A 144,179-nucleotide genomic window follows, 5' to 3' on the forward strand; every position below is an offset into this window, starting at 1 on the left:
GATTGCGAGTGAGAGTGCAAGTGAGAGAGAATAAAAGGGAAAGGAGTTGTGCCATAGTCTTCAGAGGTCCTTGGTATGACAATGCGTGCACTGGAACCATTGCCTCTTCAGCATTTTACACGGACTTGCAGAGAGCAGTGTGGTTTAACTTTGGCTTTAGGGGCTGAAATGTGTGTCTCACATTTATTTATTTTGAAACACTTTCCTGCCCATCGCATGTGAAAGTGTTTTCTGATATTGATAAGCAAAGCAATGAGTGAGCTTGACTGAGTTGAAGGACTTTCTGGAAGCAGTGCTTGTTTTTGCCTTTAAAAAAGAGAAACACTTGCAGTACCTGCCTAAAATAGGTGTGTACTACTATTCCCATATATTCCTAGCACACCTGACAAGACATAAAAGAAGCAAATTGAGCACACTGAAACAACAGCAAATCACTTTTTTGCTGAGGAATAGTCTTCTTGTCTGAATAACAACCGCTATCAGACTGAACCTGCAGAAGATTTTCCACACAAGCTAAAGAGAAAGTAAACATTTATTTTTATTTATTTTTATATTTATGGAGTATTGATTAATGATGTCTTACCCTGCTCGCTCACAGAGGCAAAGGTGCCTGCCTAACTGGCCAATGGGGTGAGGGAGTTCAAAGAGCAGAGAGGGAGTAGAAGAACAACAGAGATGAACTCTGAGTGGGGGGAGATGGTGGAATTGGAGCTTGCGTAGTGTACACTCAGTGCGTGTTGGTGCACTGGCATTGGTATATAAGGGTTCATGCTGTGGAAAGCGGTGTCGTAAAAATAACCGAGTGGAACGCAGGGCTTTCCATCACACCCGGTCCTCTTTATTCGGCTCTGTTTGCCGAGGGGAGTCGTGTTCGCCCACTTCTGCACACTTGTGTAAATAAAACCCCAAATCTTTCTGAGCGGTGCTAATGGCCAGGGCTGGGAGCTGCAGCCAGGCTTCCACTGTGTGGTTAAATTGCTCCTGTCTTCCTCCTTATTCACTTTGTACAAACTCCTAACCTCAGGAGTGACACAGCTCGCCCGGAGAGCTGTGTACTGAGCAGCGATGGTATTTGCTGCTGATAGATATACGAGTCCATTAGTCCCGCCGAGGAAGATATGTCTTTACAGCAGTGCTTTTTCTGGCTGAAAGTTAAACAAACAAAACCACGTAATTAATTTCAGCACTAAAGACATCAGCTTTCAGTCTCTCTCTCTCAGGCAAACAGACTGATCTTTGATACAGTATTAGAGCTTTCCCAAGATGTTTGTTTTGTGTTTTTTTATGGCCTTGATAACTGAGTGTGGGGTTGGGGAAGTGCGGTCGATGAAGACTCTTCTTAACGAGTGCTGTGGATGATCTCCCTGCCCCTGGACTCTGGGGTATCACCAGCAGTAACTTCAGTCACACGCATTCCCCTGGCACCAGAGGGGAAAATTTTGAGAAACCGTCCCCGAAGGCCCATCTGTCTTTTGAAAACTTTTTATCATTCAGGAAATAAGCCCACAGTGAAGCCAGAAGCATACATAAAACATAACCAGAAACCAAGTGGTGATGCGCACACAAAACTAAACTGCATCCTGTCTTCCTTTTCCAGTGTGATGCCATGATGGGTGGATTTTTTTTTTCTGTACACTAATTTTCTGATTTGTACTTGTCAATGTTACCATTGATTTTATTGGATTGTCAGCATTTAGTATGGCATTTCTTTAAAAGGCAATTTTCCTTATTCGCCTCTTATTGATGTGATGGATGTTTGAGCTTTAATCCCACAAATCTTACTTTGCTGCACATGAGAGCAGAGGAGTAAGATGGTCTGCAGTCTTCTAGTTCCAGTGGAACAGCTATCCAGACCCACAGTACCAGGCTCTAAGTAGCCGCTACGCTGAGAAAGATCTTTTGGGGTCACCCTGAGCATACCGCACTGGGGGGGAGGACAGTGATTTAAATTGGGGTCAGGTGACCCGGAGGAATGAGGTCCAGTCACTGCTGAATGTAACAGGTCACCCAATATACACTAAATTTCACCCTGCCTTCGATCCCAATCATGTACACAGCTGCCATATCTTCCTATTAGTCACATCCATTGGGCATAGATTCGCCTTACAGTGCTTGAATAGGCCTATGATTGATAAAGCCAGGGGGTCTGTAGGTTCTTCTGACACAAGGCTGGTTTTAATTGAGACCCTGGGACATGTCTAACAGATAATTCTTTCTCCCCCTGCCACTGTGGGATGAACTTCACAAAAAACACAATTCCCTTTGGGCATTGAAAATATTGGCGCAGTACAAAGGACAATGAAATCCAATTGATGGTCCTTCCCCGGGAGAAAATAGACTGTGGAGTGTCTGTTCAAAGCTGTCCACCGTTGAGGGACCTATAGGAAAAGGGTTCTTCCTGTGAGCTCTCCTGTCAGAGTTAATCTTAGTGACAGAGTCAATGTCCAGGAGGGTTCTGGTTTTCACATTATTCCCTCAGTAGATTCCTGAGGTGTCACTGTTCACTATTAAGCGAATGTGCAGTATCCTGCTAAACCAGCTGCTAAACCCATGTCAACGGACTGGCCACAATTCATACAGGTTTTTCGATGTAGGAAAACATTTATCCTGAAATATGGAATGATAACCCCATAAACGTGGCCTCTGGGTGACTAAAATATACTGTACATCATAATGTTAGTATCTAGTTGACATAATGCATTCCGTTGAACTGAATCTATGCCATTGCAGGGCATCTGGTTTGGATGTCAATTAACAGTACATGAATGATCAAATAATATTTGTCTAGGTAAATATGAATTTGAAGAGTGTGACTGATTTGAAAAATTTGCCTGAAATGAAAGAGCATGCATGAGAGGGAGATGGACAGGAGATCCATTCTTCTCTTATCTGCAACTGAAGCAATAAAAATGTAACTTCAGTCACAGGAACACCCCCCCCCCCCCCCCCCCACCCCCCTTCATCTCTTCATGTCAATTAATTGTGATAAAAAAAGTTTTATATATAATGTATCAAAGAGGTAGACCACTGTACCACTCCAGAGTGGGGCAGTCTTCAATTATTGGGTTGGGGAATGATCCAACCGTATCAAATACAGCAGCAACGCTGGGGAATCTTCTGATGTGCTGTTTGACTTTTTGAAACTTTTTTAGGTTTTAAGGTAATGCGCTTGACTGCTCTCATCCGCGAGCAGATGATCCCGAGAGCTTTTGCTGGCCGAGAACCATAAGAAGGTGTGATTGGAGTGTTCGCTCCCATGACGTTGCTGAGAAACATTCCTGGGTTCCGAGATAACGCCGCAGCTTCCTTAAATATACATACCTGGACCACTTCAAGGACACTGCTCATCACACTAAATATTGCATAATGTTTGAAATGCTATGTGATGTTGAAATTGAATCTGGTTCCAGAAGGACAGGAAGGATGTAGACTCTGTAATCTAATTTCCTTGGAGCCATATGAAAATATTCATGGCATCACAGAATATTTAAACTGTGCCAAAATATTCCAGTAGTTATAATTTTAAAATTGGTCTATTTCCAAAGGTGCATATAAAGTCTGAAAAGATTCGACCTGAGGTGAACTTAAAGCAGAGGATTCTGTGATCCTAGTGAGGCGATGTTTTCCACTGTAGAAAACCGATGACTATGTCAGAGATAAACACATCAGTCCATTCAAATAAGTTTGTTAGTGAAATACATTCCATACCTTCCTCAACCTGTCTTCAATAAATAAATATTAGGCAAATATTATTAGCACTGCAAAAAGTCAGAAACTGGAACATGGCTAAACCCTTTTCCCTGCAGTCAGAGCAAATATAAATAGTACAGTTTTATTGAAGCGAAGTTGGTGACCCTCTTCATTTGTCTGCAAAGCCATATGGGAATAAAAATGGCCTCTTCCAACTCAAAAATAAATCTGAATGCCACAGAAACTGTTTGTGGCTTGGAGCCACCTAGTCAAATGTAAAAAAATAAATAAAATATATACATTTAAAAAATCTGAGATGATTCTGAAAACAGGAATCACTAATGGGTGGCATCTCATGCAGCTGTTTCCAGCTCTCCCATTTGTGTGAGTGCAGTACAGATCCACATGCTCTGGACATGATACGCAGATGGGAGGGTAATCTCTAGAATGTTCTGGGTGGGAGTGTGCAATTAAGGAATGAAGCCGGGGGTGTTAAAAAAATAAGCAGAATAAAATGTGCCCGTGGGGCGGTTTGGGTTTCGACGGGGCCTTGAGAGGAAAGATGAAAAAAGAAAGGGAATGTGAGGCATGAGGTTCATACTGGCTATAAATGGAATAAAACACAGTTGTGGTCAAAACTGTGGGAAGCTCAGACAAAAGACGAAGCAAGAAAATGTTTGATGTAAATTGGAATTAAGGTCCTTGCTCTTGAAAATGTAATTTAATCCCGGGATTGGTCTGCTCACCTGGCTTTAATGTTCCTTTGTGAATTTCAAGAAGCTTGTGTCAGCAAGAAACCAAACTGCATTCCTAGGACTTGGAGTGGTGATGTCACAAAAGTAGGAGCCAATCATCTGTTTGTTAGGCCTATTTATAATGGCCCTTGGAGACTAATGGTCAGAGGACATATCAAAGAAGTGTTTTTTCCAAACTGTGCATGTTTTTATTTTTACAGTATATGTAATTACATGTGTAGTCAATAAATTGGGTTTATTCACCAATCAAAACTATCAAACTTCCCCGATATTAACATGACTAAAGGCAACATGCTTCAAATTGATTCGCTGCACCTTTATATAAAATATAGTGTTTACATTTTCATTAAGTCAGGGATGGGCTTGTTCTACAGGGCTTATTGGTACTAACTTTCATATCATTTAAACCTGGATGAACCGATGAGTCAACTTCCTGTTTAAATGCATGCCACCCAACCACCCAATGAAGAGTTGAGGTGGAATGAAATCCAATCAATTATTCTGCCCTCTAAGGTTGGAATTTCCCATCCCAAATATATGGAGGTAGTGATGGCAATTTAAAAAAAACAAAGAACCAAAAATAAATAAGTAAATCAATAAACACACAAAACGTATTTTCTGTGAGATGGGAACCGGATGTCTTCATCATCACTTCTATCGGTTTTCCAGAGATGTGCTGCACAGGGTCTCAAGGGGGTAGGGCAGTTCAGAGCTGGGGTCATTCGAGTCTTTCTGACTTCCTGCTTCCTGCTTCAGGTACTGGGGCATTGTATCTAAAATGGCACTAAACAAGCAAGTCAGGAAACCTACTTAGAGTTCTGCTGTTTTATTGGCGAGCAGTGATATTTTACCTGGGAAACAAATGTCCTTTTCTTTCAGCCTGCATTACAAGGCAAACAAAAGTGCACAGAGTTTTTTGTTTCTTTTTTATTTTTTTATTCCTTCAGGGCTTTTCAGCTCAATAGTTAAGAGAGGGGGTGGTAATGAGGTCAGCTTGCACCGTGTTGCTCTAGAGACTGATCTAAGTGCAGCACCTGAAAGGGGTCCTTGCTCCGCCAGTATCCAATAAACCAAAAAGCCCAGTTTCAATTTACGGGAGTACCGAAGTGATGCTGAGTGCTGATCACTCCACAAGCACAGTTTGTTTAACTTGGCACTTGGCACACAGATGCGCTTGGATTACACTGGCAAAGTGTGGCTGGGTTATACTCTCTCATGTCAATGCCACAGCTCTTCCAGTTCTGCGCTCCTCCTCTCTGCAATGTTGTGAAGACTTTTGTGGACAGTGACTTATAAAACATCACACCCCTGTTTTATGCCCAGCATGATGGCGATGGAGATGTGGCAGGTTGATTTGAAAATGTTGTTTCTGAGACTTCCGGCTTTTAATTGTTGCGTCCTGATATAATTTTGCGCTTGCGATGGTTACGAATTCCAGATTACAGTTACAGTTCAATGTAGGCACTACTGTACTGCCAAAACGCATGTACAGTACCTAGAAAATAGAGTGCACTTGCATTTCCAGCTATCCCAGCATGCCTTGCACAAAAAAACACAAAAAATGGGCTCCCATTGAAATGGAGTCGATTACAAAGTCACTTCTCATCAGAGGAAAACTGCATTTCACATGATGAACAAACACCATTAGAACTAGAGGCGGTACAGTTACAAGTGCCAACACCAAGGTGCTTGCCTCAAGACCTGCAACGTAAGGGAGAAAATGTTTTTGTTTTTTTTTAAATATTTTTTTTTTATATATAGCCTAAACATTGAGGTGTGGTGAGTGTGGGTCTTTAGATGTTTGTGCAAAGTTTATTGGGAAGGTTATTCCACCATCAGGGGACGATGGCAGAGAAGAGCTGGGGCTGTGTAGAGTGGCTGGCAGGCACTGAAAATGGGGCAGCCTGCTGGCTAGAGGATGCTGCACAGAGGGGTCTGCTTGGAGTGTGCAGTGTGATCATTGTCTGAAGACAGGCAGGGACGGTACTATTAACTGGTGCACTAGCGTGAAAGATTTGAATCGAATGCAGACAGCCAATCTGGAATCCAGTGAAGGATGTAAAAATGTTTCTATCATAATGCGTACCCCAAATTTTATAAAGCAGATTTAAAAACCTCTGTGAAAAGTGAACGAGACATAGGCCTACATTATGTGAGTGTAATGACCAATAATCTAGGCTATTGCAAGCTGTAATACCGTATGCTGTCATGACTGGTTATGGCAGGTGTTATGCCACACTTAAGACAATGTAATGTTGGCTTTTATGGCGAGTAGTGAAAGTGAAGTGTTGATGGCATTACTAATCTGCTGGTTGTTCCTCAAGTAGGACCCTGAATGATTGGCCATTTTTAGCTGATCTTAATCCTCCCTTACACTGCTTTCAGCTTGCCAAGTGCTTTGGTTTAATGCACTTAGAGCTTGACTTCCTGACTGTTTTACCTGCTTGTATATTTTTTTATGCATGGAATGTAATTGTTATTTATGATGTCCCAGTTTTTTTTTTATTAACTCGATGGCTTTATGGGAAGTGTTTTAGAATTGGTTCTTTAAATCTGTCAAGTTCCTCACTGGAGAAATAATTTTTACATGGCTCCTGTAGTTTGGCACTGATTTAAGTTGTAAGATTTTAACAAAAAGGTTTTTTAATAGGGTCAGGAAGAGCATAAATCCTAACATTGGTGTTAGTTTGGATCAGTATGTGGGGATTAAGAGGGATAGATACAGCAGTTGGCAGCTTTTCTCTTGATAAAAATTCCACACACAAGGTCAGGGGAGCAGGGGAGAACTTAACTGGAGTGTAAGTAGGTAGTATCTCTGCAGAATTGGTAGTGCCTTAGAGTGGCAGTGGGTAGTGTCTCAGAATGCCAGAGACGTACCCTCTCCCCCCACCGTGAATCTGTCTTATCCTCACTTAACACCACCATGACTCCACCTCTACCGAGCTCGCTATGGCAACGGCTCTTATCGAAACATCGAGGGTGATGGCTCAATTATGTCTGCTGTCATTACACAGTCTTTCAGTTTAGTTCTCACTTTATGAAACAGTCATTGAGACAACAGCATTAAGAGATGAGAGAGAGTCACGTGGTTATATAGCAGGGTGACATTTTGGGCTTGTACTCCAGAGGAGGTCCAGTAGTTGATGGTTGATGTCTGAGTCTGTATTTGAGTATAAACAATGCAATAGGTGTGACAGAATTCATTCTATTTTGCTGTATTTTAAATTATGTTTGTGAAAAAAGTGTGAAGGGTCAGCTGAATTCCCCAGCCCTGGTCCTGGAGAGCCGCTGGTCCTGCTGGGGTCCTCAAACCTAGTCCTGGAGATCTGCAGGGTGGGCAGGTTTTCATTGTTGCTCATTTGATCGATAGAAGTGCTTCATCGATTGATAAAAGCTGTTGTTTATGCTATTAACTCTTCTTACCTGGTCACTGTGAGTTATGATTTTAAATAAATTCAGCTATTTGATTATGTATGTCCCTCCTTCCTGTTCTCTCTCCTTAAATTAATTTTTTGATTAGAGGTTAAGGAAATAATTTTTGACAGACAACATAATTGTATCAGCAGACAATATACTTTCCTTTTGAGATTTGTTTAAAATGTGGAGAGTGCTCATGCAGAGAATTATCTGCTGTTAAACATGCTGTCTCATGAATATGCATGAGCTGGGATGCAGTTTATGCAAATTAGTGTTATCTCTGTGCCCAGTAGTGCACTTCCCGTGGTCTGATTTTTTTCCCGTGTCAAAAATGAACCGCTGACCTTTCAGTACCTCAGCAGTTGGTCGACAGATAACATGGCGACGGCCTGAAGATGCTCGTTTTTCATGTTTTGAATACAGAATTTCCACAGTGTTTTAATCAATGGGGGAAAAAATTATTATTGCAAAATAAATGATTATGCATAATGATATAAGTTCAGCCCCGACAAAGTGCTTTTTTTGGGTTTATTTGTTTGTGGAAAAAAGTTTTTAACATTCCAATTCTCAGCAGGGGCTGCCTTTTGTTTAGACGTTATCCTGAGAAACATTTCATCGTATAAATTCATTTATACCCTGTATTGGAGCTTGACTCTAAAGACAGACCCCTCACATGAAGAATGGCGAGACTGTTGTCTGGACCTGTTGGGACTGTTGGAGTGGGACTCGCCAATAAAAGATGTCTTGAAATTGTGCCTCAAACCAAAACATATTTCAGAGTATGCTTTCTCTTGGTGATGACAAAAATTACAGTTAAAGTTACAGCAAAAGCATTGGGCCAACTTTTTATGTGCCTTTGTCTCTGTGCTCCAGCATGTAGGATATGAAATGGAACAATGAATATTAAATTAAAGTGCGCACTCCACTTTAATTTGATGGTATTTGCATATCAGGTCACCCATGTAGGAATTACAGCCCTTTTTATACATAGTCCTCTGTTTTAGGGGAGTAAAAAGTACTTCAAAAGTACTTGGATGATTGGCTGCTCAGCTGTTTCTTGGCCAGCTGTGTGTCTTCATTAGTTCATTAAGAAGAAAGACAACGCAATGTATAGAGTTGATTTTAGGTGTGGAATTTGCATTTTGAGTCTAAATAAATCGATCAGAGACATTGCTAAATACAGTACATTGGGTGTGGCAGAATCAATTGTTTGATAAATTGCTGGGAAAGAAGTCAATTATGAACTCAGCCATAGCAAACGACCTGACAGGCCCCACAAATACTTTCAATTGTGATGAAAAATCTACTGTCAAACAGATCAAGAACACTCTCCAGGATGTAGGCATAAAAAACTGTATAGTTCTAAAGGTGTGGAGAAAGAAAGGAACTGCTCCTGATCCAAAGAATCGCCCCTCATCTGTAAAACATGGTGGAGGCAGTGTTATGGCTTGGGCATTTATGCCTGCCACTAAAACCGGCTCACTCGTCTTCATTGATGATGTGACTGCTGATGGGAGCAGCAGGATGAATTCTGAAGTATACAGACAACTCTTATCTGCTCAGATCCGGCCAATTGCCTCAAACTCATTGGACAGTGCTTCACCTTGCAGCAGGACAATGACCCCGGACATACTGCTAAAGCAACCATGGTGTTTTTCTTGGCCAAGAAGTGGAATGTTCTTGACTGGCCAAGTCAATTTTCCATCCTAAATGTAATTGAACATGTGTTTCACTTACTGTTGAGAAGAATGATGGCAAAATGCCCCAGGAACAGAAACTGAAGACAGTTGTAGTACAGGCCTGGCAGAGCATAACCCAGGAAGACACCCAGTGTTTGGTGATGTCTATGGTTCCAGGACATCACCAGGTAGTCATTGAATGCAAAGAATTTGCAACCAAGTTCTAAATACGATGTCTTTATTTCAGATTATGTTCGTTTGTCAAACTACTTTTGGTCCCCGAAAGTAGGGGGAATATGTGTAGAACAAAGGCTCTAATTCTGTGATTGTTTTATTTAAAATACAATGTGTGGAGTATACAGCCAAAACAACAAAAATGTGTCTCTGTCCCAATACTTTTGCATTTAACTTGAGCTTTCTGAAAACTGAAGGACATTTTACAGCAAAAAATAATAAATCTTCCCATCATGAAACATAAAGCACTGCCTACACTGTAGATGATCCTCGACGGAGAAATTCAGAACACCTTACATCACGGCGACACATCACTGTCTCTTTAAAAACTACAAGGTAAAGTGTTTCACACATGAATTCCCAGAGCTGAGTCTGTTTATCATCCATTATTTATGAATGTAGATATACATGCATTTATATTTATACATTACGTCCTAAGCCCTGCTGTTGCTGTGTTCAGCACATACCTTGGTCAAATATGTAGGCCTATAACAAATATGTTAACTCTTTAAATGCCATTAAAATAATGTGGGGAACAACACTCCTGTGGAATCCCTGAGAATTATCAATGAAACATCTAAGAAACGGAAATGTAATGTAATATGAAGGAATTTTGTTCTGAATATTGATGAAGAAAGTTGTATGTTTTTAAATTATTAGGACGTCACTGGCGTTTCACATAATTATTTTATGACCCGGTTCTGGTTTGGTTCTGTTCGAGCACAGGGAAATCAGTGCTTGTCAGTGCTTGCTCTGAGCTGCATGACAAAATTGTAAGCCGGAGAAAGAAATGGTTCTTCTCTTCTGTGCATATTCCTCCTTAAATGGCTCATTAAATGCTTCATGCACTCCTCTTGGTGACCAGTGAGGCTCTATACAGTGCATTTCTGGGCAGTATAATCAGAAACACTGAAAAGGTGACCATGACTTTAGTGTGGGAGTGGACCATTTTAACCCAACCATGTCCATTCCACACACAGGTGCACTGGTCTGAATTCAAACATTTAACTGGCAAATTAAGTTAGTTCTTATTTATTCACAAACCACATTTTGTGTTGATATGGCAATTTAGCTTGTCTAACCCTCTCCCATCTTTATTCAATGCTAAATATCTATGGAAAAAGGTTACATTCTGTGCCAGATATCTGTGGACTAAGTTTAGATTCCATGCAGGATGTCTATTGTTAAAGGTTGCACATGAAGCTGATTGCATTACATGTATGTAGCCTGCAGCCAGGATCAGTGGAGGGACCCTTGGACAGGGTTAGCACGGATGATGGGGAAGCGTATGTTTGCGCGCTGATGGGGTTTTACAGCAGCGCGAGTGGGGAAGTGCTCTAAATATAAACAGTGGCTCCCGTTCTCCTAGGGGCCCAGATGGGTACTGACAGCGTGCATGCAGCAGGACAGGACGGGCCCCGTTTGCTTTTCTGACGTCTCAATCACAGTTGGCGCCGCTCCAGTCCTGTCACGTCCGGTAATGCGACAGGTGAGATCAGGCGGCGCGGCGCTCCAGAGCTGATAAATAACGGGCTTGTACCGCCCCGCGGCGCCCGTCCTCCCGCCGCCCGGCTCTCTCATCCCGCCCCTGCCTCTTCACGCCACTCAATCACTCGTCCTCTCTCTCTCCCGGTCCACCGCGGCGTTTCGTCTCCTCTGGTTTTATTATTAAGCCGCGCCCTCTTCGCCCTGGGGCTGTGTTATTGTCATGCCCATCATGGCGGCCGGATTCGCACCTCGAAAAGATCAGTCGAAATGAGGTCTTTGCTCTGGGAATGGTCTGGGAGTCATTGTGCAAGTAAAGGTGGTGATAGCAGAGAGGCAATTTGGATTTCACCCTATCAGGAGCTGCTGTACTTGTTGGGCATAAACAGTTTTTGACTCTGAGGAAGATGTCGTATATGTCAAAATATCGGTCCTATCCTGTTCATGAAAACAGTGTCCTTTGCCCTGAGCAATGTGTGCTCCATGTTCCTTATTTTGGGCCAGTCTCCATGAAGTGTCCGCATAAGGAGATTTTTTTACTCTAGTTTGATTGCCCTGACTGTTGAGCACGTATCCAGTCCTCCTTTATTTATTTAAAGCACATTGGGCGTCTTCTTTAACATACAGATTACTTGTTTCTCTATGGAAGCCCTGTCATATTCAGTAAGCCTTAACACTGTGTTGATCGTAGCCTTATGAAAGCTATATTTCTGAGACTGGATCCCTTGAAGCACCCATCCCATAATTCCACAGACATTATCTCACAGAGGGCCATTATTTGGAGGAGAACAGTGGCATTGCATTGTGGGAAAAGCAGAGCACAATGACAGTTACTTCATGGCATACGGTGTCATGGCAACGCGGTGGCGACCCTCTGCCCTATTTTCTTGAGCGGTTCTCTCATGGCCGCGTTTCTGTGAGCATGGAGAGGATCTGAAGATTGCTTCCGGAAGAGCTCCATTCACGCCTGCGGGGTTTATCCGCTGTGGAGCACCAGATTGCCTCTGACTGACTGAACCAGACTTGGGACTACAGATCCACGTGATGAGTCTGAGGTGCCATCCCTCGATTCCCTGGTGTCTAGATCAACGCTCTCTCCTGAGTCATTGCAGGTGGAGTATGGGGCTCCTGCACAGAGGGTTCAACTCTTGGCTGATCCACTGCTTTTGTACCTTTGAAAACAACCTCAACTAGAAGTACTGTGGGAGATTAATAAAATATGAAGCTGTGAAAATAAATAGCATTAATGAAAAATACAGCAGAACTACATTATGTTTTTATTTTAAATCCAATCTCTTACTCTTAGGGCTGAATTAGTACACAGTGTGTTTTCTGTGTTATTACTGTAATCTAATATAAAAAAAATGCGTTCATTGAGAAAACAAAGTACCCCATAAAAAATATTCAACAATTTTAACACATTAGTCTCACATTAAACCCAAAAAGGGGTTACATGTTATTTACTATATTTCTAGAGTACCATGACATTTGGGTTTGAATTTCTTCAAGGCATTTCAGGTTGGTGATATTGGTACTGTAACCAGCTAATGATCCTTTAAAAAGCCTGGGAATGCATTTCTCTTTAGCAATGAAAATGAAAAATGCAGATATGGCTAAAGGCCTTTACGGAATACAGGATGAACAGTCATAAATAGCTTTGCAGAAAAGCACTGCTGATTTAAAATAGGTTTAGGAATAACAGAAGACTTCTGCATAAAGTTAAGTGCCTTTAGATACTATAGCTCTCAGATCTGTAGACATTGTGCAAGTATGCTCTTTTACTCATGTCCGGTCTACTATTCCACAGGAAATTAAGAACTTTTTGATCATACTTTGTAAATAAATCATTCTCATGGGAAGGCAATGACATAAGCATAGAAGTAAACCAGGTAATTACTAATGGATTTATTCCTACTATTGTTCCATAAAGTGTCAGGTGCATGCATCTCAAAGCATTTATCTTCCTACGGCACCTACTATTTTCAGTCTTCTGTTGAAGTTCTTTCTCGTGAGATCATCCATATTTGTAGGAAAATGCATTCCTAACACATCTGTTGGCCCATCTGACCATTTTATTGGAAAATAGCTCAAAACAATTGTGTCTTTTAAAGATCTAATTAGTAATACTGTGCACTTTTTGTGTTTTGGTTTTAGACCAGACATCTGAGAGAAATTGTCTAGATCTTCAACTAATGCAGCCATAGCGGCAGTATTTGGTTGAAATTGGCAGTTTGTATCATCATTGGTTAGTATCATCAGCTGGACCATGAACTGTTGCCAAACTTACATCTATACATAATTGGCAAACATAAATATTTTCTGAAGTGGTTGTATTCGTACAGGTACATTTTAAAAATGTACTGTTGAATTCTAAACTCATTAGAAAATTTTTGGAAGGGAAATTTTTTTTTGCATTTGATACAGACTTAACCCTCCTGTTGTTTAAAGTTTAAAAATACTATGGAAATATTTTAAATATTTTTTCATCACAAACCCTTTTCTACTGGCCTTAATGTACATAATGAACAACTATATGGAAAATGACCAATTTGAGAGCTGTGAGACTGGTGCCTCAAATGTGTTAAATGGGTAAACTTTAGACTAATACTTTTTTTTATTTTATTTTGCAAATTTTAGAGCAAAAGTTGATTGAGTTCAGTTTTGAGCATGAGAAAAATAAAAAATGTATGGATAATATTGATCCAATATTGATCAATTGATATGAATATTGATAATATTTCTGTAAGTTTGTCAAATGTAAACACATTGTTTTATTTGTTTTTACATTTGACAAACTTACAGAAAATGTGTGAAAATGTTGTTATTATTATTATTATGTAATGAAAAAGGAGTTTTTTTTTTGTTTTGTTTTGTTTTTAAACCTTGACCTGTGAGGGATGAAACACATTCTCTACTTTGGATGATTAAACATGCAAAGGGTCATTTTCACCTGTAATACAGTATGTTTGCTGTTCCTAACCAAACATTGTAGAAGGACAAAGGATGACTGAATCCAGGAATCCAGGTTCCTTCTCGCCTGAGATGATACCTTTTGGCAATGCCAGTTTATGTAAATTTCAAGGAATCTATTATGAATTATGCCATAAAATTATCTGATTTACCATGCCGTTGCAATTATTTTAGTGCAAAAGCTTTGCAATTTATTTTGATCATGTATGCTTTAAGTAAAATTAGAATTGATTTTCTTCCCGCATAATTCAGTACAGTGGCATGGTGTAACTTGGTGCAATGTTCACGGTTCCTGCCAGTTATTACTCCATATTAGCATCAAACTGGAAGACTAATGCAATACAGGGCCTGGACTCCTCACAAACCATAAGAAAAAGACAGCTTATACAGAGAGACAGCCTTGTGGAGGGGAAAAAAATAACATAACATGAATATTATAATGGCTATATATTACTGTATATTATCTCAGACTGAAAATAAGTGTAATCTATTTTCTGGCAGTCAGGATAATGTTTAAGTGTTAATATGGCTAGATATGTAATGTAATGTAATATGGCCATGTTTATATTGAAACATAGTTATTAAATGTTACATGCCTCTCGGTGGCTGTGCACCAGTGTGCATGGAATTCATCGAAGGAACATCGTACTGACACAAATACTAATGGCTTGAATATAATGGAGCAGAACTCCTGACGGCTGAGAGAGGGATTTCTGCCGATGCAGCAGTTTTCAGTCCATTAGCCGGAATCAGTGAGATATGTCCAGCTGTATCCAGCGTCAGATTGGTGGCACAGCCTACGGTGTGCACGGAGTCAACCAGGTATTTAATTTAACTGCAGCAAGCACCGCATGAAACCGCAGTAATGACATGTGTTTGAAATGTAATCTAACAATAAAAGGACTTGGTTCTCATATGAGGAGGCAGAAAGCTCTTACAAGTGCAAGCAAGCAAGCAAGCAAATCCTCTGTGTCATATAGGCCTATATGTTCGTTCAGAATTTTTCTGAAATATTAGATGTTCTGGATGTCACTGAAATGACATTGCAATCATTTCTCTCTCTGAATAAAACAAAGTGACCAAAGACAAATTTATTTTTTGATAATAAAAATGGATCTTGGCTCCCTTTAAAATAACAAAAAATATTTTATAAATATGTTCAATAAAAGGCCAGAGAATATTTAGTTTATATCACAGTGTGTTTTGTACTTGTCCCCTGGGCACTGAACATTTACAGAATATTGCACTCATTGAATTATGTTGTGTTTTTTGTTAGACACCTCGCTTGCCTTTGTGCTGAACGTGTAGCCTACTTGCATACATTTATCAGGACAGACAGCATTATTACTATTGATTTTCTCAGCAGACGGTCTTATCCTAGGAAACTTGAATAGCTTTACTATTTTTACACATCACCCATTCATGAACCTGAGTATTCACTGAAGTGATTCAGATGATGAAGCTTCGCTCAAGGGCAGAATTGCTATGCCGCACCTGGATATGAACCTGCAAGTCTGAGCTCCCTGTTTCCACAGAGACACAGCTGTCTTACAAAGGCCAAGGAGCCTGTTTGCTTTGTAAATCTGCTTTGTAAATGACACTGAGCTCACACTTTATTACAGGAGATGGTCTAGACAGCATATGGATGGCTCACAAAGAAAAAAATAAAGATTTTTTTTGGAGGAACGACCAAGGGCTATATGCATTTTCATTGGCAGATTTTTTTCATCTTTGTTCCCCTTTCTTTAATTTGATTTGGTTGTGCCATCATGTGAATGTTGTTTTGAATTGGGACTTTGAATGTGTAACAATATGATATTGAAAAAATTGCATTGTAGATGTTTATCGAGCTCGTGACTCTAAAATAATTTTGCCATAATGTTCATTCTGAATAACCAAAAATTGAGAAATAGTGGTAGTATCTATTCTTTTTCAAAGTAAGAGTGGAAAAGATCAAGAAATTAAAAATGAAATGTAAGTTTAACCTTTTTATTTTATAAAAATTTACTAATTTTATTCAGCTTAGCAGCTGTGAAGTTACAGTTGCAGGGTCTAGTGGCACTCTTAACTGAGTAGGGAAGTAAATTTGCCCACTAATTCTCAATGTTGATACAGTGCTGGTATTGTTTCAATTTATTACAGGAAGATGACCGTCCTTATTTTATTTGACACTATTGAAGTTTGAAGCCAACTGTATTCGTGTAGTGTTCTTCTGATGTCAATCAGATGACAATCTTCTGTTCACCACTGTATCCTCAGTCATCCATGAGAACAAAGTTTGTCTCAGTTTAATGTTCATTCTGGCAATTTCTGATCTCTGGGGTAAAATAAGAAAAAATAAATGCTTTCATTTAATAGTGAGCCAAAGTTTAGGAGAATTTTTGATTGAATACAGGCCTTTGTCTTGAGCCTAAATGTGAATTTATTCATAATTCAGTTAGCAAAAAATTAATAAATAAAATCTAGATTGTTTAATAATATTTAGTATAGTAATACAAAATTGAATCTAATAAACATGCTAAGAGGATATCCCTATCCCACAGTATCACGTCCACATATTCCATATACATTTGTGTGATGGAAAATGCCTGGGCACATGCAAGCCAAGCTAGAATAACTTGCTTACGTCACTGTATTAATTAAAGACCTTAGACCTGCACATCATTATTTCTGCTCATAAAAAATGATGACTCGAATGACTTAAGCGTGCACAGGTTTTTACAGCATGCTAGCACTGCCGACTCTCTACCATAGCCAGGCCACAACTGAGAGAATAATCCAAGAAATGTGTAGCAGTGAAGTCTGCATTGAGCTATGGGTTTATCACCAGGAATTCATTGACTCTCAGTCAGGGTATGAGTTATGAATTATGAAATGCAGGTTTCCTGCTGGACACAATAACAAGCACTTTTTGTTTTCAACCGCCAAAATCCCAATAGGAAAACAATTTTTCCAATTAAAAAAGGACATCATATTATTTATTATACAAAGGCAGTATTCTTTTTCTAATGCAGTTTTGGTTTAATGACATAAAAAGCCTTCATGCTTTGAGAAAGATGCCAAAATACATAAGAGCTCCATCACACAAGAGGAAAGCTAAAAGCAGGAGTGAACTGAATCTTTAGACCGTGTGAGTTTCAGTTCAGTATATTTAAATATATTAATTTCTGCCTATAGATATTTTGGAGTATTTATCTTGTGCCCATAGCACTTCCTTTTTCGTTGTTGAAGCCTTTGTTTTTGTGGTAGCTGGTATCTGTAATGATATCACCATGGACATGGCTGCAGATTGTTCAAGGCAGTCTGCAGGAGGAGGTCATGTCAAAACATGGTGTTGCTCTCTGTATCACGTGTTGTCTGAGGACAAGCCAAATGCATGCTGGGAGATTGTGGTTGAAAAATGGACTGTGCTACCACCTCCGTGTAATTACAAGCTGGTTACCACAGGAGGGATCCAAGTATGTACTCTCAGAATGCCCGTGTCATACCTTTGCAAAATATTAATAAAACTATTGTACTACATCAATGAAATTATTTCTATTAAGCTTTGGGATGTTGGAATTCTGGATTGGCAATAATAGCATGTCATTTATATTCCATAATGGTAGTCATGTATTAGATTATTAATACTTTTGACCATTTTCTCATTTGGTATACCTGATACCAGCATAACAAATGTGTGAGGTCCCAAGGTAGGGACCTGCTAAAGGCAGAATGGACTGTTACAGATCTGTTACAGTTACAGGCTCAAAAACAGAGATAGTGCTGACACTGAACATAAGGCTCCTCAACTGGCTTTTGTTCACTTCCAAAAGAAAGCTGCTTTAGCATGTACCTTAAACCCTTGAGCTCCAACAGATCCATTCAATTCAAAGTCCTCACGAAACATATGGAGGTACTATTTTTGTAGCAAAAGTCGCAAATCTGTAGAATGCATTAACACATTTATTAAATGGTTTCACAAATCTCTAAAGGATTTTACAAATCTGTAGAATGCATTCTCAGATCTGTACATGGTTTCACAAATTAATAGAATGGTTTCACAAATCTGTAAATGGTTTCACACATCTCTAGAATGGATTTACAAATCTGTAATGTGAGAATATACACAAGAACAGTAGCAAACTTGAAAAAATGTGTTTTCGTATTTTATCCAGTTTGTTTAACTAGCATCCTAGTGGTAGCGTTAATCATTAGCTTGTTCACTAGCAAGTGAATTCTGTTTTGGTTGAGCATTTGTTTCATAATATGGAGGCTATACTCATTATTTGGACTCAAAAGCATTAGCTATGATACTTGAGTTTTTGCGGAACTGTGGATATATTGAGGAAGTTTTACAGTGTTGATGTGGTCTTGTCAATAGCAGTGTGAATTTAATGACTGACAGAAGGTATTCTGCTTTATAGATTACATTTGTGTGCGATTCACTTTCTTTATTATTATTCTTGTTTTTTTTTTTGGTTTTTTTTTCTTGTGAATTGGGTATCTGGAGTGCATTTTTTAAGGCTATGGATGTTTTTGTTTGTTTGTTTGTTTGTTTGTTTTGTTATAAGCACAATTTTCTTTCACCTTCTCAACTGTGACTGGTACTAGCCCTTGCATGGAGCACCTTATCCAGTGACACCCTTCCATATTGTGAAGATAACACCACTTACCGTCAATATAATGTTCATTTTGACAAGTTCATTTCTTTTAAAATGACACCTCCTTGTATTAATTATAAAGACCATTCAGGGAAAAATAAATGCTGACATCCATGGATATCCTTCTAAATCGATCCAAGCCATCAAATGATGTATATAACTCAGCTTCTATCCATCTTTTCCTGTATCATGTACTGTTTCCATTAACCACCTCCTCTCCTCTCCTCTCCTCTCTGTCTCGTGCTTTTCTCCTGCTACATGCATGTCATCATCCGAGGCGATTCACAAACATAATTTTATGGATCAGCATCAAAACATGCATCCTGCAAGCAGTTATGAATAGGCCTATCACTAATTCCATCATTTCGTTCCTTATGCAGTTCCAAATTACTTCAGTATAGTCCCTCTATAATGATGCCTATCCTCCTCTGAATTAGTTTGGCCAATTTCCAGCTCCCAGCAGTTTTAATTTTCATTTACATTTCCAAAAACAGATTTCCCAGATAGCATTCTGTTTCAGATCCCAGCACACCTGTCCCTGGATCGAGCTGTTTACCGCCTCCTGAGCATTGGGCAAAATCCACGTTTCTGTCCTCTGCTCTATTTCATGCACCGTTGTATTCGCTGAAATGTTGTCACTTACTCCTTAGTTGCAGCAAGGTCCATTAATTGGAGGGAGTAGTTATAGGATAATTTCAGAAAGGTATCATAACTATGGAGATCTCCAGTCTGCTTTGTGAATTGGCACAATCATGGATATTAATCTAAGCCCAGTTATGATTAATGAAACCTTTCACTAGCCCTTTTCTCTAAATTTACTGACCTTGGCTGTTGTCTGTCAGGAACAATAAATGCTTTGAACAAAAGATTCACAGCCTGATTCATGGCAACACAGACACCATTGTTTTCTTTCAGATTAAAGCTAGAAAATAAAACCATAAGCATGGAACCAGAGAGCCATGTTCTCTTGCAATTTTTTTCCTTCACGTCCATTGTTAAGGGTCATGGATTTTCAAAATAATTATTTTGGGAGGAGATTTGGAGAAAAATTTGTCAAAAGACAAAATGGTACACAAAACTGAGGCCATTTTAAGTAACACGTTCTACAGGTAAACATTCCACAGGTAGCTGACGTACAGCATGAGAAATTACCATCCTTTCTAAGAAAAATAAAAACAAATACCCTTCCTTATTACTATTAAGATTTTAATTGCTCAAAATGTTGCTCCAAGACTTCCTCGGTATACCATTAAGTGTCAAAGCGTATTATGGTAGGGTTTACCTTTCTCCTTGCTTCATCTGCGCCTGAAACGCACTTTTGTTTGAATCATGCGGACAGCGCGCATGTGTCCCCAGAGGGGTAAGGTGCACGCAGATGCACCGACCATGCCTGAAACACTTTCTTCAGTGCTGTGGAAGGGAGGGGGAAGCAACCAAAGGAAACAAACGTTTTTAAAGAAGAACGTTTAAATTGACAGAAGCTGCAGTTCTATGGATTTGTCCCCAAGTGTTTTTTCAAAGCCCGATGAAATAATATTCGGGAAACGGTGAGCTGTATCCTGTGGCTAAAGAACGAAGTGCCGCCAGTGGGAGAAAGGCGGAGCGGGAAAGCAACATTAATTAAAAGCTCTTATTCACTCTACTACGTTGGATTGAGCCCAACAAATTAGTTTCGAATCAGTGGTATTGACACTGAAACGAAAGTATAAATTACACTGCCGTTTCACCTTGATGGAAATTTAAGCTATCTGATTTCATGCAGTCTAATTAAAAACACAGCAACGCTGACTCGTAATGAGTTTTAAGGAAACCGTGCGGCAATTAATCTATTTGAACTCAACACAACGTCGTGCGGTTGTGTGGCTCGCTGGGAAATTAAAAATAGCAAATTACCATGTTTCCTCGTCTACAGTGACTGTAATCAAACAGGTGAAATGTGACAAAACTAGAGGCCGGGCACAGGTGAGTAGAGAGAAGTGAGAGGTGACATGGGGTGCCGGTGACCTGGCGAAAGTGTGGAGGAAGGCACAGACTACGGCACGAACACTTGTACTGTACAATGGAGCTCGGGTAGATATTCACTTATCTTCAGCGATGCTTTCATAATTTCCCCGTCTTTCGTATTTAGGATTCCAAAGTAGGCTACAGCCGAGAACGAATGTAACCTACTCAGATCCAATGTCCAGTGTTAATTCAACTTTATTGAATTAACACTGCCCCCCCCCCCCCCCAGAAATGACAGCAAATGATCCATGTGAAAATTCAATTCCTTTCTTTATTTCTGGTCGCAGGAATAATGTGTTAATAAATATATCGCACAGAATAAAAAGAGAAAGAAGATTCAATACTACTCTTTTCAACGACTGCAAGAAGGGAAACGTTCCAGAACAGTAGACCGTCTATTTGTGAATAGTCATAAGCAACCGTTTCATTCGAGGCTCACGGGGAAGCGCGTGAGCACTTGCGAATGGTCTGCCTGGTTTGCGGCTGATGTCCTTCCCACCCGGCCCCCTCCTCCCTCTCCCACTACCACCACCACCCCTTCCCTTCTCCTTGTTGTAATATCGCCGAGAGCGAGCGCGTTTAGACACAGAACCACCGAACATTCACTCTGAGCAGCGGAGAGAAGCTTCAAGCTTTTCGAAGGCATTCTAGAAAACGAAATTCATACCGCAAACAAATGTGCTATTTGAACCTGGAGAAACCATTAAGACCAGGAACTTTTTTATTTTGTTTTTCTTTACCCCTTTTCATACCGATATGGAGAATAGAATTGAACATGCATTACTGAAGAAGCACGTGAACGTGGCTGCCTGACTGAAATATAGAGATATCCTAAGGAAACATTTACGGTATGTTATTTTCCCCGGTGTTTAACTGCAATAATTTATTGAAAATCATTTTCAAGTGTTTGAAATGTGTGGGGTCGGTTTGATCGCCTAAATTAATATCGTACCAATAATAGTAAAATGATTACTAGTGCGGTATGTTTTCATAGCGAAGTGCTTTATTGCATAAATAAATTATTAATATTCGGAGTTGGCTGTCCTGACATTTGCAATCGCGTTTCATTAGCCAGCAAGACTTAGGTTTGCAGTAGCTTTCATTGATAGGCAAGGGCAGCTGCCTTTTGCGCTGGATGGATGACTTGGGACGCATGCAGATGTCTTCATGAACTGAATAGGCTAAGTTTCTCCAGGATTCCCAGATGCAAGTGCAGCAGGTGGCGCCGCGCGAAGGTAAACGAGCGAGTTTATTCTGAGTCCCGTTTTATTTAACTCGACAAATTTAGACGGGCATCACCTTGTGACCAAGAGCATTCTCATTTTCTATTCATAGTCAGTCAGCTGCGGCTCGCATGTTCTGTCGTCAGTGCTGCGTACTCTAAGTTAGTCAAGTGGAAGATGATTTGTATGTGTGTGTGCTTGACAGTAGTGTTAGTGTCTTACAACATTATTAACAGACAGCTATTTATTTATTTAAGAATCTATCACACAATAAGTTATTTTCAACAGCACCTTTTTTCTGCTACATTTATGCCTATTCCAGTAATGTGTTGCTGCCTTGCTTGTTATCCCCTTAAACAGATCGCCTTCTTTTCTATGCAATAAATTAATAAATAACATGAAAAATTAAATCTGCAGCCTCCCAGGCAGTGCATTAGAATTCAACTCACTTCTTAATTATTTCTGTTAAGATTAGCTGCTCTTCTTTTTTTCATGGTTTCATTGCTGCAATAGTCATACAGTAGCTTTGTTTGCAGATTAAAATCATGCGATTACTTTAGTGGCAGTTGGGGAAAAAGGAAAGAAAAAAAACTGTTTTAAAGTTAAAAAAAAAAAAAAGAAGAAAAATACTATTTGCATCCATATTTATCGTATTATATTCCCCAGTGACAATTTAGGAAATAACTCCTGAAATCACCCTTGAATCAACACCTACTTACTTTTCTCATTACATATATAATCCTCCTGTTATATGTGTACTGCCATAAACCAGCGCATCAGAATGCAGAACAGAGTTGTGCCATGGGGCACAGAACATGCAGGCATCTCTTAAACCACTCTACTGCAGGCATTTGGCACATTTGCCTCAAGAGCCTGACTCATTGGAAATTCCTTCCATCACATCTTTGAACTATTCACTCTCGTCTTTCCAAAACCATGCTCTGTTTTTGGGTCGAGGGACTGTTTTATTGGATTTCCCTTCTGATGGGCCATTATCTCTGCAGTACCCTCTCGTTGACCTGGTTGGCATCCTCAGTGCATCACAGTGGAAGTAAAAAAAAAAATTCAAATGCTTTCTTTTTTGTGCCATTCGATAATTTTATGTTCTGCATTAGAGGCTGGATGCTTGGGGTTTGGTCTTTAAGAAGTGCATAAAATCTCCATCGTAAGAGCACTTAAAGCAGGCTGTGATAGTACAGTATCTCCCTCTGGCAGGTACTAATGTGGAATTGGAGCAGCAACTGTGGTTTTGCTCCCATTGATCCAGGTCAATTCGCATGCACTGCTTTCACTGTGGCTATTGAGAGTAGCTCTTTTGCCTGACACCTGACACAAATAATTACACCAAATAGTGGAAGTATCTGAGTGACAAAGGAATGCATGTAGTCTTACCCTGTGCTACTGGAACAGGATTCATTTAATGATATCTTTGTTATCTTACTCCAAGATAATGTTTTAATCTTTCCTCTAACAGTTTTACTCAGAAGGAGACTGCAAATGATCCACCAGTAGTGTTGCCCTATACAGATCGCTATCTATCTTGGTAGACGTGGATGTGCCTCTGGCATGTGTACCCTGCATGGATACAATTGTGTATCTTGGTATGGCACTTGTGTATAGGCGAGTGACTAGGAGGTGCAGATATCCTGAGTTCTATATGTATGTTAGGACCTAAAGCTCCTAGTTGGGCAGTGGTAAGAGTCAAAGAGGAATGCTAGGTTGAAGTGAATGCAGTTTATTGTACAGCATGTTCATTGTGATAGCCTGCCAAGGTGATGCATGTTTTCCCCAGGGTTGCGTGTGCATCCCCTTTTGTTTACAAACATGAATTAGATCTATTAGCCAGTCACCCAACTACTTCAAGCTAGTAGCGATAGCTACTGCTTAGATGGCATTTTCGCCTAGAATAACAGCGAATGATGTTCACAGGATAATCCATTCAATGACTAGTGCCCCCACTAGTGAAAAGGAGGAAGTTCCCCCTGACAGGCTCTGCAGACATGGCAATGCGTGCCACTCAGCCACTCTAGCCAGAGCAGCACTACATACATTATTTATGTTTATTTTGTTGAGTTAAGTCAGATGCATATTCTAAGAGCATCTTTTTAAAGATCAATTTCTTATTTGGGTAAACCAATAAAGAAGTAACTAAATGAAATGGGGTGATGGTGATTTGTGGGGGTGCAATGCCACCCCCTGGCACCTATGACCGCTCGTCCCTGGCAGGAGTGACTCATCCAGTTAAAGGATTCTCTATATTCTGTACCTGCCTCCTTCCCCTCCTTTCTCTGGCTTTCAGTCTTCTTTTTCTTGCTCATAGTTTACCATATGAAAGAATTACTTAACTGTGGATGAGATAATTATGCATCAGCAATTTCCTGCAGAAGTACAGGAGTAGCTTCATTAAGAGTGTTGTTTTATTGCAGGTGGGGCGAATGCAAAAATTGATTTTGCAATAACTATTTTAGCCTTGCATTACTCTTCGCTTGGGTCTGCTTTCAGTCAGAGAGGATGGACATGCTCTGTGTCTGTTGCCAGCCATGCTAAAGTTGAGACTCATGCTTGTAAATTCATTACAGTACATTACATTTATTTAGCAGACGCTTTCATCCAAAGTGACGTATAATAAGTGCATACCGAAGGTCATTGGAACAACTACAAAACCCCAGGTTCAATAAATTCCTGCTTGACCCTTTCAGCCCATGACAGCTGAGGGTTCTGGGGAATGCAGTTGATTCTCCAGGTTTGGGTCTAGCGGAATGAAACAGGGTAAGACCAGGATGGGGCCGTGATGCTGATGAACTCTGCTCTGAAAATGGCCAAGGCCGATCCTGAGAGAGGTGGTTCCTCTGATTTCCCTTCTGATTTCCAAGTGGTTAATTGGCTGACCAAGGACTGCTGATAACCTGATTTGTCTTCGCAAAATATGATTGGAACCAGAGAGCACCATGTGTTATTCAAATGCACAGAGACAATTTAGTTCCGGTCTAAGTAAAACTTACATTGAGACTTGTAGTGGGACAGGATCAGTCAAGCACAGCTCTGGAGTTTAATTTAAGACCCCTAAGGTTGGAGAGGTACTGTAGAGTTCTCAACATATGAGGAAGCCAGACCTTTAAGTAGTGTTAAAGAATGCAGGGAGTACATCCATCACTCTGAAGGAGAACAATTAGGGCCAATTCAGCTTTGTCACTTTCACTGTATTACGAAGTGCTTTTTTTTTTGGCTTTTAAAGCACTCAGACCCATTAGCACGTAGCACATTTGTTGGAAGTTAGAAGCACATTTTCTGTGTGGTGCCTTCCAAGTTGCCTTTAAATCAGCAGACGGTATCTGTCTCTGCCTGCTTGGTTGTTTGGGCTCCTGGGTAAGCTCTGGCTCCTGGAAGGCCTCTGAGGAGGCAGGCAGAGGGTGACATCGTTGGCTGCCGATGTCCGTCCCCGGGACAGGCATGTTTTCACTCCGAACAGCTGCAAAATGTCTTAGGTACATTCCTCAGTGATCTGCTAACATTCTGTCCACTGGGGGCCTGACACACAATCCCTCTTCACTCACCCGCTCCCAAACGCACACACGCACGCACATGCTTGCACACACGCGCACGCACTCATGCACACACATGCCTGCACATTCACACTAACACATGTGCACAGGCATACATTCAAAATAGCACACACACATGCGCAAATGCGCAAATGCGCACACACACACAAACTGATCAACTCACTCACACAGACACACACATGCATACAAACAGGCACGCACACGCATGTACACACACATTTTTGTACCAGTCTGCCGTCTCATGTGCTATTTAAGTGAAAGGCATTGGATCCTTACCAAGCAGGAAATGAATCCTGCTGTCTGTATCATGTAGAATCCTATTGACACTGAGGATGTGGTCAGCCCTTAAAATATACTCACTGGCTGGGCATGTTCTGCCACACCTAAAATGATTCCTCAGCATTCAGACCGTAATGCGTATTCAGGCACGGTGTCATTTACGGTAGAGTGAAACAACAGAAAAGAACAAACATAAAATTAAAAAAAAATAAAGATGAAAACAAGCACAATAAATATATATTTATATATACAGTATATATGGTCAGTTCCAAAGGCAACTGGCCACCATGGCTCAGAGAAGCCAAAATGCATCGTAATCCCCAGACGGCCGGCCCAGTACAGACACAGTACAGACGGCCGGCCCAGTACAGACACAGTACAGACGACCGGCCGCCCACAGCCTAAGCAGCATGCACTCCAGCTACACAGCCACCACCCTGCCCCAAATTCATGGAGCCAAAAGACAAGGCCAAAGAAAGATCCAAAGAAGGTGCCACTGCTGAAGTTGCCTGTAACTGTCCAGACCCACAGCAAGTATCATTGACAACGTAGTGTGTGCTATAGAATAGAATATAGTGCATCTTTTTTTCGCCACAAAAGTATAGTTATGTATCTTTAGACAGTTTTCTTTCAGGTCCCCTAACATAACCGAACACAAGCTCACTTGAAGGAAAATGTTATTAACTGTGAACCATTGTTGTACTTGTGTACAGAAGCCAGCAGCATACTATGGGCAGTACCAAAATAAATGGATTAGAGATTCCTACTCCACAGTCTGAGTTTCTTATACCCCGTAGGCATAACATTTTCCTGGTTGCTAAAATGTTATGTCTGTTATTGAAACACTCTGTTGTCTGGGTTTTACGTTTTTATTTTCTCTTTAAAAAATCCTATATTTTTCTGTTGATTTTACACTTTTTAATCAAAATAATTTTCAATACCAGTTCCTGACAAATTCTGTTGTTTACCTTCTTCAATATGATCTGGGTTGGTGCTGGAAACTTAACCTAGCCTTTATAAACTCATTCAGAAAGACTGATGCACCGGGGATCACTTCCTCTATAAATAGAGGGATGGCTTTAATTTTATGAATGGATAAACCTGGATTTTACATATGAGATGAGATAAACGTCTTAGTAATCTATATGGGAACTATACAGATTTTGAGTCATTGATGCTTTAGTGATAGATCTAATGCTTTTAGATGTAGTCATTTCATAGTTATTGTATAAATATTTCCTTTTTATTTTTTTTCTGGTTTGTTATTCCTGCTGAATTTAAATATTTTGTCTTCATAATAGTTTGAAAAAATGGCAAGGGTAAGGAGATGAATAAGTATGCAAATGGAGACATAAAGAGATAACAAATGCAATTCTCACATGTAGTGTTATCCTTTGGTATCTGACTCCTAATGACATTCACCAGCCCATCGTTCTGTTGTAAAGGAAAGGGGCATGGTGCATTAAAAAGGTCTATTTTTAATGGGCTGATTCTTAGCAGGTTGCATTTTTTATTTTTATTTTTTAAATCTGGTCGATTTGAGGAATTGTCTACATTTTCAATAAGGCTGTGAAGTAATAATGGGCATCCTTGTTTAATCCCTCTAAACAGCTGTATGCCATCTGTAAAAAAAAATCCATCATTGATCATTTTACATATTGGTTCATGATATAATACTTGTATCTATTTTATTAATGATTGTCCAAAGTTGAAAAAAAAAAAACTTTATATATAAAATCTAGTCTTCTATCAGAGGCTTAAAAAAATAATTAAAAATTAAACCAGATTTTATGTTATCATAATATCATAGATTATTTAAAATATGTCAGGTCCAAGTTATCCTAATTGCACGCACAGCATCCGAATGAAAAAATAATTTAATAAATAGGATCACAGAGGAAGCCGATTTGAACCTGTCATGTGCAGTTCAGCAATTCCACTACAAATAAGGAAAACAGACATGCTTTTGCTTTTGGGATAGAAGAGAGTCAAAGTTAAGGACAAATGTTGATTGAATCCAGGCAATCCGACTTGTACACGGAAGCCCACAAGGTCCTGCTCATAACTACTGTATTCATCATACTGTCCTCTGGGATTCTGGGAAATGATGACACTTTAAGACCAGCATTAAGCACACATTTCTTGCTTGGAAACATTTTGAAGGAGATGCTGATGGGTTTGGTGATTTAAGTCATTATACATTTCTAATTTCTTCGATGATGCCACACAAATGGGAAAAATGTTTTAGTAAATCATATATAACTAATAGCAAGTAGTGTGTCAAATGTAATGCATTATAGCTTTAAGTATTATCAAATAAAATATAAAATTCAAATTATTACCAAGATAATATCTTAAAATATGAATTGCTTGCAGTGCAGTATGTATTAACTGATCAAATTTAACTTAATTGTTGGCTTCAGCTACACTTTTATCTTCTCAAACCGTAGCGCTATGACTTCCTTCGATTCAGCTGGCGTTTCATTTCATGATGAACTGCCGACTGTGATTCATGTTTCGTCATCTCTGTTATTAATCTCCTGTTTTCTACTGTGGTCTTATTTCAGTTTGAGGCAAATGTTTACCGTTCTCTTTTTGTCGTGATCTGATTTGGCATCTTGGGTAAAATTGGGTTTTTCTTTTTATCTGGCGCAGATTTGTCGTTGTTGCTCACAGCCCTGCCGCGGTGATGGCGCTTGGTGAAGGAACGCCGTCTGACTGAAAGCGCATGTGTGTGCAAACAAGGCCTTTGCCTGTTTTCAGGAGGAGACTGTAAAGCACAGCGGTCGCATGTGCAAGCACACGGTCACTGGGCCCTCAGTGCTAATCAATCTGCTGTTATCGTAGGCTGTACAATAGCTTGTCTGTTAGCCACTCATTTGCATCATTTCCCTTTGAATCTTTCATTCCGGTCTGTAAAAAACTTACCAGTTTGTATACGTAGAAATTTCCAATAAGTAATAAATAATAAACTAAAATTGATAATTGGACATATGTTGTCTTACAAATTAATGATGTCATTGTTGCAATAAAAAAAAGCCTGGGTCTCCAAGCAATTGAGGATTCCCAAGAATAGTAAACAAAAAAAAGGTTCTTTTTCCCAGTCACAAACCCAGCATTATGGTGCAGTTGCACTGGGGTTTTCAGCTTTATAGATTTTTGAGTGATGATATATTTATAGAGCTGAAAAAACAAAAGGACAAAAAACATCCATAAACATTGTGTCGGTTTGTGTCTGAACCTTGTTAATGATCTAAAGCAGACATGCACATGTTCACAGGCATATGCTGTAAAATCATGCCTGCTTAGCCAAGGGAACAGTTAAGACGAGTTCTATGAGAAACATCCTGCTGCTATATGAATGGCACAGCAATTCCCGGCTGGCTTCTCGGCCATCTTTAAATGCAATGATACGCATTGGTGCACTTTGGTTCTCCAGAGTGACAGCTGTCCAGCCGGGGTTTCCTGTTGACATTTCCTTGATTACCGGTGCAGGTGCTCACACAGAACAGTGACAGGTAGACGGACGACCTTTGGAGCAGTAGGCTCCAATCGCTCCTGTTGTGTGTGTTGTAACGCTCGGGTGCTTCTGGTGCGGAGAGACCTTTTCATCATGTTTTGAGCCCCCCTCCCACCCCGCTCCAGGCCGTGAAGTTAGGCACACCCCTGTAGCTTCACAACCTCACAACCTTGTTTCCTGTTGCTGACGGTTTGACTGTGGTCCTATCCGTGGACTTTCTTAGCACAAATATGAAAATTGTGTAATGATTGCGTGAATCACGCAGTGAAACTTGCCAGTTTCTGGAACTGCAAAGACTCTTCCCAAACGCGGTGTTACACAAAGTTTGTGGTCTTGACCTTTTCTCAGAGCTGTTGCTCATTATGGTGTGTGTGTGTGTGTGTGTGTGTGTGTGTGTGTGTGTGTGTGTTGGGGGAGTGATAGGGGAGGGTTCATTGTCCAGAGACTGTCCTTGTGTTGTGGAGTTTATCTTCCCAGCATACTAAGCTTCCTCGAGTGGGAGTTCTCTAATGAGTGTGCAGTGGACTCCCCTCCCTGTTCGCCATGTCCTCCTGTTTGTCTCTGCTCCCAGAACACCCCCAGAGCAAACAGCTTTATCTAAACTGTCTTGCTCCCAATGCATTTTCCTGTCATTAAGGCTCCAATTAAAATGCAAGAATCATGAATTTAGCAGTAAAACAAATAAAGAGACTCTTTCCAGAGTGTCAGAGATAACCCTTCCAATGTGGTGCTGCTGGGTACAAGAAAGCTATTATTCTTAAAATAAGATTACCAGCAGAAATTCACTGTTCAGACATAATTAATTAAAGGGCTTTGAGTGTACTAATTATGGGGCTTTTTACTTTGAGTAATAAATGTAAGCTTGCGTTTTATTTGTCGTACATGATATATTTTATTTGTTGCCTTGAATTTGTTGAGTTAGAATTTCACATCTGGAAAATTCAGGACCAGTTCAAATGCATGGCTGTTATTTGTGGCAGTATTGCATTTCTAACTCTGTTGCTCTGGCAGCCTGCTTTGCTGCTAATAGCCCATCACCATTAGACAGGCGCAGGTGTTTGAAGAAGGTGCATGGAAGGCAGTGGAAAGCTTTGTGTGCCATGTGTGACATCACACTTCAGATCCTTCCGGAAGAGGAGTTCAGAGGGCTGAGAGTGCATCTGACAGAGCCTTGCAGGTGGTGGCTTCTATGATGAAGCCCTGTCATTACTAATGAGCTTCAGGTGTCTGACGTAACACAGAGTAAAACCTTTACCAATATATGGATCTCCTGATCAAGGTAGTTTTTCTATGGTGAAAATGAATGGGAGTTTGACATAACCGTCCCAGTCACAGTGTGATTTAAACTGGCATTTGAAACTTGGATGTTTTTATCTGGACACATTTCTCTCTTAAACAGCACAAGATCCACTGAATTCCAATGCAGCTTTCTAATCAATGTCATAATTTTGCGAACAACAAACACTGCTGCAAACATTATTTAGTCACAGCTAGCTTAGTGGCTTTTCAAGTTGGTCAAAGCTACCATTATCCAGCAAATAAATTTAAAGGAAGTGCTTAACTTAAGGAAATTACTAACGAGAGCAGCGACAATAACAACAATAAAGATACTTACAGCGATATATATATATCTGACTGTGCAAAATAAAAAACATATAATTTATTACACTAACGGGTATTGGCAAATGGCTAGGCATGTGAATGGTAGCTAGAAATATAGCCCTGTGTGTGATGTTGTAATTTTGCGATGGGTTGCTAAGCGCAGTTGTTCGGCCCTCGCCCCTGTGGCTCCTCCCTCGAAAGCTGACTCCACCCACTGCCAACACCTCCTGTCAACTAGTCCCCCTCCCCAGCTGTCGGTCTGGCTGATTAATGAGCCAAAAGTGATCAAGCTCTGAGACTCTGAGTGTGTTAATGCAGTTTGTTATGTCTTTATCCATCACCAGGATGGAAGGTACTTATAAAAACAGCAATACAAACAATACAATACCAAACGAGGCCCTCAGGGCCCTAATGAACAATAGTAATTGTTTTTATTTTTTGTTGCTTTTTTTTTCTTTTTAACAATTTTCCAATGTGCCACACAGGATAAAAGGCAGAATTGCACACTTGCTGGAAACACAGTGATGCGGTGATAATTTAAAACAAAGAATTACTTATGTTGACAGGATATATCTCCTTTTGGATAGCCACAAATCTAAATTTTCATGGATTCAGAAATAATATAAGTAAGCAGAGGTGCAGTCATAAACTGATAAAGGCTTGATGCAATCGTAATGTCTTTTAATATCTTCACTGAGGTAACCCGTGCCTTTATGACTCCCATATTGCATATCTTGATAAATGCACTGCTATGAAACTCAGTTAGGCAACAGTATTGCTAAACTGAGTTTCATTCATCCATTTAGACCCCTGTCAGAGAATTTGATTGAGTGCAGTCCCTCCTTATAAATATTCCGATATGGTGTAGGCAATCTAACAGTCCTTTCATTATGAAATCAAAAAGCATTCCGTTATCATAAATACACGGACAACACTTGATTACATAGCCTGGCAATCAATCAGATACAAATTTAATGACATCATAGCACTTGTTCAGCAGAGTGAATTGCAGTACTCACATGACAACAAGCATAGAGAATCTTTCCTGTGCTCTACCTGTGCTCATTAGCAGTAGAATCTTCTGTGGGCTCTACCTGTGCTCATTAGCAGTAGAATCTTCTGTGGGCTCTACCTGTGCTCATTAGCTGTAGAATCTTCCCTGCGCTCTCCCTGTGTTCATTAGCAGTAGAATCTTCCCTGCGCTCTCCCTGTGCTCATTAGCAGTAGAATCTTCTGTGGGCTGTACCTGTGTTCATTAGCAGTAGAATCTTCCCTGTGCTCTACCTTTGTTCATTAGCAGTAGAATCTTCCCTGCGCTCTCCCTGTGTTCATTTGCAGTAGAATCTTCCCTGTGCTCTACATGTGCTCATTAGCAGTGGAATATTTCCTGTGCTCAACCTACCCACTAAATTGTCCAGAATTATCCAGTAACTCAAGCTGCCTCAAGAAGGAGAAATACACAGAAAACAGATGTCACATTGTACCCCTGGGGAGAGAAGGAAAGGAGAGACTTTGCTCAGAGAGTATTAGCTTGTCTCTGATGATTTATCTCTGAGGATGTGCAAAGGAGCTCTGTGAATCGGTGGGGGTGGCAGGGGGGGGTCTGGCAGTCGCGCCAGAGGAACTTATGAAAGACCACCGTGATGACCACTCCTTCCTCATCAAGGGGTTCTGCCTCTTACTCTCACCCACCAGGCCGTGGCCCTTACACAATGCAAATGTATTGCCATATAAATATGTACTTTGAATAATACCCTTGTATATATTTTAGGCAGACAACGTATAGGTAAAATGTGTCACATTCGCTTATAAAAATAAATAAATAAATAATGTATGTATTAAAAGCATGGAAATCAGCCTAGCCTTAGCCTGGTGACCAGTATCTTATATGATGGATGACAGGGTTACCCAAACATCATATTTTTAAGAATATTTGTATATTTTCTTAAGGGAGCATTGCACCTTTTACCCGTCTACAGTCAGTATGTTGAAATATGTCCGATGCATATCTCGCTATTTGAGCTCTTCACAATGAAAACATGGAGGATATTTCAGCACAGGTTGTAAACAGGACAGGGAAACTTTGATTTAGGCCTGGGGGCATCCAAATGGGTCACAGAGGTGCACTGTAGTCCACAAGTGTCATTTCATGAGCTCAAGCTGATCAGAGACATGAAGAATCATTGCTAACAAGAGAAAAAAAGAACACTCTACCCTTGCTGTCTTTGCAAACCAAGAGCAATATTTCTTAAGAATTGAGAAAGACAAATGGCTTCTTTTCTTTCTTCATTTAAAAGAAATATCTGTAACTTTCTCATTTGTCTCACAAATTGCTTTGGGGCTGAACACTAAAGGGAATTCTGTCTAAACTTTCTGGACATTGACATGAGTCGTATATTTGCACATAACACTCATTTGGCAGATGCTCTTATTCTGAGCCTGTTGAATTATAGAGGATTGGCAGCAGAGTTTCACTGTGGATGACTCCATTACCGATGATGTAAAACTACTTTCTCAGCATGAAAAGCAAAAGTTTGCCAGCCGTGTCATAGGTGAGCTAGCCAGTAGACAGCTTAGCACCGGAGTATTAAGTCTTGTCAAAGGTGAGCCAGTATAGGAATGAGCTTTCAATGAATCCCCTCTTTTAACTCATTAACTCACCATGGCCTTCAGTCAAGACCTTGATGGGCTGAATCAGGCTTTTCAGTGATTGGCGATCGGGAAGATAGCCCACACTACCCTTCTTGGATAAGACTGCATTGTACACCACTGAAATAAGACACCCCCGGTCTTATAGTGGTAAGTACAGAAGATGAACTGATTAAAGGGGGTAGCCCTAAACTTTGAAAGGCTGCTTGTGCTACTTTTACACACATGCAGCTTTACGAACACTCAATGCTGCTCCCCGAGGGGTGATTTGACCTTTAGCTTGAAATATCAAGCGGACAGGCAGAAGGACCTTCTGTCCAAGATGTTGAGAAATGTCTCGGGAGCAAAAGCAAAAGAAGAAAAAAACAGAGGTGAGCCACCCAGCATGCTCACTGGTGATGGTATGTTACAGTGTCACCATCACTACAGAATGTCTCCTTAGGTCAGCAGAAACTGCAGGAACCGGCTGCCAGGAGCGTCGCCTTCGACAACGTCTGTCCTCCAGACGTCTCCCCTAATAGACCGCCCTGACCCGAACCTCTGGGGACTGCTGTGGCTAGCATCTGAAGCACTAATGCTCCAATTACATTGTCCCTCCCCCCCTCCTCAAAGGAACAACTGAAAACCTGTCAAGTTGGCCATGTTTTTCAAAAAATATTTATTTTTTGTCTACATTCATATTCTGAGGATTTGGATGTAGACTGTGGAACGACTACTCCATTACTTTTCTCCTCACAATGAAAATGTGTCCACACTTCCCTGTCATTTTATATTAATATTTCATCTATTTTGTTTCCACATTTATTCATTTATTGGAATGATTACTGAAGCAATGCATCACATGTGCTCTGCTGAACAGTGCTGCACCACGAGGAATTTATGATAAAAACAAAACAGGGCACATTTTGTTGTCAAAATAAGATTTAGATATAATGCACACTATTGACTTTCCATTCTCGTTAACTTGAGCTCCTCCCCTTGCACTCTCTCTCGGCTGTATCAGTCGTTCAGCCTCCCCAGCTGAAAACATGATTTCTTTCTCATTATGATTTCATATCCGACGAGACTTGATTATTAGGACAGAGATTAAGGGGCGTTTGACTTTTGCTAACTGAAGTTCTGTGCTTCGGAACATTGTGTTGCTGAGTGTCGTGCGGAATGTTCCAGCACTGCCCCACTCTTGTACCGCCTGCTGGGCTGTTTCTCTGCCTCCGATAGGAAACCGGGGGAGCCGCCTGTTGGGTTATAAATTTCACTAATTCACAATTTCCGACATTCAAGGGCTGCTGGATAACCGGCTGCATGCACTGTGCATCCCGTTCTCTTCAGAGCAGGATTGATTTGGTGCTAGCTACAGATGTAAAAAAACGTACCATTTTAAAATGGGCCCCTGTAGTTTCTCACAATGTGAAGTGTAATACTGTGTGTCTGTGGAGAGACATTTTGGCTCTAATGATCTCACACAATAACACATAATTTATGTGGAAAAGAAGTGCAGCCTGCCATTGCCTGTACTTCGGCTTATTTGACCTACTATTGTAAACCCTGCTCTTCAAGTAGTACTGTAGTTATCTCTTGCATTGTGATAAAATGAATATGAGGACAACTGCTGCATGATGAGTTTCAGCATGGAATTACAAAAAATAAAAATAAAATAGTTTAATGAAACAAAACTGGTTTATTGGACTGCAAATGTAGAAAATATTAGCATTTCTTACCAGACTGTAATAACCATGATCATTGAAATTAAAGGGGAAAAAAAGAAGATATGGTGTAGGTTTAATTAATTGTTGAAAGAATGTATTCAATAGACCTTCCTTCAAATGCTGTGACATGTATTGTCACCTGTTGTATTCCTACACTGTTCTAGCTTAGGGATCTATGTTACATGTCTTGTAGAAATCGTCTGTGGTCCAGCATAATATGAAGAACAACAAAAATCACTGTTTAGACCCATTCACTGAAAGCTTGCAAAGAAGCATTTCTATGCGTCCAATCAATGGGCTACCTTCTTCTGCCATTAAGACTGAATAATGAAGAATCTGTCTGTTGACTTTTGCATCTGTGCAAATCAATGAAGTCGCAATGTTCCAAGAGCTAGTGTCCTAAATCGCTGTTTTGTTTGCATCTGTGAAATGGTTTTGGTAGCTGGGACTGCTTACTCGGGTGGTGGTCTGTAAATTATCAATGAAATAAGCATGTTCCCTGTGTACGGGCCTCTCATGGAGTAAGACTGCATGTAAGGAACCTGCATTCATCCTATACAGTGAAATAAACCTGTGTTATTGGTTTCATCAAAGGCAACGTACAGTCTTTTATTTGCAGTCATCAGCCCAGCTGAAAATTTCCTATTATTGGTTTCATTGGTGGGATTTGTTTTTGCATTTGGTTCTGGCTTGAGCATGTGTCAGAAAGGACAGATGTGGCTTTGGACCGCTGTCATTAGCAGCTTTGTGACTCCCAGCAGTCAGTGGGGTACACTGAGAAGCTCCTCTGTGTGCATGTTTGCGCTCATACAACTCACAACAGGCCATGTTGTGTGTTCAGCCTAGCTGTCCTCTCAGTGACCCAAATGGCCATTTGTGATCACAGTCTTTTTTCATTTGATAAATAAGCCTTTACTGTGGAGATTATTCTTATCATTTAGCCAGTCTGGTTATAAAAGTGCGTTTTATTCAAACATTTTATGAAGAATTAATAATGAATTTGGTATGTGGTGGGTTATTGTTCATGTGTTTATTTGGCACGGGTAGTTCACAGCTGCATGTCTATGAAGCGTAAACAGTGATTATACAATGGTCATCTCATGGTCATCTCAAAACACAATTCAGGTTGAAATGCATGCGATCATATCTTCAGTATTAGCAAAGGGGGGGGGGGGGGGGGGGGGGGGGGGGGACAACATCCTCTGTGTGGCTATTTCAGAGTTGATTAGCTGATTGAATTCTACAAGGACTGTCCCAATGGCTGTTTACACAACAGATGGTCCTTTGCTGGCTGATTTGTTCTGCTGTTGTTATTTTTAGTGGGATGCGCAAGAAGTGTCCAAAAACTCAGCTGGTAAAATGAGCAGAAACACTCTGTGATTCCAAAATATACAACTGTCATACTGCCGAGAGAGAAGCTTCTTTTAAATAGCCTATACGCCTTCTGACAAAATATCTTCCTGTGAAGAAAAATAGCATTCCTGTGCACTACCCACCCCCCTCTCCCCCCCACCGTGTTTCTCCTCCCTCAGTCCTGAGGTTTTACACAGCCCATATTTCTCTCGAAGGTGACACACGTTGTGTTCCTGAGAAATTCAAATGGAAAACATGTCCACTCTAAGATTTGTTAGCAGTTGTTTTTCTAGCCTGAATGTGCATGAATCACAGGATGGTGGATCTGAACTTTGCAACAGACGCAGGCAGCGTCATTATGTGTCAGATAGCAGATGTATACAGGTGTATAGGATAGAGAAGACAGGCACACAGGTAAAAGTGTATCTCACCTGTCCTGCAGTACCATACACTCTCAGAATAAAGGGTTCCAAAAAGCTCCTCTGTAACTCTGTAGGGGAAACCCTATCTAGTTCAAGGGTTGAACATCGTAGAGCAAATGGCCCAGTCTGCAAACTGTTAAACTTTTCACACCTACCACAGAGTATTTCAGAAAGGACCTAAAAGCGTTCCCCTATGGCGATAAGCCAAAGAGCCAAAGAGAGTGTAATGGCCCTAATCATGACAACTGGTAACCGAATGGTCTTTCACTCATTCATGCATTAAATTGGACTAAAACTTAACCATGTATATTAAATAATTTATACAGTGGATATTACCGCTCTATTACACCGCTGTAACCAAAAATATTACAAAGTGATTCCCACTTTTGTTTTAGTAAAAAAAAAAAAAAAAAACCTGAATATGACTTGGTTATGTTCGTTTTGAGTAATGAAGGTAAACTTTTTAATCAAGTTGATTGAATTCTGGTTGTGGGCCACGTGTGCCCAGTAAAGTGTAGCTCAATTTACTGTAGCTTTACAACTGCCTTATTGGGGAGCCTTTGGGTGTTATTTATGTGTAAATGAGTGTAACCGCAAATAATTTCTCCCTCTTTACCTTAGTTTCTCCATTTTTCTGTTTACCACTTTGAAACAAACAGGCAGACAGACATACATACATACATACATGTATGCATACATACATACATACATACATACATACAGACAGACAGGCACAACCCTGGCAATAATGTATCTATAAAGATGCACCATGGAGGCAAAAACTCATTATAATCATAACTTACGAAATCATGGTGGATCATGGTGTGAAAGATTCTATTTAAATCCAGTCTGTTATTATCATTATTATTATTATGCAAGTCAAGTGCGGTCTCAATCAAACCATAAAAAAGAATCCATGATATGAATCCATAATATAGCATACCATACAGTGAAGCTGAAGCTAAAGAAGGCAAACACAATAGATCAAATGAATAAAGGAACGATGACAACAGTGAGTAGAATAATTTACCTTTACCTTTTCAGAGCTTCATTTAGAAATCCTAGAGCCTTGCTTTGTATGCAGAATACTGCTGAAGCTTGCCTTTTAAGAGGCTTTCTGGAATCTGCAGAAGGCAGAAACAGATTAACGCAGTAGCAAATGGAAAGAGGGCTTCAGAGGTGGATCTAAGTCATAGCTGGGACTCATGAGTTGGATTTTAAAGATTTGGGGGCAGCTGGGGGTGGCTGAATCTCACCTTTGGCCTTTTCATTAATGGAGTTCTCATACATTAGTCATAAGGAGGCAAATCTGACCCTTTCACCCCAATTTTATTATCTACCTGTGTTTTTCACCCTCCCTTGTGACTGGAGCTGTGGGCTAGCTGTCTGTCAGAGCAGCGTATGGGTGACTGACATGGCTGTCTGCTCCAGTCAGCCAGAATGCCAAACAAATATGTGATCATTTTCGTGATTCATATCGGTAAAGTACATTGTTTAGCCTATTCAATTTGTTTAGTGTATTTGTGTGATACGTTTCATGGTTGTGTAGGGTTGGTTGATTGTGACACTGGTGGAGAGGAGGACTAGATGGTTGAAGTTTTGTCTGTGAAGCTCTTCTGTGTGAAAATGGAGCGTGTTTTTGGTTTTGATCTTGCTGAGTTTAAGAAACGGTGAATGCATTTTGACTCAGTTCATTTCATTTTTGTCAGCACAGTTCATTGTGTTTTAAAAGCAGCGTGTCCTGGAATAATGAGGCAGAAACCTGCTCATCTTTGTTTTCCTCTCATCAGTATAATTTATTTCTTAGTGCTGTCCTTACATTACCATTTTATCCTTCCATTACCATGAAAAAAATCAACCATAGCTTTAGAGCATTTAATATTTTGCTCGTGTAACTACATTTTTTTTTTTGCTTGAATACTGTAGTTGGATAACCATTGTAATTTAGTAAGAATTGTTGAACTGGCTGAAGGGCAAAATATATTTTTTCCCTGTCAGTTCTGAATCACTGAATAAAACATTAATCCTGTGATTATAAATCTTCTCAAAGGACTGATGTAAATTAAAGTCCATCTCTAAATCATATAGATGAGAAGCACACTCCAGTCTTGTGCAAATGAAGTGCTAAAGCACACAATGAAGTATTCAGTGTTTAATGAACTCTGACAGAGTCCATCTGATAGAGTAAATCCAATAGGGTACAGTAGTATGTCCCCACACAAGCTTGAGCTGCTTAAACAGTCTTTTATTTGTAGGTGGAAAGTGCTTTAGTGTGTGGTAGTCTCAGCTACTGATCAGTGTGCGGCACAGTGTGCCTCTGCTATTGCAATTACTGATTTCATTTTAACCATTACTTCTCCACATTGACGTGCCGCCTTCGGAAGAACTAATCTGCCTGAGATGGGCCCAGCACAAGGCATCTGCCAGAGTAAGAAATGATAATATTAAATGAATAAAAGATAAGTGCTGGAGAAAAGTGCTGAACCAGCCTTTCTCCTGCCCGATCCGCGCACATCATTTCCATGGACGGGACGGGGCTCCTGGCCCCCTGACAGTGATGGAAGCGGTGCAGTGACAGGGGGAGTAGGTCGGACTCCCGGTCCCCCTCGGGGTCGGCTCGCGGTTCAAGGTTAGACTTGGCGGTTTTTCTGGCCAGGTCGCCGTCCGACTTCCTCCTCCTGTGCGCAGAGGGAAAGAGAGAAGAGCGCGGGCTTGATGAGAAGGCGGCCTTGCGTGCCTGCGCTCTGTGACAGAGCTGATGGATTAGACGCGCAAATGACACAGGAGTGTATCCAGTCCAGGCTAAATATTGAATCTGGCTGACAGGGCTGGCGTGATGTATGCAGCATGATGCATGCTGCTGATAGCCTCATGGCTGCAAGTTCAGAACTGCTAAAGTAGCCATATACAGCACTGCAGTATGCATGCCATCGAGAAAGTCTGTGAGGTTCACAGTATTGCATGTTATGGCTAAACACATCATAGCACAAGAGTTATGGCCTGCTTTGTCAGATACAATGTGTAATGAAATTTGGATTGATATGACACACTGGCCTGGAGATGTTTCTTTTCCTCGCCTCTTTTCATGTGAGCTTTATGGCTAAACATATATTCACAGATTTTTACCTCCGCCAAGGATGTCTATCCATGTGTTTGGCTGTCAACTTGTGACTGACATATCTGGAAAAGTAATGGTCAGATTGCCATGAAACTTGCTGTGAACATTCATGAACATTCAAGAATAAGAAACCTATTGTTTTTGGTGACCCCATGGGCTTTCCACTAGCACCATCATCAGGCCAAACTTTCGATTTTTGATCAATATATCTCAAAAAGTGATGACTGGATTGCCAGGACATCAGCTGTGCGCAGTCATGCGAGGGAGCACCGTGCACAGAATGTGCTGGGACATAATCACATGAATAGTGAGCATGCCAGGCCAGGTTTCAATGGCTGCAGATATTTAGACAAAATGTAATATTAGACAAGGGAACCTGAGTAAACACAAAATACATTTTTAAATGATTATTAAAACAGTTATCAAACACACTCCAAAACTGCAACGGGGCTTGCTGCAATCAAGCCTAGCTTTGTCCAGTCAGCTGAATCTAATTATCAATTAAATGTAATTAATTGGTTGATTTAGTAACTAAGGGTGTTTGATAACTTTAACAAAATAAATGAAATTATTTTTGAAATGTGTTTTGCATTTACTCAGGTTCCCTTTATCTAGTATTACATTTTGTCTCAAGATCTGAAACAATTCAGTGTGACAAATATGCAATGATAGAGGAAATCAGGAAAGGAACAAACTCTTTTTCACGGCTCTGTATATAAATTAATATTGTCATTGTTACTGGGGATAAACGCACTTAATACTTGGGATAAATGACGTAATACTCGAGATAACGACAATAATACTAGTGATAAATGCAGCTACTCTTTTAATGTTCATTGGAATTCCCCTCTCCACTGTGGCCTGTGACTAATCATTCACAGCCACCTGTGAGAGGATGTTGAACCCGGATTTATACCATTAAATTGGGGGATTCCCACTCCAGCATAGTCACAGTAATCTCTGCCTGCTTCAGATATCTCTCTACCTGCATCCCATGCTGTGCTGAACCACAATGCTGGGCCAACGTCCCTGTGTGGGAACTGTGTTTCTGGCCTGCCAGATGTTGGCTCAGATTGTTTACTTCCCACCGTAGTGGTAAACAATTCAAATGTTAAGACACAGAGAGCATTTTATTTGTAATGTTTTTTCCGCTCTCTACTTCCAGCCCCGCATGCTGGAGGTCTCTGTGCCTTGACCCCAGAAACAGTTTGTTCTGGTGTGTGTGAGTCAAAGAGCTGGAATGGGTTTTTAATGTTCTGGAGCGCTTCCGTTGGTTTGATGGGCTTCACCAGGGACAATCTCACAGAGCGTTCCATTTTCACTCATCAAAGAAGCTTTTAATCTCACTGCCACACTGCTCTGTAATGCTGTATCAGAGCCAAAGGAATAGGTTGCACCAAAACCGAGGCGATCTGTGTGATTTTCATTTGGGGAAGGAAGGTACTGAATATATATATATTGTGCTGTGAATCATCACATGAAAGGACTGCTTTCATTATAAAGGAGGAGTCCGCAGGTCATTCGCAGGGTAGATAATAAAGTTAGACAGTACCATGATATAAGTTGCAGCCATATTACAATAAATGCTCTCTTAATATTCAGCCCCATTATACCTCATTGCTCGGAAATATTGTAATTATAAGCAATAGTCCTTGAACAGACATAATGTCAGCCATAATGTTATTTTCATTTGTCATATTTTCTCCAGGGCTTAAAACGCTTAATGGTAGTTGATTCTTGGCCAGGTTTTTCTCAAAATAGAATGTGGTTTGAGATTTTTCTTAGGTAGGCTAGGTGTTTTGAAGATTTTGTGGTAGTGATGTAAGAATCAGTGGGTGGAGCTACCATATGATACCAAATGGGTATTCACGTTTTCATAACCAATGGCACAACAATTCAGTGCTGGTGATCTATAAAAAATTATAAATAAAAAACTACCCAAAACAACCTTTTGTGAAAAATCACACATTAATACACATTAATCAGACTGTGAAAGCCATTAATCAAATGAAAGGAGGCAAATCAATTCTGGTAGAGCAAATGCTTGTTACAATTATTTCCACAGAGCTGAATAGAAGTTAGTTAATATCATATACATTTGATGGTATGGACTTTCCTGAGCACATGTACTGTGTAGAATCATAAAGTATGTCTTGAATACGGACACCTATAATCTGTGACGTAGCTATAATTTGTCATAACTGATTCTGTGTTTCACTGTTAATCAAACAGATTAAAATATTTTGCTTATTTATATGTAATGAACTGGATATGAGCCGGACAATACACTGTATTATCAAAAGGGCCGAGAAGACTCCTGTTCATTAAAATTGTTACATTGTTCATCTGTACTGTTAGCAAATACGTCTGATTTCATACTTCCTTGGTAGAGGTCTTCTAGTAGGTCTGTTGCACACAGTGCAGTTCAAACTAATTTTGTGTCTGAGTATGACCTGTTGCATGGACTTTTCTAGTTTGTCATAGCTAGTCTCATATCACTGTGGTGCACTGATCAGAAGGGTGTAGAAAGTTTTGGGTTAGGTAATATTTTAAAAATAAATAATAAATATAGCCTATATATATAGACAAAGACAGAGAGAATGTTTTTGTCTCTTGGTTATTACACAGAACAGCAGGTGTACATACGTACAATAGCTGTATGGATATATTGGATGTCTAAATCAGCTGTGTAGCTCTGTTTAAGGGTATTCAAAGAACGCCTGTTTACTGACACCCAATTCTTTGATGTCTTCACTGTAGGGACAAGTTGCCAAGTGTTGTTCTCTGTGGGTTGTGTGCCACATGTTCTGTTGGCACGGAGATGCAGGGAAAAATGAATCAGTGACAGTCAAATGAGAGTCAGACATGTCTGAAATGAACAGGGAGCGGTCTATATGGGCGAAGGGCAGCCAGGCATTTTGGTGCACCTGGGATGACAGCTTCACAGTTGCAGATGAATTACTGCAAAAGAAACTGAGCCCATCTGCGGTTCAAACCTAGAGTGTTCTAGATCATTCCATGGGGGGGGGGGGGGGTTCCCAGCTGGGCTGCTGCCCTTAATCAAGGTACTTAACCGGAATTCCCTCAGTAAACAATCCGCTGCGTAAATGGGCTGTATGTATAAATTCAAGTCTTTCTGGATACGATTGCCTGTTGAAAGGTATAATGCCATTTAACTTTTTGATGGAATGTCAGATACAGAATAAATAAATAAATAAATAAACAAGCTTCTGCCTTGACATATTAACATGAAACACTCATGGCGTACTACTTTGCATGAGATGAAAATCCCTATCCACACTCGTGAACTTTTGTGATGCTTGTTTCGCTGCATTTTTAATGACTTTATGAAAATTTAACAACCACTACCTCATTGAGTGTGTAGTGCATATTCTGTTCTCTTTGATGTTTTATGTAGAAAAAGAAAAAACTTTTTTGCTCTCAACCATTAATTATGGGATAGATTGTATAATCACTTTTTCCAGCACTACCTGATTTACTGTAACTGCACGGTTTGTAGATGCCATGCAGTGGTATTGATAGTAAGATCAATAAGCTTTGCTGAGGGGAAGTCTGCTGCAACATAATGTGTATTCATAATTTGTCTTTAACTTTGAATTACAAATAAATATAACTGTTGTTTTTTTCTTAATAAACATGGCTCGGCAACCTAATTGTGGAGTTTGCTGGACTCACCAGACTGCATTTTTTTTTTTAAGAGCTATGTTTCACATGCAGATGTGGGAAGAAGGTAACTTTACATTCCTTAATGTTACAGATCTATCTCCCGGACTATTGCCGTAGTAGGGTCTTTGGAGGATGGACCTGGCATATCTGCTGGGATAATCAAATGGGGTTGGAACAGGTGTGTTATCACACGGAAGCCGGAGAGGAGCTCCACCAATTGCAGAGCATGTTGTTCACTACGAGGAAAATGGGAACAGTAATTGGTGGATACCTTCTGGCTAGATGACCCTGGATATTGTAAGGGTTCTTGGAAGTATGGCTGGAGAGTATCCAGCAATCACTCTCAGTATTGTTCTGTTATTTATTGCCAATGTGCTCTGTGATTGGTGGAGCTCCTCTCTGGTTTCTCAGAAGAAATGGACCTGCAGGCCTGTTTACCCATGAGTCTGATGTTTGTCTTCTCCCCTCTCTACAGCATGGGCGGAGCCTATCACTGTGATCTCGGCGTGCGATGGAGGACTTGGACAGACTATAGCCTCTGATGGTATAAAGATGCCCAGTATAGACCTACCACCAGTGACCACAGGGGGCAGCGGGATGAGAATCCTTGCAGTAATACACATTACAACATATCTTCTCCAAGACAGCATTTCATTTGTGTTGCATTTAGTTCATTAGGGTTCATGCAATAGTAAACTGTCATTGTAAAATAAACGGAGCCCTCTTGGGTTAAAAAGTAAACCAAAAGTAAAGAACTTGGGGGTCATTTTTGACTCTGATCTGAGCTTGAATTCACATGTTAATTCAGTGACAAAAACAGCATTTTTTCATTTGAGAAACATTTCCAGAGTAAGACCTTCTCTCTCACAGTCAGATTCCGAGCGGTTGATTCATGTAATTATTACAGGCAGACTTGATTGCTGCAATGCTCTTATTGTGGGGCTTCCAAAAAATTCAAATGATAGACTACAGCTTGCTCAAAATGCAGCTGCAAGAATACTGACCAGGACAAATATGAGAGCTCACATTTCCACAGTTCTTGCTACCCTGCATTGGTTACCTGTGTCTTTTAGCATTGACTTTAAAGTTCTTTTACTTGTTTGTAAAGAACGAAATAGCTTCGCACCTAAATATATCAGTGATTGCTTCGATGTCCCCAATCGAGCCCATAGATCCTCCAGCACTGGTCTGCTAAAGATTCCAAAAGTAAAGCATAAGCAAAGTGGAGAGTTAGCCTTTTGTTTTTATGCCCCAAAGCTGTGGTACACTCTACCAGAATATATCAGATTTGACCGTTTTAAAACACAGCTAAAAGCACACTAATTTAGGCTGGCTTTTAATTAGTACATTTATTATTATGTATTTTATGTTGGATGTATTTATTTTGTTTTTTATCTTACCATTCTCCCATTTTATGTACTTTGCTTCTTATCATTTTCCCATTTCCATTATTCTATTATTTTTCAATTTCTTTATTTCTGAATTCTTTTATTTATTTCCATTTTGTAAAGCACTTGCAAACCACTGTTTGAAAAGTGCTATATAAATAAAACACACCTAGTGACAAAACACCCTTCATACTCAACATACCCAATGATACTTTCTCACTAAACACATGGTCTCTCAACACCATCTCCTGTAATAATTTCAGACTCAACATCTGACGCAGGAGATTCATGCAGCCCCTGTATCTGTGGAAAAAGGCTCAAAATACATTTTGCTATATCAACCTGAAATGATCCCTCCTTATCAATTCCCCATATTGAGACGTGTGACATGCTTTAGACAAGTCTGGCTCTGCTCATAATCATGAATGTAGATTGAAGGGAAAGGGAGAGCCAATCACAAATTAATTTAACCGTGCAAATTACTTGTCATTGAACTCTAATCCAATTTCAGGTCTGGAGCTTTGGAATACATCAACCAAACATTAGTAGTTCTAAACATATTGAATACAATTAATTTAACACAAAGACATATTTGCCTCAATGGCCATATTAAAAGCTATAATTCAGCATTATGTAAAGAGGTTTAACTGGGTGTTGTGATATCATAATCCACAACAAAATCAACAAGGAATTCATTCAAGAAGGAATTCTTGGGGAAGTGATAAATAATTTACTGACTTTAGAGTTTTGGCTGCGAGAAAAAAAATCTGGAATGATGTAAATGGATATTGGAAAAGTTTAGAATTATACGGATATGTGCTAGAAAGCTGGCGGTACTGTAACGCCAGATCGGAAGCCAGTCTGGGAAAGTGGATCATGGCTAGCAGCTGGTTTATCCCTGTTCAAAAATCGCTTGTGTCCCGGAGACGTGCAGTCTTAATTCCTCTTTCCTGTTTTAATTACTTTCAGAGTGTAAGGCCAAGATGAGTCTCAACAGCTGGATTTGCGAGTCCTTTTTCTCTTGATCCTTGATCCTTGCTCAGCCCTACTCAGTCTTGTTGTTTTGCAGTTTATTCTCCTGAATATGCAATATGCAATCCCACTAAAAGGTGGCAAGTGTAAGTCTATATACCAGAATTAAGTTATAAATACCTTGTTACTCTACCTTGTTTTGTAACAAGTTAGCTAGTCTGATATAATAATTTCACTTGAGCTGTTCCTAATGTCTATACCCAGGTATACTGGTGTTTACAATACTTAACCATAGTATGGGGTTTTCTTTATAGTACAAAAACTGAACATGTATCTACAGTATATTGTATGTGCAATTTTTCTTACATTTACAATATGAATTTTTTTTTTTCTTATTTTGATACCCTTTCCTCCTTAATACAAGAAATAGTCCTGATATAAACCTGTATTTAGTGTAGACGAACGAGTTTGCAAACAAGAAAAGTTATTAAATGTATAGGTGTCCAGGCTTTTGGAAGCTGTAGAAGCAATTATTTAGATGGTAGTATGCCGAAAATTGTACAATTAATCTGTAGTTTATGGAGAGCAGATATTTGTCTTTATTTATCACTGATCCTCAAGGGAAAAATTTAAAAAGCAGTACTTTGTAATTAGTGGATCTCATTAATTTGTGTATTTGGGTACCTATTACAGTAGATGTAGTAGTTGTCTTCCAAGAGTGTATTTTTTCACCTCTAATGAGTTCCATTTAAACACTGCATTTTCTTTAATGCATTTTCAAATTTAATATGTTTGAGCCATTGGTATAAATGATGAGGATTCCAAGAGGAGACTTTCACCCATCAGGTGTTTCATCTTATTTTGCTACTTAGTTCATTTTTTTCCCTTTAAACTATTTTTATTTCAGTGGATTTTCTCCACACTTTAAAAAGTAAACAGCAATTTCAAAATGTGTCTTAATTGCCAAGCAGTTTCAGCACACAGGTTTTAAGTAATCAGAGTCTCTTCCGTTTTTATTATAGAGTTAAGGCAATTTGTGATTTAATAATGTCAGTGATAGTGTCATTGTGGTTCATTGTTAAGTTTTTTAGCCTTTTGGCTGGAAAAGTACTTCTCAGCTCTTATTGCCCAAACTGTCTTTTGCTTTACAGATAAGCAAGCTGGGTTAAACTAGATGCTGTCTTCCACGTTCCACTGTCTACGGCCACCGTGTCCCTCGTCTTGGAGACATGACCCTAATGGACTACTGGTACAGCCTGCTGAGTTCAGTGGCTGAGGAGCACAGGAAGAGACCCGTCTCATTCAGGGATGGTCCCATGGACCCCCTGGCTGTGCTGGACGGGAACAGGGACCAGTTTCGTCACTGGGGTCTGCAGGTGTGCTTCGGAAGGGCCAGGCTGTACGGATTCCTCCTTCTGCTGACGGTGATGTTCTTCATCACGGTCTCCTACATCCTGACTGGGGAGAAGAATGGGCTCCTGCTCACCCCTTCTCCATACCGGATCAGAACTATTGTCGGGCCAGGACAGTGTCCCCTAAACTTAACCTCACCCAGGGATTATGCCAGCATGAAAATGGTGGTGAAGACCATAGTGTCCAAGGTGAAGTTCAGCTCCAGGCATGTACCAGAACTGAAGGACCTAATCCACAATGAGCCACATGTGAGTGTTTTTATTGGTCATGAAGCATGAAAAGGACCTAGTCCACAATTTGCCACACGGGAGTGTTTTGGAGTGTGAATTTTTTGCTTATTTGTTTTTGTCTATGAGTATAGATTTCAATTTTAGAGATTGCTGAACTTGCTAAAAAATATTGATGTTAATTTTGAGTTATTAAATTTAAATTCTGAATTGAATCCAGACAAATGTCAGAGAATCAGGGTAGAAGTGCTGTTCTGAAATTATTCAATTAATCAATTGGCCATATTTAAGAATCTGAATTTTTTTAAATTTTATTTTACCTGACACAGTGATTGGGTGAGATATTGCAAGGACATGGAGAAGGATCAATCCTTAATTATTTCATTACATTTTCAAAACAGTTTGGTGAGTTTATCAATAACTAAAATTAAACATTACTTGTTTGTGAAGTACAAAAACTGACACTTTGACTTGATTGAATACAGGCCACTGTCTTTGGATGGATTTTGTGTGCATGACCTATCCATTGTAAAACTGCGTACAAAATATCAATATAAACCAATTTGAATCAGCTCCATTACTTCCCATTATCTGACATTGCTGCATTGTGTCATTTTAGCCACAGTTACTATATCAAGTATCATTTTAGTCACAACCACTGAATAATTAAAATCACAATGCTCCCCCTTATCATTTCATAGTAGGGTCCATGTACTGAACTGAAAGTTGAAGAAATTCTTCCTGAATTGTCATTGATGTATAGCCCTCAGTGAGATGTCTCTGATTGTGGCAGATACATATTTATTCTCAACCTAGACAAGTAGTTACTCCAGACATTTGAAAGCTCCCCCTCAGTTCATATCAAGATTATGTGCCACGCTTTATTTTAACCACGGTGTCAACCAACCATGTAGCTAATCTCAGAATTTCATTGAGTTCATAATGTGCTCTAAAGTCTTCAAACCCACAATTGCAATAATCTCACTGAAACAAAATCTCATGAGTTCTTCTCAGTGAGTTTTGTAATACTATATTCAATGTCTTAGATTAAAAAAAGGTTTCAGACATGACACCAGCAACAGCAAAGGAATGTTAATAATACAGAAAACTGATATGTGTACTTGATGCTTTCATGTTGTGGTTGATTTAATAGCAGAGACCAGCCACGGTTTTCTGAATAATCTCTTCTAAGGATCTTTCAGCCTATCAGGTCTAATACCATTTCCAGAAAGAAACCGTTATCAGACAGATTCTTAAACACATGGCCATTTCCAGAGCAACCATTAAACTCATCTTGACTCACATGTTCTGTATGTTCGATATCTTAACGCTCTCGCTATGTATGTGTCTGTGTATGATTTATACATATTTAGCAAAAGTGGTAATTTTCCAGACTGTTCAATTCTTTGAGTCTTTTGTGTGCTCTGGGAAAACTCTTCTCTGGCATTTAGATATTAGTGGTTTAAGGACAATTGAACAGGCACACATACAGGTATATGTTCAGATTTCTCTCCTTCTTTTTCTTTTCATGAATCTATCTGCTATGCAGCTGAATGAGAGACATGGCACACAGTTATTATTATAATAACTAATGGGCTCAACTCAAAAAAGAAGGGGCATGTAATAAATCTGCTCAATTTGGTAAGCCACCTGCATTTAATGAAGGTCATGTGGCATTGTGAACCTGACAGATGGCATTGTGGGGTCTGTGGAGCTCTAAACATCCCTAAGCTATGAGCTGTTGGTCTCCATTACAGAGGGGAGAAGTTTATCACAAAAGCTATGGCTGTGCTTATGAGCACTGCCACTATAGTAATAATAATAATAATAAATGTTACAAAAATATAATACATATGTGTTGAATCTGTCTGCTTTAGGATTTTCACTAGAAGCAATTTTCCCAATACGTTTACTGGCCTTGCAATGCACACACATCCACACACACACACCCGCAAACACACCATCCTTGCCCATTTCAGCCGTTTTTTTTTTTTAACACACTCGTATGATCTCCACAGGTGTTTTCCGCCATACCCCGTAAATTCCTCCCGAACATCAAGAACCCCTGCTGGTACGAGGAGCAGGCGGGGAACGTGACGGCGGACCCCTACGGGAAGAACCTGTACGCCCGCTACTCCCGCCGGTTCCGCGCGGTGTGCGACGTCCTGAGGAAGACCTTCCGGGAGCACTTGTTCTACCAGGGGGGGCGGTGCTATCGACTGCGCTGCCTGCCCTACTTCTACATCATCGGCCAGCCCAAGTGCGGCACCACGGACCTGTTCGACCGGCTGAAGATGCACCCGGACGTGAGGTTCACCACCATGAAAGAGCCGCACTGGTGGACGCGGAAAAGGTTTGGTGAGTGAACTTTTTGAAGTCAAATTCCATTCGTCCTCACTCGCTCAATTGGATGTTTACCCAAGTGTACAGCACAAGGCGTCAACTATTTCTTTTGCAGAGAAGAGATTCACAGATCTGGCAGTGATGTCACATAAAGCCATGACAATGAGCAGAGAACAAGCCATAGAACTGAAAGTCTGAAATACAATTAGTTAAGGATTGAAGTAGTAGTCATATAGATTAAAATTCCATAATCTATTACATTTTAATATGTAGTCCCCCTGAGCTTCTTGAGTCTGATTTGAGTTTTGTGAACTTCTGAGTTCGGAAATCACCTTGTTCTCGTGATTATAGCCTTGCTGCAGAGTTTGTGACCGACAGGGATTTTTAGGGTGCCATATTCAGTTCAATACTAATCTCTGGCAAAGCAATTACTCCTGGATTAGCTGTAGATTCATCACTGTCAGTTTATTTGCAGTGAAGCAGATGTCAGTTGCTCAGTTGTACTCCACTGATTTGCACCAGCCCATTCTCCCGCTCCACCGCGTCCAATTCAAATATTCCATATTTCTCTGCCAGGCTGTTCAGAAGCAAGCTCTTGGGAAAATACATTTGTCGTACTGTTTTACTCTAAATTCCTTGCCAGTGACTCACTGTCAATGGACCCAGCTGCACAGAGAACGAATTTGGGTTTGTGCAGACTGTTTTTTTTCTGGTATAACTGGCTAATTAAGCTTAATAGTTCCTACTTCTTGTAGCTTTGCATTGTTCACTGTAAGAAATATGTGGACACCTGACATGAAAATGGAAGGAATGAGACAAGGGTGGGATAAGCATTGTAGCAAAAGGAAGTCCCATGTTGTTGGCAATGTCAAAAAAGAAGGGTGTAAATAATCAATAAATAATGTAAATAGTCTACTTATCAAGTATTATAAAATATAATATTATTATTATTATTATTAAAACTACATGGTAAAAGTTTTATATCACATTCAGCATCCCAAAAAGATTTAATGTTACTGAGGTAACAGGTTGAAGCATTTTCACACGGCAAAATGTTTCATGTTAAAAGAACTCTGATAGAGTGATGGAGTACCTTTGATCTTTGTTGGACTTATGTAAACTGTTGTAGTTTACATAAGTCCACAGTGAATTTTGCTGTGCAGTTTGGTTGCACCTCTGAGGAAATTAATCTTTCAGTTTGCAGAAATTGGATCATTCTCTCAGCTGTGGTTCTGAGTGGTGAAAATGGTCCTTTCTGTCGCTAATCTCTCTTCAGAGTATTTCACATTAGTACTCATTAAAAGCCCGTGTTTGCCTTTTTAAATGGTTTAATTTAAATTTCATAGTGGTTTTTCCCTGGCATTGAAAACTGTTGAATCATCTATTTTTTTGATAAATTGCTTTTATAACCTCCAGAAAACTTGTTTGATTTAAACAAGTATTGTCATGACTGTAGCAATTACCCTAATTTGGAACTTCTGGTGGAGCACTTTTGCTCATCGACTGAACTTAATTGAATTATGTTTCAGCACTTACTCAAAAAAATGTAGTGTAGGTGTCAAATCACACTCACTGGAGTCATAAACGCAGAGCGGTTACTTTATAGGACTAATTTAATGTCAGGCACAGTGAGAGCTGTAAGGAGACACAGAAACTGCGTAAATTACTGCTCTCTGTTCTGAGAAACAGTGCATTTTCAGAGAGGATAATGTCTCCATCGATGATGGATTTTTACAGAATCTCATTCTCATTCCCATTAAGTTCATTATTTTATATATTAGAGTATTACCTCAGGGTTAAGTCAGTCTGGTATGAATAGCCCCATCTTATCACTAGAAATTTGCAGTGGTAATACAATCCATATCGTTTGTGCGTTTTACAGAAATTCAGAACTGTATTGTGGAGAGATCTCTGCAGATATAAACTTTGCTGTGGTGAGAACAGCCATTCTAACCTGCAGACTGATGTTCAAAAGCCTGAAGAAAAGATGGGTCACTGTGGGGAAGCCTTAGCCACAGCCACCAAAATGATTATCCTTGCCCCCGTTAGTACATAATATTCATCTACCATACAGAATAGGCTGCATACCTATTGTTTCTGTTCTGTTTCTGTTACAGTACATTTACTGTATAATAAATCTCAAATTTATGTTCTTATGAGTACTTAAAATACCTGAGATGGAGGTGCATTTGAGTTGTGAAAATGTCATGTAAGTTTTGATCCAGTGTGTTCCAGTCTTTGTTCCAGCCATTGTACAGGTCTACAGCTATTGTCAGCCCAGGGTTGCACTGCATGACTCTTTGATCTCCCATAATGCTTTAAACCTTACATCAGGGCAACTTCAGGCAGGACTTGGCCAATCAGCTCTTGATTTTCCTCATATGTGCTTGCGGATATTTTGCCGAGGAACACCATTTTGGGTCATTTCTCCAGCAAGCATATCCAGTGTAAGCCTGAACAACCTGGATTGGAATGACGCTCACGTATCTTTCGTAAACATTAGCCTTGGCACCCTCCCCAAATCTAGGCCTACAGAAGCCATAAATCTTACTGCAGTGCAGACACTTTTTCAGCTCAGCCATAGTAATTCATAGTGTTTGTATGATCCATTACATTTTCATGTCTGCTGGTCAGGTCCATAGGTCTGTATTTTCCTTCACTGATAAATTCTCAAGATATCTTTTTTTTTTTTTTTTTTACTTTTGTTTTTACATTTATCTCAACAGGTGTCTTAATATGTTGTTTAAAAGCTTAAGGACTGTGCGTGGTTGTAGGTTACTGTGATGTGCATGGCTTTACTTGAGAGATATTACTCTTCAGATAGTCATAGTGTAAACATTAGTTCATAAGCTTTATGTTCATGTACTGAGATAAGCTTTTGTAAATGCCAAAATATATATTTAAGCCTGAAATGTCCTTTCAAACTGCTGTACAGTTTTATGCTCCAAGTACTATACATTCTTGGTGAGAGGTTTCATTAGGATTAGAAGCTTATTATGATTACCACTCCACGTCTTTAATTTAATGTATGTCATTGTCTTCATCATCAACAAAATCTACCAGAACAAATGTTGTCTTATGCTGAGCATCTAACTAAAAGCTGTGCACCCAGTTTAAACCCTATGGTATTCATCATAACTTGAAATAGTTTTTTATGTGATTACACAATGGAATGTGAGCCTGCTCTGTTCGTCTGAGTCATGCTCAAACCAGCATGTATGATTTTGTATACTTTGGCAGAGGAATTACTGTAATTGTCGCGACTGGTTTTGCATGTAGTGGTGTAGTACTTAGAGGTACAGTAAGTATATGCTTGAATTAAAAGAGAACAGGGCAAAGGATTTCTCTCACTGTTTGCCTAAGTTCCTCTAACAGCAGTTACCTGGCAAAGAGGTTTACATAGGAGATAGGAGGTGGAGCATTAAGGATTTCAACAAGCAAAGAGGTTGATCTGCGGAGTTCTGGGGACAAATCCTGGGCCTGTATTTACCTGTCTCCTCAGGTATTGTGCGCATGAGCGATGGCTTCCATGACCGCTACCCAGTGGAGGATTATCTGGATCTCTTCGACATGACGGCGTTCCAGGTCCAGGATCATTTGGCGGGAAATACCTCTAGCAACCAGAATTCACGCAATATTATAACAGGTATCTGATAACATTTTTAATTAATGCTTTTTGCCTGTTTACATGCCAAAAACACATCTGAGAATACTACTACTACTACTACTACTACTACTGCTAATAATAATAATAATAATAATAATAATAATAATAATAATAATGATAATACATTTTTATGGTATCTCTTCAGTGAATTCAGCTTTTAATGTCTTCCCTGTTAACTGTGGCAGAATAAAAACTGTGATCCACGTTTACATTTGCAAAATGCATACACACATTAAATGTGTGCCAGGTTAGTTACGATATGCTCAGTTTAGGAAAAACTTTTTGGCCCTCTACCTCCAAGGATGTGATCTTATTTCATTTGTACATGATACTCATGTCAAGTCATGTCATTTAAAATGCCAACCTGTGTTAATCATTGCCTTGTGATCAGTTGTGCCTTGACTGTGAATTCTTTTCACATTATGGAGGCCGTGGTGGAGTACTGACCCACAGACTCTGGAACTTCCTTGAATTTGTCTGCCTCTGTCACTGTGGCTACAGTGGGTGGCTGCAGATGCCTGTGTGGGAGGGTCGTTTTTACTTTAATAAAGATTTTACACTCTTGGCATGGCCTGAGTGAAGCTATGTCATAGGCTGGGCTGTCTCTCAGCAGGAAGGGCTTCTGAAATGTGCCCTGCATTGTGATGTAATAGCATCACACCTGCTGTAGCCAATGAGCGCTTTCTCCCTGAAGGTGACCTGTAATTCAAGTTCAATCCCTCATGAGAACAAAAGTCCCGTTTTTTCATTAAAAACAGGCAGGTAGTGTAGCTGTCTGATTAGGCTGCTGTTGGACTGCAGGGGGTATTGGAAATCATCAGCAAACTGGGTTACTCTGAAGGTGGGGGTGGTGGGAAAGGGGCTAGGGGAAAAAGTTTTGTAATCAGGACTTTGGTTTTCTTCTGTCAGCTGAAATGTTCCCAAAGGAGGAGTCGTTTCCCTCTGTAATTACAGTCCGATCGTTTAAAAAAAAAAAATAAAAATAAATAAAGATCCACATTTCATTTCAGGTTGTCCATTATGTTGATAATTTTTTCCCCATTTAATACGCTGTATGGATTTTAATAGAAGTAATAGAACACTGTTCACAATTTTTTACGGTTCAGTTCATCCAAGAATCACTGCCCTGTCTGAAATGAATATTTTGGTTTGAATTTAGATTCAGACAGAGATAAAGAGTCCTGTAAAAAAAGGGCGTAGCACTTTGAACTACCCAATCTTGAACATCCATACAGAAAATTAGACCGGCAAAATTCTAACAACACATTTTGACAAATACCGATGTCAACACTTCTGCATATTGCAAATTATTCAGTCCAGCAATGACACGACTTATTAACTATCCCCATCCACAGTCTCACTGCCGTCGCACTGATGCATTTATGTGTTATGTGATTAAAATGATAATATCTGTAGTTTCAGGAACATGATCATATCTGTCTTCTCATTCCAATGTGTGTAAAAAGGTTTCACCACATGCTGTGCATATGCTGTTGCTCTCTCTCTCTCTCTCTCTCTCTCTTTCTTTCTCTCTTTCTCTTTATCTCTTCCTCTTTATCTCACTCTCTTTCAAATCCTTTTTCATTCAATTTCACTTTTTTTTTACTAATTCTCGTCCTCTCTTGCCCTCTGTTGCTCTCTCCCTCTCTCCCTTTCTCTCATAACCTTCTGTCTTTCCCTTTTTCTCATTATTTCTCTGTCCCTATCTTTCTCTCTTTTCCTCTCCCTCTCTCATTCTCTCTTTATCTGCTCATCCATCTCCCTCCCCCTCTCCCTCCCTCTGTAAATAAGTAGCTGATCTAATGAGGAGGATGGCAGGTGGGGAGGGGGGGAGGGCGGCTGTAGTTGGCACAGTACCTGGGGGACGGGGAGGGGGGGTGGACCCAGGCCCCTGGCCCTGGCCCTGGCGGTGTGTGAGAATCACCAGGAGCAAGCCTGGCAAATTACATCACCTTCTGTTCATCCCACACAAACATTTCCTAATGGGCAAAAATGGACTGCATTAGCGGAGTGTCTCAAGGCTTCTGCTTCTAATTACCCTTTAATAAGATTAAGGCAGCGACAGGTTAAATCCACTGCTGCCAGAGCAAATGACTGCATAATAAGCTAAAAATGGGTGAAAACACAGGCGGAAGAAGAAAAAAAAACCTACAACGATGGAAAAAATTGGAATGTTTCTTCAGCGATTAAACGGAAACGCTTCAGCCGTTGTTGGCGGTATTTGCGCGGAGGTGTGCCCGCGGTGCTAATGGCGGTGCCGCGGCGATTAGTCAAACCCGGCGCGTAATGCAGCGTAATGGACTGAGCGGCACTTTGTTGGAGGCGGCGGGTAATTAAAAGCCGCGCTGGTGAATCGCATTACCGCGAGGGAGGCGGTCGCAAGCCGGGCCGGAGGCTGACGCGTCGGCGCTGGGCACGGTGCCTGCCGACAGACCGTGTGGTTTAATTACATTAGGCAGCAGTTCATCCACCATTCGTGCGAGCGTGCAAGTCTCACAGAAAGCTTTCTCAGAAGAGAAAACATTTTTCCCCCCTCATCTCCTCTCTCGGAACATCCTTCTCCTCTTCTGGTGTTCTCTGAACATGGAGAGAGTTAGCTGAGTTTGTTTTAATGATATCATTGAATATGGTCGGTTAGAGGCGGGGACTCTGAAGGCCAATTTTTTAAATATGGTTTATTGAAGAGTGTACGCAGTATCACAATGGGCTGCTAATGCCTTTACTGTATGAGAGCACCACAGTAACAAAATGAGGAAGGTACATTACTCACTATGCATTCAAATGTAAATGTGAGTGAATGGACCCCATGGTCTGGTATCTGTTCAGACACTGTTCTAGCATTTAGATGGGCCCCCTGGTCTGGTGCCTCTTAAGGCACTTTTCCAGTGTGTGGACGGGTCCACTCACTGGTGCCCTCTGCTGGAAGGAGCTGCTCATGAAGTGTCTTCCTAGAACTCATGTCTTCACCAGCAAAACTTGTGGTGAGAAAACAAGCAGCGACTTAACATCAATTTCTTGGACAAAGAAGAATACGTGCCTGCCTGCGCTCTCCCAAATCGATAGTGGAGGTTGCAGCATTAAGCACGACTGGTAAATATGATTGAGCATTCACCACCGGGAGCAACAGGGAAAGAATAACAAATGAATCAAATCTATATCCTACCCACAGGGGAGGCCAGCGCGTCCACACTATGGGACAACAAAGCCTGGGTCTATTTCTATGACAACGGCACTGATGGGGAGCCACCGTTCCTGATCCAGGACTTTGTCCACGCCGTTCAGCCGGAAGCAAAGTTCATTGTGATGCTGCGGGACCCTGTGGAGAGGTAGGGCCTCTGGCTGCAGTTTATTGTTGAGTTTATTTTTCAGTCGTTAAATGGATAAAAGGTGAGGTCCTAGGAGGTTGTTTGCAGTATTTTAAGATTTTACTTCTTGGTTTTGCCTCCAAACATTATACAAAAGTACCGTCAGATTGATCTACAAATCTTTTTTTCATTTTAACTTGAGACTAGAGAAAGAAAATGGCTTTGATCTGATTTGAATGGTGAGAATTCTTACATGCATTGAATCACACACCTGGATTAATGATTAGATACGTGCTGTGTTTTCATAGTGTGGAGATACATGATGCTCTAAACTACTGATGCTCAGTTCTGCTCCTGGGAAACCACAGATTCTGCTGGTTGTCGCATTTGCCTTAAGATCAGCAAGTGATTCAAACCAAAGGCATCAAGTGACCTCTGTCAGCAGTGTAATCAACTGTTTTAACTCATCAATTGCTGTGCCATAGCTCTCCAGGACCAGGATTGAGTACCACTGCTCTAAACATTAAAACCCTATGCCATTACTGTGTCAAGTATGTTAAATGCAGCATGACTGAACGATCACTGGCATGGTCTTGGTCTTTATTTCTTGTGCTGACATAGTAGTGCCAGTCTACAGAGCTGTTTGTCTGTGACACAGTAGTGCCAGTCTACAGACCTGTTTGTCTGTGACACACACAGTAGTGCCAGTCTGCAGAGCTGTTTGTCTGTGACACAGTAGTGCCAGTCTACAGACCTGTTTGTCTGTGACACAGTAGTGCCAGTCTACAGACCTGTTTGTCTGTGACAGTAGGGCCAGTCTGCAGACCTGTTTGTCTGTGACACAGTAGTGCCAGTCTGCAGACCTGTTTGTCTGTGACACAGTAGTGCCAGTCTACAGAGCTGTTTGTCTGTGATACACACAGTAGTGCCAGTCTGCAGGCCTGTTTGTCTGTGATACACACAGTAGTGCCAGTCTGCAGACCTGTTTGTCTGTGACACAGTAGTGCCAGTCTGCAGACCTGTTTGTCTGTGACACAGTAGTGCCAGTCTGCAGACCTGTTTGTCTGTGACAGTAGTGCCAGTCTGCAGGCCTGTTTGTCTGTGACAGTAGTGCCAGTCTGCAGACCTGTTTGTCTGTGACAGTAGTGCCAGTCTGCAGACCTGTTTGTCTGTGACAGTAGTGCCAGTCTGCAGACCTGTTTGTCTGTGACAGTAGTGCCAGTCTGCAGACCTGTTTGTCTGTGACAGTAGTGCCAGTCTGCAGACCTGTTTGTCTGTGACTTTGTTTTTTTCAGGCTCTACTCTGACTACCTCTACTTCAGCATCGCCAACAAATCGGCGGAGGACTTCCACGAGCGGGTTTCAGAGTCCCTGGTGCTATTTGAGGGGTGTCTGGCACAGGCCTCAGTGCGTTCCTGTGTGTACAACACCACTCTGAACCACGCAATGCTTGTGAGTGACCCCCCCCCACCTCACCCCCCCCACAAAGCCGTGCTGTCTGACCAGCTGCACCTAACCTGTGTGTACAACACCACCCTCAGTGCAATGCCCGTGCGTCAATCCGCCTGAAACAAAATGGGGCCGGCTCACCTGCTACACCCGCTGCCTAACCTGCATGTACATCACAACTCTGAATGACACCATGGCTGTGAGACCCCCCCACCCCCACCTGCACAAAACAGTGTCACCTGACCCGCTACACCTGCTACCAAACCAGTGCAGAGTGAGACTCAGCCAATCAGAAAGCCGATGGATGCTTCCCCTACTTTGAGAGCTTTTCTCTAGTCTCAGGGGAGAGGTAATTATTTTAAAAATGAAACTGTTTTACGAGGCTGACGCTGTATGAATTACCCCAATCCTGATAATGCTGTGATGGTCCCGGTCTCAACAGGGAAGGGAGGGAGTTTTGTGGTCGGTTTTCTTCTGTGAAGGGGGCATGGGGTGTATCAGCTGTTAGCCTTGGCATGGAACGGTCAAATCCGGTCAAACGGACAAATCTCCACCAAGTCCAAGGACAAAGGCGGGGGGGGTCAGTGGGTGACTGTTTTCTCTCCGTTTTGTATAGTGTAGAGTGGCAGCCTCCTGCCATTGTACTCTGGGGGGAGGCAGTATGTCTTGCATTCAATCAACATTTGTCCTTAACTTTGTAAACTTTTTCTTCACACGCACTACCAGGTTCATTTTGGTTATCACTGAATATGCCACGCTGTGTTTGTGAAGGAAAAAAAACATTTGAATTAATTTGTTCTCCAAAGGACAAATGGTAATTATAACACTGAGGTGCATCGACTTGCACCACTTGATTCTGCAGCTGTGTGAAATGAGGCTTGTCACGCATGAAAACTGGCTGACATCAAACACTGCCATTCCAAACTGAGCTGAGATAAACCTCTGAGCTTCATTTGGAAGGAAACTTTTATTAGAATAACACATTTAGGTAAATTAATGGCTGGAGCTGGGAAGAGGTGAGCTTCGTCTTGCACTGTGAGGAAGGTACCAAATGCCTACTGGATTATTATTCTAGGCCAGTGTCCTCTGGCTATTTCTCCTTTCTCACCAGTCAGACCTCATAAATCAAATATTGAATTATTATGCAACCAGCTATACACATCTTGAAACTGGTTTTTTAAAATGTGGAAGTAAAATGCTCTTTCACACCATTAGTCGCAGTATAAAATGAGCATGCGTTTCGCCATTTGAATACTGATGCAAAGACCGAAACTTTCTGAATGCAAAGCAAGGAGTCTTTGCTTCTAATTATTCCTTCAAAATGTGGTCCTGAAAATATGTTATCCTTGAAACCACACCCTAGCTTTGTTTCAAATCCGAGCCCTTTTTGAGTGACCATCCACGCAATAATTTTTCCAGATCAGATTTGTGTATTTAGACAATCAGCATGTTTTTTAGTTGTCATGAAATGTTGAAATGAAATGGAATGAAGTTAGCACTGTCAATTGGCCAAAAAACCACTTGAGAGGCAACAAATCTGATTTGACCAGTCATTATAAATATTTGCTGATTAGACTACTAAGGAAAAAAAAATGAGACTCGTTTCAGATATGTGAGAAAATCTGATTACGTCACTTCTGTCTGCCTGTCTAATCGAAACCCATTTTAATGAACAGGGCCTGGTAAGGACGGAGGCCTTTGGCTTTGTCCAATCACGTATTTTATCCGTGCTTGTCTCCTTGGTCCTTGCCTGACTTAGAAATTGATCGAGGTCCGCCATCTTCGAGGACATTCTAAGCCGTCAAGTGCTCCTTGAAGGAGCTAGGAGTGAGGAGCTAGGAGGATGATCTTAGAATGCTTGAGCAAGGAAACATGAGTTCATCCTTTGCGGAAGTTTTTTTTTTTTTTGGAACGTGTGATTCTGCATACTGTCCCCCACTGAGCAGAGCTCTGTCCAGCCGCTAGAGCCTGGGGGTACCAGCCCTTATGCTACCGCTGGAGATCATGGCATTACCACCGTATCCTGTGGGCTTCACCTGCTGGGCAGAACCATTAAGCGGAACAAATCGCATTCGCTTAGGTTTGGCCTGTGACCACCCACTGGAGCCAGACGAGCCCATTTCAACACTGGCTTTGCACTGCTATCCACAGGGTCTGCATTGTGCTTAGCATAGTTAACTTGCGTTTGTGCTTCAGTGATGCAGCACATACTCTGGATGGTCTGGCGCTGTTGTTCATGTTTATAAGGTGAATGAACTTAAGTTCTGTTGCATTCTGAGTCACTCTAGATAAGAGATTTATGTCTTGTCTCAATGTTTCGGTAGCGTTTAGCACATGTTAAGATGAGATTCTTTACAAATGAGCTTCCTCATATAGTACCCTGCCTGAGATTTTCACCTGAACCCTTCTGAGAATTTCCATTTAAAAATCAGTCTGCTCATACACTCATGTGAATAGTGTGACAGCGTGCCTTCTGCATATCTGCCTACTTTTCTGTGTAAAGAAATTGTCAGTGTACATCGTATTATGCAATGTTTCCGTTTATTTCTGTAGTTATTGCACCAGCAGAATTTACATATCTATCATTATAAAATATGGCTCTTCCTCGAGGCAAATTCAATGGCTTTGAGTGGTGAAAATGTACCAAACCTCTCTCAGACCTCAGCATGCTCAAACTGAGTCTGAGTGTCCTGATAGCAGTTTTAGAGTTTAGGCATGTCGCTGGCGCCCTCTTCAGGCCACTGAGTGAATAGACATGAAATACCAGAAATCAATATGACAGTGCCAGGGAGTTTAGCTGTGGAGACATGATCTCAGACATAATCTGTCTGCTTCTGTTGAGCTCTGTTGGCCACCTACTCCATCACCCATGATTCAGTGGGTAGAACAGGTTCTAGTGTGCCGCAGCTTGGACCCCCTCCCGTTAAACCATGCCAGTATCCCCTAATCCTGCAGCTGGCCGGTCCTCTCTCCTCATTTATCCTCCCTGCCTCCAAAACCCCACCATGCCACTCTGCTTCACTCTGCCATCCACACACACATATATATATATAACATTATAATACCCCAAACCCCACACTGTCTATGCAGGTACAGACCACTAAGTCTGTCGGCACCCATGTCTGGAGTCCTGCACTGTAGGCCTGTCTGTTTCACAGTCCTGCAGTTGGTAGTGTCTAGGACACAGAGGGGAAAAAATCCTTCTGCTTATACATCATGAAGACATGAATAATGATTTACATACAGATGAATGTTTTCAGAATGTTGCATATGAAGCATGCTGGAGTGCTTTATAGACCCAAAAACAGACTAATCTGAGCACTAAAATGTCATACTCGTACCTCTTCTCTGTTTCCAGGTGAGATTACACGTGGGATTGTACATTGTGTACATCCTGGACTGGCTGAGCGTTTTCAGAAGGGATCAGATTTTAGTCCTGCGGCTCGAAGACCACGCCTCCAATCGCGAATACACCATGCGCACAGTCTTCGACTTCCTCAGATTGGGTAGGCACTGCACACCTTTACGGTTCTCTTCAGATCCTGGATCGCATTGCTTTAAATGCTGTTGAATGATCTGATAAACACTGATTTCACATATTACTATTCAGTAATACAGCCGGCAGTGAACATGCAGTCAGTGTCTGTAGCTGTCTTCACTCAGTGTGGTTTGCAGCAACACGTCTTGACCCTTGACTGGTGTCCCTGCCTTAGAAAGATCACACCAATCAAAGCTTTGCTTTCTGACTCACATTGGGGCCATATGGAAGGCAGTTCTTCCTCTCTTTTGCAGTAAGCTGTGCTTAGCTTGTGTCTGTATACTGTATATAGCCAAAAGTGTCTGTATACTGTATATAGCCAAAAGTATGTGGACACCTGGCGTTCAACGTCCAAAATTATGGCCATTAATATTGAGTTTGTCCACCCTTTGCTGCTATAACAAGTTAACCTCCAGTCTTCTGGGAAGGCTTTGAACTAGATGTTTGAGCATTTGCTTCCATTTGGCCCGAAAAGCATTAATGAGGTCTGGCACTGATTGGGCAATTAGGCCTGGCTCGCAGTTTGATTTCTAATTGATCCCAATGGAGATATATAAAAGCCTGCAGTAATAGAGGAAGACCATGCAAGAGCCTGGTTGAAATATGAGATTTCAGGCCACACTAATATGAATTTATCAATATGCTCCCACATTCTGTACCCAGCAATGCAGATTAAATGTATATTTTGGGGGGATGGTAAAAGAGGGGGAGGGTAAAAGAGGGTGCCAATGCTTTTGGAGGAGCTGGAAGTAAAGCTGCAGGACCCAGTACCCCTGTACGAGCCTGCTGTAAATGGAGATGCATTCGAGACCCGTCAAAGAGAAGCTGTGATCTTCCAGAGCTCTGCTTCACCTCTTCAGAGGGAAGCCATTTCAAATGGAACTTTGAGAACTGCTTCATGTGGAAGGAGAAGGAAATTAAATGCTTGAGCAAAACACTTCCCTTGCACCTTTTAATCATAACACCATAATTAATAAAGCATTAATAAAGTATTTATTTCGGCCCTTGTTCTATGCGATCTCAGGGCCTTTGACGGAACAGGAGGCAGCAGAGATCACCCAAAGTCCGGTGTCAAACACCAGGAGGCCTGCTGACAAGAGCCTGGGGCCTATGCTTCCAGTCACCAAGGAGATCCTTCAAGATTTCTACTCCCCTTTCAATGAGAAACTGGCCAAAGTGCTCAACAATGACTCCTTCATGTGGCATAACCATGCGAAACTCATGTAAACACTCTTCCCCAGCTATGCATCGCATCCTCACACAAAACAATGTTCTTTCTGCAAATACCCAAATATGCCACAAAATGTTTCTTTTTATTTAAATTATTTTAAATTATTGCGAAGGGCAAATGAACTGTCAGAACACAACAGCACAATCAGATCATTTTGGCCTTGTTTTATACATCTCTAAATGGGGGAAAAAATATTTTGTTGTTTTTGTTATTAATTATTTCTAACAACACTGCTTTAACTAAAATAAATGTCATAAAGACTAAACATAAGGACTGATGAGTCTCATTTGATGTCATTTTAAGATGCAACATTATCTTTCAGGGGGAAAAAATGTACTGTACTCCTGCCATGAATTTGACTTTACATCATACCCAACCAGTAGGGGGCCTGAAGTCTGGAGCCTGTTCACTAGAATGGCAAGTTTTATGGGATAGGAGTCAGCAGCAAAGAGGGTAAGAAATGCCAGCAACTCCAGATGGAAGAAAGGAATTCCTTATTATTAAAACTGACACATTTCATCACATAGCCTTCATTTCCCAGCTTTTACAGAACGTACCAATTTGGAGGAATAATCCGTATAGTCATTTTTTTCTAATTGTAGGTTGTCAAACATCAGTGATATCCATTGTGTGAGTGAGGTTTAAAAGTTTTGTCTTTCCTGTGTAGTAATATGACTTTTTTGCTGTGGTCAGTGAGAGTAGTATCAATTTGCTGGAGTGTTTGGTGGTATTGAGCTTCTTAAGATGCCCAATGAGGTAAAATGCAGGGTTAGGTGGAAGGCATTATCCCACATTACTAGCATTGTTAAGTTTCTCCTTTGACCATTGCAGCCTTCATAAAAGTGCAAGGAAGAAGGTGAAAGGATACAGTCGCATAACGCAACTGATTTAAGGCAGACTGGCGATTTCTCATTGCGAGCTGCGAATCGGGAGCCAACTTCAGCGTCGTCTACTGTCTACATACTGCATACTGTCTGCTACGACTGCTGCTACTACTACCACAATTACTGTATAAGTAGGCAAAGCAATATCAGCGCTACAGGCAATGAAGTTACATTTAAATAATGCATTTTAAAAATTTAAAAGATTAATACAAATTCAAGACAAAGACAGATATACACTTAAAGTTAAGGCTTTGCATGTTCTTCCTGTGTCCGTGTGGGTTTCCTCCAGGTACTCTCTTTCCTCCCACGGTCCAAAGACATGCAGGTAGGCTAATTGGAGAGTCTAAATTGCCCATAGGTATAAGTATATGAGTGAATGGTGTGTGTGTGTGCGTGTCCTGCAACAGATTGGCCCAAAGCATGCTGGGATAGGCTCCCAACACCCCCCATGACCCTGCCCAGGGTAAGCGGGTATAGGTAATGGATGGATGAATGAACGATAGTGGTAGTTGAAATAGGACCTATGACATATTTTTTTGCACTAGAGGGCAGCAAAAGCACACGCAGAAGCTGTCTGGTCGCACAGCCTTTCGGTGTTAGTTGGTATTATGTCAGATTTGTTATAATTATGTATGTATTTGGAATGAAGGAATTATATGTTCACCTACTCATTAATTATTTTCCAAAAAAATTATTGGCAATGACAATTGCATCTTGTTGTATATGTCCATCTTGTTCCAGTACATCTGTTAAAAATGCAATCAAACAGGTTGGTGCTGCTGGGTAGTTCATCCTGTCAATGCACTATTCCAGTGTGTGATGGGGCCCCAAAGTCTAGTGTTTGTCAGGCAATGCACAATTCTGTACCAGCTCCCAGCGAGGGAGGGAGGGAGGGAGGGTTTCTCTTGGGATGACAGTTGGTGTGTGTTTGCATGAGTGCCTGTGTTAAGCCACACAGAGCATGTCTCACCTCTGTGCGCCCCTGAATTATTGTCTGCGCTCTTCCAAATCAGTAGTCAAGTTTGTGGCAATAAGTGCTGATGAATATGATTGGGTATTCTAGACTGAGGAGGAAAAAGTGGGGAAAGAGTGATTATTTTTTCTAATGTAATAAGTAATATTTACATGACTGTGGAGGCCCAGTTAAGGCTCTCAGAAAGTGTTCTAAAAAGTTATTTCAATTTATTTAGAAATGACTGAATTTTGCACTCTTTTCTACCCCTGAGACATGGAAACTGAGAGAGACTTGACTGAATAAAGACTAGCTCAACAGTCACTGGGGCTGTTATAAATCCCACTGCATTAATCACAAGAAATAGGGCTGTTCACTCTCTTTTTCTGCCCAATCTTGCCCCATTTTAATTGGTAACATAAGCCCTTGCCTCGAGTAAAAGGAAATGCCTCTGAGAAGTTCTGGCTGTATCTTCTGCTTGCCAGTGGCACTGTGTGTCTCTTACAGTGTAGCTTCTCCACACTAAATATACAGAGTGAAATATTACAGTCTTCTGCATTGTGTACTTATGTACCAAATGCTCTACTGAGAGATTTAATGTGGTTGTATCTTTCCTCAGCTAGAAAGGCTTTATGAGAATGAGTGCCACTGACCTAGTATCATGTTCATATAGTTTTGGTGCTAATATTTCATATGTCCATGTGTAATTAATCTTCTGAAGCCTCAGTCTGCACCCTGGAGTGAAATTATTACAAATTCCTATAGTTCTGGATCTCTCTGATGCAGATATATGTATATATTTTTTTGTAATTCAGTGGAAAAAAACAAACTTTGTGGTTTTTTGGTTTCCATTTGTATTTACATTCTTTATTTTCCTTAATTGTTAGTGTGTTTGTAATACATTAATCAGGCAACAGTTAGTAATCAGTCCTCTACTTTGACTTGGAGGATGCATAGTTATAGCGTTTATCAGAGATGTGTAATATTAATGAGCTAGTTTAAACAATAGCCTATTTCTGTAAACTTTAAAAACTGCCTTTGTCATAGTATTTGCTTGCTTGCTATAATTTTTAAAGCTGTAGTGTAACTCAAGGTACAGAAGGTGCCTAATTATATTTGAAGCACAGACCACTGAAAGTTCATATAATTTTCTGGTGTGCCACATTATACGCTAACCAATAACCACAAAAATAAATTCTTGGCTTTCTGGCATGCCACCAATGCTGGTTGTATGATCAACATAGTATATAGACTTAAAGCATGTGGGAGTGGGATATTTTATCAAAACTATTGAAATGGTATAAGTGATGGTGCTAATTATTTAAAATGTTTGAATATGTATTGCCATGAAGGAAACCTTAGATGATGGTTGCTGGGACGCTGAATTGCCTGATGCAAAATTAGAGCTTGCACCTCAACAGTTCTTAGATTCCAACTCATTGGCCACACTTCAGCTTATTTTTGAAACCAGGGCACCATAGAATACAGAACACTCATAGAATTGGGTTATATAGTGACTGGAAAACTTGACGATTGTCCACCAATCAAGCTATGCAAACTTGCAATACCTCAGTTAAATGCCCGTAACAGATCATCCAGCAGGAATTTAAAAGTTTGAAAGACCATGCAACAAAAACAAAAAATAAATAAAATATACCAGTCTGTGGTATTCTTTACACTTACGTGTGATTTTTGTTCTTCAGACAAAATCCCTATCATCAATCTTTGCTACAGTTACTACAACTCTTGGTTATGACCTCTTAAAGGTGACCGCTGATTTATTTTACATTCCACTGCGAGTGAAATTTATGACACCGTAATGGAGGTCTAAAATTTAATGAAGATGTCCTGCCAGAACTTTCACTCAAGAAAAGCAGACCTCTTGGCAAAGGAGGCCAATTTCAGTGCCCATGTTATTCAAGGCCCACTGTTTCTCTCATTTAGAACAGCTGGGCTTCTCACCCTCATATTCCACATGGTTATTATAGGAAAACTCATAATAAAACTATTAGTCTAATGCAAAGTCTTTTGTCTCCTCTTCCAAAAGAAAGTTATTTCAGCCTTCCCAATTAACTTGCCTGTCAATGTACTTTACTTAATGTGCTTTCCTATATCTTTAAAGTATCTGACTCTGTTAGATGACTGCAGAAGAGATTGCATTCACAGTTTTAAATATGCATGAACTTGTCAGTTAAAGTTTACTGGAGTTTTGGGGTGTGGTTTTTATGCCTTGAGTCAATAATAATAATAATAATAATAATAAACTATATAGAACCTTTCATAGAAGTTGTTTATCCATCTAAAGTGCTCATTGGCCACACACACGTGGGGCAGAAATCGCCAGAACTGCGATTTGTCTCCCGGGTAAAGGACATGAGTCCTTGCCTCAGTGATTTAGTGGAGTCTTCTGTTGAAAGAGGTACTATGTAATCCTCGGGTCTTTGGCTTCAGATCAGGCTCTGTTTCCGACACTGGGAGAGACATTTCCCACCTGTAGGGTGCAGCGGGAGGTGGATTTACAGAGGACTCTGCACAGAGAACGTGTTGTGGAACTGCACTAATACATCAGCTGCTTTAGTCGACTCCCTCGGTCATATTTCTAAAACATTATTTTCACCAGGACTTGTCACGATTTTAATGCTCTTTTGAAAGGGGATCTGGCCTGGAGAGCTTAAGAGCTTTGGAACAACAAAGTACAAACATACAGACAAAACAAGTCGATGGCAGACATAAACATGTGCATGCAGTGTGTGGACAGAGAATTCCACGTATCCTTCCCCAATCAAAATTCCTGCAGGTTATTCTACCAGCTTCAGGCTAACTAGAGTCTAAGGAGGGCCGAGGGTTCAGGGCCACATTATGGTTTTTGGAACATCGGTCAGTGTGAAGCACAGGATTTTGACTTCACTGTGCTGTGACCTCGTGCTCCCTAGATCGACTGCCGTTCCTGCTTTCCTGGGCATGTCCTGCAGGCAAAACGGCATGTCCGTTTTTGTAATAATGGCCTGCTTTAAAGCCGTGAGTAAAGCTTGTGATGGTAGAACTCCCATGTCCGTGAGTTAAAGGCATACTATTCAGCCTTTCTTTTGCCTTGCTGTGTTCCTGTGCTTACAATCAAAGAAGTATCCTCCTATGTCTTCAACCCCGCCCACTCACCCCAAGTATTGGACTTCAGCCATCTAGCTACCTAATATACCTAGAGGTAATGTTACTTACTTAGCTGCAACAAAAAACATGCTTCTTCGCCTCTAGTTACACTTAACTGCTGAAACCTGATCCCACTCCACAGTCTCTGTAGCCACACCCTCCTCTCCCCACACAGAAAAAAGAGTATCACACCCAGAAAGGTCCCAAACACATTTTAGAAGAAGAAATGCAGGAAATTCAGCACACAATCAGCAAATGTGTGCAGACAGAGACTGCCAGTGCATCGTAGATATGACTGAACATGGTTATTTCATAATATTTTCTGGGTAAACAACCTACATAGTATGCCTTTAAACTCCTACTTGCTTCACATCCTATTTCTGGGAAATGTTGGGGTATGGGTGCCTCTAGGGAACACCCTCTCTGTTTGTCTTCACCCTGTCAATACTAATCAGCCCCGGTGTAGTGTGACATCCTGAGCTTAGTGTGGAACTCTCTCTTTTTCTTTCTGCCTCACTGATTCTCTCTCTCTCTCTCTCTCTCTCTCTCTCTCACACACACAAAATCACTCACTCACTCAATCACTCACTTACTCAATCACATACACACACACACACACGCACGCACACACACTTCAAGTTTCTTTATTGAATAATGGAAATTACAATGTCTGTCTCACGGGCTCAGCCTTGCTGAGCTGTCTGATCAGACAGAAGCACAGTGAACTCTTCAACAATGGATATTTTACATTGAGTGTTGTCTGATGAGTAAGCTATCTGATGGCTGGAGCTTGGTTAAACTTCACACCGAGATCAGGTCTTTTTATTTTTCCCCCACACAGATTTTTTCTGAATGCAATGGATAGCTTGCAAGCTTGTAAGAGAGCTTAGTCCCTGAGTAATGGATTCTCACATCGTTCGGATATTTGCATATAACTGCCAAATCTCAATCCATTCCCAATTCATTTCATTTTATAGAGATCGCATATTTGCATATTTCTGACATTTTCCTGTATTTTCTTGGACTTATGTCCAATTATGCATAATGATTAATAAATAGGCTATTCGTTAAAAGATGGCAGATGCGGCATAAATAAACTGACAATTGCCCAATAAAGACATAACATTTATCAATCACATTGACAGCGGATGCCACAATGTCATGCGTGGTCATCTGCTCTCCTCAGTCTTATTATTTTGTGCAATTAAGTGCATTCTACTGTAGTTAGTTTAGGGCGTCTAAGGTTGCCTGAAAACTTGAAAGCAGTCAAAACTTAATTATTTAAATGCAGTATAATTCACAAACTAATTGTACTAATAAATGCACAGATCATTTATAATCATTTCATAGATGCTTATTTATGTATTTGTTGTGTGTGTGCGTGTGTGTGTGTGTGTGTGTGTGTGCGCGCGTGTGATTTCTCTTATAGGCAGTTTAAGGGGGTTGAAAAAACACTTAGGTGGCCCATCTAAGGAGTTTTGTTGCAGGAGAAAACCCTGGATTGGTTGATTGAGGGTTTGATGTGCAGTCCAGTGTGGCTGTTTGCTGTCCGTTGACAGAGCAGGTAATCTAGGGCAGACATTATGTCCATCTTCAACATTCTGTCCTTTCATTTAAGACGTTGGCTCATAAAATTGGAATTTATGCTTATGTATTTAGCTATGTATAGCTATGTATTTAACCTTTTAACCTTCACATCCTCTCAAATTGCTGGTCATTTATAGTTTCCGTCTCTGGATTCATATGCACTAACAATGGCTGTGGATTTAAAATGTCCGTATGGAATGCAGTGCGGGTAATTTATGTAGTTTTAATGTCATGCCACTGGAGCTAGAGATGGGCATCAGTGCCGCCATGGCGGCGGTGCCTCAGGGCTTGTGAAATAAAGGGAGAGAAGGCTCTTCAGTTAATAAAAACATGCATTTGTATTCAGGAAAGGTGGGTTTTTGGATGGTTTCTGAGAGCAGCCATTGAAGCTGCTCCTAGAAAGAAAAACATGAACTGCTTTTTAAATCATTTAAACCTTTCAGTGCATGTCTGCAACTATACAGTCATAAAATACCAGGTAAGTATAAAAAAGGGTACTAGATGTCCTTTTCCCCAAAAAATGTAACCTCCCACAAATTTGGCTTTATCCCTGTACATGCAATGATAAATAACACAAGATAAGGTTAAATATGAGTATTTTTGAACATCCCTGTCCAACTTTTTCTCTGCTGTCTCTATCTCATAAATGACGTACTGACACAACATGTAACATTTTTTAGCTAGTCCTTACGGAAATGTAATTTACTGCAATATATTGAAATAAAGTATACTGAAGGCTTCACAACATATGGGCAAATGTATTTCCACTTTCAGACATTGCAGTAAAATATATTTATCTGTAAGTGAAGTGCTATGTGCCACACAGAAAATCACGTTTGTGCTTTTTTCATTCATATTCTGCAATGTTAATTGTAATGTGATGCATTTGCATTTACAGTTGTGCATTTGCATTTACAATTTTCTGTCATGCTTCCATAAAACCTGGGTCTTTGTGTACAGACAGCCTGATGCAAAATGCAGACGGGAACATCGTCACCTGATTATGAATGTAGGGTTTTCTTTTCTCTGACCTAGATATGTCTGCTATTTATTGCTGAATTTTTTCTCGCTCCCACAAGTCTGATTTGATCACGTACAATATGTAACTTTTTATCGTTTGATTTATGTCTCCAGCTTATGTTTTGAAGAAAGGTAGAGCTTTAATTTTTCATGTGCATATCTCTGTCGTTTTGGATCCGTTACTCTTCTCTTTAAAACGTGGGTGCTTTTGAACGCAGGGTTTATCTATTGTTCACAGGTGTCGAACGCACATCTGTCATTTCTTCTTCTCTCTTTAATTCCCCCACAGGCCTGAAGTTTTGAATTTGCGGTCCACGAGTGAGTCCACGCGCAGACATTGAAGTGAACATCAATGGCAGTTCTCCTAAATCCTGCCCTTCCCCTGCTGCTCGTGTAAGTAGGACAGGCTGTTGGTGATCGCATTAACACGGGGCCGGTTATTACACCTCGGCCTTATTCCGGGCCAGCTACACGGCGCAGCAGCTCTTTCCCGGGGCTGAATCAGGGATTCGAACCCGCAACTCCCGGCTGCACGGCCAACGCCTCACATCTCCTTACTGGTTAGTATCACTTCAGCATTTCATTAAATAAATTAAAACTGACATTTTCTGTGGTCGTAAACATGGGTCTGACTGCATCCTCAGGGGAGCCCCTGCCTCACTCTGTCTTAGGGCTGTTGTGTTTGGGATGAGCCGTCGGGTAAACAGATACCGTGTTGTTCTGGCAGAGATGAGGGAGGCCACCCTGCCTGCGCGGAGAGGTTCTGAATCACGGGTTCCCTTCCGCGCGCTCGACGCCCCCGTCTTACCGCTGAGGGCCAGATTCTGATTTATACTTGCTTACCCTTTCACGCCGCCCGCCAAAAACAAGAAAGACGACACTCGCGAGCTCGTCTGAAATTTACGGACGCCGCGCTTTCGCGTTCATCACGCCGCTCCTGACTGGTGGAAAGCTTCATGTGCGGTTTGCTCACCGAGCTCAGCAGAGGCGGCTCAACCGTGTCCCAGCGGCGGTCGGGCTGGGTGAGGGAGCACTGGGGCCGTGCTAATGGGGACGTTTCCATGGCGACTCAAAAGGCACATCTGTAAATGTGTGTCTGAATGGACCCCTTTCTGTTTTTGCTGTTGCGTGCTCTGTCCCATATAAAAAGAGCTCTGCTCTGAGGCACAAGTGTTGAATGTTCGTTGTGCTACAGAATGTGATGGACAGGCTGTGCTGACAGGCCGGATGAAAATCCATCCGTCTTTATTTAAAGACCCTGTGCTTTCAAAATCATCATTTTAATTGTCATATAAGAAATAAAGAACCAAAAAAAGGCTGATATTAAGCTTGTTCAGTTGAGAATTTTAATTTGTTTTAAAGCAGTTTTTTTTTTCTTCCATACTGAAAGCTTAAGTTTTTACACTACATTTACTTATGGAATAAAAATTAGTTTACATTTTAGCTAATCAAAATGAGTGAATGTTCATCATTGAAAATCGAGATATTAGGCTTGCGTGTTTGGAAATGACATACTTTACATGAAAAAAGGAAATGTTCTTTATTATTGAAAAAAGTAAATCTGCATCTGTAGCTAGTTGCTTTATGAGCACTTCAAATGTAAGTCTCTAAGATTTTCCCTGATGAGGGAGATTTGTGGCCAGGGTGTTAATCCCATAAGTTATTTTTATTTCTAGTGCTGCTGACCTTCGGTTTTCCCCAAAAGACATGTTAATTACATCTATGTGCAGACAAGTTCTTTTTTTTATTTTTTATTTGTTTATTAAATTTGCACCCATCATGGGGCTGAGCATCTCCAATTCCCACCCCAATTTTGAATGACCAAACATCTACAACTGTAGCTGCATTCATGCTGTGAAACCCCACTGCCGATTTGTTAGTATAGACATCCATAGCTCTCCTCTTAAATATGTGGCTGCTTCTTTTCACACTGAGGATGACTGCTAAGCTCACAGAGCCGAGCTGGAGGAAGGCTTCTTACATGTGGCTTTTGTATGCAGTCCACGGCTGCCCATTTAACCAGCAGGCTGCGATATAGCGAGGATAGCGAGGAACGTAGATCCCCAACCGACTGAATCCTCCAATACCCTGGGTGACGCAGTGGCCACATGCCCAGTCACATGCCCAGCCACACTGGCACTGCCCGGAATCAACCCCAGGCCATGTGCACACCGTTGTTCTAACAGCTGGTAACATATATTTCCAATTAGGCTACATCCATATCTTAGGTTTTTGCACAGATGAGCATTCATAGAATCTGCCCCAATTAGAATGAAGGAATGCTTTTAAGATTGAGATGAGAATCTTTTATTGGTCTGTATAAATGATACCCATAAAAAGCATTTGATCATAATCGTGGGCACTGCCAGACTTATGTTATTGATTATATCGTTGTTCTATTATTATGTGTCACAGATGTCTTTGATATGTTTCCAAGAATTCTATGTGTGGTTGAATATTGGTGTTATATGGAGTTAAATAGTGTTATGATGTTGATTAGGCGTATTTGGATGAATTGGGTTTCCATGTTGCAGATTGGGTTATGTGCTGTTATTTGCTTAATGTTTGTGTATGCATACGATGCATCATTGGTTTTACCTGCAGCATCTGTGGTTAGTAGTGCACCTTGCTTACTTCTCTTCATTAACTGAATCTCTGAAAGTGTTTCTTTTTCCAAGAACAGACAGAAGAAGCTATGTTAGGACCTGTAAGGTGATGGCCAGAGAACGTGTGGTGGAAATTACCTTAATTACCTTAATCTACCCCTTTCATTGTCAAGTGTAAGTGTAAGCGCTGAATTTCTAATTTGACATGGATGTCTGAAGTGAGTCAGATCACACTGTGGGATATGATTGCTTCATAGCTGCTGCTACTCTTTTTGAAGAGAAAAGGGTATTTTGTCCACATCATGAACATGGGCAATATACCCTGTATTCGATCAATGAGTTTGGCCCATAATTCTGAGAGTACCGGGTTGGCAGATGCTTTGATTGGATCGTACCAGATCACATGGGTTGGCGTGGGTTACTTCATCAGTACTGTGACATTCCTCTGCACAATGAAAATGCAAGGAGAGACTGAAGGGACTTTTCAGTGTCCCTCTGCACGTGTGTCCCAACACACACAGAGAGGCGCACGCACTCACACGCACACACAGGTGACAGGGCAGTGAAGAGCAGTAAGTCATGAGATTTTTTCAGTGTCAGTCCTGAAGCCAGCTCAGGCCTGTTTGGATGCTCTCCGTGCCTGTACTCACGGCAGGTGTAATTCAGAAGAGATGCTAGACAGTTCAACCTTCGGGTCATCTTAAGATTGGCCCATGGTGATTACCAAAGCAGCTCAGATTGCAATGAATAACAATCAGGATTTTCAAACCGGGCGCGAATACGAGGCTGAAATTAGACTGGAGGACGATTCTCCCGCTGATGTGTGCGGACGAGGGCCCGTCACGCTAAACGATGTGCCGCTTCGCCATGGAAGCATTTTGGTATAATAATACGGCAAATTACATTTTAACCTTGATCTGAGCTTTCAGGGACAAATTTGAAACTGGGGTAAACCTTCCTTGGAAAGAAAAATGTTAACAAAAATGAGAGTGTTGAGAATGCTGAGTGATGCCATATACGCAGCTGCGCCTGGGCTGCAGATGCTTCTGTTAAACTGATACTGATGGATAGCAGAAAGCCACGCTGCACGCTACATGCTCGAGTGAGCCCCACCCATAGCCTTAGCCATAACGGAGCCACTGTTTATCCTACGCACACGCCTGTGGAGCTGTGGCAGGCACATACATGTTGCACTGTTCCCCTTACATGCTATTGGAATTCCACTTCACCACTCCCTCCAAGGTAAGGAAGTGTGCTTGTTTTGTACAGAGTGAATGACTGAGACATGACTGAAAAAAACACACACATACACACACACACACACACACACACACACACAGCTTCCCTTCACCTAAAACTGCTGAATGCTTTATACTTCTACTATGCACTGTTGAATTATCTGTTCCAGGGCCTAAAGGTTCTTTTAAAGTCAAATTTAATTTTTTTAATTTTTAGCCAACATAACTGTCTATATTTTAAACACTACCGCAGTGACTTTCTTGATTATATAAAGCAAAATATATTCTACATACAACTGATAATACGGAAAAAAGCTGAGTCAACAAAATAGATGTGCCTGTGTGCTACAGTAAACAAGAGAACGAGGGGTGCTCAACCTCTGTGGCAAAATACAGAGACAAAAAGGAATCTAAGAAACACTTCCCATGTGGACTGATTCCAGGAAAAGATGGAACTGGAGCAGCGAACAAACTAGTTTTATCCTCTATATCAACTCCTGTGATCCCAATTTCAAATTTACTGCAGAAAACAACAAAGGAGAAATAAACTTCCTAGGCCTCACGATTTACAAAAATCATGAAGATAAGAATCTACCATTATCTGCAGGCCACCAAGTAGAAATATGATTTTCAGTGCAGACCGCAGTCATCCAGCTCACCGAAAGAAAACGACACCAGTGGGCCAATTCTTCAGACTCTGGTGTAATTGTATTGGACCATGAGTTCAAACATAAATTCAATAAAATGTTCACAAGATTTCTCCAATGTGGCTATGGGAAGAATGTCTGTACAAAAACATTCAATCACGCCAGAGAATCTGAATGGTCTAAGATCATCAAATCTACTCCTCATCTTTGCTTCTCGAAAGAATACAGTCCATGTGCTGGATGTACCAAAGCTATCCTTTTACAACGCTGGCATATTCTAGAGAGTGATGTTAGTTTAAAGGAATTTACTAGAATCCCCCTAATACTTGTTTTCATAGAGCACAGAATATGGTCCCTGTTATGCACAGTATGCAACCTGCTAACATGGGTAACACTTGGCTCCCAGATGTTCCTAAGGCAATTACCAGTGCAGCTACTGTGTGCATTGTGCTAATACGTGTAACACAAAATGCTTCTACCACCCAGGAACAGGTGAAGAATACCAAATTAAAAGCTTCATCAATTGTACTACAAGCACACATGGCATACATGCTTGAATATATTTGTGTTGCCCCATATGTTGGGCAGGGTAGGGCTCTCTGTCTATGCATAAGGCTGCCATTTGAAAGTAGCTCACTGTATGTGTGCTCCACATGGCTGCCATAGTTCTGTAACAGTGCAACATTTCTAGGTTTTGGCAAGCCCTGTTTCCATGATTTAATAAAATCACAGACTGTGGCGTAAAATATTTGCATTTTAATGCCATTCTGGCAAATACTTTCATAAAAATCATTCAAGTTCATTCACTCTTCATGCTCAAGGGTGTATGAAATTATAGACATTTGAGTAACTATGGTTTCCTTCAATTTTCATCACCAGCTTTTGCATTTTTTATTCACTGTTATGGACTTCACAGAGAGGACACTAAGGAGTCTGAAATAATTAGCTTGCCTTGCACAGACTTTCAGACCATTCTTTGAGGACAGTTATAAAATATTCAATAAATGACAGCATTAATTAATCTCATTAGGAAAGTGCTTTGGTGTCTTGGAGGTGATGATTACCGTGATAATCGGAATTGGACCCAAGAAAGTGGCTCACGCTGGCAGATGGGGCCCTACAATCTTACCCTGTATGATAAAATCCGTAATTATTCATTGTCAAATACTGCGTTATCCAGCCTATTTTATTTCACATGTTTAATCCTGAAAATGATGATGTCCTTATACTGTCCACTATAGGAGGATTCTTATAAGTAATGCAGTGATCTACATTTTAACCAATGAGCAGTAAGTCTGTTGAGTGACCTGCCTATTAGAAGTGAGTGTGAAGTGAATCCATTGCAGAAGGGACACATGTCAAACCTCCTGGTCTTGTGTTTGTGTTTAGAGTCATCTCTTATTCTCCTGTTTGTAGCAGCAGCTCATGATTCATTGGACACAACATCTCTTTGGGTGCATTCCAATTGCTTATTTTTTGCCTCCTTGCTTCCTTTCCTAGCTCCTGGCTTCACCCATTGGAGGACACACGGAAAGGAAGCAGAGAAAGGGTGTGAGGACAGAGCAATCAAGAAAACATGATTCAGGCAAATGGAACATCTTTGCTCTTTCAAGCGTCATTCTGAAGCCACATCAGAAACAGAAAACACACCGACCGGTGGCCGATTGGTGGAGGCGAGAGCGATGCCAGGCAGTTTCGTCAGAAGATGTGTGACTTTACTCTTAGGGCCTGGTGATTGTTTTTTGGTTTGGTGATTTTTTTTTTCTTGTACAACAACAAAATATATTAATTTAAACAGAGTTCATATTTTCCAGCACATACGTTTTATGCCACAATGCACAATCAATGCCAAAACTAGGTAAACTGTGATTTCTAAGATATAGGGCCTCTAAATATATTGGTGCCTCAGTCGTTACTAATCTCCCCCTCTCTCTTTTGCTCTCTACAGCGTAGTCTTTTTTTAAAAAGTGTATGGCTCCTAGAATAATTGCAACCAGCCACTAGATGGCACCAGGGGGTAAATGAGGGCCATTGAGCAGTCACTCGGCCAGTGTGTGTCCCTGTTACACCCTCAGAGTGTAAATGGTTCTCAATTACCTGACCTGTCACTTTGCCGTGACACCCAATTATTGAGGGGGAGGATGACTTTCATCATGGTAAATGGATGCTGTCAGACAAGTGAGTCATCATTGCAGTGTCATGGCCGCTTCTCACCTATCACAGAAAGCACGGAGAAGCACGCAGTCATAGCAAACAAGCAAAAAGCACAACAAACCAGCTGTTTCAGTTCTACAAGTTCTTAAGGAGAGACATGCCCAGGATAGGCTGTGGCAGTAATTTGTTTTTAATGCTACTGTACAAAATGTGAATCCCTGTCATGTCAAGATCAGAGTACATCAGAGTCCGGAGGGGAAGTGTGAACAGACTTGCACTATGGTTTACAGTAATGAGGTGTTTTACATGTTAAATGCAGCTGCTGACCAACCACAGCTCTTTCTTCAATGACAATATCTGCACAAATTCCCCAGTATTTTGTTCTAACTTAGGGGCATTGCAGGGAATGCCAGGGATTGGGCGCCACCATGTCTCCTCTCCGTCATTGGCCCTCGGATCAAACTCCACCCAATTGTGACGAATGTGTCCTCAAATGGAATCTTGACCAGGCTGGTGGATGTGGAAGAGCACGGAGCATTGTGTAATCAGAGCTCTGTAAACCCCGCTCCTAATCCGCAGAGCGGAGGGCGTGTTTATCAGATGGTGCATTGTGCTTCCCGTTCAGCTCAATTGTGTGACTTTCAGTCTTCGCTGTAATCCGATGGCATGTCGGGGGCTGATGTCTGGTGCACAATGGTTCCGTGGGTGATTATTTTCTCTCTTTTATCCTCTCTTCTGTTTCCCCTCTTCTCTTTGCATCCTTACGACTGAGCTTATAACTGAAGGGATGCCGGATCAATTCCCTGGTGGGGAAAAGCCATTTTACTCCGGAGCAAGGTACTTAACCTGAATTGCTTCAGGAAACATCCAGCTGTATAAATGGATTGCTTGTAAAGCATTGAAGTTATGTAATTTGCTCTGGATACAAGTGTCTATTAGACATCTAATTATAAATTCACATTTACTGTATCTCATTCAGTCATTCATGTACCAATCCCTTAAACAGTCAATGATGAAAATACCCAGCTAACATTTCTTGGTTCTCAAAACATTCCCTGAATGTTATGCTAAATGTTCTCAGTGTCTAAATTTGTCCAGTTTTCTGGAAGTTCCTTAAATATTATCTTTGTCAAAAGGAACATTTCATATTTTTAAAGAAATGTTCACAATGTCAAACATTTCAGTCTTCATAATGTCAATCTACATAATGTATTTAATATGTCTAATGTTTTTTTTCCATGCCTAAATGATTTTTCCAATGAGTTGCATGCAGTATGCTTAGATTATTTTTTCTTTAAGATTGACAGCACTTGTTTGGAACAATAAAATTTAGGGAACATTAATCATACCACTCAGTCAAATGGGAATCTAAGTACAATCTTACAGGCTTGCATGTTGGACATGTTTTGCGTTAGCTGGGATGCCATTTTCATATGATTCTCTTTAGTTCAGGATTTTAACAAGAACACATGAAGAAAAAAATGTATCACAAACGCAACACATTTTCATCTGGTCTCAGGGCTGCATATTTATAAACACACACACTTCCTGTCAGGTCTCAGGACCGCGGTGCTGCTGAGGCGATGTTATAGCCACCTGTTTCCCAGCTGTTTCCTGTTCTTCTGAAGGACACTCCCAAATGATTATACTGGAAGACTCTTTTGAACATTTTCCACCTGCTCCACCTCCTTTATTAACCGGCAGATATTTTCCCTATTATCTAGTGGACATGGAAAATGATCACTTTCAAACAATTTGGCGTCACACAACCACAACAGCAACCACAACAACAACAAATGCTTTTGATTCAGAGCAAGTGAAATGTGTTGAGCCTATGTTAGGAAATGATATCTTGTAGGAAAAGACACACTCTTACTAAAACAGCAGATAATTAGCACCTTTGTCCTTCATTCAAGCAGAAAACTGTAAAATACGTTCATCCAGGATTTAATAAACTAAAATACACTCAGACATTAATAGTTAAAATGCAAATGGAATTATAATGAACTAAAAAGCAGAAATACATTATTTAATGTACTGAAAATAACAGTCATGAAACATTGTAAATTGATAATTTCACAATGGTAGAGATGGTCGTTTTTTATGATATTATGATGTATGATATTTTACCCACAGTTCCCTGGCAGAAGGAAGGTGGCCTGATGTCATGTGAGGTCTTGACTATAGTGCAGAACTTTTGGCCAGATTAAAGCTGTGGTAATGATTTATGTTGGCCAACACTGGCTTCAAACCTCACCCTCTGTGCAAAGCAATAAAAATATTGTTATAGTGTAGCATACCCCACAATGCCCAGCCCCATGAAAAACATGTTTGAAAACCTCATTTGTAATATTTTTTGCTAAATTCAACCACACTCTAAAAATGGCTACTTTAACTATTGGCATCAATACAAGAAAAACTGAAACAAAAGTATGGCACAGTATTTCACAATATTATATCCATTGTAAATGCTTGCACTTCAAGCCATATGCAAGTTTTTTGTTCATGGCTTTACTTGTGCAAGACACAACATCAGCAACAATAATACACTTATCTAATGTTACAAATATGATTTTTAAGGACCTTTATGATGATAGACACAAATGCAGAGCATCAACATGTGCAGGTACTCTTTTGTGTGTGCGTGTGTGTCCGTGTGGGTGTGTGTGTGTGTTGGTGTGTGTGTGTGCGCACAATGCTTCCAACAAGCCCCATAGTATTTATGGAGGAAACCATTTTATAAGTCAAAGAAGTATTACAGGGAATTCATAGTGCATGATGCCATGGATCAGAATTAAATTCTGTACATGTTTGTGCATGCTGGTTATGCTGTTCCTCTGGAACACTGATTTACATCATGATTGCATAGGCTGCATGGTATGAGGGGAACGGCTGGGCACCTGAAATGTTGTTTTCTTCATGCGTATGCATGTTCTCTGATATTTACGCTGCTTGGGGTCGGGTTGAGCTGGAGTCGGAGTTGAACTTGGGTGTCATGCTGTCGAGTGCTGGCGTATTTTTGTGGATGCGGTGAAAGGTCAGCGCACAAACCATAATGTGACAGAGTGGGGTGAGGCAATGTTCAATATTGCACAATCTGTGGGGTGTCTGGCAGCACTAGCTGACAGATTGTTACACGGTTGGCATTTGTGCCAGTATGTGCATATTGGGGTTATTGCATGCTATTAGTTTCCATGTTTGCTGTTTGTGCCTGTGAATGTGTATGTTCACTTTCAGCACATACACATGGGTGAAAATAAATATTGGGTGCGCATGATAGAGTGTGTACGTGTGTGTTCATATAGGTATGCACACCTTGAGTAAAAGCTAGTGCATGCAGGCAGGAGGTTCATTTGGAGGGGTCTGCATGTGTTTGTGTGTGTTCGAGTATGTGTGTTACAGTATGTGCTAATAATATCTCTCTCTCTCTCTCTCTCTGCGCTGTGTACTGTCAGTATCCAGCAGCGTGTGTATGTGTACACATGTGTGCTTGTGTATGTAATTACAGTCAGCTGCAGACGCGGTTGATATGATAGATTCTGACAGATCTCTCTGAAGGCAGTGCTCCTTGCTCTGTTCTAACATGTCCCAGAGTTATCTAGATAACACACAGAGAAAACCTCTGGAGTACTTCAGCTGTCTGTCTCCACAAATCAGCTCTGCTGGCAAAAAACGCCTCGCAAAAGAAGCCAGGAAAGGAGAGAGAAGAGGGAACTAGTCAAAAACAAATCAAAACAAGGCAAATACAATAAACACTACTGTGTGAGTATTGAACATGGAGCCTTTCTTATGTGCTGCTTGAAAAATAATTTAATACAGAAGCTTTAGCAGTAGGATATTTTTGTCACTTATTAATATAAATACTAAAGGTTGTAGCCTGTAACGCAGAGCGCTCTGCTAATGTTCCTAGAGTAGTACCCGTGGCACAGCTTCTCGTCAGTAACACAGCTGTCTCACTGTGAATGTGTGTAAAATGGTATTAGATAATGAGGTCCACGGTATCAGAGCCATCTCTGGACTCACAGAGATAATCCACAGGGCTCCATGCAGGGTGGTAATTGGGTTTATTCTATCCAGTCTCTGGCACTTTCTTCAGCTCTTTCCTTCAGATTATTTCAGCTGGCACATACAGAGTGAGGGGGAGGTGGTGTAGATGAAAGCATATTTGCTAAGCTCTTTTCTTCTTTTCTGGTGTCTTTGGAAAGCAAAGTAGCCATGCATTCTCAAGTGATTTCCTTGTTCAGCTTTCGTGTCCAGCATCTGCATTTCACCAAATAAAACTGTTTGTACAGTCTGTGCAATGCAAGAACCGCCTGCCAACATCTCCAAAACATAAACTCTTTCTCAGTCTCTTCCTCCCTCTCTCTCTTGCTCTCAACCCCTTTTTCTTTCCTTCTTTCTCATTTCCCCTCCTCCCTCCTGATTCTCCCCCTTCTCCCTCCCTCCCTCTCTCTCTTATTTTCTCAGCTCCCTCCCACCCTCCCTCCCTCCCTCCCTCCCTCTCTCTCTCTCTCTCTCTCTCTCTGTCTCTCATGGACCCTTTGGCTCTGCAGTGTTTGGAGAAGTTAGTAAAAGTCCCGTGTGTGTGAGCAGGAGAGCGTGAGGGATCCGATGGGGCTTCAGCGTGAGGCCAGCTAGTGCAGCGGCTCCATCTGCAGCAGCAAAACCCCCAGAGACCAGACCGGACCGCTGCCATCATGTTGCCCCCGGTGACCAGAGGGCGTGGCTGCACCTTCCTCGCCCTCTCCCTCCTGGGACTGCTGGGGTCGAACCTGGAGGTCACCCGCGGGCAGGTCCCGGAGGACGAGGATTACTACATGCAGGAGCTCATCACCCGGGAGCATTATCACGGCGTTCCGGGGTCTGAGGACCCCCAGCCCTCCCCCGAATCCACCGAGCCCACATCTGACAGGAGGGAATCCCCAAGGGTGAAAGAAAAAGAGAAGCATGCAGAAAAAGTAGATTCCAAACCAGGTAGTGTCTACCTCTGCGCTGGTGTTTCTTAAAATTCTTCCAGATGCTCTGTGCCTTTGGCGTTGTTTCCTTGAAGTCTGGCATAGTATTTTAACAACAGTGTATAACAAAAAAAAAATATTACATTGAAACGCTAATGCAGCACACACTTTTATATGGCACTTAAAAAGCAATAATTAAAAAAGACAAACCTGTATAGACACTGATTGATGTAAAATGAAATTATTATGAACTCTTTTGGAGGTGATAATAACAACTGCCTAAAATGTTTGCCCCATCCCTTTCTTGAACCTCATTTTATTTGTCTTTGCTGTAAAACTCTGACCACAAGAGGGAGCCTTAGGGTCTTGTCTGATTACTGCAAATGATCATTTTTTTGAGGCTGTAATTAAAAGGCAGAGATCATACAAGCAGTAAGAAACTGCTCTTTGTGACATAAGCTGGCTTTTCACAGCATGTCTGTTACTGTTTAATAAGCTTCTAAATCCCAGCTGCCCTCAAATGTTTTCTAAAGCTGGAGATTAAAAAAGAAGAAAAAAAGCCCTTCAGCGTAACTTTTAATGTTAGTGATAGTATAATGTCAAAATGTCAAAAAAACTGTTCTGCACTACCAAAGAGTCCCTAAGACAACCTGATTCTCTGATTCACTCATATGCTTGGTTTTGGAAGACTAGCAGAGGCTTGTAGCTGACATAAACCGACATTTTATTTGTTTATTATAAAAGTCCTGCATTTAACCTATGTAATTTGGTTTGTTAGAGTATTGGAATGGCAGGTACAGCTTGCAGCACCTACAGTTTGGCACTTTTCAGAGTTTCCTACAGAAATAACCCCAATGACCTCAGACTCTCAGCCCTTTAGAACATTAACTTTGGTACCTTCTGACCTCATGTAAACACACAGAACTCAGATATAACTTTACGTCCACACAATAAAGCCCAAAGCTTAGTTCACTTTGCTTTTTCCTGCTGATTTTGTCATCACAAATGTTCCAGTCTCACAATCAATAATTCTCCCCATTGGACATTTAGCTATCCAGGCCATTTATCTTCTCCCAATAACAACATCTGATCAAAGTGACCAATTACAGGATAATTGGATACACAGGCAAAATGCACAAACAGTGCCTGCCCAGAACCAGTTGTCTGCCTTTTTTCAAATGAAGAGCAAACACTGACATTAAATAATGTTTTTTAAAATGTATTATTATTGCAAAGGCAAGTCGCATTGTTTGAATCCTTTTGGGTAAAAGACAGCCACACTCAAGACAGTTTTACTTTTGCCATTTTGACAAAGTTTAACCTCTGATAGCTTGCAAACAGTACCCACTGTCACTGACTTAGTCGACAGAGCGAGTGTAACGTTAGTGAAGATGGAACCAAAACCTGCGTCACGATTCGGTTCAATAGATACCGTTCATATGGGAACTGGCGCCATAGTTCTACTGGGTTTCGGTACCCAATCCTATTCATGACTCGAACAGCTACATGACCACAATGTAGGCCCTAAAACCTCGGACTACTGTTGCAGGCTTCGCACAGCCAGGGGCTTGTTCTGTGGGGCTGCAGCTGGGTACTACTGGAGTCCTTTTTTGCAACATGTTACACACAGTGGTAAACATGATCAAGCATACTGGCAAGATAAATGACAGTCAATTTGATCGTCCATGGCCATTCATGCATGTACACACACACAAAATATATACGTAAAATTAAGTAGACTGCATGATGGCCACTGACCCCTCTATCAAAATTCAAGTTACGGCTGGTATGGCTGTTCATTGGATTTTCCCAGGAAGGAGTACAGAACCTCCTCTTCCAAATACAATTTTGCTGAACTTTATGGATTCTGCACATGGACATTGCATCTTGAGCAGGATTCAAAATTTCCAGAGTGAGGATATCAAACAAGGGTTGGCATCAATGAAAATAGAAAATTATGGGGTTTTTTTCAATCCATGAATTGAAGTCAAATTAATTTCTTGAATTGGCAGAATTGAAATTGGAATTAAATTCCAAACTGGAATTTTCCATTTTAATTTGTGCTATTTTATGTTCAGAACTTGCCAACAGAATGCAAAACACTATGACGTCTCTTAGCGCTTAGCACCAAGGTTTTCAACTCAGTGATAGCAGTGATAGGTCTTACCTTAGGCTAGAGTTTTGTTAAAAGGTCCACACTGGGCTCTCAAAGTATGAATCTAGATTGCCTTGGAAACCTAGGGTTGACCTCAAAGATGACAACTAGGAAAAGCTATGTGCCATAATGACTGGTTTCATCCTTAAGCACGTGTCTTGGGTGTAAATGTCTGGACCTAGTCCAACTCAGCTGCAGGTGTGCCTTTTTAACAAAAATATAAATCACAGCTTTGTTTTAACCCCTGTTTCAAATCTCTTTAATACACTCGAAAATGACTGAATTCTTTGTTGGAGACGTTGACCCCAACCCCGATTGGAATAGATGCCGTCTGACCTGAAACTCATACATGACTTCTCCTTATAGAGAGCAAAACTAATTACAAAAGTAATCAGCGGCAGCGACGCTGACGTCTCCGGAGAGAGAGAGAGAGAGAGAGGGAGAGAGAGAGAACATTCAGAACACAGGAACGTAGATGAAATCCACGGCACAGCCATTAACCTTTTCTCTCTCTATTTATAACCCGGCAAGGTAAATGCATTCAGGTGTCATAAGTGCCATAATCAAAATGCATGAACGCAGGATGCAAGTGTCCACTGTGGATTGCAAGATGAGGTGCCATAAAAAAAACCAGAGAGACTTGCGCAATATTATCAAAAATACTGCTTACCTTTGTTACAAAGTGGCTGCTTTCACACACACCCCCACCCGATTACCTCTCTGTGAGTTTTCTGGAATTCCGGGGAAGGTTTGAAGAGAACGTGGGCGCTTAGGAGAACGAGCTGGTAAATTGGACTGAGATGAAAGAGCGATTGGCCTTGTAACTTTCAAAGCACTGCGAGCAATGTATAGATATGAAAGCCTGCCCACTACCCCAGTTTCACAGAGAGAGTTGCTTTATTGTCTGCTTTTGTGTGATGTGGTTCCATTGTGTGTCTGAACAGATCTATCAGAGCAGAGCAATGGACACTTGAGTGCACTTTTCTTGACGTGGTCATTCTTAATTCACTGGAATTGGTTTTAACTTCTGAAAAAGATGACCAAATATAGAAGTGTTTGGGCTAATCTTTTGTTATCTCGACTTCGACCAGCGATCTCAGACAGATTCTGGTGTCAATAGACTGAGGTAATGCCTTTTATCTCACATCTGTAATGGTTCTGTCAGCTTGAAGTTCTTTGAAATTGATCATAGTATGCAATCGCTAACTGTAGTCTCTGGAAATTTGGTGACTGTTACAACACAAAATGACATTTATGTGGTTATTGTTAGTCCCTGTCAGAGAAGAGCGCACCTTAAAATAATGTTTTATAAAATACATTATATTTCATTTGAACATTTATGTTTCCACTACATGAGTTCCCTCAGAATGCAGTGAACGGTCCAACACTTTTTATTGGATTTTATTTTACCAATAGAACACCAATATTTGTTCATGGGATACATAAGGCTTCCAGTAGAGTTGATGTGGGACAGGGTTAACTGTGTTCTAGAAGTTAGATCAGGGAAAAGAAAGTGGTTTTGTGATAGAACGGTTAGTAATACAAGGATAAACATGCACATCACTGCTCTAATATAAGATGAATGTGTTTATATTGAGCTCCTATTCTGAAACAAAAATATAATCTGGGCACCTTATGTGAAATCTTGTATTGTATGTTGGTGGGAGGGAGGGAGGGAGGGAGAGAAGGAGAGAGAGAACAAGAGAGAGAGAGTTGGGCAGACATAGGCACATGTTCCATGTTCTTGTGCCTGTGATTTATTCACTGGCCTCACTTTTACCTTTTCCTGTAAACAAGTATATCAGCATTAAGGGAATACAACCTGGAGTCCCTGTCTAATGTTGATGTAAAAACCTGTAGGCCATTACTGGCTGGTGTTCCAACTTTATTAAAATGTCTTTTTTAGCCAAAAATGGAAACGGAAAGAAAGAGGAGAAGAGCAAAAAGGCTGGTTTGAAGACTCCAAACAGTAGCAGTGATGCTGAAGGCCACTACGTTCCTGAGAGAGAGGGTAAGCACGGGGCAAGCGGGGCTCTGAGTACATTTGAGAAGAGCAGGGCTCCCGGGTCCCCAGTGCCCTCTGTCAGAGACCCGGGAGCCTCTACACGGCTCACAGCACCCACTAACCCATCTGGGTCCTCACTGTAGCCTGTGGACACTCTGGAACTCAACACAGGAGTGAGCAGACTTTGAAATCACAGTGAAAAACACTTTATTGATTTTTGAAACCACTGCGAAGTGCTAAATTGCAATAATGGATGGCTCAATAAATATCTGAAGAAACGCAGAGTGCAGTGACTCAGCGTCGTTTTTTAATTTTTTTTTTTTGCCAGTGCAAGCAGTCTTTCTGCTTTTGTTTCATTTTTTTAGTACTTCGTGAGAAATAATTAGCTTTTGCACTGTTCGTGTTAAATCATCAGATGCTCTTTTTTTTTGGAAATCAAAGGATGTTTCTTTCTGTGCCTGATTCATTTTCTGAAAGAGCAGAATTTCATAGCTGAACAAAATTTTTCGTAGTTGAGAAAAGAGGGTCTGAGGGGTTCATGTTTAATAAAAGTAGTTTCTTCTTCGAAGCCAAATTTTTTGTCTGATGGTTGTGAATGAGGTCAGATTGTCCCAACTGATGGCATGCTGTACGAATTACAGTGCATGTAACCATGTTTTAAATATCTCAATATCTTCGGATGTAGACCGAAAAAAAAAAAAACTGAAGCGAAAAATTTATGACCACAATAACCAAGTGGCTTAAACAGAACGACCAGTCAATAATTTGACCCAGTGGACCCAGTGTTCTTGGCCACATGCCCTGTTGCCCTCCGACTTAATCTGCATAATCTTCACGGTTATCAGGGTGTGGTGGGAAATGAAGACACAAACCTTTTCTGGAACCGATTTAGATCCTGTTGTGGATAGTTACTGCACACTTTTATTTATTATTTTTCTTCAGTGGAAAAGGGACTATTATTGAAGCTCTCGAAGATCGAAACAGAAATCTGAACACATTCCTGGAACAATAGAGTTCTGGGTAGGGATGGCACCTGAAGTGTTTTCTGCGATGGAAAAGGGGTTTTAGAGTATGCCAGTATCTTAACCTTAGATGCAACACCAATGGCACTAAAAGAAGCTAGTGTCAGCCATCCTGTGCTTGCGTGAGATTCATGAGACATGCATTTTCATGTGTGAAAATGCTTAATTGGGAGTGTCTGGAATGTTCCAGAGAACTACTGCAGCACTTACATTAGGGCCTTCTGAATAGAGTATCTGACTGCATGTCAGATACTCAGCATGTCATGTTCAGCCAAAAGAGTGGAAAGGGTAATTGGTATGTGTGTCCCGTTGAGCTTGGCACATCACTCTCTGACCAGGGTCAGGGGAGGAACAAATGAAAAAGTTGTGTGGCGGTCTGGAGCAGGATTTGCAGTGTCTCTCGCAGTGGAAAATCAGAGCCGTGAAGTTGTTTCTGGCCGAGCTACCCTGTGGAGCCTGGAGAAAGAGAGGAGAAAGCCAGTACTGTGCTCAGATTCAAACAGGAGGTTTGCAGACCTCGTAACAAACAGAAAGAAACAAATCCAAAAAATTAAACGGTTTGCTGGTTCTTGGAAACTTCTTGTTTCTGAAGTCAACCAGCTGGTAGTGGATGTTAGGAATTGCATTTATAGAGTCAGGCCAATTAATTAGGTGGTATGAAAGGAAAAACCTGAAAACCTGCATTTAACTTATATTTTTTAAATATTATTTAGCACAGACTTTGCATTTTTTAAATCATTTTAATATTATTCCTGTTGTCATAAGATGATGGGATCTCCTTTGAAGGGTTCTAAATCTACCATGGCGCTTAATTCCCAGTTTATGTGCAAATCTGTTTCTCTCTGTTTGGTTTCCAACAATGCCTAGACATACTGTGGACATTTGGAGACATTATTTGAAGGGTCCTGCATAGAAACTTCATAAATCCTTCATAAACACTCCATAGCATATTTATAAGCACTGTACTAACCCTGATAAAAATCTAGGCTGGCTGAAAGAACATCAGAACAGGATTTTGGAGGCCACTACTGACAGTGAATACATTTAGGTGATTGAGGATTTTTGCACAAGCAAAATGGTCAGTTTTATCATTTTTAAGACAAGTCATTGATTGTATAATTCATCAGTTGTCAGGAAGACAAAATACTTGTTTCACCAGTCCCGTTTTATCATTCTCATTTATTCTGAGAGATCAACTTGCGGGTTTCTAATTAAACTCATTCTAATCTATCGTACCGGATAATTAATCAAAGAAAGGAGACTGTCACATTTTTGCTGGCTTAACTGAGATGTGCTTTTCTGAAAATCTATAGACTGAAATGAAATGCATCATTCTAGAGCATATGTACACATTATTCCTTTCTTGCAATTGGTGAAATTGCTTTGAACTCAGTCATAATGGATGTCAAGTTCCCATCTTGCCTACTCTGAAAATCTCAAATTCTTTTCATACTGCAATAACAGAGCGTGAAATCCATCCAGCGTGATTGGCTGACATATTTATCTCTGTTGAATCGGGTTTCCAAAAAACGTCAGATGAAGCCAGCTGTTTAGAAGCGTCAGAGCTGTGACACAGGGAGAAATGAGCCGTAGATCCAGAGCCTTGTTTATGACTGTCAGCAGCAGTATCTGACAACCCCTCTTCCCCACCCCTTCCCACCCACTCTCTTTCTCTGGGGTGAGAGCGTTCCAAACCATCCCGATTAGTGTCAGGGGCAAGGGACACAAATATTTCTGCAGAAAGAGGGAGGCAATTACTCCAGATATGTGGAAGTATTATGGAGATTGTTTCTTATCGCTCTGCTTTAGGGTGCAGTCACAGTCTTGTTGCCTTTTTGATTTGGAGTAACAGCAGCAGTGTAAGTTCAGTCCACATGCCTTGGGATCAGCCACAGAGATGTCCTCCAGGTCTTAGCTACATAATAACCTAGAGAATAATATTATATATGTTATGTGATATTACCTGAGTCTGACTTGGAGTCAATGAAAATGAAGGCAACTGAAGCTGCTTTTGATGTCCGAAAGGCTGATGTTGTGTTCTTCCCCCTAGTTAGGCTGATGAGTTAGGCTGATGTTCTGCTCCTTCTTCTCATCAGAATGCCCTCCTTTGGGACTGGAAAATCTGAAAATTGATGACTTTCAGCTGCATGCCTCCACAATTAAGCGCTACGGCCTGGGCGCTCACCGAGGACGGCTCAACATCCAGGTGCGTACTGGGCCGACTCCAAACCGCACGCCCGCACCTGCCGCACCTGCCGCACCTGCTGCACCTGCTGCACCCTGTACCGGTGCATTCATTAAAACTGCTCTTTTCCATAGGCAAACACAGCCCCCGTGGATAATTACTGATCGCAGTGACATTAAGAGGCACAGATGAGGGCGAGCGGCGAAAAGGTCTTCGGTTTGAGTTGGCGAGCGCGAACGGCTTTTTTGTGTGCAAAATGTTGGCGCAGGGCACTGACTGTTTGCTAATCTCTAATGATTCGAGTTGTCATGTTTTCTGATGAGAGGATTATGGGGCTGTATCCTGTGTCTTTTTAACGGTGGAAATGGGATTTGCGGCTTAATGAATCTTCATCAGCTTGGGATTGATACACAATTCCTAGACCAGCAGAGCTCTTTGTTTCCGTAGACTAAAGATCAGCCCCGCTAAAACAATCTTTTGAGCCTAATCACTTTTGAGCCTCTATTGCCATAGTGATAGAAAGAACGTCATGTTCGGGACATTGGCTTGGTATTACGTGTTCATGAGAGCTCTTAGGCACAGAAATGTGAAAATTAGTTTATTATAATAGTCAATAGAAAATTGTTTTAGCACATAGATGTATATTTTATATTTTCTTGACATTTTCAACTTGCATTTATGAACCTTGTGGTTCAGTTTGATGCACTTAGTATTTTCTTCTGAGATCAATGCCTGAACTGATAATGAAATAATTTTGCAAATGGGTTTGTTGTTCTGCTAAGATTCTAATATCCTGTTTTGAAAGACCAACATTTTGAAGTCTAAGCCATTTGAACTTTCTGCACGTGTGCAGATTTCCTTGGGATGCTACATGTTCAAGTCCAGTTTCTTACAGTAAAATGTTCAGAAGTGTGAGTTTATTTGTGAGATAATTCTGTGAAAATTTCTGAAACCAAAAGCATCTGATCTTCATTTCCTTTAGATTGGGTGTTGCGGAACGGGTGGTCTGATTTTTGGCTGGACCGCAACAGCGGGGCCAGCCCTACAAACGCAAATGTCTGTGACTGAGTGACTGAGTGATGAAATTACACCATTGGTCGGCTGAGTTATGTAGTTACACTATTGGTCGGCCAGATCACGTGTGTTAGGTCCAGCCATATACTAGGTTTTAACTTGGTCTTGTTTAAAAATATAGTGCTCAGCGTGTTTATTTAAATAGGTGGTAAAACAATAAATGTATGGAAAAAAACTATTGTTTAAATATACTGTGAATGAAACCTTCAGACATTTGTTATCAACCAGTTTGTTCATGCATTAACTAAAATAGTCATGGCCTCACCTTAGCTCTTCGGCAGCAAATCAGTTACATGATAAATGAGTCCAGAACAGTATTTCCATGGAAACCTTGACTCAATAGCCTCCTTCCACTATATCAGCACTGGCATCAGAAGCTACATATGTGTAGACCATGATGTGACTGTAGCTTTTTTGTACTATTGATGTTGCAAATCCTAGCTTATGAAAAGCCGCCATCATTCAGCACTTAACTTTAAATATATGTGTGATTTGATTTATACATTTATAAAGTGTTTTTTTTTTATATCTATCACTTACAGTAAGCACTCGAGTTCAGTGCTCAGCAATATTAACTCATCAAGCTGTAAATAAGAGTGAAAGGGAAAATAAGAACTATTTTTGTATTTGAAATCAAAGCAAACTTTCATTGTTGATTCAATTAGATAAAATGTTGCTATTTTAAATGTGGTCTATAAACACATTTCATCTGCTTGCAATTACAATAAATCACATAAATATAATGTGTGATAAATGCACAGATGTATATTTCCAACTGTTTATGTTCCTGCTCTCATTTTCCATCTATAGACACAAGGTCATTATGGGATAAATATCAGGGAATTGGTTTCTGGTCCCGAAAGTATGGAAAACTAATTTAATCAATTACTATTTCATATGGTCAGCAGATAAATACTTTGGAGTGAGCATGTTGCTTGTTATTCACTGGTATCACAGATACTGATATTATTACTGATAATTTGTGAATAATGTCAACTCTTAACATTCATATTCATGAGATTGATATACATGTGTTTAACTAGAGCCCAATTTAAGATTTTGATTTTAATTGATAATTGCAGAAAAACAGTAAATGAAAACACCCTACAATCCCATTGGGACAAATGGCGTCTCAGGTATTTGATTAGTCAGGTGTGTTAAATTGCTCCCCTGGTGCAGGTATAACAGAGCTTACAGTATATAGTTTTGATTCTTGCCCTTTTATTGCCTTTGGAGTCTGTTATTGCCGTTTATGAAATATGAGGACCAGAGTTGTGCCAATGAAAGTGAAGGAACTCATTGTGAGGCTGAGAAATAAGAAAAAACCAACTGTTTGGAACATCATTAACAAGAAAGAGAGCTCTGGTGAGCTCAGAAATCACAAATGTAAATTACAAACCTAAAATTGTGGAATACTAAGCAATATCAAGAAAAAAAAGAGTCTTTGACCTAAACACTATGGAGCTTACTGTATGTGTACGGCAGCAAGCATTGCCCATTTGCATATTCAGAGATTCTCAATGTGGGCAAAGGTTTTTATATGGTACTAAGTAATTTTCAAAAACCATATTAAACAAATTATTATTCAATATAGGATATTTTTAAGGCTTTAAAATAAGTAAAATCAGACCATGAGAATTTTCTTTTTTGTTTACCTTTCTTACAACTGATGAAAATGAATGTAATTGCTGATTTATTATCCACAATTTATCTCTCTTTTTTGTTTATATTTACATGAGAATGGGTTTATGCAATGAACAAAGGGCACATAATTTTTTAAGGAAGTCATTCTTGTGGTTTTTGACGTATAATCCTATTGCCTATAATATACAATTTTGTGGTGAATTTTGAATATAGCGAATACGCCGTATGGCTAACAGCTAATATCCTTTCTCTCTGTGGAGGCCGGAGTGAATGAGGATGATTTCTACGACGGAGGGTGGTGTGCTGGAAGGAACGACCCCCTGCAGTGGTTCGAGGTGGACGCCAGGAGGTTAACCAAGTTCACCGGCACCATAACACAAGGCCGGAACTCTCTCTGGTCGTGAGTACTGTTGTGTCTCCTGTTCTGCCTGCATTAACCCCACAGTCTACTACTGCAAAGCCACAAAGCACTAGCCACGAAGGACTGAAAAATATCACTGAGCTAATGAATCAATTATAAGTGTATAAGTAAATAAATTAGCCTAGTGTAATGGGCAATCTGGAGAAGGCAGAAAGCTGCAGATATATAATGAGCCGTATTTTCATTATTTGAATAGAAATTTTGATTAGGGATGAATGTATTTATTTCCAGAAGAAAATTAGTGTTAACAGTTAATCCGGTTAAAAGACAGACGGCTATGACATTTAATTCCTGATTCTTTCTGTCTTTATTTTATTGGTGTAATTTGCTTCATTGCTATAACAGGCTTTGCTCAAATTGTCGCAGTCATTTCATATTACTCAGTGTGAAGGGTAGTGGATGCTGGTTAGTCTTATCATTACAGTTTCATGGTGAGGGTTTGACCAGGTGTGTTACAGCAATTGAAAGCCAAAAGGAATGGTGAGATAATGTGTTCAATGAGTGTAGCACATTTCTATCTTACCTCTATGCCAGTCCATTTCCCCACCTGTTTTATAACCATGTTACTTATTGGATAAGGTGAGTATAAACTGCTTATACACCTGTGTTTGTAGATGACAGATGTCTGTGCTTGGACTTATATACCTGAACTGGTTTAGAAATGCAAATTTTGTTATTAAGTTTGGTTATGATTCAGTGTTGATCAGTCTTATCTCTTTCTTTGGTGGTGCTTAGTGCACCATCAAAATTGTTTGGAATGGACAAGTATCATTTTGCCTTCTGTGCAACATTTGGAATTATTTTTTCATCTCTGTTCCAGAACTACTCAAGTTTCAATGCAGCACTTTGTAGGTGTGCCAGTAATTTGCATAGAACTCATAAAATCCCAGAATCCAGAGGCAGACTTGTTTAATTTTACGGTCAAGTCTGAACCTTGCTCTATCGCACTCCTTCTTGGCTTCATTGTTTGCTTTCAATATTGTTGGGGAAGCGAGAATCTACTTAAAATGACAGTTTCTGAATCTAGCAGTTTTAACAGCTAACACCCTCCAAGAATCTGCCGTGGCCAAAAAACCAACCGACAGTAGTGACTTTATGTCGTTGGACTCTGTGCTAAGCACCATGATATTATTATCTAAAGATTCATTATTTTACTCTCTTTCTAACAAGACCAAACATGAATATGTAAGGAGGTAATTCAATTTGACGATTGAGTACCTCTGCATAATGGAAATGTACTTCTACTTTTAACAAAGGTGATGGATGTAGACAACAATTGTTAAGTCCAGCCAGTAATGCAATTCCTGTCTTCAGGCAAAATTTTACATCTATGTGGCTAGGCCAGTCGTACCACGTTGACCTCCACTTGAAACTGGAACTGCCTCAAAAAATCTGGCAACCCTGAACTACCTTTATCTACATAGACAAGATTTTCAATGGAAGATTTCAATTGAATGTCATAGATTGTTATTCAAATTTCAAATAAAAAAGGGAACCATGATCCTTATGGTATCCTGTGGCCACACTGGGCCCTGAGCCAGTACAGAGGTAGTTAGACTGTCCAGGAAAAGAGACACCATGACACCATAGATTTGTATACATAGGTTTGGATGTATTGTCTGGAAGGGCCTCGGCACAGCTTTTAATTGCTTTAGGACATTCCTTTTGATGCCTGTGAAGGGGGGAGAGAGAAACAGGCAGCATTCCTACGGTCAGGTCAAACAGAGCAGGCCACTTAATAACAATGCAATTTTGCATTTACTACTTTTGAATTTTGGCACATTAAATTGTTATCTCTCTCTCTCAAAGGCCAAAATCTAAAAGCTAGATATCCAAAAGCATGTAATTTGCAGTTGTGCTGTTGAAATTTCCTCAAAGTTTAATAGGCACTGCTGGCTGCTATTCGTGACAGCATCAAGGTGCACAGTGTTGGCAAGAATAACTTTTAAGTGGGATTTAATAGATTTTATTTGCAGAACAAATGCAATGCAAAACATAATTATTTGTGCCATCTGTTGACTCATCTGTTGCTATCTTTTATTTATACAAGTCAGCTGCCAGTTGCATATACCTCTGCCAAATTTTCTGTGTTTTACCTGTATAAAAATGCATGTAATTTAAGTTGAGTGTTTGCACTGAAAAATGCATCGATCAAATCTCAGATGACATTTGTTCACTGCTCAATTCTTTTTTTCACTGATAATCATTGCAAATGGATTTCACCTTGCTGTATATTTTAGAGCTTTGATTGATAGTTTTGTCTGTCAAAAATGTCTGTCAATATTGTCAGTCTGGTTTTGTGTTCGTGCCTGTGGTCATTCATTGTAGATTGTACACAATAAATTGACTCCATTGGCGTGCAGTGTGTACCAAGAGGGAACTGTTGAACCTTTTTGAAAAGCTTTTGTGTCTGCCATTCAATCCATGTAAAATTAGAGAATTGTGTTAAAGGGTCAGGTCCAAATTGGTTCTGAAGATTATTCCCACCAGTGTGGATTGCCTTCTTTACCTTAGACCCACGTACACTGATTTGTTGTGATTGGAGAGAAAATACTTTATGGAAATATTACGTAGTTCAAGTTGGATGGGTTTATCACCTTGAACTGTGATGCAGAGGGGCATAGCCTACAGCTTGCACATAAGACTATCCAGTATCTTGGAATAAAAATAATAATGCTGATGTCAACACTGACAGCATTTACCAAGAGTGAGGTAAATTATACATTCAACATAAATTCCATTAAGCTATACTGCACATTGTGTTATTATTTTTATCTGCATTTTATTCCAGTTCTCTTTTTAAACCAAACAGAGTAAATATTCATCATCTGTTTAATTTGTAATGGAAACAGGCAAGAGCAAAAACTAAGTAAAAACAAGCTGTACAGACTCTTTTTGTGCCACTACGATACATAGTCTGTGATGATCTATGAATTTTGGCATTGTAGGGTTCTTATGAGCCTTTATCGTATTTTTGATGTAAATGGGAATTTGTCAGAAATATGTCCCCCATCCACTGTCCTCATAAAGTGAGCCTGCTTCTTTGAAGTGCTCAAAGCTGACTCGCCAATGCCCTGACCTTTAAAAATTGATCCACTAGAATTTGGACTCAATCAACTGAAGAAGAAAAAGCAATTTGACAAACTACTAAGCATAGCTGCAGTTTGGTTCTGGGAGTTTGTATTTGTGTGCAAAAAACGAGCTTCATTTTCATGGATAGCAAGTTATTGTACTCTTGGCCATGTAGAGTGCATATATGTATACAACTCCATTTGCACATTTTCCCTCATTACCCCCATGTCATTCATTCTCTAATTGCCAGCCATGTAGAATGACTGTCGTACTTTTCCTGTATGATTGCTCTAAATTGAAGGCATAAATTGAATATGCTGCAGATCTCCTGCTCTACCCAGATGTCCTCATCTTTCTCCATCAGTTTCCTTAATCGGTTACATTAAGACACACTGACCTTAAAAATACATCGCATTCCACTCAATTTTCCTCAAACCCTTAGAGATTATAATATGGCACGTGGTGCATATATTGAAACATTTTACAATTGCATCATATTATTTCACATTGCTCTATAGGCCTGTAGTTAAATTGCGTGTGCTTGTAATTATATTTCAGATCGGCATGTTTTATATTAAGTTCACAATTACTGTAAATGAATTGTTCTCAGGATCAGAGCGTTCTGTATGTTGTGACTGTTGTATTTCCAGGAGCAACTGGGTGACGTCGTATAAAGTGCTGGTGAGCAATGACAGCCACACGTGGGTGACCATTAAGAATGGAACACAGGACATTGTAAGTGGTCAGCATCGAGGCTTCTGTATCCTCATGCACACAGTGTGAGTGCTCAGACTCAGTTTTGAGGGTGCAGTTTGGAAAAACCATAGGGAATCAGCTGGTGCAGATTTAAAAAAGAGGCGTGGCCAAATCAGTTCGTATTTTCACGATACATGCGCAGGTAATCAAAACAGTGTTTTCGGTTTGCCGTGGTTTGAAGAAGTGACACGGGTGTAACCATGCCTCAGCCAATCAGCACGCATTTAGCTACACAACACTGGAATCATATTTATTTAACATATGTAGTTATCTAGACATGCTTGTAGAAGAACAAGTGCATTCACATGATTTACCTCAGTAATAGCGCAAAACAGCATTCCTAGCCAAGTGACGTTATATGCCGCATCACCAAATCACTAAATCAAATTAACTGTGCAAAGCAAGAATAAAAGTGGACATCTGGACTTCAAATGCTTTGATTCATGGGAAAACAGGATTCCCTAACCTTCATTCATATTACTGTATCTATTTCACACTTGTTTGTTTAAGTTGGCTCCTCTCTGTCCCTGTAGGTCTTCGTGGCGAACAGTGAGAAAGAAATCCCGGTCAGGAACCTGCTCCCGGTGCCGGTGGTCGCCCGCTACATCCGCGTAAACCCGCGCACTTGGTTCATCGGAGGGAGCGTCTGCATGCGGGTGGAGGTCCTGGGGTGCCCCATGCCAGGTGAGCGGAGCAGCGGGTGCCAGGGAGCACCTCTCAGTAGGAGAGCTGAGTGATTCTCTCTTTAACATTATACTGTATGTCTCCTGCGTGACATCATTCTACACTGGAATGATGTCAGCTTGCTGGTTGGCCTCCAGCTAACTCATTGCCAGGGTGATAACTGATAAAACAATAGCTGTATTCCAAAATGCATATTGTACTTCAGCATGCAGCACTTCTGTAAAATAATTTGATTACATGCATTAACCTGTACATAATTTTCATTTCAAAGACCTTGCTATCTTGCTAAATCAGGTCTACAAATATTTTGCCTTCTTGACAGGCTCAATTCATATCTTAAAACCTTTTCCCTGTAGTTAATGCTATTTTTTCTCAAAATTCTTTCCAGAAATAACAATTTACACCATAATCATAATCATGCATAATTTACACCAAAGTCAAATAATTTGTCCCAAATCAAAACATTTTCCAAAGCTCATTGTATTCATATTAATTTTGTCACTCTTCACTTGTTCAGTTATTCTAATCTGCAGCCAAGCCTTCCCCAAGCTAGACAATGTATTTTCTCAGAACAGAAAATAATTAAAAGATCATATCTGCTTTCATCTCTGGATTTACAGTAGAACTTTCCCCTTTTTCTTGGCAGACCCCAATAATTATTACCACAGAAGGAATGAGATCACAACAACAGACAATTTGGACTTCAAACACCACAGTTACAAAGAGATGAGACAGGTATGTTGAGTGCGTGGTGGTGATGCATCAAACTCCTGAGCCAGAAGACCCTTAGATGAACTGGCCTAGGAGGCCAAAAAACGGATCTCAACTGGTCATGTTCATGAGCAAACAGACACAGAGTGCACCGTCAAGAAATCTACTGCCTGGGGCACAAGTTCAATAAATGTCTGTTCTCAGTACTGCATTTGATTAAAACTAAATGCAAGAGTAAACATAATTACGCATAAAATGCGGTGCCCTGAATATAATGAGTTTTGTTTTGCAAATGTTTTCTACAGCAATGTGAGACTGTTGTATAATCTTACTCTGGCACAACTGAAAAACAAATATTGAACACAAGATTATTTTTATTCTGAATAAGAAGTGTCGCAATTATTAGAACCCCTGCATTTTGTACTTTGCGCACATTGCCTTTGCCAAGACAAAGCACTGAGCCTTCTCCTATGGTGATTGGTGAGGTGGAGGTGGGAAAACACATAACCAGGGACCACAGACCATTCCTCCAGGCGGAACTTGGATTTACATGCTTCTCAGCCCAGGTGTTCAATGGTGTTCGGGTCAGCAAACTGGGATGGCCATTGCAAAAGCTTGATTCTGTGATCAGTTGACCATTGTTTGTGGATTTGGGAGAAATGCTTTGGATCACTGTCCTGATGGAAGATCCAACCATGACCCAGTTTGAGCCTCCTTGCAGAGGCAGCCGGATTTTGGTATTTTACGTAGTCCACAATGTCATATTCACAAACTGACAAGGTTCCCAGGGCCTTTGGAAGAGACCCACAACATCTCATATCCATCACCAGACTGTGAGCATTAGGTCCTCTTCTGCATGACCACCTCCCTTTTTACATCAAACCCAACTCTGCTATTTGTGGTCCTAACACACTATTTCTGTCTTATCTGACTAGAGAGAAACAATGTTCCAATGACATTTAACAAACCCTGAGTGCTTACATTTGTGGTTTGATGACGGCAGAGGCTTCATTCTGGAAGCCTTCCAAATTGCTTGCTGGCTTAGAGGTGGTGTGAAACCATAATACTGGAGATTTGTTTACCACCTAGGTGCCAGTTTTGCAGTTCTTCAACTGTACTCCTTGGAGAATTTGTTTGCCTCTCGAACCATCATCCCGACTGAAAGAAAATAGCGAGAAAGATGGTTTATGGGACTGGAAGGTGGATAGAGAGGCAAAGCACACTTCCTCTTCCAGGCAGGTTTAGACTACTTTAACAAGTTAAATATAATTGCAGCATAGTTCTATTATATGCTGTTCATAAGAATGTCAAGGGTTCCAATAATTGTGATACACGTTTCTGCGAAAAGTACTTATTTCTTGATGATTCATTTTTTTCTTGGAACAGTTTTATCTCAATTAAAGTTTAGATTTCTCTCATATGTGCATAAGTGATTTTGTCATCTTTACCAAGGGTGCCAATGGCCAACAAGTCTGGTGGGCACTGGTGGTTTAAAAATAAACACAGATGATATTTGATTGTTTTTGTGCTGTCTTCTCCTTCATGCATAAAAGCAGATGTCTGGATGATGTTTATTTCTGAGAGGAATTAGGGTTGCCAGCAGAATTAATTAAAATCCCATTACTCATCATTGTTGTTTTCGGCACCAGCTGGTGTTCCAAGTAAACAAAAAAATGTATTTTTACAATAAATGACATCCTTGTTGATTTTCTATTTTTGCATAGTATTAATATGCTAATATTGTTTCAGCTGCCTGTTATTTCTGCAGTTTGAGCCACAGACTCTTTGAAATTGAATTGCCTAGGCCCTTTGGTGGCCCTGTTTGGTGCGTAAAACCTTTATAACTTGGCAGAATTTATTTAGTCAGTCTGCCACTATTGATGACATTGCATAACTGTGGCTGGAAGATTCCATATTTGGTTTAAATTAACCAGTGCAGACTAAAAGACCGACTCTAACAGCTAATGATGGGGGAATGAGGTTTCGCAGGAAGACATTACGGTGTTGCTTACAGACGCCTCCGGTTTTATGGATGAGATGCAAATGATGATTGAAAAAAATATATATCTACAGACAACCAGTATTTTGTCAAACAAGTTGCTTGTAGGTTGTCTAACTGAAGCAGTTAGACTATACAATCTGTCTGCTTATGCAGTGTTCTTCCTTGTATTGTTTGTTGAGCTGCCTATGACTTCATTGTTTTTAAAGGAAATTATTGATTGCATTACTAATTATAAATATTGAGAAGAAGCAGACCAATAGACATATGCGTGTGGTCACATAGTTAACAGTGACAAATGAGGACAATTTTGGGCCTTTTCAGGCTAGCTTTATGGTTTATGGAGTTTTCGGTTGCAAGCTTACACATGTTTTGGTTTTTCAACATCGTTGGAGGAAATTGAAATCACATGCAGTAGAGCAGATTGCGTTTCACGTATTTAGGGTCGTGGTGAGTTTTAATCGCTAGCAAATAGGATCACAGGTTTGAAAAGGCTCTGGACCCTGAAATGTTGGCAGCCTGTACCTTTCACAGCAAACTGAGGTTTGGCTGTAGCTGTGTACAGACATGCGGCAAAAAGACTGAAGAAATATACTGTACCCTGAAAGCTTTTACTAGGTGGTGGGTCATAACTCTCTGCAGCGGGAGTCTGGTTAATGGAGTGCCTAAAAGAAGCAGATGGATATTTACGGGGGCCAGTTCCACTGATGCTTTTCTCCTGTCCCACACAGCTGATGAAGGTGGTCAATGAAATGTGCCCCAATGTAACACGGATTTACAACATCGGCAAGAGCCACAGTGGACTGAAGCTCTATGCCATCGAGATCTCCGACAACCCTGGGGAACACGAACTGGGTGAGCAGGGTGACAGAAATGGACATTAACATGACTGTATAATTATTGCAGTTGGGCCTATATAATAAATCATTGTATTAATAAATAAAAAACTAATGAGTCTCTCTGGGGAAAAATCTCCTTGGTGAGAAAACATGCTGAAATTCTATCTATCTGGAATTTTTTTTGTCCCAAATGAATACATCATATTAATGGACATGTGATATAATTGAATCAGTATAAAACGGGCTATAGGTATCTTTTGTAATCTATTTTTGACCTCCTTTTGACATTGTCAGCCCATCCGCAGGCCTTACTTAGGTACAGTGCTATGGAAACGGGAGCCTGTGTTTATGGACTGTTGACAGCAGTGATGAGGATGTTGGAGTATGTAATGTATGTATGGTGAAATGATGGTACCTACCAGATCTAACTGTCAGATTTTCTGAGGGTCTGCATTTTCTCCTGAAGTCTTGGACCATTTTTTTTTTTTTTTTTTTCAGGTGAGCCAGAGTTCCGCTACACTGCTGGTTCCCATGGCAACGAGGCACTGGGACGAGAGCTGCTTCTGCTGCTGATGCAGTTTATGTGTCAGGAGTACCTTTCCGGTAACCCACGGATACGGCACCTGGTGGAGGAGACCCGCATCCACCTTCTTCCTTCCATTAACCCCGATGGGTATGAGAAGGCCCATGAATTGGTAGGTCCCCCGTGGCCCTCAAAGCTGGATGGTCTTATCACCCTGTCTTGAGCTGGTGTTCGCACACTACTTTCTGTTGTGATTTGGACTACAACAGAAGCTACAGCTGTGGTGTATTCCTTTAACTCTATCGAATGATGCTGGAACTCTATGGAGGTGCTGGAATGAACTAACTTGTGTCCTCTCCATGATTATGCCCAGTCTGCATTACTTGCATTAAACAAAGGGGAAAACGGCATTAAAACACATGTGTGAGCTCTTTGACGATTGATGGTCTTCACCCCAGGGCTCAGAGCTGGGAGGCTGGTCCGTGGGCAGGTGGAGCCTGGATGGCCTGGACATCCATCACAACTTCCCCGACCTCAACTCCATCCTGTGGGAAGCAGAGGCCAGGAAGTGGGTCCCCCGGAAGGTGCTCAACCATCACGTGCCCATCCCAGACTGGTACCAGACAAAAAATGCCACGGTCAGTCAGCCATGTTTTGTGAATAAATTGTTCCAGCTAGCTCACAAAGGGTATTTACATATCTAATTCTGCTAATTACACGCTCGCTTCTGGGCAAGGCAACGCTCTGGTTTAATTCACTTCTCATAATGGTGTTGTGATTTTACTAATTGTGGATGATTGAATAATTTTCTCTATAATCTGCAGTAAGCAACTCTCCTATCTGGTTGTTGTTGTTATTATTATTGTTATTATTATTAATAATGTATTTTATTCTTTCAAATTGTCTACACGATTCTGATATTATGCTCTCAAAATTCAATCTTTATACACTATTGTTTAAAAAAAAGAAATTACTCCAAAATGTTCGGTATTTTAATTGCATGACACTGTGTTCAACTGTTCATCAGAATATCTCTTTCAATTCCATATTCAATACATTGCTAACAGCATGGTGCTAGCTGAAGGGTCGTGTTTGAGGGCTACTGGGTGGCTTATCCTTATTAAGGCACTGCTCTAGTGTGTGGATGGGCCGCACGTTTGGGAATGGAATTCAGACGGTGCCAGTGCTGGCTGTACCCAAAAGGTGAAGCAGATATTGGCTGTCGTGTCACCCATGGGTGGGAGGGTTTCTGTCAACTTGCGTGACGGCTTCTCATCACACACCACCAGTGGTCAGTCGAGTGCCTGCAAGTTTGTCTGTTGAGCTGTACGTAAAATGACTTGCTCACTGCTGACATCACATGCTTCGGAGGAGAGCACATGCTTGTCTGCGGTCTCCAGAATTGACAGGAGAGGTTGTAATGAGCGTTGCAGCAGGAGCATGGCTGGGCATTCCAAACTGGAGAGAGAGAGAGTGGGGAAAAAACTGGAAATATACAGGCCCTATTTGTACTTGTGTGTGAGCCAATAAAGCATGCTGAGGTTTAAAAAATAAATAGATAAATGCATAAAACCTGGACAGGTTTCCATGGAGACACGGGCTCTGATAGGGTGGATGGAGAAGATTCCCTTCGTCCTGGGGGGTAACCTGCAGGGGGGGGAGTTGGTGGTGACCTTCCCCTATGACATGGCGCGTGTGAAGTGGAAGATGCAGGAGCAGAGCCCCACCCCCGACGACCACGTCTTCCGCTGGCTGGCCTTCTCCTACGCCTCCACCCACCGTCTGATGACGGACGCCAGCCGCCGCGTCTGCCACACCGAGGACTTCGCCAAGGAGGACGGCACCGTCAACGGAGCTACCTGGCACACGGCCCCCGGAAGTCAGTACCTGACCCCTGACCCCTCGAGATCATTTTCATTTCCACTCTAAAGAGAACTACTGCACACTCAGGTTCAGAAAAGTGCTGGAGCCAAAACAATCAATTCAAAAAGAAGGACATCCACACATATATACGCGGATGTCCTACATTTTGAACTCACCCAGTTCAAGACATTAACTTACATTACAGGCATTTAGCAGACGCTTAAGGATCTTAAAAAATCCCTTAAGGATCTTAAATTCATGGATTAAATTGAATGAAATGGAATTGACCTCCCATTTTGCTATCAATCCCCTTCTTTACAGCATAATCTTTTTTAAAATTCTCTCTTTCCCCAACTTTCTCTAATACATTCTAGCTGGATTTAATCAATATTTGTCCTTAATTATTATGCACAATTAAATGCAAGGGTTCATTTTTTTTCTTTCACCACAGTTTGGTGAATTAAGTGATTATCCAAATTAACTTGCCAAACTGTGTGTAGGAAGAAAAAAATGCATTAATTTTTTTTAGGCAGCATTAAATCCAACCAAACTGTTTATTTCTCACATTATCTATTGCTGTCCTATGTATGTTGTCTTTAAAAATTGTGTTTTAGATTGTATTTTATTTAATGTGAAGGTCCATTGCTTCATGCATTAGACTGTAAGGGATGTAACCCAGGCTTTTGCAACCACAGTAGACTTGGTCCGTGCAGTGTCCTTGCCGTAGACTGAAGGTCGATCTGTATTGTCTCTCTACATGAGAGGGATTAAGGCCTCCAATGAATCACAAAGGAGAACAAATGGGACTGGGATTTATTTTTAATTTAAGACTGCTACAAGAGCAAATCCTGCTAGACTGACAGAAAGAAAGCACGCTGTTAGGAAATGCTCTGTACTTGATCTAAGGACCTTTAGAGACAGATATTTTCAAGACATTCTATTTTTGCATGTCCTTGTGTTAGAGAAAATGTATGAATTGAATTGAACTGAATTGAAAATCTTACTTAATTAGGTGGGAGAACACTGGATAAACTGTTCTGTTCTGGCAGGTATGAATGACTTCAGCTACCTGCACACCAACTGCTTCGAGCTCTCTATGTATGTGGGCTGTGACAAGTTCCCCCATGAGAACGAGCTTCCCGAGGAGTGGGAGAACAACCGCGAGTCCCTGCTGGTCTTCATGGAGCAGGTGTGTGTGAAACCAGCACAGGTAGACACAAGTGCACACACGTGTACACACAGGCACACACACACAGACACTATCTATTGAATTTTTATAAATTATTTACAGCTGTGATGTATAATGCCATGTGAATTATCATGACTTTTATTGATTTTCTTTTTTTTATTTGAAAGAAAGCACACAACAGAAACTTTAATGTTTGTTAACGATAAACTTGCAGTGGAACTGACCACATAGTGGATACAAAGCCCTAAATCTGGTCCGCAGTGTGACTGACTGTTGGGCTGAGAGAGCTCTCTGGTGGTTCTGGGTTAAAGAAAGTTACCCTCCTGTATTGCTCAGAACAGCAACCTATGGGGTGCTGTTTATAGCTGTCATATGGCCACATTAGTACACTCATTTCACCAGCCATGGGCCAGTGCGCTATCAGGAAACAACCCTTCACTCTCAGCTGTTTAGTGGCTGGCCTTCCAGCAGAAAGGGACATATTATTTCTGATTGCTTTTAATGGCCTGATTGCCATCGCCACCTGTAAACCTGCTGGGGAGAAGCCCGTCACTTAGCCTGTCACATTTACCCTTATGGGATGTGCTCTTTTTAAAATGCCCTTTCCCGCCTTTTCTCCTGATATGAAATGCCTTGTCATACGCCCTGGCTGCAAACTCTGCCGTTTTGGGATTTTGCTCATGGGAGACCGCAGACAGACACATCATCTACTCTCCTGAATTGTCCAGTTGAGCTTTACAGACAGGAGTTCTGGAAGATGCTTGTATTTGTGTAGCTTGTGCTGACAGACCATAGGTAAACGGTTGAGCAATGGAGGTGGCAGTTGAGCTGAAAGACTGGTGTCCTGGGCCAGCTGAATGCTTTCCTTCCTGGGCAGCAGCGCTGCAAATGAATGCCTTGCTCTGTGGGACTACTGGCCACAGTCAGCACTGGCACATTCCAGATTCAGCACCAGACTCTGGGGCCCATCCACACACTGGAACAGTGCCATAACACAAACCAGACTGTGGGGCCCATCCACACACTGGAACAGTGCCATAACACAAACCAGACTCTGGGGCCCATCCACACACTGGAACAGTGCCATAACACAAACCAGACTCTGGGGCCCATCCGCACACTGGAACAGTGCCATAACACAAACCAGACTGTGGGGCCCATCCACACACTGGAACAGTGCCTTAACAGATACCAGACCATGGGGCTCATCCAGACACTGGAACAGTGCCTTAACAGATACCGACTGTGGGGCCCATCCACACACTGGAACAGTGCCATAACACAAACCAGACTGTGGGGCCCATCCACACACTGGAACAGTGCCTTAACAGATACCAGACCATGGGGCTCATCCAGACGCTGGAACAGTGCCTTAACAGATACTGACTGTGGGGCCCATCCACACACTGGAACAGTGCCATAACACAAACCAGACTCTGGGGCCCATCCACACACTGGAACAGTGCCATAACACAAACCAGACTGTGGGGCCCATCCACACACTGGAGCAGTGCCATAACACAAACCAGACTGTGGGGCCCATCCACACACTGGAACAGTGCCTTAACAGATAACGACTGTGGGGCCCATCCACACACTGGAACAGTGCCTTAACAGATACCAGACTGTGGGGCCCATCCACACACTGGAACAGTGCCTTAACAGATACCAGACTGTGGGGCTCATCCAGACACTGGTACTGTTTGGTAAAGGAAGCTTGTTTTGCCATTCGGGCAACTGGTATCAGACAATCGGCTCTCACAGACCTGAGAGAGAGATCATTACCTTTTTGGGTTCATTTCAGGGGAAAGGAACCAACAGATCAATTTAGCAGCATTTGCTGCTCTGTGTCTCAGAGAGAGAGAGGATGAATGATACTCTGCTTCATGCCTCTCGCTTATTCCTGTGGCTAATTTGACAAAATTGAAGTACTGAACAGAATATAGATGGTGGTGTCTAGAATACCATTTGTTGCATCCTCATCAGATACAACTGCTAATAGGTCTCTTTCTTTCAGTGCTCAGTTGAGGTTTAGGAATGCACTGTAATGCTGGAAAATAAAGACAAATAAAGATGTGTGTTCTGAGTGGGGAGCTTTGTTTTTACCAAATGAGGAGAAACAATTCTTGCCATTGCCTGAATAAATCTGTTTATAATTGCCTGGTGCAGTGACTCAGAAGAAAATCTTCATTCATAAAACATGAATACATTCAAATGCATTCCTTTATTCAGCCTGAGGAAGGGAACGTCATCTCACTTCTTATTACTGTTATAAAACTTTGATAAACTGACAAGTAATTAGTCTGCTTAATAAAATCCTCCATAACTCTATCCAAAACAAAATTTATTTTGTAGGATGAGTATTATTTTACATTATGCAAACTAGAACAAAATGGCACAGTGTCATTACAACATAAACAGGCATTTTTCTTTTATCCTGTTTCGAATGATCATGGAGTAAAAATGTTGCAGTATCAGTGTTTGATTGTGATTGCAGAGGATCTGCTCTGTTTATGACTTCCGATTGCCTTCATTGTTAAAGAGATAATCAGCTAATGAAATGATGTCTAATTTGACTAATAATGCACCTCCAACCCCCGCCCCAGGTGGAAAACAACCTGCACAAGCTCACCAGGATGCATGAGCAGTATTTCCATTCTGTTTATTTCCTGTTGATGATTGATGAAGTGGCAGGAAATGCGCTTTGATCTTCCCTCTTCTGTCCAGGTGCATCGTGGGATCAAAGGGGTAGTGAGGGACCTGCAAGGCCGGGGCATCGCCAACGCCACCATCGCTGTCGAGGGCATCAACCACGACGTCCGCACAGGTACCGGAATACACAGCAAGCAGCTGTGACTGAAAACCCAGGGCTAACACATCACCTCATGTTATATTACACTTATATTACATACATTTAGCAGACACACTTACCCAGAACAATGATCTGCAGTGGGGAGTACAGAGATGCGGTATCACCAAGAAAGCATGAATGCAGAAATTAAAAATGTTAAATGTATTTCCATTGTGACCAATTTCTGCTTATGACACTGCCTTTGGTATAAGTTACAGCACAAAAATAAATAAGTAAACAAATAAATAGTGTAAACTCTCAGCCTCCAAACAGAAAACTTCCCTCAGGTGTTTAGTGCACATGCAAAAACCCCTGTGATTGCTGGCAGCCTTGATAAATCTCATGAGGTCTTTCTCCTGCAAGTATCTAAAGATTCTCCCTTCAGTATTTTTTAGCTTGAGCTCCCGAATGTGGCCGCACATTACAACTAATCTCCCAACAAACCCCTGCTTTTAGCGCATTTAATACACACCGTGCTGCTGTGTGAGTTTCATTATGTGCACTCTGGGGGCTCGCTGCACACGGTGGTTGTACTATGGATATTAAACACCCTAGGGAGGGAGATGCGGCAGTTCCGGGGGAGGGGATTGTGCTTGTGATCATGGGCTGGGGCGGTGGGGATTCGGGGGGTGAGGGTGAGCTCGAGCTGACCTCCCTGTGGCTCCCCCTTATTTCAAACAGTGAATAAATTAATTTTCAAAAAGATTTAGGGCTTAACAAAAACAAAAAAAATCCTGGGCTTCAGCCAGGGATGCCCCCCCTTCCCCTCCTCCATGTCACTGCTCATGCCTAGGACAGTACTGTACAGTCCTCTTCAAGGTGATCTATGTTTTATTAGGCTGTCATCTCTGCCTGGCAGTAAGCAATGCAACTCCAAAACAATCAGCATTCCCATCGATCCTGGGAACCGCGTCTGTGCTCAGATTAATATCAGTGTTATTATCCTCTCTGTAAAATGTTTCTTACAGTTATGCTAAGAATTTCCATTTACACAACAAGCAACAAGTCAGTACAGAAATGATGAACATGCAACAAATCAGTAATTGTATGCTGATTTATACAAATCACCCCCACCCTGGACTGTCTGTCATTCAGCACAGTGGCACAGGCTGAAGATCCCTGTCATTCATTTTTATAAATGTTGGCCTCCTGCAGTGCAGCTGTCTGCATTAAGACAGGCTTCCAGTGTGAAAGCTGTCCTCTAACAGGCACTGGTTACAGGAAGCCGTCCACAGGTCCGTCCCTAAAACCCATCCCTGTCTGCGGGTCAGGCAGTGCGTGGTCTGAGGTGGAGAGATGGCTCATTTTCCCAGATGACAACGCTCAGTAATATTTTTAGGGTACGTGGGTGACTCAGTCTAACAGCAGTTTTGGCTGAGCCTGCTGTGCTTAAAGTTTATTACAGATTGTTAAAGGTCAATATGCAGGCTCATTCAGCTGTTGCGAATCAGTACGTACATTGTATGTTCAATTTATCAGATGATAACTGCCTTTTATGTGGCTGAAAACTGCCTTCAAAAGATCATGAACGTGTGATTCTTTAAACATTTTTCTTTAAACCTTGCCACATATTGTAATGATTATTAAATTAGAACCTACGAAATATTGACTCATTCACTCAGATACAGTTCATCATGCATGCTGCTAATTTAAATGACAGAATATAGAAAAACTATGGTTATACCCACTTTATCAGTGAATGGCAGTCATACCACATGCATTCTCAACATTAAAATATTTTCCCAATAGGTTAATTAATGTGTGGTCCTCTCAGAGTCTGTTTTCTGACGATAACTCAGGCAGTTTGACACTGGTAAATACTGTACTCATACAAATTTCCTCTCGTCCTGTCGTTTATAGTTGGTAGGAATTAGATGCAAAAACTTACTTCATCCAAATTGAATTGCTCAATTCTATTCATGTTCCATTTCATAGCATTTATTTTGTATTGCTGTCACTAAGAATGTATACTGTCTCTCTAATAATGCATTTGTTTCATAGTAATGTCTAAAATCGCAAACTAGTCTTGTACCATTAATTAATTAATAATAGCTTAATTAATAATAGCTTCCCAGTCTGGTGAGTCTAATGAACGTGTGAATGACTTCCTGTAGTGTTTAAGCCAAGAAACATGTAACATGCATGCAGAAAAATACACACGGACACACACACACAGCACACACACACACACACACAAACACACACACACACACACACACATACCTAAGTGCACGTACTGTATGCAGCTTTCTCATTGCAGCGGCGGACGGAGACTATTGGAGGCTGCTGAACCCGGGGGAGTACAAGGTCACGGTGAAGGCCGAGGGCTACAACCCCGCCAGCAAGGTGTGTGAGGTGGGCTACGACATGGGGGCCAGCCGCTGCAACTTCCTCGTCAGCCGCACCAACCTGTCGCGCATCAAGGAGATCATGGCCAGGTTCGGCAAGCAGCCCATCAACGCGCAGAACCGCCAGCTACGGCATCGCTTCAGGCCCGCCGTGCGGCGGCGGGGAACCTAGTCACGCAGCCAATGGAGGGAGGGCAGGGGGGTGGGCTTCCTGTAAAAAGTCTCTTTTTTCTTCACAGTTTTAATATATTTTTAAAAGAAAAATCTTGGCTGCATTCTTCGTACGGCAAAGACAGGAGATTTACTGTATGATCACAGCTGCATTTCCTTCTGTTTTGATGGACCTTTGTTCTAACAACCTTAGCATAAGCTATCTGTGGCTACCAGGATGTGTAATGGGTTTTCGCGTTAGAGGTTATTGTTATAGTCTGTAACCAAAGCAATCATGCAATGATTTTGATAACTACCCGTGACATCAGCTACACATTCCATGTAAAGTGTTTGTGTGTGTGTGTGTCTGTGTGTATTATAGCAGGGAAAAGACAATTCATTGATTTTGGACACAATGTAAAAAAATTTACTGGATATAATTCTTTTTAACCCATGTTAATAACCTATATCTTCCTTTAATAAAGTCTCATTAAACATTCAATGATAGTGTAGGTCATTTAACACTTGCTGCATACTGCTGGTTCTAAATGAGATCTAAAATGTGTTTGTTTTAGCTTTTTTTTTTTTTGTTGGTACTTCCTAAGCAGAGTCCATTCCAGATTGATGCCTGTAGTGTCATTTATTTAAGTTTTCTTAACCCTCCTGTTATGTTGCGGGTCAAATTGACCCTTTTTAAAGTTTGAAAATCTAGGAAAAATACTTAAAATTATTTTTTCAGTATGAAACTTCTTCTACTGGCCTTAATTAGTGTAATCAACATTTTAAATGAAAATGGTTCATTTCATGTATTTGCAAACCCCCCCTGTATGGGGATTGACCCGGGAACATTTTTGCTGTACCTAAAAAATGAACAGAACAGGAGGGTTAAGTACTGCATAAAAAAAACCTGTCAAAGATCACATCTCTGATCCGGTTCTCATCTCTCATCCTGTTCTCTTGAACGCATGGATTAAAGATTATTTGCAGAGTGACTCTGCCAGTCTTCCACTGATGTGGTTACTTTATACTTTACAATTGTTTCCAATCATAAACCCAGCTGAAAATGGCTCATTTAAATCAATTTCAATCTAGTTTTGAGTACAGTTTCAAAAATTGAAATGTTTATGAAATGTTTTATCATTTGGACCATGACACTTAAACAGATTGCATCACAAGCCTAATATTTGGTATCCAGTTTTGGATCTCTGTTCATTGAGTACAGACATTTGAATCATAAACTTTAATTTTGCTCCTGCTGAGTATGGACTGATGATCTACTTTTACAGATGCAATGGTAAATGAGCTTAGACATTGGAGGGACTGTATTTCTCCTTCATTTCTTAATGTTTAAATTGACGACTACATTTAGGAAAGGCAAAACTGTTTCAGTAAGAATGGAGTAAAAAGATTGTAATGTTTTGACTTCATCAGTGAGAGTCTGCAGGTGGCAGTTTTATATACTGAACTCTGAAGCTTATCCACTGGTGTACAGGCCAATTAAAGAGGAACTACCTGTCAGAGCTGTTATTTGCAGAAAGGTCATTAACGAGTATATGCCTCCGCAGCAAATTTAATTTAATTTAATTGCCTCTTTTTATCCTTAGACCGATACGGCTCTGTTTTTAATACAAAGGGCTTAAATGAGAGTGCAAGCAGCTTTATACAAGTGGCTCTGGAATTTAGTGAAGACTTCTTTTCTTTAATTAAAGCAATGATTAACAGCACCATAGATTACTACCTGAAACGGTTTAGTATTTCCACTGTTTTATGTTTTCTATCCTGAATTGATGAGGTCCTGGGGTGTGGTGTAAATTGGACTTCCTGGTAAATAAATTCTGTTGCATGTGAATATTGTTTTTAACTTCACCTCAAAGCTTCATTCTAGTCCGATTCACTCATCCTCATTTTCAAGTTTGTCACAAAATTCCCAAATTTAACAATTCTCAAGCTTAGTTTTCCTTAGGAGCTGTGCTCTCTGGATCTGAGACATGAGCAGTACTCCTGGGCTCCGGACAATAAGAGGGTGCAAGAGAAGAGAGAGGAGACCTTCTCCACCACACCTGACTCAGGTGAGCAAGGGGAGAGTCATGTGACCTGGACCTGGTGTGTGAGTGAATGGTGGTGTGTGTGTCCTGCGATGGGGTCTGTTGTCTAGGGTGTATCCCTGCCTCTTGTCCATGCTGGGATAGGCTTCAACCCCCACCCACCATCCCGAACTGGAATAAACGGTTCAGATAATGGATGTAGGCATGTCCCAAGATATTAACCCAAAAAGCACCAGCTTACTGCTGAATTGCTACTTTAATAATTTGTTCATAGAACATCTCTGATTCATCAGTTGTGTGGTGAGGCGTGGGTAGATCAGTGATTTTTAAATGCCAATTGCCCATTACCAGCGACTAAAACCGTGTTCTGCAATGTTCTCAAGTCCCTGATCTGTTGAATGCATGCCAGTTTTTAATATAAAAGCCATTTTCAGCGTTGTGCATTTGCTCCCACTGTAAATTGTCTTTAGTGGGAACAGAACAGGAACACAGTGCACGTCAGACAATGCTAATTGCCATGACTTCTCAACCATGTTGACATTTAAAATTTGAACAAAGAGTGAACTTTCTCATTCAAACCTCTTTGACATTTTGACTTCACGTCATGTCTGTCCATATATTAATTTTTACACTTTCCAAGGCGGTCATAACATGATTATTAATTAGATTAAAGCTATTAGAGGGCATGTCTGTCACTGGTTATTTTCGTTGCTGTGCCTCTGATTCACACACTTTGTAATTTCTGAGCAACCTGCATGTGTCTCCATTGTTCAGTTTCAGGCCAGATTTTTTAATGATTGATTTGAATATAGTGGAGACATAACCAATTAATGTCAGCGATGTGTGCATAAAATATGCTTAAGTTTATTGAAAAGAATGTAAAGGCACATCCCCCTGTAGCACAGCCTTACGCAGAAAGCGGTTGGGAAAAAAATTGGCTATGCCATTGGATTACATCATGGAAGCATGATGAATTGGACACATGGGTTGTAGCTTGTACATTTCAACCAAAGTAGCAGTCATTCAACTGTGCCATCCCTCAGTTTCAGAGTGTTCTGACTGTTTGAGCAGTGGTTTGGTCATCTAAGTGCAAAGGTCAGTTTGTCAGGACAAACTGACAGTTTGCATTAAGTCTACTATATTGATGAATCTGTTTGACATATTTTTTAGGAAACTTAATAGCCACATCAACATGTTACCTTTTTATTTTGGTTTGCAAAATGCACATAAAATGTTCACAAATATTTCTGGAAATAGGGTACAGCATAACATATTGAAACACACGTTTTGATATGAGCAGAAATAGCTGCTATAAGATTTATCCCATTTTTTATTATTTTGTAAATTAAATAATTTTAAGAAGGTATTTCGTCTACATTACATGTAAACACACACTGAAGTGCAGTCTAATTCATTTTCCTTTGAACCGTCAAGTTCTCAACATTGCCAAAATATTTGAGTGTTTGATATTTACTGGTGGCTATTTCACAATTTAAAAAAGGTGCACTTCACCAACTTTACAACAAGTCAATATTTTCACCATTTTAAAATTTCACAAATGTAAAACATTTATTTCTAACAAACTGTTTCAGTACAAATTGTCTTCATGGAATCACCAGCATTGCACATATGATGTAATAATTTATGGGCCTAAATAAAAACGAACTAAATAAATATATGAATAAATGAATAAATAAACAAATAAAAGGTAGATATGTCCCACTTATTATGCAGTTACTTTTTAGTTTTCCTTTTTTAATAGTTCTTTTCCCATAGCATTTTATCCTCAGAGAAAACTATGAAAACTCTATTGCAGTCCTTTAATAGCAGCTAAAATATAAGCATATTACAACGGGAATGTTATTGCCATATGATAGTCCCATACAACTTTGAAAATGGTGCAGTGGCATGTTCATTTAGAGAACCCCGATGCTTTAAAAAATAATACATTTTATGGTGAATTCCTGGCAACTGGGGTGCCAGAACTTCACCGTATAAATATCAGTAGCAAAATTTTAAGCATATGAATGTTATCCAACAAATGTTAAATACAGTATACTACAGTTTTTCAATGTAAATAATACACTTATTTGCATTTCAGCTGTTTACAATTTCATATTTTTGCTATCTTACAGACTTTTACCATAAAAGACTTTTACAGTGTAGAGCTCCTCCTAAATGTTAAACATTCATTTACCAGATAAAGCATAGCATTCTACCCTATACCTGTGATGGAATAAATAAATAAATAAATAAATAAATAAATAAATAGGAAGTGAATTGGTTTGGCACAAAGCTTCACATTGCCCGTCATCTTCAAAAACAACCGGCTCCATTATTGGCCACTTAAGGGAAATCTGAAATAAAAGCATCTCATAAACCTGCTGCACAGCTCATTCTCTTTGGCCATTGAATTCTAGGGGGAGCTTAAAGCAAGGTTCTGTGATAACATTTATTTGTACTATATGCTACAACCCCTATATAACAATGCCATAACCACTCATGACAACCTGTTGCAGCTCATGATAAATGTTATAACACTTCCCTTGCAGATAATTTGACAAAATGGAATCAAAAGAACTGGTTCTGAAACTGGTTCCCCCCACTATAATGATTTTGGGTAACACCACTCCGGAGCATAATTACTTCTTTATTCAGCTGAACTGTACTATGTTACTTAATTATAATTGATCATGGTGATTACTGCATTTGCCAAAGATGATGATGATAATAATAATAATAATAATAATAATAATAATAATAATAATAATAATAAATTTGGTAATGTGCTTATGAAAATAAAATAAAAAGATTGTCAGAGTGAAGACAGTAAACCCTGCAGTCTCTGCAAGGTCCAACGCATCAGAAGAAGGCGTTGGACATATGGGCTGAGCTCAAGGCTGGGTGAAGCAGCCACGGCTCGCCTGGCTGTTTTTGTTTTTGTCCTCCATAAAACAAGCAGAGGGCCAGATTTCAGCTACAGCTGCCAGGGCCCCACAGAAAGCCCCTGCTCCCCTCATTCTTCCTTTCCTCTAGACATGCTGCGCTGGCGGGTCTGTTCTTTTATTAGCCTTAGCGCCCTCCCGCTGCCCTACCACTGCATCATATTTCCACTGGAGACCCGCTACGAAAAAAGGCCCAAGGCTTCTTGGGTCACATGCTGTATGGTGACAGACCCAGGCTACTGTGAGCATGATGTATACAGTGACATTGTAACTGCAATTGTTACATATGTGCTGTGACAAAAACATGATGCGTTTGTGTGTGTGTGTGTGTGTGTGTGTGTGTGTGTGTGCGTGTGTTTTAAACTATAACATTTCAACATCAATGCACCAACATTTTTCCACTGCAAAACATTTCAACTAATACCGCATTCCCAATGATATGGTAATCCTAGCAATTACATAGAATTTCAATACCAGTAAATATACCATAAAGTACAGACAGCTGTAAAGTATGAACTTTTTACAACAAAAATCCATCCTTTGAACCCTGAGAGCTCTAAGCTTCAAGGGCTCTGTGCTGTCTCTCAAAATAAGACCGATCATAACCTCAGATCATAACCACATAAAATCAACTAAGCTGCAGACTGCTAATGTCATGTCAATATTAAGAACAAAAGGTGACTCTCAGTAAGGGGAAGGGGCTTGAACAGGATGTGCAATGACTCTCCTAATCCTTCACAAAGCCTGAAGGAACATTTCCAGTGGCAAGAAGAGTGTGCGGCACTATCTCGGTCACATGGCCTGCCGAAGAAATAAATGAAAACTGAAGAGCCGGGGAGCTATATTTAACACTGCTGTAAATGTATGAGACGAATCAGCCGGTCCCTCGCTCGTCATCGCTCACAGGAATTCTGCTAACGCTTTGAGGAACCCGCAAGCGTACGCGGGCACATGCTGGCACACGCCGCGGGTCTGACAGCTGCGTGCCGTCTCTAAGTGCATGTGTTCATGACAGCTCCCCCCCCCCCCCCCCGACCCTCCCCTTCTCAAATCAAACGCTGTCAGTCTGCCGTTGCTGCGGCTACGGTGCGGCCGTGCCCGTTCTCCCCGCCCCTCCGCCCGGACGCGTTGAGAGCGCTCCTCTTCAGCAGCCGGTTGACGATGACCGTGAGGGTCTTCCTGTATTGGTGCCGCAGGAGCGAGTACACGAAAGGGTCGCAGGCCGCCTTGCTATAGGCCAGGCACTTGGAGACCACTCCCCAGTGGGGGTTGATTGGCACTGCTGGAAAGAGCTCCAGGATGCTGCAGGGAGCACGCAGGAAGAGAGACAGGGTGATTCAGTGGTCTGTATGGTGGCCACATGCAGTCAGGGTGAGCAGGAAGACACATTTCCACAGTAGATAAGAGGATAATAATGACTGTGTTACAATATAAGACCATTTTACTGTAATGTAACATAATATAATCTAGGCTAATCTGATCTAATATAGTCTAGTCTAATCAAATCAAACCTAGTCTGATCTAATCTAGTCTAATGTAATCATACAAATGTGATAATGTGGGGGAATGACTGATGCATAGATGTTTAAGGAAAACTACAATGAGCAAGTCAAGTCAGCTGCCATTGTGTTAATGCTAGCTAGCTTTCTTGTTAGCCACTTAACAAATTAGCAATCAGCCCTCCATTAGCTTGGGAACCTTAGCTAATTAAGTTAGATTTCAGCAAGCTATCTAGTTACAGTTCTGAGTAAAAGGTATTTTCACATTTGGGGTCCCTTCCCAATATTATTGCCTTTTAAAAGAAAAAGTGTCTGGTGAGAAATAATTACTTGTATGTTAGCTATGTATCCTTGAATAAGTGAGAAATTCAACCCCACGCATACTTTAACATGACATCTTGGAAATATTAGCTCAGACGTAGAGCAGTTGTCTTATAATTGCAAAGTTCCCTTGGGCAAAAGTGTCAAAGTGTCCTTGAGCGAGAAGCCCAATGCCTAACTGATCCTGGTGAGCTGGCTGGTGCCTTCTGTGGCTATGTTCCCTGCTGGAGTGTGAGTGTCTGTATGCATGGCTAAATGAGAAGCATTCATTGTAGAATGCTTGCGTAGCCGTAATTGCTGTGGAAAGGGAGGTGAATGTTTTGTGAAAAAACTGAGTCAGTTCAGTCACAACATTCTTGACGGTGTCAAACATTTTAAAAACGTGCCACTAAAAACCTTCTAAGAATGTTTTGGAAAAACCTAAGGGTGTTGTGTTCTTATAAATTTTTAAATTATTCTGGGAACATTGCTTAAAAAAAACACCACCAGATCATTGCAAGCTTAGCAAGGGGAAGATTCTTGGATCTTAAAATTATTAGTTGGCACAGCCCTCATTACCAATATGTCACTGCTGCAAAGTAACACAGCAAACAGAAAAAAATATCTATTCAAAATCTAAAATTTCTGTCCAGTGCGATTAATTTATTAGCAATAGAAATTAGTGATATTTCAGGCCATTGTGAATGATGCTGGCATCTGATGCTGATTAATCACATTCCTGCTACATAGTACCATGCCATCACATCACGATACAGAAAAAGTTGGAAAAACATGAAAAAAACATTAATTATTTTAAACTGTTTTTTATTGTGGCATGTCTTTGTTTAATGTGGATTAGCTGCATATTTGCCTATTTAGGGATTTCGAGATATGTGTTCACTTCAGGGCCTATGACTTTAGATACACGTGCGCAAAGTCATCTTAATTCCAAAATGACTGGCCAATGTATATTTCTTATTGTGAGTCATAATTTACATTCACTGTCATTGTTCAATTCAAAAAATATTTCCAATAGATATTAAGTATGAGTTTGGAATTAAACAACTTTCTTCTGTAAACTCAACTTTATTATTTCACTACACAAGTGTTCTTTCAATCAATGCTTAATTAAGTACCACAAAAAATAATACGTTCACTTAAATTTAGGATCAAAAAGGGTTAGAAAAGTGCACATTTTGTAAAGTAATGTACGTACGGATCAGCCACCCATTTCCCGCACGCGTGTGTAGCAGCTAGCCTGCTTGTTCTGCTTGTTCATTGTCCCAATAATCCCACCCCTTCCGCCATCTTGGCCGCCATCACACATTTGTGGGCACATGTGGACCATACAGAATGGAGTGGTGCTCGGCCACCTGCTGCAGAAGAACCTGTTTTTGATGTAGTTGGCAGCTGCTCCCTTATTAATTGGCTGCTGTTTCAAATGGGACTATTGAAATCCACCTTGTGATTTCAGGAGTGCTTTAAAACATTGCAGTAAATAAAAACTTAAATTTAAAAACACAATGGAGCCGCAGCCATTTGTGACATTTAATCGATGGAACTATAAGAAGCCTTATGGTAATGAGGCTCAACTGGAGATTAAATAACAGTTGCTGTACATCTAGAGATTTGATTACACTGATGATCAAATAATTATTTGTGACTGTGTACAAGCACATTCAATGACATGTTTGCTAAATCCATATTAGTTAACCATATTTCTATATAATCATTATATGAGTGGTGCATGCAGGGAAAGTGATAGTTTAATGGAACAGAAGATAATATTATATAGGTAAGAGTGTTAGTTAAATCCTTCCAATGAACTCAGCTACATTAGAAGGGGGAGAAAGCAGTATGGCTAAATTGCAACAAAAGATTTCCATCTGACTTCACTGGTTTTAACTGGACCTTGTTACGCTGAGCTACCTTTATTGCAAGCTAGATAAAATGTCTACAGGGAACAAATGGTAGACCAGTGTGATCCATTTAAGAGGATGATGGTACAGAAAAGGAAACACACTAGCATAGCTCAGATGCTCCTCTTAAATAACGTGCAAAGTTGAAATGACATATTAGAACAGAGCAAATCTGTCTGTCGCACCTGCTGATTGAACCAGCAGAGGTATCATGTATCTGCCCAATCAATACAAAGTGTTCTGCGCCTTTATGACAGCCAATACTGTCACATTGTGGGTACAACAGTGACCAGTCCATCCGTTGGTCCCTTGGCACAGGCAAGATGAACATTCACAAAAGACTAATTAGAAAGGAAATTAAACCAACCTAGAATGTTGAATAGCAGGGAGAAAGTGATGTGGAATCAACAGGGATGGCACAACAAACCAATGGCTATAAATGTTGTGTGATGTAATGTTTAATTTTTTTAAGTTTATGAAGAAGAAATGTTGCAGAGTTAAAAGATGTGAATATGTGAAGGTCGGCTACAGAGTGTCACCCCCAGAGAAGCAATAGGAATGTGATGAGCTCCATTGGCTGAGAACAATTGATCTTTAGATTTTGGCTAATCCTATCTCGTTGTGTGGCATGACCGTGGTCCAAACCCTGCAGCAGACTAATAAATCCCATTAGACAAATGCAGAATGAAATCTCCCCTTAGAGCACAAGAAATGGAAGATGACATACTGGCCTAAGACATGCAGTACAGTGTAGCCTACAGCAAGGACTTCATGCTCCATGGGACACTATTATGCAATACATCTGTGAGAACATCTTCCAAAATGACATTATGGCTGCAATGATCTATGGTACTAATTATTGTTATCAAGCTATTGTGCTGTGCTTTCTTTCAGCATTATGAATTAATTTAGTCTCATTGCAAGCTGTCACTTTAAGTGTGTTAGTCCAGTCATTGGCCTGGACTTGTGCTCACATCATGGATTGCAGGGCTAGAAATGTAGAAGTTCACATGTATTCTATAGTCCTCTAGCAGAAGGAAGGGCATTGATTTTTTACACATTCATTGGATTGGTTTGAATCAAAATACACATCCCGGTGATACACCTTTTTCAAAATAAGTCAATGATGGAAGTATAATTCTATAGATGCTGTGTGGTGCGCTAGCCAAGGCAGATTTATTTGAGTTCTTCCTTAAACTCACCTCGTTATGACGTAGGGCGCGAAGCAGATTACAAATGTGCCGATGAAGGTGCTGATCTTCCTGGTAGCTCTCTGTCTCCGCCTCTTCTGCTCCTCCAGGCATCGCTGCCGAACGCTGCCAAAGCACGAGGATTCGCAGTGAGCGCTGCGCAGCAAGTGCGCGTGGCGACTGCACTGCCACCGAGATCCTGGATCTCAGTGATGATGATGATGATGGTGATGATGATGAGGGTACGGAGAGGAGTGATAGTAATTTCATGACATTGATCATAATATTATTTTCTGGATCAAGGTCTCAAATAAATAGGCTACCGAATCCAGCCAGCGTTTTTCAGTCTTACTGTATGGCTTCATAGCATGTCTAATAGCATGGAATATCTATAAAACCGCAGACTATTTACAAAACACTGTATTTAAAAAATGTGAGGTGTTAATTGGTTCAAGTTAACCAACCAATCATTGTACTCTTGAGTATAATTACACTTTGGATGTGCCAGAAAATAACTGTTTATATTTCAATGATAATTTTTTTTTCTCCATAGATTGTGGTGGTACATAAAAATTGCACTTATCTTGGCTATTGCTGTTGCAAGAACGACCAACTACTTGTGCGTAAAATGGTGCTTAGGGATTCCCTTAACTTCCACACGTCACAGAGCTTTTATGTTATAACAGAATACGTTAACGCCTAGAATTCCAAGAAGACATACGCCAGTCTACTGTCATGGATAGGATATACAAGGCAACGTTAACGTGCAAATAATTAATTTAAAAGTTAAATAATGTAAAATTCACTGTAATTAAAACGATTGCTCAAGCCAGTAATGGGGGTCACAACCACTTAATCCGAGGACAAAGAGTACAGCTTTGCTTAATTAACAATTAAATGGAGCTAATTAATTGATAGTAGCGATTCTATAAGGAGGACAGAATCAGGTTTGTTCAACTTCGCCAGGTCTAAAATGGTTTAATTAAAAACGTTTAATCATCAATGGAATTAGCTGAACAGAAGTTGAAAGTGAATGTGTAATTTGTCATTTTTACGTAAGGCGCGAACACATGTAAACTGAATTAAACAGTCATGACGAGTCATCCAACAAAATATTTCGAGTGGCTGACTTACCTCGGGTGAATGTCCACGAGAAGCACTAAGGTCTGCATTGTAATAACATCAATCCGTTTACAGTGAAACCGCGCCACTTTAAGCACTTTAAGGTAAGTGATGCACAGAACTACTAAGGTCAAAAGGAAGGTGAGCGAGTGGAAAACCACAGTAAAGATAACGAACTGGATCCGGACGCTGTTTGCCCTCGCATCGCGGAGAGTACAGGACGCATAAAGCGGATGGTATCCCACCCACGAGAGACAAGCGGCTGCTGTTGAGAAGGATACGGAATGTGCCCAGGAGTAACCCAGCAGGATAGCAGCATCTCTGTGGCGCATTTTTGAGCTGTAACTCAGTGGGAAAACCACAGCAATCCACCTGTCGATACTCAGAGCTGCCATGCTCAGCATCGAATTCGTCGTCAAGAAGGTGTCCAAAAAGCCAACGATGTGACAGAACCCTTCACCGCCGGGGTTTCCCTTGTTGATAAGCCCAACTAAAGTCAGTGGCATGTTGGACACCGTTAGCAACAAGTTGCAGAAGGTCAGGTTGAGGATAAAAAGACCCGGCGTTTGCTTTCGAATTTCCGGGCTGTAGAGAAAGCAGATTAGAACCAGCACGTTGGACAGCAATGATACAATAACTATCAGTATTAAAAGGAGAGAGACAGATAACTCCACTATGTCCATGGTGTGCCCCACTCAAATATCCGGAATTTCGATAGATGTGTCCAGACACCAGCTGTTATTGCAGAATGTCATGATGGTAGTAACAATATTCATCCACGAGCGTGTCCTGACGATCCCCGTTATTTCCAGAGGATGGAAGCAGTAATGTATCGCTTCCACGTCACTGTCCTCATCCCTGTGAGAGAATGAGCGGGGAAGCCCACCCAACCACAAGAGACCCAAATCATCAGGACCAAACCACAATCTCTCCAGACGCGAGGTTGGACATCCACTCCCCCGCCTCAAGTAGAAGTGGACAGTCCTCTCCACGCCTCTTCTTGCACTGTACCGCAGGTACAAACTTTCACCCACATCTTTGGAAGGGTGACGACTTGCAAGCCCCATAATTTGCGCATGACTTTCATATGACCAATACATTGCCTTTTTATGTAAACCGTCTCAATAGACTTTTGGCCAAGATGCTTGTTTTATGTCTTTGCGCTTTCATGCCCCTTTCAGCCCAGCTCCTTCGAGACGTAGAGCCGATTACATTTGAACCAAATATTCCAGGATTACATATTTCATACGCAACATTATATTATGAATAATTATTTATAAATTCGTTGTATACGATTTATTGTAAAGGGACATTTATTTGCATGCGTATCTGTTACTTCGTTTTTTATGTTTGACAGGGAGTTAGCCGCAAACTTGATGTTGGCGGAGTAGTGAGACCATTTTGACCCCCCCCCCCCCCCCCTTCCCCCCAACCCCCACCCATTGATTTACATAGTCTACAGATATACTACTATCAACATTTTTTCTCTTCATTGTTTTTTCTGACATCAAAAATATTTAATCTTAACTAATGTGTAATGGTTAATTTCCAGTTAATGATGTATAATACTGACGCAAAATCATTAAGCTGCGTTTATATTGAATTCTGTACATACTATGTGATGTTTAATTTTATTTATTTATTTTATTTCTCTGTACTACACTGGCACCAAGCGTTTTTTTTCTCTTTGCAGGACAATCCATTTGGATTCCTTTTGGGCTATAGAATAACAGTTTAGCAGCTTGCCGTTTAAGATTTCTGAAGTGACCTTGGGCCCTTGTGTAGTCTGAGAGGATCTATAGCGATGGCGGTGAGCATTAGCAGGCGGCATGCTGGGATATCGATAGGCACTGGATGGATTTTCTTCTTGATGAGCTGTTCCTAGGGTGTCTCCACCTTTCCAAGGACACCGTGTCTGTGGGTGCATATCCAAAATTACTCAAAGCAGGGGACTGAAATCCCAAAGGGTCACAGTGTCTGCTAGTAACACACTTAATTCAAGTCCTTGGCAGGCTAAAGAGTCATCACCTTGTTAAGTTTTCATTAGCTGCAGACTGAAAGGACACCGCCAAGACCTGCGGACACTGCGGCCCTCCAGGTCTAGTTTGAAACCACAAATTTTATTTGTTTACAAATCGATGCAGGTTAAACATAGCAACAGTTCTACACATAATAAAGAGTACACTATCACGTTTGGCCCACGGCTTTGCTTGTTTAATTCCAGTACCTTCCGGTTTTAGTATAACAGTGTGTTAGCATTAGCTTTATCTTTTTTGTAGTAGTAATTTTAAGCTTGAAGGGATAAAGATGAATGTGAAAAATTAATACAAATATGCATATATTAAATATTTCTTGGAGCTTGTATGACAATTTTTTGAAATGTTCATCTTTACCACTTTAAAACCCAAGAGGTCTGTTTACTGAAATGGTATCCTTGAATCAATTGAGTACACTAAAAACCATAAATTACAAATAGCAATATTTAGACGTCTAATAAGGTAATGTATGTACAGACTTCATACTGAGAAGAGATCTAACAGACTATCAATATCTGCAGTGTGATCTAAATCAATATCAATATCTGTATCAAACATGAAGGTGCTGCAGAACATGATTAGGGAGGGTGGGAGCCCTGGGGCTTCTGTGGCTGCAGGAGAGGGCTGTTAGGGAATTTCAAGGTCAAATCCTGTGAGACATTGTTGACCTTGACTTTGGTAATGAACATGCATCACTGCATTAAATGTCCGGCCGTACAAATAAAAATAAACAGGCACTCTGTGCCCGCTAAGCAGAGGAAAACAATAATCTATAGTCTTTGACACCTGAGATAGTTTAAAGAGCTATCACCTAAAAACTGATACTCGTTAAAAATCTTTTTTTTTTATTTTAGATCATTGCAAAAATATTTTCAGTTATTACAGTCAAAAAACTATGCGCCTGTGATCTGTAAGCTTTCAGTTGAAGACAGTCTTTGCCCATATTAACCACATTACAGTACTTCTAACCTAAGATGTAGTTGCGTTTTGATCCCTCTGAATGGAAAAATGACATATTTAGAATTTAATTACTTACACCATATGACATAAAGTATCTGGACACCCCTTGGTCTGGGGCTGTTTTTCATGGATTGGGCTAGGCCTCTTAGTTCCAGTGAAGGCAAATCTTAATGCTACAGCATACAATCACATTCTGTGTGGAAGGTTCTTTCCTGTTTCAGCATGACAATGCCCCCGGGGACACAGCGAGCTCCATAGAAATTATTTTATTGAGAATGTTGTGGAAGAACTTGACTGGCCTGCACAGAGCCCTGACCTCAGCCCTTTGGGATCCTATACCTTTGGGATCAATTTGAAAGCCAACTGTGAGTCAGGCCTAATCGCCCAAGCTGTGCCTGACCTCAGTAATGCCCTTCTGACTGAATGGAAACTAATTCCTGCAGCAATACTCCACCAGCTAGTATAAAGCCTTCCCAGAAGAGTGGAGGTTGTTATAACAGGAAAGTGTGGATCAACTCCATATTAATGCCGATAATTTTGGATGTTGAACATCCAGTGTCTACATACCTTTTGCCTTGTAGTGTATATCTTTCACTTCATGTGTGTAAGACCGCAGTATATACAGATATCTTGATAGTTTTCCAGTAAAATATGCAAAATATCCTTAAAGTCTTCAACTTGAGCAACATTGTTGCTTGCTGTGTGGACGCAGAGTAAGCCTATCCTAAAAGTTATGTAATCTTGTCTCTACCATTTTCCCAAATAACCCTAACCCTAACAATTTTATATACAAAACACGTTAAAAAAATAAAATAAAATAGAGAAATATAGTTTTAAAAAGTAAGATTTGAAATATTACATTAGATTATGTGACATATGTACATCATGTTAAAATGAGCAATAAAAATGGTAAAACAAAGACAAAAAATGTTTTTTAAATGATGATCCAAAATATTAATAATTATTAAATTAATAATAATCAATAATAAAAAAGAATTACTAACAAATAATTAAAACTAAAATGATTAAATAAAAAAGATTAAAAACATAAATAAATAAATAAATAAACTGTAACTCATCATCTAACTCTACAAGTCCAGCAGTGACATTCCTTCTGTACTTTCAATCAAAAACTTATGCGATGAACAAGCATAGCGGTGCAGCTACCCCTGTGTGGAAAAATGTAGCAATAAATTCTAGCAACGTGGTCTATGTCATTACTTGTACTACCAGCAATAAAGTGAAACACAGCACAGAGTACTGGCATGCTTCATATAACCCATTCATAACATATGCAGATTTCATATTCAAACTTAACATACTTGTCATTTCAGCAGCATCTACTTTCTGGTCTGAGGACTTCCGGATTGGACAGTAATTTCACATGGTCCAGTGGTGAGAGGAAAGCCGCAGAAGAAGATGGATTGTGTGTTCGACGAGAGTGGTGAGTGCGGGCCTCAATGAGAAAAGGGGAATGAGAATGAGAAAATGAGTTGAATTGCGAGAGTACTGCTGCTCTCTGGTGGTGAAATAAAATTATTTATGGTGTCTCTGTTTGAAAACCAAATAAGAGTAATGTATTGGATTTAATAAATAATTAATTTATAAACTTATATATTTTTGTTATTTTTGTTTTTTCCAGTCACTTGCATGGATTAAATAAAAGGGGTCTTTTCTTTCTTGGAAATGTGTGTGTAAGAATGGTATATATAGAGATGCATGTCCCAAATTTAGCAATTCTTGGTTATAAGTACAACACTATATGCTTACTTGGCTTTTCAACTATGAATTTGGTACTGTGAGGTCATGATGTTATGATGGATATATGTTGTGGTTTATTTATGTTTGTTTCCTGGTGAATTGTGCTAATATATATTTCATGGGACATTATGGATCCAGGCCAGTCCTGGAAGACTTTTTGGACTCTTTCAATTAATAATATATTTCACCACAGAGGGGGAAGGAATTCAATATCCCCTAGGACCATTACAGTTTCTTTATATTTATAAAGTGATTACGGCTGACCTTTTACTGTTTATAGACACTTCTACATTACAAGAGTTTGCATGTTTGGTCTTATTATAAAGATGTCAATCTGAAACCTAAACTTCCAAAATCCATCGCTAGCCCATCTTCTTATCCTGTTTTTAACCTTACCCCCACTCCTGACCCAAACCCCAATGCCACACCCTGCCCCAATCCTAACCTTCCGATTGAACCCTAACTCTAACTGTGACCCTTTTTATGGGAGTCTCCTTCTGCACAATTGTGAATGTGAATTCACAATTCACAAATGTGAATTATTTGACTGCATAAACAGTCTTTGTAAATTGGCCATTACGATGTTGGTATCTGTTTCCACAACAGACCCGCAATACAGCTGCAGTGTTTGGTCCGTGACTGTTTCCTTAGTAAATCTGGCCCTAAATGATTAATCTAGGGCAAAAATGTGTATCTGTACTGAAAAAAATACTGGCCTCTTCGTTTAGAACAGGGGTTCACAGCCCTGGTCCCAGAGAGGCTGAGGTTTGGTGGTGTTTGTTTAAACTCAGCATTTAATGGTTAAATTAAATCAACTGATTCAGCTCACCTGCTTGCTTGGGTCTGAATTGGTGGCATTTGGTATTGTTTCCCATTACCAATGAAGACAAAGGCAACACCCCTTTTTTCAACTTTACGTTTGCATATTTTTATTGTAGGCTGTTTACGTGAAGTAGATCTGATGACATCTCTGGATTCTGTAGGATCATATCTTATATGGCTAAATGATGAGTACAATAAGTATAATGTATTTAAGTCAAATTGGGATATTTCATATATTATTGTTATATATTTAAAATGTTACTCACATAGCCCTGTCATTCAGAAAGCATAACTAAATATGCTAAATAAACTATGTTGAGATGCATTTATATTTATTATATATCTTCTAGGACCCAACAGTGAAGCAGCACACAGATGCAATCTTTCAGTCATACTGCATCAGAGCAGGTTAGAGCCCTGCGGAACATAAAGCTGATGTCTATAACAATGGGGTATCAATAAACTTACATTCCATGTCTGATCATGTCGCCTGGTCTCAGGACAAATTGACTGCAACAAAAATTAAATAACCCAGAGCCTGGAGCTGACATACAAAAATGTATTCTCATGTGCACAGAACATGTAACAGAACTCAGCTTCAGTTACAGGCCATTGGACATTCTCTTTAGGCCTCTGACACCTCTCCTGCATCATCCTAACAACGGTACAAGACCTGCTCTATTTTAGCCAATGTGCTGCCGTAGGTCTCCGGCCCTCTGTCTCACAGTTAGAGAGGCACATTAGCAATAGAATTTAAAGTTCAGCAAGAAATACAGACATTAATTGTTGAATCCCAAGTGCACTACAATTCTGCAATCGTAGTATTTCCGTTGGAGCAAGGGGTTAGAGTGCTCTGTCACAATCTTGCCTCATGATTATATTTTCTCTATGATTAAGATTTGAAGGAGTTTTTTAGTCATCTGATTCAAATAGAATGTTTTCTAGCAATGATGTATATAAATGTGTTGTTTAAAAGCTTTGATTGAATGTTTGGTCAGTTTTTCATTTCCAGATGTGTGGAGGAGGCATGAGAAAACGATGGCCAAAGATTCGGTAACCAAACAGCTATGCATGTTCTTAATTTAAGCAAATTATACATATTTCTGTGTCTGTTTACCTCTGGCAAAACAGTATTCATTTGTTAATGCATATACACAGTGAAAAAAAAAAGATTTGAAGAAAAAAACACTCCCTTGAAATTTTTATTTAAATTTAAAAATGAAGTTCTGTTTTGAAAGTCATCATCCAGGAATCCTCTGAGCATGAATACTTTGTTCTTCATAAATGGGTAAAAAGTAAAATTTAAATCCATTCATTAAAGTGAGCATATTCTCTATATAGCAGTCACATACACTGCTTGATTTGATGAGGTCCACCACTTTCACTGAGGAACAGCAGTGGCTTCACTTTACATTCTACCTGATTTGCATAGTGATTAACATCTTTGCTGGGTGGATACAGGAAACAAACAAAAACCAAGACCATCCTTACAATCGATTAAATCAACCTAGACCAGCCCTGAAAAAAAAATGAACAGTAAACAGTAAAGACCAACTAGATCAACATAGTATTTTTTATGTATGACCAGAAATCAAGAAATTAGAAAATCATAAAATCTTATTTACAGAGAGTCTTTTAACCATAATACTGTTTTTATTATGCATAACCATACTGTAATTTAAATATTATGTAGAACTAAGTCTTTGGCAAATGTAGTAAAAAAAAAAAAAAGTACGTTCAGTTTATATTTAAAGATGCAATGTGAGTGAAATGCTTAAATATTTAATATTTAAAAAAAATAATTCCTTCCTGTTCTTTGAAGTAAATAACTGCTGTATGAAATATTTTTGTTTGGAAAGCATTAGTTGAAGCTGCACTGTTTAAAATGAAGACAGCGTATTTGCTCATTTCAATTGGAGACACTTGTATTATCTTTTTTTTTGTAATAAACTTAATCTGTAATTACAATGATCTGCTTTATCAGATGAGACCTGTACTCTTCTATATTCATATATTTTTATGCGGGAGATCCAAATTACTGTGTGATGCAACTAATGCAGGAGTAAGATATTTCAGCCTTTAACAGCAGCGACATTAAGGTATTCAGATCAAAAGCCTCTAAAAAAAAAAAAGTGTTAGACTGTACTGTACACTGTAAGTTTGTACTCATGCAATGTCCAGCCGACAGAAAGAGTGTAAATACAAACACAGATAATAATAATAATAATAATAATAATAATAATAAAATACATAAATATAGCTGCAAGCAAAGTCATGGGCCAAGTATCAAGCTTGAGCCGTAGTGCATTGGGGGCTACTTTGGACCTTGTCTCCAAACCTCATCCAAATACCATCCATACCAACCTTGGGCACATCTGTAATAATTTTTTGAAAATTGCAGTGACAGCAGCCATGACAAGGCTAATTAATTTAATTATAAATGTAGCAGTGAAAACCATGTCAATGGGAGGACTTGGGCTTCCTTCTGAATTCAGTCCTACACCTGATCATGGTATATAAGGCAGCTTTCAGGAGAAATGGGCTCTCAGTGTGTACGTAATGTACCATAAAGCTGTGTAATGTAATGTAGCATACTATAATGTAATATAGCAGTTTACTGTACTGCAATGCAATTTACTGTAAAGTAGTGCAAAGTAATGCAATGTACATTTGACTGTAATGTACTGAACTGCATGTAATGTAACAGTTTACTGTATTGTAGTGCAATGTTAGCTGTACTGTAATGTCCTGTACTGCCTTGCAATGGAACATTTTAATATACTGTAATGTAATGTATTGTAATGTACAACACTGTACTGTAATGTAGCGGTAATGATTCATGAAGAAGATAAACATCAGGTCAAAAGGTGAGGCTGTGAGGATATGTTTTTTATACATATATTCATATAATCTCAATCTTGAAAGTTGAAGTTAAGACATGACACTAAGTCAGGAGGGCTGAATAGTTTTTGTTGTTTCTGGAGTTGGAGTAGTTGTGTCCGGCAGTCCAGTCCATACTCTGTGAAATAGAATATTTTTGAGCCATCTTCCATCCTTTTGATCTTAGTGCCATTTACACTGCAACAATATGGAGTCTGCTGAGATTGTCCTGTGGTTTGATTCGGTTTCCAAAGTAACTAGCGGCGGTCGTAGACGGCAGCAGCAGTGGTTGGTGGGGATCCCCTTGATGAGGAGCTATAATAATAAGGGGAACCTGGAAGTTAACAGAAGAATGTACCAGTTTGAAAAGTCTCAGCAGTATGAAAACTAAAGCAAGCCTCAGACTTGCATTGGCCTGTAGTCCAATTGACTCCATGTTTGAATAACCAATAAATGCACCTGATACTGTTTCAACCACAGTATTTGTGGAAAACAATTTGAATTTTATTGTGTGTGAATGATAACAACAAAAATATGAATTGAATCCAGGTCACAGAGTGAAGGTTTAGAAAGGGGATGTACAGAGGATGTAGACAGTGCTGATGTAAGTTGGTAATTATAGTACAGGTCACATTAATTATGAATCTAGAGATTAGGTTATGACTATGAATGCTTCTATGGAAACCTGAAATGCAATACCATCTGAAAGTTCTTATGATTTTTTATTTATTAGTACACCATTGTTATACCATTGTTGCTAAAAACTAATTTTAAAGCCATTACAATAATAATAAAACCTACAAGCATATTGGCAGGACTTTAACTTGAGATTGTAAATGTCTACAATAGAATTGAATATTTTCATGGAATAATCGATGTTTAGGGTCTAAACACAAATGGCACATGTGGCCAATAAAATATTACTCACTCAGTGGTTATGACATAATTAACCATTTCAGCTGTGAACATGTGCCAAAATATATGCCTTATGAATACATCAAAAATATATTTCATTGTTATGTTCAACTGCAACTTGTAATTTGTGGTCATTTAATAAGTGAACCAAGTTAGCTGTAGTAAAATTTGAATGTGTAAAAGCAGAGCAAGTTGTGTAGTAAATAAATGTTCGATTGCTGTAACCTGAAGTATTTTCCTTTGGTTTGTAGGTAAAGAACAACATGTTCCAGTCCAAGGGAAACACTCACTCAGTAGAGCTGGGTTGCTGAATCTCCAGGCTTCGTTGTAGGTCGCATACGGTGGGTGAGAGTACGGGCTCCCTGAAAACTCGCTCCCTAAAAACAACACAGAATCACCATGGAGGACTTAATCAAATGAGTGAGCCAGTAAAACAACCCAACCCAAATTAAAATGAGTCATCCAGTAAAACAACCCAACCCAAATGAAATTGAATGAAGCGGTAAAACTCAGTTTCACTTACCAGGAACCATTCCGGCTAGTGCTGGGGTGGAGTAGCCCTGCCCTGTGGGGGGGACGTGTGGGGGGTACCCTGGGAGCGTGGTGCCCACGTCGCGACCTGAGGGCAGAACGCAACAAATGCATTGTTTCAGCTCAGGGACTAAAGCCAACTAATGCTGCATCCTTTCCCCTATTTGCACAAATATGGGTGATACGTGCTGTGCTTTCATTGGCTGCGTGCCTATACATGGCCATCTCACTTGTTCCAGGGTGAATATTGTTGCCTTTTGTACAGCAATAGTCATTTTGAACAAATGTGTATTTGGGTTATAGCATGATTGAATATGTAAAACTTGTAGCTCAGAGGAAAGCCCAAAGATCACCACAGCTCCTTGGCATACCTCAGAGCTAATGCATTACTATACAGTAAAAATATGTAGAAGCATGCAAATTCAAAGCTGAAAGAGAAGAAAACAGGAAGAGAAGGTGCATTACACATAAAACTGAGCTCAGCACTACATCTGTAACACTGAAACTAATCCTGTGTGCTATTCCTTATGGTCTCAGAGATTGTAAGAGAGAAGAAACTCTGGCTCTTCATTACTGTTACAAAGAACATTAATGCACAACAGACTCAACAGACCCTCTCCTAAAGCCCAACAGACCCTCTCCTATAGTTCACGTTTCAAACAGAACCTTTGCATTTTTTCTCATCAGGCCTCTAAAAATACACAGGCTCCCCAAAAACAGCACAGGCTCCCTAAAACCAGCACAGGTCTCCAAAACCAACACAAGCTTCCCAAAACCAACACAGGCTCCCCAAGACCAGCACAGGCTCCTCAAAACCAGCCCAGGCTCCCTAAAGCCAGCACAGGTCCCCCAGACCAACACAGGCTCCCCCAAATCAACACAAGCTCCCCAAAACTAGAACAAGATGACTTGGGATAGCTGTAGATGGGATCCATACTAAATGTGTACCAGTGTGTACAAAGCTATGTTTCCTGAATCTGCACACAGTGGGGGCTGACCCCATACTCACTTCTTTTCATTTGCTCAGTAGAGAAAGGCACATGGATTTAACAATGGACACCATTAAATAACAATTTCTCCTTTTATGATGGACACCGTTAAATAATGTTCTCACTATTCTTATTCTTTATATTTTTTATTCATTTTTTAAGGAAAAACGTTTTACATCACTTTGTGCATGGTCCGTGGCGAGGCAGGTGAGCCCAGATGGCTTACCTGTCCCCCCAGGAAAGCTCTGTGTCACGCTGGGGACCAGGTCTGAGCTGTGGCTGGGGGACAAATTGGGCTTCACCTCATGCAAGCCTGGAGTCAGCGCTGGTAAGGAGAATTCATTACCCTGCCAACAGAGGGCATGCTTTAGTCACTTAATGTGGAGGAAAGTCTTCCTCTAAGACACATTCTACTCATCTCACCTATCTCACCTACAGTATGAGGTGCCATCAATATTTCCCACCCTTCACATTTTTTTTTTTTTTGGTCATTTTGGTTATCACAGAACATGCCCAGTTGTGTTTGTGGAGATAATAATGAGCACTCACATTTAACTGTGAGGTCAGGGTATAATGTGGAATCACCATCAAAAGCAAAACTGAGCTTTAGTTTTTCTAAACTTACACTGACATTTATAAACTGAATTGAATTTAATGTCAGCAGATTTATAACAGCATTCGTTTACCAGTACCTCGACGCAACAGAATCTCAGAAAAATAAAATGATGTACCATTTTTGTCATTCTCAGTTATAGACAATGTATTTAGTCCATTTTGCCCAAATATTTCCTATCAATAATGCATGACACTTTTTATGTTTTAGAAGATTATCTAACAGCTGGTGTATACTCCACAACCCATTAAAAGTATTTTAAATGTATGTACAAGTGAAGCTGATAAACTGCAGTGTAAAAGAATAGCTAAAATGGATAGTAAAACCTTCAGGCATGAGTAAAACTTAAAACAATCATCACTGATGTAATCTATACTTGTAATCTGCACTTCGAAGCCAGGATGATGGTAGGAATGAGCTCCTTGTGGTCATTTGTCATGTGACCATTAAGGCCCGTTTAGGCTAGTTTAGGCTCATTAAGGCTCGTTAAGGCTCGTTAAAGCATTACTGACCTGCTCTGGCTTGACGCGCTCGGCCATCGGGAAGACGTCTGTGAAAGACGGCCGTTGAAAGACCCGGTCCAGAGCATCCAGCTGCTGCTGTGTGAAGGCGTCAGCTCTCAGGTGCTTCCGTAAGCTCTCCACACTACCCCGAGAGCCACTGTGTGGGCCGGAACCACCTGAGCCATCTACAGGGAGACACAGCCACATCCCAGACTCTAAAATCTGCTGCTCTGTTCCCGTTTAGGCAGGCCAGCTGTGGGGGTAGCCTGGGCTGTGAATGAATGCTTGCTGTAAGACTGCACATATGGCCAGGCGGTGCAGCTTAACTCCTGCTTTGCAGTAACAACCCAACCACAGACCAGCGTAAGCTCAGGAGAGGAGGTATGAGTCTAAGGGTATTATCCTAACACTGCACTCACACGCTGGAGAGGATGTGTGCTGACACTGGGCAGGAGGTGTGTTAATAATGAAGGAGGTATGTTATCAGTGCAGAGGAAGTGTGTTAGCAGTGGAGTAGGTGTGCTAGTGCTGTATGTGTTAGCCTTTCTGTATGTTATTTACAGCAGGCAACCTCCACCTCCTCTCTGAAATACAACCCCCTCACCACCTCCTGAGATCCAGAGATGTTAGATATGTGTCTGGGCCCCTAAATATTTTAGACCACTGTATTGATGGAAATCTTGTAATTCCCACTTGAAAATGATGCAAATGTGAGTTTCTTGAGTCAAAACATTTGAGTCAAAACAGATTTGTAGTGACATACATGATCATGTTGTGATTTACTGCAATGCATAATTCAGACATTTTGGGTAGGTTTGGAGACAGTGGGTACACTGCTTACTTTTTGCTTCATAGATCTTTAGTAGTTCTGCATATCCACCCTAAGATTTTACGCACTTGTGGTCATGGAGTTTTTGATCCAGGACATGTATAGTTTAACTTGCTATATCTCTCTCAGTATTTCATTGCAAACTAAAAAGAGCAAATTCATTTTTTTGCTTTTTTGCCTAGACTACTGCATTTGTGGCACTTTATTTCTTCCTAAATTATGAATATAAACAAATCTAAGTAGGTTAGTGTTGTAAATGGTACAAATATCCTGCTTCATTTAAGCCATTTTTCAAGTCTCTCTGATGCTCACATCTGGAGTTATAAAGCTTTAAATAAGGTAGCCCCTAAATGGGCAAGGATTGGCCAGATTTGGCATGTGCACGAAGGGGTTAATATCATAAAGACCAGCATATGTATTATATTATTATATAATGAATTACAGCATTACAATTGTTTTGAACACACAGTCTCCTGTTTTTGAATATACCCCATCTCTCTGTACTCTGACTGGAGTGGAGTGGTATACGCTATGCACATCATTTACTATGCACACTGTTTAGAATGGTGATGGGGGAAAGCACCAATCTGTCATCAGATGAGTCTTTCTAAACCTGCTCAGTGGCCAGTCTGCACCTTGTGCTGCTGTCAGTCGGGACTGGTTCAATCTCAGCCAAAACACAGGTGCTGGGCTGAATGACAGGGCATGTGAGTGGGTACGGGGGAGCCTTCATCAGTTACCCAGCCTAAACATGACTTCATTTCATACATTGGGAAGTTTCTGTGCTTGACTTCTAAGAACGTTAATCCTGGTCCAGATCATATCTTTCATTAGTAATTTATGCACTTGCTTTTTCATCTCAAATCCCCCAAAAATCTACTGTGTGAACCTGCATTCCTTTAATGCAATTATCACTGATCGAGAAAGGTAACTTGTGCCCATCTCCAAACACAGGCCACCACACCGCTCTAGAGAACCGCACTGGTGTCCAACTCCAAACACAGGCCACCTCACCACTCTAGAGCCCCACACTGGTGCTCCCTGTGAAAAAACACCTCCTATATAAAACTGGTCAACTCTATACTGAGGTTAATATTCTGGTGGTCTGCTGAAGTACCATGTTAACCCCACAACTAGGAGTAAAGCTAAACCAATCACTATGTAGGCAGAAAAGCTCCATTGGACAGGAATGTAACATAGCAAGTCAGGAAACACAAATGAAACAATGTTATGCAGACACACAGAGGTGTGGCAGAGCATAGGAATGATAATCCCAGCATCCTTGTTCATACCATCATTCCCTTTCCTCTTTTCTCCAATGGACCGAGGAATACCCAGAATACCGTTGATGGAGTAAGACCCCACAGGATCAGGCGAAGCAGTGGATGCTGGGGGCGAGGCGGAGTTTAGCACTGAGAGAAAGGCAAAATGTTAGGCAAAAGGATGAGTAATATAAAAATGCTTGTCATTTCATAACTGCTTCTGCAGGTTGAAGAAGACAAATATTCTAATTTTTCTAAGAAAAATAATTATGTTGTAAGGGATGTGGGAATAAAGAACAAGATATTAAAATTAAAATTTAATGAAAATTGATTCCACTGTAAGTGTTGTCTGGCTGCCTGCTTGCCCATTTCTACAGTGTCTGCTAATGACACCTTGAGGCTGTGCAGCTGTGCCTTATGGTAATTTTACCATACAAAATCAATGTGGATTCCAATGTGTAGATTCTTGTGGGTGTGCGTGTAAGAATTCTCTGAGGACGGGGATTATCTTACCTGTAGTGTGGCCAGGTATGGACAGTGGACTTCCTGTTCCATCAGCAGAAGGGAGAAAAGGCTGCTGGACTTTGGTTCTAATAATCCTGGAAAGCAAAATATGCATTGAGCCATACCCCAGGTCCTGGCAAGAGGCTTTGCCACTGTAACACAATCTAATGCAACAGAATTTAAAGAAACCGAGACACCTTACTGAATCACATAGCCTCTTCGGGTTGCATCACCCAGAATGAGGCACAGTACCTTGGTTACTGCATTGACCGGGGCCTACTCAAGACCCAGGACAAGAAGGTTTCACCAGTACATGACTGGCCCTGGCCCACCACTAATATGCAGACGTCTTTCTGGGTTTGCCGGCACCGTCCTGTCAGCACTCACAATGGACCTCGTCCATGCTGGATGGAAAGGGGACTCTAAGCTGGAGGGGGCCGTTACGCAGGGATCCTGCCTACCCTTTGCACAGCAGAGGAATTCAGCACCATGGACAGCACCAGCTGGACCAGGAGAGACTTCCGCACCCCTGCTCCCCACTCAAGCCTGGACAGCTACACAAGAGCCAATTACCGAATCAGAGAGCCAATTATCTGAAAGCCAGTGGAACAGCTGAAGCCCATTCAGATAACTGCCTGCAAAAGGGCCCCAGTATCACAGAGGCCGTTCTTATTGTTCACATCTCTCTGACCTTTCCTGTTTTCCTCACTCATGGATAGCAAAAGCCTGATAGACCTGTGGCCAAAGCAGGACCCCAGGAAGGTTTCCACCCCTCACCTCACCACCCTGGCTATAGTTCTGCCCTAGCGTTTTCCCCTTTTACCTTTTGTTATTAAATTAAAACTTGTTTCAGATCTCAGCTGCCTGCTGGCTAGTCTGTGCCATGCCTCCTCATTACATCACTCAGTTCCGAGTTGCCAAGTTTGGCAAGCAGACTGGCGCAAGATTTATTCCGTCTGCGGGTACAGTATAGTACCCTGGATATAGTACCCTGCTCATATAGTTGCTACTTACACTTTCTGTTTAATTTATTGCTGTGACCAACACCTCATAACAAGAAACTCATTGTACACAAGGTTTTATACAGGAAGGTTCAGAGCAGTAATTCAAAGCAGAGGTGGTTTGTCTGCGTTCCACAGTTTAGGGTTTGCTGTAAGGACAATATACATCAGCACCTCCAATCAATGCAGGGACTGTAAGCCCTTTCCAGAAAACTCAGCTCGGTGTTTTATTAGGATTTCGAACTTCTTTGTATAACAATAATTTGACTCACAAGATCCATATAAATGCAACGACTTTATTAGGAATCCGTGTCCTTCATATTGAATAAGTTGTAGGGGTTGAGAATTAATGATCTCACTTTTGTTTTAGAATCCCGGGGACATATTAAAATTGCTTGGAGTGTGAATCAATACCATTGAGTGTCACGCTTTTTAATGTTCTACAAACGGGCACTTGTCAAGTTTAAACAGTTTTTATGTTTTTATCTTTATGGAGGTCATCGGCCAGGCAGATGTGATTTTGGTACTCGCTGCCGTATAGGCCTATTGCTCTAAAAAAAAAAAAATAGCCAGGTTATTGTCACTACACACCATATTAAAGGTTTTCAAAGTACATTTTGGTCGATCCATTTTAATCAGGTAGTTACTCATTTATGTAGAAAGGCGATAGATGTGGTAGCTGTGATGATATGATGACTCGTGAAATGTTGCCTGAAACAGTTGGCTACCACACATAGTCAATAATTATATGAGCGCTTCACTTTCTTAAAAAAAGAGTAAATCGATTTGAGCGCTCTGCTGAGCAACATGTAAGTTAATGCCTAAGGTATCAACGTTCCAACACAATGGCGAGCCTGGCCATAGTGTTAAGAAATGATTTAGCCTAACCCTAAACCACTCTGATGGAAGTGCGTATTTATCCAGTATCCAGTAGCCTAATAGTAAAATTAAGAATATTTACCTGTTAATGGATGAAACACTCGGGACAGTGTCATTGTCGCAGACGCCTTCCGTTAACAGCCTGTCTCTGATCTCCCACGCAAACATGGTGGGATTCTGTCGCTTGTATTCAGCGATTTTATCCACCACTTTTGGAGTCGCGACCTTTGGTTTGGATCCCCCAATAACTCCTGGCTTAATACTCCCGGTCTCGTAGTATCTGTAAAAACATAACCAATTCACATAATCCGGAATAGCTCCGAAGAGTCTTTGTGACTCGCATTCTAGTTTAAATGACACAAACCTAAGGGAACTTGCCGACTCAATTTAATTAAACACAAAGCGCACATTAACCCGATTGTTTTCTAACTTGAAAATAATGCCCACATTGTATTCGTCCTATTGTCAAAATAGAGAACTCCGTTAATAGCGTATGATCATTTATTTCTAATAAATAAATAAATAAATATGCGTGAAGGTGTGAAGCAGAGGTGGAAAATCCAGGTTTAGAAAGTAAAAGTCATCCCTATTATTTTGTCCCAATCACCTGGATTTGCTAATTAGCACAATTCCTGGATGACATTGCTCAGACGCCTTCACGACTTCGGCTTGCCAAAGATTTTGCAGGCATTTAAATGATTTTGGCTGTTGTAGCATGTTCAGTTTACGTAGCCTAATTAAACGAACCTAACGTTTAAGGTAGGCTACAAACGGCACCCATTTCACCGTCAGAAATTGAATGAAAATGGGTGCAAAAAATAATTAGCCTTACGTTATTTTGTATGATTCTTTAACTCTTACCTCCCAAGTATTTTGCTGACGCAGCCGTGACTGACCCTTAGTTGTCTCGAGATGTCACAGGGTCTAACTCCCTGGTGTGCGAGCTCTACAATCCTTTGCCTCACTACATCAGGTAGGGGCCTGCCATTCACAAACACCCCACCTAGCTGGTTTACACCCCCATGCCCTACGTGGGAGACAACATCATACAAAGTAAACCACAACAGTACATACATGTCACAACAACCAGCTCTTATATAAGAACAGGCAGACTTCTACAATACATACCACTATCCACTACACCAGATGAATTCCACAATAATCTATTGAAGGCAAACTTATCCATTTCCAATGTCAGGTCCATAGACACACACACAGACATGTCCATGTGATCATTTATGAAAGTAAACACATGTTGAAAAATCAAACCATCGCAATATAATTAAAGAAAGACGAAGAATCACAGTTAATTAGAAAGCAAATACAGGTAGCCTAAATGCATGCATTTGGCAGAAGCATGATTGAAATAAGATTGTGGAATTAAAATATTTGATGATACAAAATCATAGCAATTTAAAGTTGTGTCGAAATTAATTTAAACTGAAACCTAGTCTACACAAGCAAACTACAGCAAAACAAATTATTATTCACATGCACATATGTCACGCTTTATCTGTGTCTATTTCACGCGAATTCTGTCCGCTTATAGATAAGGCAGACATTTTAACTATTTTTACACAAGTCGTTCTCATGCTACAGTTCCAATGGTGCGAAAAAGCCCCCATTAACCTGAACAATAAACTATGATACTATTTAATCGAACTAACGTATTCCCTTTTCTATCGTATTGGTGGTGTCGCGATCCAAATTGTTCGCGCTTGAGTGCATCTTTCTCATTTAGGCCTATCTAATTAAATTTCTAATGTATTTTCATAGTAACAGCCAAGTTTTAATTTATTTTCCGATAAGCCGAGTGCTTCGTTCCAGTTTAACAAATGTCTGAGGTATTATGTTACTGTTTAACTTTTTAATTTTCCGTGCAGTTATTGTAAATAATTTAAAAGAGCTTTGATAACTCGTATTACAAGTTTATAAAAGGCCACTGCAAAAGATTAGTTATTAAATATTTAGATTCAATGGGCATATTCTTAAAAAGGTTAATGTCAAGTATATTATATAGCCCTCTGTTTAATAATTATTATTTTAATAACTATGCTAGTAATCCTACGGCATAGTTATTAGTATATGCTACACTAGTTATTAACATAATAATTATTACACAGAAGGCTGTATAATATACTTGTCAGTGTCTAGGGCTCATTCCAAGTGTAAAACCTGAATATGCATACATCTCAAAAGTATGCTAGTTCTTATCAAGCAGTGTTTAAATAATAGCTTTTATTAACGGACGCTCAACCATTAGCATTTCCTCTCCACTTCCCCGTGTCAGTATTCGTGAGTACATTTCGCCTTAGTAAATGAACACGATGTCACGCGTCCTGATTATGGAATAACTTGAAATAAGGCAGAACACGGAATTAAGCCTGTCTCCAGTGTCTATATACGACAAAGCCTATTTATATAAAATTATAAATATGCGCGCGCTTTAGAATTAGGCTACCACAGATACTACCGAGATAATCAATGTTTGCGTAGGCTTTCAATAATATTGATACACAGGCTTCCTTGCATTTGATCCATTTTTGAGCGTTCTGTCTTTCATTCGCAGCAAACTCATATTCATGTCTATTCTCCTGACATTTACTTGCCAATTAACGTTATTTCCGCAGATAAACATCTATTAAAATAAAATCCCAATATGGAAACAAACATACATGCAGTTTGTTGCGATGAACCTGATTGTATACTTACGGTGCACAGCCGAAAACGAGTCTGCTTTACAATGAATATCCATGGGAAAGGAAAGGAAAGAAAAAAAGAAAAAAAAGTAATCAAACTGTTTTGCCTTTGTAATGCAGCTTTAAATGTAAATACACCAAAATTGATGCACGGTCTCAAAATACTGCTGGTTTCTGTAGCCAGTTGATCGGAAAGCAACTTCTTAATAAAACTAAAAGTTGTTCTCCTGTTTTATGTGTTCTTATATTGAAGGCAGGCTCCTCAGGTAAAAGACATGACGGACACTTGTTTCTCAAATGTGCGCTGCAACGTCATTTGTAAAAAACCAACGTCTGTCTGGATGATTATAGCAGCAAGATTTGAAGAGAAGACGGCCGCGCGCGCCCACGGGTGTTCTTCTATCCATTACTGGAACCACAGTTAAGAATTCCCGATCTCGTTGGACTCTTCTGAGCTGGTGAGTCGGGTCAGATCACAGATACACAAAGATTATCGGGGAAACAGGACACACCGATCGTGTTTCGCAGACCCCTTTTCTTCAAGAACTTAACGCGTGCTTGAGGAATTGAACAAGAATGAATCCCTTCTTCAAGTGTTGCTGTTTCTAAAGCGTAGTTATCCCCCATATCTCCCATACACACAGATAGTTGACTTGTCAAAGACAATAGATTCCAACACTTGATTCGCTAACGCAAAAACCTGAGCCCAAATGAGGAGGTCCTCTCATTCGACACTTAAAGGGGAGGGAGAGGGAGGATTATAGAGTTTGGGAAAATACGAGGATAGGCTATATTTATTAGAGGAGAAAATAATAAGACGCTCGCTGGGGGTTTCCTTTCATCCTACATTGTAGGATATGCAACACAGACGTTTTGTTGAAGAAACTCTCCAGACTTTCAAAGTAAACTGAAATAAGTAGGCTAGGCATGCGCAGATTTCGCCATTATGACCGTTATGTTGTTTAACTCGTGTTTTGCAACGATGGCTTACTGAGTTTATTGTTGAATTACACATTTCGATGTTTCAGGTTCTGTAAATCATGGTTGCTTGTACATAAGTATTATGTGTATTTCCTATCTGCGACGTGTTGAGGGATAGAGAGCAGCGTTGCAAGGTGTGCAAATATTTCAACACACCATGCACTACTATACATTCCACGGCAGATGGCGCTCCTTTCCATTTCATTTCTCTCTTCCAGAAGCCATTATATTTATTCTTTTCTAGTGTTTTGTGGTGATAGCTGACAGCGTAGGCGTTGATCTGGGTCAATGATTATAACATTAGTAAACAGAAGCCAGTAGATAATTGAATATCAAAATTGAAAAGAACTACGCAGATAATCACAAACGAAACCTTTCCTTATTGTTCCACTTCGTTGATAAAATCATGATGAATGTAGCCTAACCTGATCTATGTATAAACGACAATAATGGAAAATTACGAGTCTTTAATAAATGCAATCAGGACATAAGCTCCAGTTACAACAAAAGCCTATGTCTTCTATCATTTATATGATAGGGGAGCGTCGCCATAAATGTAATGCTTGATAAATGTAACATGGTCAATAACTTCATGTACCATGCGACTACCGTAGCCATTTCGGCTTTGTACATGTGAAATTCAGTCCTCCACCACCTCCCAAGGGAATGTTGTAATGTGATAAACTTTGCGGGAAATATTTCCAAAAAAAAAAACTGTTTTCCAATGAGCTATGTAAAAATCTGTTCCGAAGGAATTTTCGGCTATAAGGCATTGGCGTCGACTATAAGGCGTTGATTTAGCTTCATCTTCGGGATGCTCCAAGTGATTCAAGGAAAAGAAACACCCACCTGGTCACAGGCATTTATAAAAAGCACACACCATATTGGTCTGTATGATAGACTGTTTGATTCGTGAAAGTTTACCTGGGTGTTAAGAAACCAACCTAATCGATTTGGACCCAGCTCACTTCACAGTTTGAAACTGCTTGTGCGTCAATGTTTGTGCGTTGTCTTTCCATAAATATCACAAGAAACGTGTTTCCTTGATTAACATTTGTATGTGCAGGGGGGGCGGGGGAATCTCAACACGCTCATTATATGGCGTTTTCATTTACTGTCATAATTATTCCACCCCTATGTTATATTATTGACTAGGCCTTATGAATGAAACATCGGACGGCTTGTATTATGGTTTATATTGTATTCGACTCGATAAAGTTATGAATGTAATTGAAAGGAGTAATGACAGGTCAAAGATATTTAAGTAAAATTTCGTAGTGCTAGGTTAATTCATTTCTGAGTAAATGAGCCATATCCATAAACTTACAGTGTATTTTTACGGACTCTCCCGTACAACTTAATACACGCCACTGGTTTAATCATAAAGACATAGCCTATATTAGCGCTTTGTTAACTTCTTAAATTTGATTTGTGCCGACTAATTTAGTTCCTGAATTTGGATTTCATAATATTGCATGCGTATTACATCCCTACAGTATGAACAATTTTAACGAATTGCTTCATGTGAATAAATTAATAAAATTCGATGTCGAAAAGTGTAAGGTATTGCAGTGTGTTGGTGATAAGAGTGGGGACATTAACCTTTTTGGTACTGGCTAATGTGATTTCCATAGTGCAACGCCTCATATTAGACAGCTTAGACAACGTAATTTTGGTGTGGGGTGGGGGGAGCTCAGAAGGAACAAGCGTCCTTGTGATCTTCCTTCTGGCCTGGTTTGGGGTGGTTTTTGTTACCGTTTTGGGGGCAGGGTCTGGTACAATATGTAGCACCATGGGCTTTAATTTCACACACCACTACACATTTTAGACCCCCTGAAATCCCCCCTCTTCCCTTCTGCGTCGTTAACGCAGGTTCCCCAAAGGAACATCATAATAAGAAGATTGGTAACTTAATGGGCATGAAGACAAAATGATGGCATTAAGCTTGCAACTGTATTTGTTCGGCTTTCTGTTTCATTGAAGGGCCTTCCTTTGGCTAGGCTCATCTAGACCTACTCAAGTCTCTAAAAGGTTTCTCTAAAAGCTCATTAATATCAGATACTAAAGATAGCAAATATCCTTAAAAACCTCCACTGGTAGTTAGGTCTAGATAATAATGATTAAGTTATAGATTTCTTTTTCCCAAGAACCCATTTTTATTTCTAATATATGCGCATAATTAACTCTTCCTTCTCATAGGCAGTTACTACTACTACTACTACTAATAATCATAATAATAATAATAATAATAATAATAATAATAATAAAAATAATAACACAATTAGTCTATTAATAATAGTAGTAATAATAATTCACTTGAAAATGAGAAACGTTATGGTATCCTCATGTGTTGTATTTCAAGCCTTAGGGGTTTTTTTTTGTCGGTAATCACAGATGACAAAGCTGTATTCAGCGTGCGGCGTGTCTGATAGTCAGAACACAATACGTACTGAAATAATATACAGAAAGTGTGATTATCATAATTGCTTTTTAAATAAAAACAAGTAACTGACACTATAGGTCAGGATATCTGTAAGCCTTACTCTTACTCTAGTTAATCGGTTACTTTTGGTGGATTAAGAATTTAAAGGGAGAAATGATAGACGGAGCTACCATCTCAAATTCTGGAATAGTTGCAAAACTTCTGTCACAATTCTCTTCATTACATTTACATTACATTACAGGCATTTGGCAGACGCTCTTATCCAGAGCGACGTACAACAAAGTGTATAACCATAACCATCTTCATTCAAGGGAAACCAGGCGAACAGTAACAAGTTT

At 40.4% G+C, this 144,179-nt stretch overlaps 4 protein-coding genes and 1 long non-coding RNA gene across 14 annotated transcripts in view; 3 read left to right on the top strand and 2 right to left on the bottom strand.

Moving 5' to 3' along the window:
• Positions 1 to 21,423: 21,423 nt before the first annotated feature.
• On the top strand, positions 21,424 to 63,797 carry LOC118217845 (carbohydrate sulfotransferase 15-like). Of its 5 annotated transcripts, none has more exons than XM_035399934.1 (10): positions 21,424 to 21,725; positions 44,091 to 44,177; positions 44,475 to 44,611; positions 47,511 to 48,020; positions 50,018 to 50,357; positions 53,845 to 53,988; positions 57,179 to 57,335; positions 58,610 to 58,766; positions 62,122 to 62,269; positions 63,326 to 63,797. In XM_035399934.1, the coding sequence occupies exons 4-10, from the start codon at positions 47,589 to 47,591 to the stop codon at positions 63,526 to 63,528; spliced, it is 1,581 nt and encodes a 526-aa protein (XP_035255825.1). In that variant the 5' UTR covers positions 21,424 to 21,725; positions 44,091 to 44,177; positions 44,475 to 44,611; positions 47,511 to 47,588; the 3' UTR covers positions 63,529 to 63,797. The 5 variants fall into 5 exon arrangements, with proteins under 5 accessions (XP_035255825.1, XP_035255822.1, XP_035255826.1 ...); XM_035399931.1 differs by having other exon boundaries at positions 44,475 to 44,543; XM_035399932.1 differs by lacking the exon at positions 21,424 to 21,725 and adding an exon at positions 21,970 to 22,112 and having other exon boundaries at positions 44,475 to 44,543.
• A 4,368-nt stretch (positions 63,798 to 68,165) lies between these two features.
• Positions 68,166 to 77,368, top strand: LOC118217847. Of its 2 annotated transcripts, none has more exons than XR_004763319.1 (3): positions 68,166 to 68,570; positions 71,412 to 71,682; positions 77,114 to 77,368. It is a non-coding gene; the product is annotated as an uncharacterized LOC118217847 (long non-coding RNA). The 2 variants fall into 2 exon arrangements; XR_004763320.1 differs by lacking the exon at positions 68,166 to 68,570 and adding an exon at positions 69,094 to 70,079.
• Positions 77,369 to 77,377: 9 nt separating this feature from the next.
• On the top strand, positions 77,378 to 110,715 carry LOC118217844 (inactive carboxypeptidase-like protein X2). 4 transcript variants are annotated; one of them, XM_035399926.1, is made up of 15 exons: positions 77,378 to 78,604; positions 82,361 to 82,741; positions 86,784 to 86,888; positions 90,001 to 90,110; positions 93,068 to 93,207; positions 96,951 to 97,035; positions 97,590 to 97,740; positions 98,387 to 98,475; positions 101,182 to 101,305; positions 101,788 to 101,984; positions 102,271 to 102,450; positions 103,394 to 103,691; positions 104,725 to 104,864; positions 107,592 to 107,691; positions 109,976 to 110,715. In XM_035399926.1, exons 2-15 carry the CDS (start codon positions 82,465 to 82,467, stop codon positions 110,233 to 110,235), a joined length of 2,256 nt encoding a protein of 751 aa, XP_035255817.1. In that variant the 5' UTR covers positions 77,378 to 78,604; positions 82,361 to 82,464; the 3' UTR covers positions 110,236 to 110,715. The 4 variants fall into 4 exon arrangements, with proteins under 4 accessions (XP_035255817.1, XP_035255819.1, XP_035255820.1 ...); XM_035399928.1 differs by having other exon boundaries at positions 77,378 to 78,472; XM_035399929.1 differs by lacking the exon at positions 77,378 to 78,604 and adding an exon at positions 80,409 to 81,529.
• Positions 110,716 to 116,211: 5,496 nt separating this feature from the next.
• Positions 116,212 to 122,183, bottom strand: LOC118217846 (G-protein coupled receptor 26-like). The gene is made up of 3 exons (XM_035399936.1): positions 121,246 to 122,183; positions 120,124 to 120,237; positions 116,212 to 116,505 (listed from the first exon to the last, which is right to left on the bottom strand). The coding sequence occupies exons 1-3, from the start codon at positions 121,914 to 121,916 to the stop codon at positions 116,265 to 116,267; spliced, it is 1,026 nt and encodes a 341-aa protein (XP_035255827.1). The 5' UTR covers positions 121,917 to 122,183; the 3' UTR covers positions 116,212 to 116,264.
• Positions 122,184 to 128,719: 6,536 nt separating this feature from the next.
• Positions 128,720 to 144,179, bottom strand: part of LOC118217798 (paired box protein Pax-2a-like) — an 18,593-nt gene continuing 3,133 nt past the window's right edge. Inside the window, exons 2-11 of one of the 2 annotated variants that reach the window (XM_035399824.1) lie at positions 140,431 to 140,451; positions 138,580 to 138,745; positions 137,801 to 137,998; positions 135,848 to 135,933; positions 135,365 to 135,484; positions 133,253 to 133,428; positions 132,354 to 132,474; positions 131,131 to 131,226; positions 130,898 to 130,984; positions 128,720 to 130,007 (exon numbers count right to left, since the gene is read on the bottom strand). In XM_035399824.1, the coding sequence (XP_035255715.1) occupies positions 129,886 to 130,007; positions 130,898 to 130,984; positions 131,131 to 131,226; positions 132,354 to 132,474; positions 133,253 to 133,428; positions 135,365 to 135,484; positions 135,848 to 135,933; positions 137,801 to 137,998; positions 138,580 to 138,745; positions 140,431 to 140,451 (1,193 nt within the window). In that variant the 3' untranslated portion in view covers positions 128,720 to 129,885. Of the gene's footprint in view, positions 130,027 to 130,897; positions 130,985 to 131,130; positions 131,227 to 132,353; positions 132,475 to 133,252; positions 133,429 to 135,364; positions 135,485 to 135,847; positions 135,934 to 137,800; positions 137,999 to 138,579; positions 138,746 to 140,430; positions 140,452 to 144,179 lie in introns of both variants that reach the window. The other variant, XM_035399825.1, reaches the window with a different exon arrangement.

This window comes from Anguilla anguilla, chromosome 18, assembly GCF_013347855.1.
Source record: "Anguilla anguilla isolate fAngAng1 chromosome 18, fAngAng1.pri, whole genome shotgun sequence".
Lineage (NCBI taxonomy): Eukaryota > Metazoa > Chordata > Actinopteri > Anguilliformes > Anguillidae > Anguilla > Anguilla anguilla.

Excerpts from the sequence above, each read along its gene's own strand:
- LOC118217845 (XM_035399934.1), top strand. The coding sequence starts at position 47,589 with ATGACCCTAATGGACTACTGGTACAGCCTGCTGAGTTCAGTGGCTGAG. Across the intron at positions 57,336-58,609 it reads CTGCGGGACCCTGTGGAGAG|GCTCTACTCTGACTACCTCT; the intron begins GTAGGGCCTCTG and ends TGTTTTTTTCAG. Across the intron at positions 62,270-63,325 it reads CTTCGACTTCCTCAGATTGG|GGCCTTTGACGGAACAGGAG; the intron begins GTAGGCACTGCA and ends ATGCGATCTCAG.
- LOC118217844 (XM_035399926.1), top strand. The coding sequence starts at position 82,465 with ATGTTGCCCCCGGTGACCAGAGGGCGTGGCTGCACCTTCCTCGCCCTC. Across the intron at positions 90,111-93,067 it reads GAGGACGGCTCAACATCCAG|GCCGGAGTGAATGAGGATGA; the intron begins GTGCGTACTGGG and ends CTCTCTGTGGAG. Across the intron at positions 107,692-109,975 it reads CAACCACGACGTCCGCACAG|CGGCGGACGGAGACTATTGG; the intron begins GTACCGGAATAC and ends TTCTCATTGCAG.
- LOC118217846 (XM_035399936.1), bottom strand. The coding sequence starts at position 121,916 with ATGGACATAGTGGAGTTATCTGTCTCTCTCCTTTTAATACTGATAGTT. Across the intron at positions 120,238-121,245 it reads CTCGTGGACATTCACCCGAG|CGTTCGGCAGCGATGCCTGG; the intron begins GTAAGTCAGCCA and ends GTGCTTTGGCAG. Across the intron at positions 116,506-120,123 it reads GCGCCCTACGTCATAACGAG|CATCCTGGAGCTCTTTCCAG; the intron begins GTGAGTTTAAGG and ends TGCTCCCTGCAG.